Source organism: Archocentrus centrarchus, chromosome 3 (assembly GCF_007364275.1).
Source record: "Archocentrus centrarchus isolate MPI-CPG fArcCen1 chromosome 3, fArcCen1, whole genome shotgun sequence".
Classification (NCBI taxonomy): Eukaryota; Metazoa; Chordata; class Actinopteri; order Cichliformes; family Cichlidae; genus Archocentrus; species Archocentrus centrarchus.
Window position 1 is genome coordinate 29,525,970 of NC_044348.1, and position 121,896 is coordinate 29,647,865.

The 121,896-nt window shown below is 40.5% G+C and overlaps 7 protein-coding genes across 13 annotated transcripts; 2 read left to right on the forward strand and 5 right to left on the reverse strand.

Annotated features, from left to right (window-relative positions):
• Positions 1–17,780: 17,780 nt before the first annotated feature.
• Positions 17,781–47,256, reverse strand: tent4b (terminal nucleotidyltransferase 4B). Its single transcript, XM_030724549.1, has 13 exons — positions 46,330–47,256; positions 29,162–29,285; positions 25,063–25,109; positions 23,743–23,863; positions 22,809–22,916; positions 22,592–22,720; positions 22,209–22,419; positions 21,735–21,861; positions 21,321–21,424; positions 20,934–21,142; positions 20,654–20,800; positions 19,910–20,075; positions 17,781–19,643 (listed from the first exon to the last, which is right to left on the reverse strand). The coding sequence occupies exons 1-12, from the start codon at positions 46,860–46,862 to the stop codon at positions 19,911–19,913; spliced, it is 2,025 nt and encodes a 674-aa protein (XP_030580409.1). The 5' UTR covers positions 46,863–47,256; the 3' UTR covers positions 17,781–19,643; position 19,910.
• Positions 47,257–49,546: 2,290 nt separating this feature from the next.
• Positions 49,547–59,793, reverse strand: heatr3 (HEAT repeat containing 3). The gene is made up of 15 exons (XM_030725311.1): positions 59,519–59,793; positions 59,116–59,288; positions 56,599–56,686; positions 56,148–56,248; positions 55,815–55,924; positions 54,612–54,752; positions 54,215–54,495; positions 52,695–52,785; positions 52,331–52,485; positions 51,934–52,016; positions 51,668–51,804; positions 51,428–51,516; positions 50,875–51,018; positions 50,630–50,806; positions 49,547–50,535 (listed from the first exon to the last, which is right to left on the reverse strand). The coding sequence occupies exons 1-15, from the start codon at positions 59,657–59,659 to the stop codon at positions 50,422–50,424; spliced, it is 2,025 nt and encodes a 674-aa protein (XP_030581171.1). The 5' UTR covers positions 59,660–59,793; the 3' UTR covers positions 49,547–50,421.
• Positions 59,794–59,977: 184 nt separating this feature from the next.
• Positions 59,978–64,758, reverse strand: cnep1r1 (CTD nuclear envelope phosphatase 1 regulatory subunit 1). Its single transcript, XM_030725328.1, has 6 exons — positions 64,651–64,758; positions 64,087–64,158; positions 63,837–63,910; positions 61,686–61,795; positions 60,390–60,444; positions 59,978–60,280 (listed from the first exon to the last, which is right to left on the reverse strand). Exons 1-6 carry the CDS (start codon positions 64,673–64,675, stop codon positions 60,239–60,241), a joined length of 378 nt encoding a protein of 125 aa, XP_030581188.1. The 5' UTR covers positions 64,676–64,758; the 3' UTR covers positions 59,978–60,238.
• Positions 64,759–65,405: 647 nt separating this feature from the next.
• Positions 65,406–67,673, reverse strand: LOC115777407 (arylamine N-acetyltransferase, pineal gland isozyme NAT-10-like). The gene is made up of 2 exons (XM_030725320.1): positions 67,606–67,673; positions 65,406–66,325 (listed from the first exon to the last, which is right to left on the reverse strand). Exon 2 carries the CDS (start codon positions 66,318–66,320, stop codon positions 65,448–65,450), a length of 873 nt encoding a protein of 290 aa, XP_030581180.1. The 5' UTR covers positions 66,321–66,325; positions 67,606–67,673; the 3' UTR covers positions 65,406–65,447.
• A 1,383-nt stretch (positions 67,674–69,056) lies between these two features.
• On the reverse strand, positions 69,057–76,300 carry LOC115778286 (arylamine N-acetyltransferase, pineal gland isozyme NAT-10-like). Of its 5 annotated transcripts, none has more exons than XM_030726347.1 (3): positions 76,069–76,300; positions 72,521–72,654; positions 69,062–70,200 (listed from the first exon to the last, which is right to left on the reverse strand). In XM_030726347.1, the coding sequence occupies exon 3, from the start codon at positions 70,193–70,195 to the stop codon at positions 69,323–69,325; it is 873 nt and encodes a 290-aa protein (XP_030582207.1). In that variant the 5' UTR covers positions 70,196–70,200; positions 72,521–72,654; positions 76,069–76,300; the 3' UTR covers positions 69,062–69,322. The 5 variants fall into 5 exon arrangements, with proteins under 5 accessions (XP_030582212.1, XP_030582207.1, XP_030582209.1 ...); XM_030726349.1 differs by lacking the exon at positions 76,069–76,300 and adding an exon at positions 72,905–72,943; XM_030726348.1 differs by lacking the exon at positions 76,069–76,300 and adding an exon at positions 72,819–72,919.
• Positions 76,301–77,198: 898 nt separating this feature from the next.
• sdr42e1 (short chain dehydrogenase/reductase family 42E, member 1) lies at positions 77,199–79,444 on the forward strand. Of its 3 annotated transcripts, XM_030726345.1 has the most exons (4): positions 77,262–77,336; positions 77,522–77,571; positions 77,731–77,807; positions 78,058–79,443. In XM_030726345.1, the coding sequence occupies exons 3-4, from the start codon at positions 77,746–77,748 to the stop codon at positions 79,154–79,156; spliced, it is 1,161 nt and encodes a 386-aa protein (XP_030582205.1). In that variant the 5' UTR covers positions 77,262–77,336; positions 77,522–77,571; positions 77,731–77,745; the 3' UTR covers positions 79,157–79,443. The 3 variants fall into 3 exon arrangements, with proteins under 3 accessions (XP_030582204.1, XP_030582205.1, XP_030582206.1); XM_030726344.1 differs by lacking the exon at positions 77,522–77,571 and having other exon boundaries at positions 77,199–77,336; positions 78,058–79,442; XM_030726346.1 differs by lacking the exons at positions 77,522–77,571; positions 77,731–77,807 and having other exon boundaries at positions 77,269–77,336; positions 78,058–79,444.
• Positions 79,445–80,326: 882 nt separating this feature from the next.
• On the forward strand, positions 80,327–116,334 carry wtip (WT1 interacting protein). The gene is made up of 8 exons (XM_030726280.1): positions 80,327–82,173; positions 89,932–90,033; positions 103,923–103,990; positions 106,004–106,066; positions 106,653–106,783; positions 107,765–107,816; positions 109,023–109,091; positions 112,292–116,334. Exons 1-8 carry the CDS (start codon positions 80,673–80,675, stop codon positions 112,442–112,444), a joined length of 2,139 nt encoding a protein of 712 aa, XP_030582140.1. The 5' UTR covers positions 80,327–80,672; the 3' UTR covers positions 112,445–116,334.
• The last annotated feature ends 5,562 nt before the right edge of the window (positions 116,335–121,896 follow it).

Consider the following 121,896-nt stretch of genomic DNA (forward strand, 5'->3'; position numbering starts at 1 on the left):
GCAGTCTTAAAGTATGCAGCAGGCTTAGAGTTATACATTTTGCAAATGCCTCACCCTATGTTTTGCCACAGCAAGCCAAGAAATGGGGAATGAAAGCATCACTGATGAACAGCTACACAGTCAGGAATGTCTTCAGGCAGCACCACCAATCCTAGGGTTTCTGTGGTTGAGTGGGAACAAGAGCTTTTGGCTGAGCTGGATGAAGGCAAGGTTACTCCTACTGAGCATCTGTCTGCTGTGTAGGATTTCTCAAAGGAACAGGCATGAGTTACTTCAGTTTCACTGCAGTCCCTCCCAAATGAGTCACAGTCTCACACGGTGCAACATAAAGACAAACTCATCCAGGTGTGAAGAACTCGCCCTGTGTTGTGCATGATTCCAACTACACTAGAAGGACAGCCCAGTCCATCTAGAAAGGATGAATTTGTGTGTATGTTTAAACAGGGGCAATGTACAGTTACTGTTCAACCTAACAAACAGTTTCTATATGGAGCCTGCGGAAAAAAGGAAAACATCTCTCAGAAAGAATGCTGATTTAATCTGAAGCTAACCTTGAGCTAATTTCAGTACTTTTGAGATAATTAGTCCCACATATTTAATTACTTTGATTTGCTTAACTGCATATTATTCACGCATTTGGCATAACTCCAGCTCCGTAAACTGATACACCTATTTTTTTCCATCAGCTACCAGACAAAATACTGGAAGCTCTGGTTTTAAAATGAATTGCTGATCCTGTTTAAAATTACTGCTGAGCTAGGAATAAAAGTTTGACTGGGAACACACCTCCTGGGATAGAAATAATGTGATCGAGCTACAGAATAAGAAATGGCACTTTCTTAAGGGGGCTTTATACTTCTGTGTTTATACTATGCTGTAGGTATGCCATAACTGGAGACCCTTCTGAAAACCTGCACTATAGCCTCTGCCATAACCTGATGTGCACCTCCATTGATGCAGCCCACAGCTATTGTGATTGGACTGTTTGGTACCATCCATTCCTCCCAGCTACTTTCTCGCCACAGTTTTTGACTGGATCACAGAGAATAATAACCATCACTTCAATATAATCAGTTATACTTATAGACTCAGACGTCAGCAAATTCCTAGAAAAACATTGCTGGAACTATCAGAATGGACAAGTGGGAATGTACAAGGAAGTGGAAAAACTTGAGGGGCAAAAAAAAAAAACTGAACACAACAGCAGGGAAAAAAGTCCCAGCATTTTATTTGTTTCTACTGTGGCTGGCACCACATAAGAAACACTAGGACATGACCACAAGGTAATTAATGTATAATACACAATACACTAAGCATGAATGCTGGCAACAGCGTTGATCACTTGCGTAAGTTACATGGTAGGCTCTCTGCAGAATTATCAGCCTTTAGAGTTTTAGGTGCTACAGGAGCGATGCTTCTTTAACTTCTTCAGATAATCCTGGGACATCCCTATATTACTATAAAACAGAAAAAAAAAGCACATTTGCCAGAGACCATTTTAGCAGGACATTTTAAAAAAGCCATCAAGAAATAGTAATACTAGGATGGCACAAATGAGAATGACTCAAAATAAAACCACCATGAACATCTTCACAGTATAGAGGCAACATGTCCACCAGTGCAATGCTGTGGATTAGGGGATTAATAATTTTAAGTAGAATAAATTTGTCATTGATTTAGATATTTTCATTGTTCTGCCTTGGAGTCTCGGTGAGTTCAGCATAGCCACACATAAACTGGTTCCCCACCTACTGCCATTTCTGGGCCGAGTAGCCATCCAGCAGAAGACAGACTAGTCACCTGCTGTTCAAGATGATGGAGCACGTTCAAGCACAGGTCAAGAGTCTCTCCATGGACACTAACTGATAACTCATGGATCGCCAGGGAGCCAGCCAGGCAAGAAACAGAAAGGAAGGGCTAGCTAGCTGTTTAATTTCAAAATAAGAGCAACTGCAATGCCCACAATGAAATCAACTGCAGATTACATCAATCTCTCAGATGGAGAAAAATATATTTTTAAAAATTTAAAAAGTAAAGTCCATGTGTGGGAAACACTGGTATTTGATTTAATGCAGTAGAGGTGGGAATCACCAGACAGCCCATGATACAATGTTATCACAATAATTATTATTGCAATTTTACCATATACTGAGTATTGCATGAACATATATCACCTTTTTTTTCCAACTGCAAATAATATCCTCATCCGCATGTCAACGCTGCCACTAAAACCTGCCATAAATGTTGCCATAAAGCTGAGTCAGTCTGCTACAATTGAATAGGGTCAAGCTGGCAATTACATGCAATCTGTTTCTGATAATACAGCAATTAACTGTGATAAATTATTGAAAATGACATCTATTGCTGTCTGCATAGACAGAAATTCATATTTAACATTCGACAATGTCTCAGAGTGAACACAGTCAGTCCAAGTCACACTGCAACTGTGGTTGCCTCCAATCACGTGATCTGTGCAACTGCCTTGCAATCAAAAGTGATTATGAGCGCTCAACACCCTTAAGCAGTAGGCAACCATTTAGTCACCACAAGCTGCAGAAGGTAAAAAAAAAAAAAAGAAAAAAACTAAATACAATCACCAGTCAGCCACTGATCTGCTGTCCTACTTTTACTCATTTAACTGAGCCATTAGCTTGCCCTATAATTAGAAGATAGCTCTGTCACGCTAAGTGTGTCCAGGGTTGGATGTTTTTTCAGTTGAGTTGATTTCACGCAAGTTTGCATGGTTAACATCTTGGTGTACGAGATGAGCCCTCTTGTTTGCAGTAATCCCAGAGTATTTTAATTTATTTGGTAAAGTAATTGATAATTGGTGTCCCTGTATCGATACAATAGCCAAGCCATGCATGTGCATGTGGTGCTATGCTGTATCATTTCCCTCACCCCCACCCTTACCCACACCTCCTTTTGTAGAAAATATACAAATGTATAAAACTACAACCACCACAATCAAGCGTCTTAATCAAATCCAGGAAAAATGGATAATTTCTAGTCAAAGTTCAACGTCTACCAGCTTTTTATTTTGCTTGAATTGGCTGAAAAAGCAGCTTTTAGAGTCCGCACAGTTTGGGAAACACTGGAATTTCCCAGTTTCCTAAAACCATCAAAATCATCGCTTACAGTGCTACAAAGGTCAACTAAAAACTTTGTGTTGAGTTGAGAGATGGTGCACGCGCACACACACACACTCGCACACTTGCATCACCCAGGATTCATGTAAAAGAGGAACACAGTGAGCTTTCTGTTCAGTACACTGTCAGCTGTCACCGATCATTGCTTTGATCACATTTGGCACACAATGCAGAGTAACAGTGACTGCGGATGTTGCTGCCACGAGTTTTGCATTACTCCGTCACACCAAAATCTTAAGATCTGCATAAACATATTTTCTACAGTTTCTGTCACTCTTCTCATCCCTACACACTTCTACATTCCTCCCATTTTGCCTCTTCATTTCTAATTCTGAATGCATTTCTGCAGATCTCAAAGGTCAGACAGGTTTTGAGTGCTCGGAGAGCTCTCGAACGAAGGCCAGTCGTACCCTGCAACATACAGTCGACCGCACACCATTTCACTTCCTTGACAACTGTGACTCATTTCCCTAACAACTGTGCAAGGACAGCTTCATAAAAAAGGGAACCTGCAGCCACTGCATAATTAGTCACAGATGGATGCTGTTATGAAAGCACTGACAGATTTTAAGTTCTGTCAAGACAAACAGTAAATCTATTCGGGATAGATAAGCACAGATGCAGATAAGAACCAAGCATTTATTATTCATTTATGGGCACACAGTTTCTGCAATCAAGAGGAGCGGTAATGATCCTTAAAAGCCTCTGAAAGTGAAATCCATTTCATAATTACTGACAAATGAGAGAGATGAAGCCACATATACATAACACAAATCTTTATTGCGACAACAGCTATCAACTAGAAGACAGAACGGCACGACAGGATAGAAGAGTTTACAGTGCATTAACAGAACAGCAATCTTTTGACTGCATGATACCTGAGCCTAAAGCTTTGGGTTGCTCCACTGCATCCCAAATGGTGTCGGCAGTGGCTCATGTGACATCCTCACAGAGGATGCAGTGAGCATGTATGTGGGGAAAAAAAAAAAAAAACAATGACCGGGATGTTCATGACAGGACCGAAAATGTAAGAGTTAGAAAACAACGTGACTGACTCTTTTTCTAGAGAAGAAAATACAGTCATTCAGTTGATCTGTGTATGTACAGAGCCAGTTCACAGCAAGGTGCTTTATATCATAAGGAAAAGATCCAACAACATTAGAGAGAGAACCTAAACAATCTGATGATATCCTGTGAGTGATGATGGGGAATCAGAACTCTGTTTCAAAATGAAGAGGCCTCTGACAGAACCAGATTAAGGGAGTGGAGAAGGGCGAAGAGGAGGAGCATAGAGAGACCAAATCATAATTTGACTATTACATAGATGGGTTTTCTTGGCCCCAAAGGGACCTTAGGGGATTCCCTAAATACATGAGCATAAAAGGTCCCCATCAGGTCTATAATGTTATCAGATTTACACTTCATTATGTATGATAGTGACATTATGGTGGCCACACCCCTGCTGTTTTTAAATTAAAGGGACTGAGTCAGTTCTGCTTTATTTGACAGAAATCTATTTTCCTAGAGTTGGGCAATAAAACAATAATAAAAAATATAGTCAATATAAAGTTGTCAGAGCTCATTCCATTCACGTTTTGACAGCCAACATGAAAGACCAATGAAAAAGAGAATAGCGCCGTGCCAAATCAACCATGTGGTTGGAAAAGAGTTAGAGCCACATCAGCTTAGACTGATGCACACAACACAAGAGGAGGAGGAGCCAGCAGCAGCACATGTGCTAATGTTTAGTACGTGAGGAGTGTGAGCAAGATGAAAAACAAAATGCCAACAGAAAATGTTAATGAAAACTCGAGTGACAGCGTTACCGAACAGCCCTAGGAAACTGTTGAAAAGAAGGCTGCGATGAATTTGGGAGAGAGGAGCCATTTTGGCTATTTAAAGCGAAACAAAGAAGCAGAGCAGCACTATAAACTGCGTTGAAAGCATGTTTCCACAAAGGCAAAACCGAAGACATGATGAAGGCCAAGTGGCTGATTAAAGTCACAGACCCTCGTTACCAACTCCATGGCCATAAACATTTTCTCTCAGACGGCTACTAATAGAGCGTAGAGAGGCAGCTGAACAGCTTGGCGGCGTGAGCCCCTCCACCCAGTTCACTGAGACAGTACTGCACTCCCCTTGGAGCATAAGCGGGGACCAAAACTGAGTCAAAGGCAGCTTACTTTATGTTCTCCTTTATTTACATCTGAGAGCTTCTTGAATTTGTACTGATGATATATGCAAAAAAAAAAAAAAAAAGTTTAATTTTTGGGGTTCTTTCTCAGTAATTTAAACTTTTTTTTAAGATTTTTTTTTCCCATATCACCTAACCCAACATTTTCCTGTTATTTCTGATAATTTGATAAATGCCTATTATGCCTGACAATAAAGCCCAAATTAACAAACCTGGCTATTAATAATTTTAGCAAAATATTGGCGATTTTCATCTGGCTCTTTTTTCCTACAGTACCAGTCAAAAGTTTGGACACAACTTTTGACTGGTACTGTATGCAGGAAAAATCCTGGTGTAAATGTCATTTTTTTATCATCTTCCTACACTACAGGCAGACCTACAGATCTATGCTAATACTGCAAGAACAAGGGCCCTATTTCTTTTTTTTTTGCCCTACAGTATCTGGAGCAATTACACAGCATTATTTGAAATCCACTGTCAAAGAATCAATATGAGTTATCTTTCAACTGTGTCACCTCTACCACAGTGACAGATTCTCATCAACCACATGGACAATGTCTCTAATTTGTGCGTTTGTCTCCTTCTGGCAAGTGCAGCTGCAGTATTACAGGTGTACCAGTGTTTCTTTAAGTAAATTATGAGGTTATGCCTGGAAACTCCACGCATGTCCAACCAAACAGAGAACATACTCACTTTGGATAAACCAACAGACCCAGGACGAAGGGCTTCTTTAAGCCAGGGTTAAGAGTCCTGACATGTTACAGATACTTTAAGCTTGCCACGAGAGTATGGGAGGTCATTCCTTATAGGCAACTCTATAACATGTGGCTGCAGAAGCATTGGGATTTCTAGAGGCTCTTGATGCAACAGTTGGAAAACAGACATTCTACAGAAAACTCTTAACACACCTCCTTAGTTGTTTTGCCCCCCCATTTCAACTTCTGCTGTTCTGAGCAGTGACACCTGCAGTGTATTCAGTACAGTTCAGTTTTGGTAGGCACAGGTTTGCTGTATCTAGATGACTAAAAACAGACTAGATGAGAAAAAAAAAAAAGACTGCACCAACTCATTTAAAATAACCTTTTTTGTTCCATTTACAAAATGGATGAATCCTCATTACTGTGCCTGATCACTATTTTGGCTAGTGTTAATACTATATGTGGTATTTGACTAACCCCTAACAGTTGAGGAGATAAAAGTACGTCTATGACATCTACATAAAGGCATGTGCTTTTCAATTTAACTGCAATATATTTTTTATCTATTTTAGTTTGAATTGTGCACCCCAAGTGCCATCTAACTTTTTTACAGCTGCATTCCCAGCTATTATCTTAGGCTCGCTACTCTATTCATTCGATAGGTCATCTGCCAGCTCTTCTTCTCAAAGAGAGAGCCAATCCTGGCTAATCACTCATTAACCAGCCAAGCACAATGAGCAGCTTGTTGAAGCAGCAAAGTGCCGCAAGCCTCCCTGTGGCATGCAAATACATGAATGCACAAACACAAAAACAGCATATACCAAGGGCAGCCCTGTGTACCAACGAAATAACTAGAAGCTTGAAGCTAAGAACCTGCATATGAAAAAAAAAAAAAAAAAAAAGGGTCATACTGAGCAAATTAATTAAGACAAGTAACATTAGCACTATCTCTTAGAGTCCTCTCACTCACCAAAAACCTTCAAAAATGGGTAAAAAAATAAAGACTGTGTCTTAGAGCTGTTCACCTTCTGTACTGCTGCATTCCTTTTCTGTTCAGTATCCTTAGTCACTAATGTCTTTCACAGGTGAGTTTTCTCTTCTAAAATGAGTTCTACAAACTCTGCGTCTCAATGGCACTTCTCCAGATGAGGTGCTCTTATAAGCATTACATAATGTCCTTGAACCACAGCAAGCACAATACTCTGAAAATGAAATGGGGAAAGAAAAAAAAAAAAAAAAAAAAAAAGAGTGCAAAACACCCACACATCAGCACCATCCACACTCAAACAAGCATTCACTGGAGGCAGGCATCGCCTCATGCCGACTGCAGGGCATTTTAACATTAAATGTGGCTTTCAATCAAGAATTAAGACACAAAAAAGTCATCTCATATGTATCCATGGGACGTAAAAACATTTTACGACCAACAAATCTCTTGCCGGTGCATCACAGGCATATCAGGTAAGATTCAGAAGTCTGAATATGCTGTGGATTGAATCTTTTTGGTTACAAATAAATGTTTTGGTTTGACTATTTACATACATCAAAATACATCTTATCACCAAACTGCTGAAGGCAGATTAGAGTGAGTGTTGACACAAAAGCACTGTGGGTGGGGAGGGTGTCCAGGAAATGGAACAATTTAACAAATGGGGTGAAGAGGCATTTCTCTAATGGCACTCCAAAGCATCCCATCTGAGCAGCACTGATCCTCACCAAACACCAAAACTAAGAGGCAAGGCCTTTTATGACCCCTCGAGAGCTTTCCTGGCAAGATACATTAGCAGTCTTGAATAAGTATGATTGAAAGTGGGCACTAGAGGATGACAACAAAACAAACAGTAACAGTAGTTATTGTCCTACCATTTAGTTCACCTGAAAACTGACTTAAAAAATTGAAAAAACATTCAACAGAGAACACGGTATGGAAGACCCCAACAGCAAAGAAACAGCATTTTGCAGGAATTTCATCCCTGTCGCATTTACAGCTTTTCTTTGTATGCTTGCATTAGTTTTCTTTACTGCAAACTGTGGTCAAGTCAGTTGACAGGATTGAACCACTGATGCGTTTTCTCTCTCTCGTTATATTCGGTTTAACACTTGTTAAGCTTTTAATGCATTTCATTATTAGGAAAGTAATGTTTAAGTCGACCCTTATCACAGTCAGACCAATCAAGTCAGCCTGGATGATGTGGAGCCTATCCCAGCTTATTTTGGGTGAGAGGCAGGGTACTCCCTAAACAGGTATGGAAGTTTGTTTCTGCCATCCAGAAATCAAAATTTTAAGTTACCATCTCAAAATTTCAACTTAATAACTTTCAATTTCAAGTTATTTTCCCAATTTTGAGTTTTTTTCTCAGAATTTTGAGAAAGTCTGCAGCTCAAATTTTTGAGTTAACCCAAAATTTTGACTTACGAATGACAAAAAAAAAAAAAAAAAAAAAAAAAATTTTTTTGGGTTTTTTTCCAGTGGCGGAAATGAGCTTCCAGAAACACGTCACTAAACTAAAGTGACGTATTGATATAAAATATTTTTTAAGGTGAATACTGTGTACAAAGATCAGAATAATTAGCACCATATAATAATCTCTGAAATAATTCTTAGAGATCTTGTCATGCATACTAAAATAATGTTTTATTGAGAATTAACAGTTCAGTTTCTTGCGATAAAGAGCAAGTTCAGTCATGCATACCACAGATTTGTGGCGACAGCCATAAAAGGGGCACTCGGGTGTTAGTGGAAACAGAGTGGGATTAGAAACGAGGGTGTGATAATGATGAGTAAAAAGTAAAGATAACCATATTAGGATTTCTCGTCCTCTTGCTCTCCAAACAGACAGCTGTTGTTCTAGCTTTGTTTAAGAGGTAAATTCAAATTCTGTCTAGAAAGTATGTTGATTTCAGTGGTCACAGGGTCATAAAAACTATGAACTGTGGAATGGCTGGTCAGATTTGAAAAAAGTGACTAAAAGGTTTGAGGACTTTGCCCCAAGATAAGGTTTTAAAAAGTGTTTTTCCCCATAAGTTATACTTCTACCATCATGCTTGATGTTACAGAATTCTCAAGCTGAGTTCAATTCATGATCCTGTGGGTATCATGTCTCTCTCTGATAATGTCTTTAGTAAAAAGTCTGAAGGCGCCTCTTATCTGGAACACTTTTTCCAGCAAATGCATCAGTTCAAGTATTACACTTAAGTCAAGGAATCTTTCTTTTAATTCAAATACAAGGAATGTCAGAGGACATTAGGTTTAGTGTTTCATAGGTCTTCTTAACATTTCTTTTCCTAAGTGATTATTAAGACTTAAGCTTAATAGCCCTGATTTGAAACAGTGATTGTATGTCTGTGTGAAGTGAGAGTTCCTGTAATGACCGTGTTTACCATCTTCAAGTAATTTTTTCCTACCACAAATTGTTATTTCTTCCTCACACTATGATGAAATTCAAAACAGACACAGTAGCACTCTACTAGCCTACCACAAAGTGTAACTCAGAAGCCACAGGTCAAAATGTATCGCAATTAAAAATGCAAAATCTTTCCCACACTTGTCGAATGTGGGAAAGATTCCTTGCCATTCCTACTAAGTTTTGTAAGTTTTACAGGGAGATTGGTATAATTCAGAAATATATCCTCTGAGCGCTGTATATACAGCACTCAGAGTCCTTGGCACAAAAAACAGGTAAGGCCATCACTGACAAGTCAGTTGTTTTCTACCTTGATCTGTTTTTGACTGCTCAGAAATATTTCTATTAATTTTAATTGCACTTGCTCTGCCTTCCACCACTACTGTATGCCACCTTCACCTTCAAACTGACTTCTTACCAAGCAGCAAACTCGAGCACTCAAAGATGAAGCCAATGCAAGCCAATTAAATTACACCTGTTTATTTGTCCAGGGCTTCAGGGGGTGACCAAAATAGATTTAAAAAGTCTCCATGTGGGTTGATACAAATACTATGCACATTTAGAAGAAACTTTTAGATTCCAGTTGACCTCAGAAGGAACTAAATATGGGGAGGAAAAAAATCAATACAGCATAGTATCACAATATTTTGTGTGGCAATACTGTATCAACACAGGGACACCAAATATCAATGTTTTATTAAATAAATTAAAACACTCTGGGAACACTATGAACAAAAGGGATCATCTAATGTACCATGAACCTGAAATAACATTAAATGAGCATGATAATGGCTCAGTCACATGAGAAAAAAATAGAACAGCAGCCTCCTTCCATTAAAACAAAAAAAAGAATTAAAATTAATTAAATTAAAAAAATAAATAAATAAAAATATCGGTGGGTTCCTGGTCAGTGTACTGATTTTTTTCACATTCTGCAACAGACTGCAACTTGTGGCGACTAAATGGTTGCCCAGATCATGAGGGTGTTGCACACTTAGGACCACTTTAGACTGCAAGGCAACTGCACAGGTCACCTGATAGGAGGCAATGTTTCTGCAAACCGTTGCAGTGTGATTTGGAGTGACTCTGATCACTGAAACATTGTCGAAGGCTTGCAAATAATTGCTGTATAATTTATTTGTGTAACTCCTTGTGTCATCCCCAAAAATCCAGTCTCATTCTGGCTTAAAACTTTATTAGAATGATTTTATGTGATTTCCAATATTGTCTTTCAAACTGTCATGTGGTCTGGGTAAGAAAAATAAGCAGTCGCATATAGAAAAATAAAAACTCTTCCCAATAAATCCTATTGCATTGTTTCAGCAGTGAAACTGAGTCTCCCATAGTTCTGATGACATCACCTTGAGTTACTTTAGAGACCGGTCCCAGTGACCTCTTACAGTTTCTTAGCACAAAGCACGCAAACCAAAGCTCCTCTTCACCCTGCTCTCCAAAGCCTCACATTTTTAGACCAGTGAATGCAAAGATGACGTTAAGTTGACTTTGAATAGATCAAACAAGCGCAAGCAGTGTGAAAACAGTCCAGAGGGCCTGATGGTTCCAGTGCCTGACAGTAAGTGGCCTGATTCACTGACCGATGTTTTTGCTCTGTTTTCATAGCTGTGTTTACATCAAAGCTTTAAACACTGAGTTATGGAGTTACTTATTATGGAGGCACTGTGTCAGAAATATAATTGAAATGATGTTTAAAGCTAAAACTCAGACTACTGGGTTTCAAAATAATCTATTGCATTGCTTTCTGCAAGAAATAATAAACCAAAAGAGAAGATAAAGTGATCCAGCATTTACAGCATGCATGGTAAAGGCTGTGCTGAAAAAGGGTTAGTTCTGATCTCCGGCTGAAAGCACCCGAGTCGGAGTTAATGAGTCCGATTAGTCCCCACTGTGAGTTCAGGGATTAGCACACTGTCCACCTAGAGGAACCCTTCTCCTTTCGAGCCTGAAGGGGAGAGACAGAGCAGAGTGAGCGAGCCTGCTCCGCAGTGGATGAGAGAAACGGAGACTGAAAAATGAGAGACTAAAAGAGAAAAGACAGGAAATAGGGGAGAAACTGGAGAAATCATCAGCGCTGCAAGTGGCTAGAAGCATTTCGAGAACATGATGAGGTCTAATAACAGAAAATGCCTATTAGTAAGAAACACTGCCTGTGTGTGTGTGTGTGTGTGTGTGTCTGTTTAATGAGGACAAATCTGGATGGAATTTCTCTACTGAGACAGATAGGAAGGAAGTACTCAACAGTAAAGAGGGAAAATAGCTTTATCCTGACACACAACCCCATCTCAATACACTGAAAGAGATCACATGTGTACTTTAATTATTCAAAAACGATGCTGTCTGGGATTCAGTAAGGTTTAAATATATTAGTATAAAAAAAAAAAAAAATTAAATATGTTCTTGTACTGTTTGGTGTTGCCAGCTCCCACTCTTGTTGGAAAAAGAAACTGTTTTTTTCCTAAATGGTATAGCCAAAAAGAGAAATAAGCACGCTGCCAAGCAAGAACGATACTGAAAGTAGCACAAAAAAGACAGCTTGTGTTCCTCTCGGCTTGGCAGATGGTGTCAACTCTAGTTCTTAAGAAAACCTGCGAGAAGTCACATTGCATATCCGGTGAAGGTTCCCCACATTTCCTGCCAAGGTCACTATCTTTGTCAAGCGCAAACCAAGACGACATGTTGCACGTAGGTGTTAGCTTATTCAGACTTATTTGTATATGTGTGTGTTTAGGTAAGCCACACACACACACACACACACACACAACTCAGCAAAATTCTCTTTAGCACTGGTGATAAAAACAAATCACTAATGGGTTTGTTTTGTGTACCTGTTTTAAAACTCGGGGGTAATAAAATTTAAGCAGACCAGATGCTTCACCTTTCATATGTTTAGAAGAGAAAGGGGTCATTTACACTGTAAATGCCAATTTAAATAAGTGCATTTAAAATACCTTTACATACCTATATTGAGTAATCGGTACTTTTTGTCCACACACTGAGTGTAGGTGTGCATACTTATACAGAGTACTTCTGCAATAGCAAGCTCAAAAACTCACGACCTGTTCATGTTAAACTTTAAATATATAAATTTAGTGGTGTTATTTTCTTAGTCGTGTCAGAATTAGATTCTGTGGTTTCCAGTGTTTGCATGGACAAGAACAATGTATTAATAGACCAACTGACTGAAGTTACATTCACATCAAAAGGTGAAGCAAAACTCTCACAAATGCAGTCACAGTATAACAGATCAGATGTTACCACGTCCTAAAATTTCTCTTCTCTCCAAGCCCTCTCTCTCTATATATAGCCATCATGCAGCTATGACAGGAAGAGTAAGCGGTTGATGGAAATTACTGATACTGGTAGATAGTGGAAAAGCAGGGCTTTAAGCAGCTGGTTAAAAAGCTCGATCCAAGATACAAAATCTCAGGTAGAAAATATTTTTCAGTTTTAATGTGCGAGAATATTATTGAAGCTCAAACTGCTGCTGCCTGCAAACTTGATACCGAGACCCAGGAAAATACTCATACCTAACACGGGGATATAACATTGTTTGAACACAAATAACTGTTATCCTGTTAAATGAACCCTGTCTCGTACCATTTGCTGCCCAGCTTCTACATTAATGTTATGGTTTATTAACTAGCCATACCTGCAAGCCGCTACCTGAATGATAACAGGTGGCTAACGTGACTATCGGATAATTGATAACAGTTTAAAAAAAGTGAAGCAAACTTATCAAATTTTCCAGTGTAACTGGCCGTATGCTTGATCAGATAAACAGCGTACAAAAGGATGCAGATTAATGATAAACATCCTTTAGATAGTGCATTAACATTTTTAATAAAACACATATGACAGTGCAGACTGTTAATATATATATATAACATAAATATGAATGGTTCTCTATAATAAATCCTGAAGTTTTTTTTAACAAACCTTACTAACAAAACCATGAAAGCACTGAAACCTCACACTGTGAACTGCTTTGTTATGCTGCCTACATGGTCAGCTGAGGCTACATGACAGAGGAAGAAGAAGCACAAAACAGTTCTACCACCAGTTATTAAGAGACTCATCACAAAACATGGGTGAGGAAAGCAGACCCTGGCGTCACTCCAAACAGTGCATATCTGGTTTGGTTTGTTCTTTTTGTGTGTGTGTGTGTGCACGCGTGTAGGTCTGCACAGCACAACCCTCAACAGATAAACCCTGTGCAGGTGCCTCAAACTGTAAGACGAGTCTGCAAAATTACAACAGTTTCCATCGTGTCAAAATTACATACATCATACCATCACAAAGGATAACTGCACACCAGTGGCAAATGCTAATGTATAGGTTACAATTTAGATTACAGCTTTTCTGTGAAAGGGCCTGGATATTGCAGCAATGCATTCATCTGCTGAACCACGACCAAGAATTTAACACTAGTGCCATCTCATAGACTGACACGCTCATTATACAAAACACATGAGCTCCATACTTCAAAACAATGCCCCGTTTGCTCACAGGCATTTTACACGGACCATTATACATGCTATACTCACCAGTTTAGCACATCAGTTTTAAATATTTTACACCGGCTAGATCAAATTGGCACAAAATGAGCATCACTAAAAAATAGCAGCAAGTGGTCAATCCATAACCCTCCTGTACTTATGAGAATTGGAAAAGAGATTAGATTAGTAATCAGGCAAATGATACGCTGCCGCCACACAGGAGCTATATCTCTTACCCCGATGGAGTCTGTAACAGTGAGTAAGCTGAAACAAGCAGAAACATGAGAATAAGTGTATCCATGTACCTATGATGGTAGGAATGTATTTGTCATACAATCCCGTGGTCTACACGTTTTTACACTCCATCCCAGTATAAACAAAAAGAAGCTATAAAAAGGTCAGCAGAACAGCACTCATATCTTCTAGAGAAGAAACAACGCCACGTGGCGTTTTCACAAGTCACTTGTTCAGCTACACAATCTCTTCCTGACACTTCAAAGAAATGAGGATACTGTTCATCAGCTGTTTATAAAGTGCATGATGATGCCAAGAGATGACTTCGTTGCAGCTTCACTTTAGGGAAAGTTACAGCTGAGGAAGTGTGACATTGAATACTCACACATGATGGTGTGTACACATTATCCTTTAATGCATTTCCACTACATTATCACAATATATTGTGAGTTGTGCACATAAGCCATTCAGCTGACATATTCTACTAATCGGGCTAAAGTAAGCAATTGGATTGTGTGTATGTAAAAGGATTTTCCTGAAAATCCATACATCTGCTAACCACTGTGCTCACCTAAAACTATGTCCTGTATGTCATTCGGATTTCTGCCTTCAAAGAGGTCACATCACCTATCCTGCAACATTACATTCACGCAAAATTATTTACGCTGCTGGCTCGATAAATACACGGGTTGATAATGTGCAGTTTACGCTGACCTCAACCTCCAGTGCTTTCCATTTAGGAAACAGACCAAACTTCACAACAAAAATAGCCCTTAATCTGTTTAACTTGAAGATAATAATAAAACTGTCTAAACACTCACTGTGACGTACCCAAACAATACGCAATACATCCTTTGGTTTCTTCCAATAGAAAGAAGCTCCAAGGGAAAACTGTTGTCAGTAAGACCTGGGTATCAGCATGAGTACTTTCCTTTATTGTGAATCCAATTAATAAAATTGATTTAAGTAGACTTCACTTAAATCTGATCTGATAGATGGATATCACAAAAACTGGGCGAGCACTCTGTGAGCAGTGAGTGAGTTTAATAATCTTTTATTTTGATTTCATTAAAAATGACTCATGATGCTTTCTCGTGGCATCGCACAGCACATCTCCACAGCTCTGCTCTTTCAATTTCCACTTGTTTAAAAAAGTGCAGATAACATGGACTGTGGTGTACCAGCAAATGATGGCATCGTGATCCAACCCTCCTGTGTTATGTTCCAGTTTTTACAGAAGGACTAAAACCAGTTCCACTCTGAATGAGACTGTTCAGGCACTGACAGGAACACCGTACCTGGTAAAACAGTGCGCATAATGTTCTAGGCAGAGATGTAAAGAGATAAAACTATTTCAACTCAGCAACACCAAAAAAATCCCAACTTACTTATTAAAAACAAGCACTTCCTTCCCCAAAATGCTGGTTGGTTTGAAGAACAGAGCACGGAGAAAAGGCACCACAGGAATACTTTAATCCATGGCAAAGTAGATAAACTGATTATATTTGGATGGGTACGCTCAATAAACGAGCAGATATACATTAGAGACATGCACATGACGGACCAAAAGCCGGTTTAGAAGAAGGGGGATAAATCCACCTTCTGATTACTGACAGTTGAGACAATGTTTCCAACTACAACTCAGCAACGAACGAAGTCCCATTAAATTTGTAACAATGAGGATTTCAATAATCAGATTTGAAGCTCTAATCACAACAGCAGCTCGGTTCAAGTGAGCAGCTTCATTTCCGAAATGCACCAATTCAACTTGTGGTGCAGAGTCTGGATGGCAAAAGCAGGCAGGTAAAAACGCGTCAAGAAAATCGAGCAGGGGAGGAAAAAAAAAAAAAGTGTCATTTTGTTTTAGTTCAAGCTGCGGAAAATGTACACATTTCTATAAACCTCGACCTAAATGAAAAGGTGTTGACAGATGTGGAAAGTTTTCGGTCGAGACACCCCTCTTTTAAGTGTTTTTGTTTCAGCGCAGCCACAGTTCCCCTGCTCTTGAGCGCCAGGAGGACACACAGCTTTTAATGTCTCGGAAGGAGTCGTTTTTATAAATCAAACACAGGTTTAGCATCTTACCTGAGAGACTTAAAGGTCTTCCGGGAAATAAATCTTACATAAACGAGCCGGTGGGTGCAGACTGGAAGCGTGTGCTGTGGTCCCCGCGTACCTCTCCTCTCCTCTCCTCTACTCTACTCTACAATTGACCGAGCGCGTGCCGCACCGAGCGAGAACGCGCCTCCTCCCTCGCTGTCACACAGCAGGGGCGTTACCCGGATTTTTTTCAGCATGGGGGCGAAGATGGGAGCCCGAGAATAAGGTAGTTTGAATCGGGTCAAGCCGAGTACGTGCTAGTGGAAAAAAGGCTTTAGCGCTCTACTCTACCCTTTCATCCAAATAGAACAACTTGTGGTTAAAAAAAAAACAAACAAAAAAAAAAAATAGCATGGAGGTAGCCAAAACACTAAGGCTGAGACTTAAGAATGAGTACTCCAAAACCAATGGTTGTCATCACTGTGGTTGCATCCATCTTGAATGCTATGATTATAAGATTATTCGAGCCAGTGTTAACATCTGCACAGAACTTGTTTCTATCTTACTATTTGTGTAAGCAGCTAGAAAAGACTATGGAGTTTGTTTTGTTTTTTATTGAAAAACTTTAATTAGAAGTATTTCAATAGCAATATAGCAATACAAAAATATTTCAAACTTGCACAGAAGAATGTAATGCTGGTTTGGTGTAAATAACTACAATAAAGCTTTCTGGTAAGATGCTGCCACCTTGTGGTTTAAATTTTCATTCAATTTTTCAAATTTTTTTTTTTACAAAAAAGTTCCTTTAAATGATGTTTTTATTAATGGTTTTACAAAGTTGCTAAACAAGTATTTAAGATCTGTACTTAAGAGTCACAATCTTTTAGTGTCATACTACAGTTGTGGCCAAAGGTTTTGAGAATGACGCAAGTATTGGTTTTAATAGAGTTTGCTGCTTGAGTGTTTTTAGATCCTTTTTTTGTCAAATGTTTGTGGAATATGTTATAGGAAACTTAGTGAAACCCAGTACTTGCATCATTCTCAAAAATTTTGTCCACGACTCTGAAGGTCCTCAAGTAAAAGTACTTATGCAGAATGGCCCTTTTTAAAATTATATAATTATATTATTAGATCATAATTGTGTATCTCACATTATTGTTGCAGCTAGAAAAGATTATATGTCCAATAATATATAGTAAAGTGTCATGTATTACTATATATTTTAAGATCTGAAAAATAAGCAATTAAATCTTAAAAAAAAAAAAAATTTGTATGGAGTAAAAGTATAATACATGCAAAATACAGGGGACTTAAAGTAGTATTTCAGTAAATTTTGAATATTTGTACTAAGCTACCTTCTTCCGGTGGTTCTTTTCATGATCTCGACCACTGATTTGGGGATTAAGATTAACTCCCATTTAGACACACCCATCACACACAAACAATTTCTGTTTCTGTAATGCTGTTTTTCCATTTTGAGTGAACTTACAGTTATGCTGACTGAACCAGTCAGCAAAGTCACAATAAAAGTCAAAAGCAGAGCAGAGCGAAGTTTAATGGTATTGTTTTTATTGCATGGGATTGTAATAGCTGTAGAGAGACAACATTTCAAATGAGTACAGTTGGGTTCAAAGTTTTCCTGCAGTGAAGAAACACGCTCAGTGGACATTCAGATGGCACAACTTGATTCACCTCGTCTGTCGACCACAAGACCAGCGCTTATATACTGCATTTTTAACCTCACCTGTAGTACTGGTGCATGGGGGAGTGGGTGGGCGGGTGGTGGAACCGTACTTTTTAAACATTTCAACACCAAATAAAACATTAAGTGGACTTAAATTTGTGCTTCTCCATCTTAACACATAACGTAGCTCAGTGGTGAGCATAGCATTGTGTAGCTACAGTAGTCATTGTGGAGTAGCATTAAATAATGTGAGGTGGTGGTTATTGCTGGCTACTTGTCTTATTGTGGGCAATTCTTGTCACATTTGAGAGAGAGAGAGACAACGAGGGGACTGCACTGTGCTTTGGTGTGACTCCCTCCAAGCAAACTTTCAGCTTAAACTGTTTTTATGTGCAGCTGCCTAGTCAGATGACAAGCTTATGTCAATCTAAAAAAAAAAAAAAAAACAACCCCAAAACATCCAAATGCAGTATACAAGCCCAAACTCTGTGGATTAAGACTTAAAACAATGACTCCATCTACAGGTTAGTTGTTGTACTGCAACGACAAGTGTTGTCGCTTTATAAGCTGGAAAACAAATCGTCTCTTTTAAACTAAGTAGACCGGCCACGTTAACACAAAATTCTCACCATATAAATGTAAAATGGTCTCAAATTGTTCAAAGTAACTTGGTCACTCAACTGTCAATGGAAAGGAGGAAGGAAAAAAAAAAAAAAAAAAAAAAAAAAAAAAAAAAAAAAAGTAAAATTAAGGTGGCATTTTTCTGTATATCTGTCCCCAGCCCACCTCCCCACAACTTATCCTATTTCAAATATAGGACTCCAGGATATGGGCTCTAATGTTAATATACACATCTATCCATACTATGTCCATACAATTAATAAAAAAATAAATACATTTAACAAATACAAATGATTTCGTAGATGGTAAATTATCAGATCATAGCGTTGCTGACACATTTTCAAGTGTAGGATTTTGTCTTTCAATAAAACCATTATGTATATTTCAAACCTGTAGTCTTAAAGCCTCTACACTGCTGTGACTGTGCTACTGAGCTGGATGAGAGAACTCGAGCTTCTTCTACTCATCTATAGGGCTGTGGCGTGAGCGCAGGCTCACTCAAGGCTAACTGTTAACACTGTAGCACACTCACAGGGAGCAAACAGGAGTAAAACTAGATGCTGATGATTTCTGTTGGCAATGAGACCCAAATTGGCTCTTGGCTTTGGCCAAAAAGCAGCGGGCACAAAATGTGCATGTTTACATGACTTCAATTGGTATAATCTGTAAAAACGTCATACGAAACAAGTTCCTCTTATTTCTAACAGTTTTTTGCTCATTTTGTGTGTGTTTTTTTTTTGTGTACAAATCTTGTATAACCTGTTTAAACATAACAAAACTGATTTAACCAACTAAAACATATCATGCATAAGTTATTTCCCCACTCTTACTGATTGCATTTGTAAATGACTGCCATAAAAAAAATCTTCATACACATTTTTTGTTCAACATAACATTTTTTTTTTTGTTATATATTTTAAGCCATTTGCTCATTTTTTTTCTTTAATAAAACTTTTGATCCTATTTTTTCCAGCCAGCAGTTACAGGTATTGCTCCAGAGTCGATTCCAGACACCTGATTTGTCCATTCCCGTACAGCAGGAGGCGCAAGAGGCATGTTGTGTAGGTGCTGACTGTGGGAAGGAAACCCCACTCCTTAAAAGAAGCTGTTGGGAAGCAAATGATCATTTACTCAGATTTCAGTTCAAGTCCAAGAAATTAAACCGATTTCCAATAATGACTTTTTTTTGTCTTTTTTTTTTTTCTTCACCCCCCTGCTAGAAGTTGTTGCTTGTCACCCCAAAAAAGCCAGATTGAGAGGGTTTTAATACTAGTAATAATCTCCCGAGGCTTGAGTCTGGCAGCAGAAGTGAGACGTGACAGTCAGTTGCAGACAAGGACGGGAGGGTTGGGTGGTGTGAGCAAAGCTAACCCTATCTGTAGAGATCCTCTTGTGTTGAGTCTCGCACATTTTTCCTCCTCTTGCTGTTGGCCTGGTGGTGCGGCTTGTTGTTCGGGTGGTTTTTGCCACCAGAGGAGGAGGAGTTGTTCTGCTGTCCGTGATGGCCACTCTTTTGGTGAGAACGAGACATCCTGGCCTTGGGGGCAGAGCACAAAACAGGCAGTCAGTGACAGCGCAGGAATTTCTGTGGGCAAACAATAGCAATACAATCTGCTGGTGATGGTGGAGAGATGTGGCAACAGCGCTTGCAACAACACGCCAGAACAGTTTCTCCATTTCTTCTGTAAACTTGCAATTACCCAAAAATTACTATCACAGGACATTCTAATATTAGCCATTAGTCACAAATATTTTGCTGCCTACAAATGTAACGTGCTACAAAAACCCCCCCAAAAAACCCAGACAGGAATCTACATTCTCTGGTCTCTCAGAAGTAAAAAGCTAACACCAGGCTGTAAATGAACTGTACTGACAATGAAGGTCTCTGATAACTTCTGAGCTGCTTGTCGGGTAAAAACTTTCTCTCAGCCACAAAAGCTTCACAAGTGGCTTATTTACGCTTTTTTTTTTCTGTTGTTGTTGCAGAACAAAGTTTGAATATATCTGAAGCTTGTGTTAATGTCATCTTAGCATCTAAGATAAAAACCAATAAGTAAAAACAAAAACAATCAACCTCAACATGCATGTGTACATTTAAGGTCACGCTGCTAGTACCTTTCCTCCTTTGTTGCTTCCAGGTGGAGTGCTGGTAGTGTGGCTTTGTGTTCTGTGATTGCTGAATGCAGCAGGCTTTTCTCTGTGAACGCTAGATCCTCGGCTGGGCTGCTGCTTGGCAGTCTTACAAGGTGTGCCATCAGAGTCCTGGTGGGACCAACAAAATTTATTACTGAATATAATTTACAAAATATTTAATCATAAATAAGTCTTCCGCAAGAAAACTCAAGTGCTACCGATATTTCTAATAATGAAGACTGGGTGTAGCTACAGGACTGACCCCGTCACTTGAGGTGGAAGTGGAGGTCGTGGAAGATGGCGACAGCGGAGAGGAGGAGGGAGAGGAGCGCAGCGACGGGGAAGAAGAGTTGGAGGAGGTTTTGCTGAGAGCAGTTGAAGGTACAGCCACCACAGCATCGTCGTCATCATCGGAAACATTGTTGTTGCGCTCATCAAGCTGCTGCGACTCAAACAAGGTGACTTCATTTCCTACAGAAGCCACGAAAGAACAAATGCAGAGTGAACACATCAAGTCTGTAAAGATGAGACTTGGTCGAAAGTCTAGAGTTATTAGCTCATTCAGCAGACAATGAACGGCTGATCTTCAGTCGATCAAATTTCTGTTGCAGTTACTTTATTGAACACATCTGAGAAAACGTCAACATACTGTTGAGTGGCACATTATTCTGGGATGGGCTTCCCCAGGTCTTGCGGATCCATTCTCTGTACTCATCCACTTCCTGAGTCACACGGATTATCCGGCCAAGTATACTGTGATAGGAGAGACAAATGCATGTTAGACAGTAGTTTGAACACAAATGTTACCTGACATTTTCAGGTTAATCTAATACAGCCAGGCATTAAATTGCGATTTGTAATGTAAACGTGTATCAAAAAAAGTAACAAGCACAATATTTATGATACTTATTTCACAGGTTGAGCATAAACTAAAACATTTGTTTGTGCTGATAACACTCTGCTCTGAATGTGATACTACAATCTCAGGATTAAAAAATTAACTGTGCTTGAGCCAATTCATACAAAGTTTCTTGAATTACTTTTTTTTAAATTACTTCCTTACCTCTCACGCTCATTGTTGGGGTAGAACTTGGCGATGGGTGACACGGCATGATTGAGCACCACATAGGCATAGTCGAATGCCTGCCTCACCTGCATGGCACCATAAGAGCTGCGGCCAACATCGTTGTCTGTTGGACATAAGACGGATAGTGATAACCTGACCAACATGCTAATACGTGGCATTCCAATATTAAAGATTCCTGAATTCCCCGTGCAATTTTGAAGACAACCCCACTTTCTGCCCTTTAGGGTTTCTGCTAGCATAATCCAGTTTTGCTAGTGTCATTTTATATTTAGTCACATTGGTTATGCATTACATTGGGTCAGAATTACACAGATGTCCCTTCAGAAAAATAACATCAATTAAAGAGCACTTAACTGCAGTCAGTGACATTATGGCCTGTTGACTTAAATCTTGCAAGCTGCACTAAGTTAAGATTCCACATCCATCTTAAAGAGTAAGAACAGTTTCTACCTGGCTGCAACGGGTCCTCAATGTAGAGCATGGAGGGCCGGTATCCATCCATCATGTTCTTCTGAACCTCATCCTTGGCAACGTAGCTACCGCCATCTTTTATCCTGATGCCCGTTTTCAGATAGTTGAAGTTGCGACCGTAGAGCTCAAAAAATTCAATCAGCAGAACACCATAGTTGATGTTGGGTTTACGCACATCTCTGTAGTGAAGCTGGAAACAAAGTACAAGTGGATTTTAGAACTAATGTAAATCATGAAGTTTACTGTCATTTTAGTTTCTCAGTTTGCGTCTAGACTTCACGTTATTTTATTTGCAGACAAGACAATTTTATACTTTGCCTCAGAACAAGTGAGGGGAGCAGAGCTTAAACTGCAGAACCAACCTGCAGGAAGCTGACAGCCATGAGAAAGAGACTGTAGGAGCCGATTCCACCAGTAAAAACCTCGTTGAGGTCTCGCTGCAACAGAAACTGCTTCAGCACCAGGACCAGGTAAGGCAGCACAGGGTATTTCTACAGGATAAAGACAAGGGGAGCAGGGATCATTGTAAAGAATACATTATTTTACATAAAAACTGAAGAACTGTACTCCAAACTGCACCTCTTTGAAATCCTTGATGAGACACGCAGCGTTAACACCACTCTCCACATTGAAGCTGATGTCCACTTTGACCTCAGTGGAGGAGTCTGTCAGTTTGATGATGGGAACCTGCATGGGAATATGCATGACAGAGTCAGAACGGAATTCCCTCACACTCATTCTGAATGCCCCTTGCATCCATGATCTACTTTGTGTCTAATTTAAGCATGAAAACAACACACGCTCACATGCAATCATGCACCAATGTTAATCCTCAACTAAAATCCACGAGCAAAGGATTTCAAGCGCTTACTGGCTTTTTAAGATCCACAATAAAAGTGAAAGCGGCAAAAGCAGAAAAAATTTTAATCAAATATTTCGAGGTGATATAAACCCAAATGATAGGAAACAAAAAGGAATGACAGCGTTAGCTCCAAGCTCACCACACACTGTGCCACTGGTATAACCACATCACCTCAGTTTGGAGGTGTTGCTACAAATGCATAACAAAGTTCTGATGCTGACATTTCTCTTCATGTGCATGTCTGTACACATGCCTGAATATAATACAGCAAATATGCTAACTGGTGTCATCGGCAATTTAAACTGTCATTCACCTTCTTGTTTTTTTTATTTAAACATGCTGAAAACAAACTTGAATGACTACATGAATCTGATTTACTGCTGAAGGAAACATTGCCAGCTATTATTAATATTCTCTTTTGTCGCAGCTTGTAAACTGACACGTTTATACTTCTAAACACAGAAGAAAGTTTTGCAAAAGAATTCAGTCTGAGGGTTTATGCTTCAGCTGGGAATCTATGATATAAAACAGAAAACCACAACAAAGAGTGGGGACCCAGGAGTGAAAGAAATCCAAGCATTTTATTTGTTCTTTTTTCAACGCTGTAGGCTTTACAAAGAATCCCCACAGATGTCTAAAATGAGGCCTTACCGTGGCTTTGTCCAAAACTTTGATGGAGTTTTTATCTGCAATGTTTTTCATCCGGAGCACCTCTTCCAAAGTCCAGAGGGGAAGAGTCTCCCACTTCCCAAAAACTACCAGGTCAATGTCACTGGTGAAGGAAAAAATGATTTTACTTATGACAAGTCTATAAGAGCCCCTCAAACACACCACAACACAATGGCATTTCTGTTTATCAGTTTATCACGTGACAGAAATACTAAAACCCACTCATTTCAAATTGATTCTAAAATGTAGACTACAAACAATACAGCTTTACATTAGGTGCACATGCCTATTACCTAAAATAACTTTAGCTGGAGTGTATCCTCGAAGACACTGCACACTGTTCCTCTTAACACTAAGTTTAACATTAAAATAAGAATTTGCTGATTTTTATTTCACCAAAATCCAACCTTAAAGTTAAGGATTAAATCTCAGTGTGACTATGTGAACTATTCTTGGTTACTTTTTCAAACATCCTCCCCATAACTGACTGGCACCATGTACAGTACCAGTCAAAAGTTTGGACATGTATGCCTGAGTGTCCAAGCTTTTGATTAGTACTGTATATGGGTACAGCTACTGTGCTCACAGTATGTGGCTGAGATGACCATATTAGGGATATTCCATCTCTTTGACATCATACAGAACCACTGGAGGAGTGGTGGCCTAGAGGGTTTGTCACTGTGAGGATGCATCCTGCATCACTGTGGGCCCTTGAGCAGGGCCCTTGAGGGTTTAGAGAAGTCTGAAGCCTGAATGTGTGAATTACTTATATCCTGACATAATTTGAAACTTTGACCACATTTAACATGAGCTTCCATCACTGTAACTGTATACAGACAGACAGACAGACAGACACACACACACACACGGCATTACAGAAAACCACAACAGGTGCACCTTAAACATATATATCCAATTTGATAGCCAACTGCACACAGATGCCTTTCTTTTGCAGAAAACCAGTCATTAATGAACAGCTAAGCCTTTTAAAGGGCTCGGTATTGTTTTAAGAGTCCACTAATGCAGATGTCTGTGTGTTGAGGGGGCTGTTATTTGTTGTCTTCTGATTGTCTGTCAGCAGTGGCGAGCCTCTGAGTAAATCCTTTACGAGCTTCAGGATCAGTAGTGCTAAATTTACTAAACCACTTGATCCTCAATGCCTGGCTAGACAGAGCACTTTCTCCATAGGTGAGTTAAGTAATTCTGGTAATCAGCCAGTTCACAGTTAGTTTGGCAAAAAGGTGGAAAAGAACAAGCACATGTTGAAATCTCTAGGCTAGTTCACAAAGCTGCACAGCTCACCTCGTTGGCAGGTAAAGACCAGTGCTGAAACTCCCAAACACCTGAACCTGGAGGAGGAGGACAGGGGCAGTTACACACATGTAGACATGCACTGTTTGGAGAGGAAATGCAAACAAAACCCTCCCACGTAAATCTTTTTAAATCACAATGTTTTTTTAAACTCCTACACTCTTTTAGAGCTCTGATAAATCATGACACTGATTGGACTGCTGACAAAAAGTCACTACGGTAGCGTTCTTTGATTTTTCCCACATTACACTTCAACAAAAACCTGTTCTTCAACCTGCACAAATATAATTTTACAGCTTAACAAAACAGTGATTTAATGACAGGCCCAAACCAACTGAACAGGCGTGGCACAAAACGTTTGTAGTATTATAATATTAATACACTGAAGCGCAGATAAAAACTGAGGATGTTTACATTTGTAACAGCCCTTTCAGCTACTGATCTTATAACCTGCACTATGTTAAGGTGACTAAAATATCATCAAACTTCCCTTTTAACCTCCCCCAGAGCGCTGCACAAATAGAATTAAGCCTTGACCCTTGTTTTATTCCCTTAAACCACCTCTACACATTCCACCATCACCCAGAAATGTAAACTCTGGTTTACAGGCATGTCACATGTCCAGCAGTAAGCTGACTGTAGAGCCATGATTGAATTAATGAATAGTATTTCCTGAAGACGTCTGTGAAGGGTGGGGTAACTATAGGCAGTTAGGAAGGTTAGCTGTGAGCTGTTTAATCACAGCTTGGTACTCTCCAATAAAACTTTTACTCATGGCCTTAATGCGGTGAGTAACTGCCAAGTCTTCCACACATCTAAAAACAAAAAAATAAATTCCATGAACATTTCTTGGTACCACTGCTTGAGACAAAATCCATATTTACCAGGCAACATTACAGTTTTGTACAGGAGCAGCCTGTCTGCTGGACTTCTTGGTCTCTAAGCTGATTTAACAGGCATCACACTGACCCGATGACTACACTGCCCCATCCTTGCCCCACGGTGGAAAAAAAAAAAAAAAGAAGAAGAAAAATAAAGCTGGCCAGGATAGGGACAGTGTTGTGCTCCTTCATTCAGGAGTTGCTAAGCTCAGTGCAGACACACTTTAAAGCGCACTGCTCTATCAGCAGGATCAAAGTCAGCGGGTACAATAATGCCTGTGGTGGCACTGATAACATGACCTAAACAGAGTGCTGTGCAGCAGGGAGATAACAAAAAAAACAGGATGCTTTATAAAAGCCTGATGGCTTGTAACCATTAGCTGGATTTCACAAACAGCCTGATTAATACTGTAAACCAAACAGTGGTAATTGAGACTTGTAAATTACAGAACCCTCTGTGTCAAAGGTAGTGCGTCCAAAGTACTTGGTTTTTCTCAGTATTTATGACTTCAGCTTTTTCTTTAGACAGACAGGTCACCTGGGTATATTTGGCAACTTGTCTTAGAGTTTTTTTTTTATTTGTCCAAGAAGAGAGCTGAAACCAGTTTACTAGTGAACAACTCCCTGTGTCTTAGCCTCAATTCTCTCCAACTTTACATTTTTTTCCCCTCACCAGCCAGGTTGCTGCTGTGGCAGCCCTCAAAATAATTTAACTGCTTCTTCAGAGAGGATCACGGCCAGCGGTTGGATAGAATCAAACTCCACCATGATGGGCTACAGCTGGCCACAGTAATCCTTTCTATGCAAGCTCAAGAGTCACTCTAACCAGACCATGCAGCGGGTGGAGAATCACTTCGTGTGCTGCTATGCCGAGGCTGCAGAGCAAAACTAGGACTTCAGCAGACAGCTGCCATCCAAGATTGTGGAGTTGGTCCACAGTATGAATCACTGGAGAGCACCTAATTGTACTGGTTTATTATTGTTTACAAAGTTTATTTTTTGCAATGAAAGATATCTGCAGACTCCTCTTTTAAGCACTATTTAAAATTCATTTAAGAAAGCATCCAATAACTCAAATAACTTGATTACCAAAACAAAAGAATAAGATACATACTTTTTGCTTCGATGCTATGTTTAATGCACAAATCTGTAGAGCCCACCGTGTAAATGTGAGCATTTCACCCACATTAGTGACTAAAAATAGACCTGCAGTAGAAAAGTATTTAAGAGCATGCATGTGAATAAAAAGTTTGACAGCATTAAGTCCATGCAGCACCCAGTCTTCTCAACAAAAGAGACAGATAGCACAACAGTGGACACAATGCTGTTATAAGTTTAATGTCACACGGGCACTTTTATTAACATTTTTTATTATTCGGCTGTAGATATACATGAGAAATTGCTCAAAAATTAACTATTGGCATATTTAAGTAATAATGCTTCTCAAATAAATTAATGCTTCTTTTCCCTCTATAAAAAAAAAAAAAAAAAAAAAAAAAAAAAAAAAAAGACTCACAGCTGTGCTATTAAAATGTAAATAGAAAAGATATAGAGCAAAAATAGCAAATATTCTTAAAAAGCCAGTCTGGTGAAGTCTACTTCACTGGAAAGTGCTTCCTCCCGTGTACTCCTGTACATCTAGTACTCTGCAAGCGCATGAAAAAGACCCACTTCCGCTATTAAGGTCACGTGACTTCCGGTACAAACCAACGTCTGCTATGGAGTTGAGGTGTGGCGGCGCCCTCTTGCCTGCAGCCAGGTACTCTTGGGGTTTTGGGCAATGCCAAAGCATATGAACGGACGCAGTATGAAAGCTGTATGTACACAAAACACGGCAACAGCGAGGGATTTCAGGTTTCCAAACGTTGTCGACATCACCAGAAGAAGTCGCTAAATTTGTCGCTAGCCCCTTTTTGGAAAAACCGTCACCAGCGGGGTCTGAAAAGCTGCTTCCTGCATGATTTACAGGGGAAGCGGTGAGAGAGAGAAGCCGGGCAGTGTGAAGTTGTGCAGAGAAAAATTGGGAGAAGAGAAAGGTGAAGTGGTGGATCTACAAGTATGATTGTAACGCGACATAGACCATATCGATATAAACAATATTGTCTCATCTTATAACGCGTATGAAAATATTGATATTTTTAAAAAACTCGATACATCGCCCAGCCCTAAGTCAGCCTACACAGAGAGAGAGTGAGCCATTACTGAAACTGTGAGCTCAGGTGGAAAGCATTTTTTCTAGCGTCCAAAACGGCTATGCTTCTTCCCATAATCGCCATTAAAACTTCTACTGGGAAAAAGCTGGTGGGAGTCCATCAAACCATCTGATCAACAAGCTCCACCGTGAAGAAAAGTGAACTTTCTATCTGCTTCCATTCAACGTCGTTCCCTTTACACAGCGAAAAATCTAGCATAAAGATACAGAATTTAAAATAAAATATGCAGATAAGCTGTTAACTTAGTCTGATATATAATAAGGCAGATATGTCACTTTAAAAGCTTACAACCATACATACTCATTCACTAGCACACAAAAACATATACACACCAAATCTAACTCATCCATGACACACAATACTGTCCCACTAATGTGAGACAGCCTTCCAAGAAGACAGTAAAGGCCATTTTATTTTATGCTTTACTTTAGGTTGTATGTATACCTCATTTTTTGATTTAAGAAAATGTTTTCTTCAATAATAAGAAAATGAAAAAATAAATAGGTTAATGATATTTAAATATGGCACATAAACACAATGAAACAGTTTTTAGCCAGATACTGAGATACTCTATGCAGTTAATCAAAACATTGCAATTTCTAAAATGCAAAACAATGAGCAGTTTAAAGATTTACTATTGCTCATTAATAAAACAAGTTTTTATACAATTACTTGATTAATTGATGAAATTATCAATAGAATACTCAATTATTAAAATAATCAATAGCTGCAGCACTAATGCACATACCCTTCTACTACAAATATAATCCAATGGCATGGGAAATACTGGATTCACTAAGTTTTTACTGTGCTACAAATCCATTTGTTTCTACAAAAATAAAATAACCTCTGGTGATGTTTGACAGACTTTCGATAGCTTTCAGATTACTGCCAATACTTGCAGCAGTGCTTACACTGATAAGTCACGCATGCACTCACACCCACCCCCTGTCATCTCTCTTCAATACAGTGGTTGGGGTTTGGGTTGATGTATACCTTAGCACTGGGCCAAAGTTCTAAAATGACTCCCGTGATTCTTTCCACCACCTCCTGTCTCATCTTCTCCTCCTCCGGCCGTGGGGAGATGTACTTATAGAAGTCTTCGATCTCCTCATGTAGCCTGTGAAGCACAGAGAACACAGCGCTGTGAGAATAGTGGAAGGACACCAGACCAAAGCATCAGGTTTAAAAAATAAATAAATAACAAAATTAAGTTCACAGTTATTATAAACAGATACAAAGCAGGAACGTCCTACTCTATCAAGCAAGTTCATAGTGATACATTGAACTATTGAAGTTCCACAACATCCCATGAGACACAAATTTTAGCCAAGTGAGCCTGAGTTTCTCTCATGGGGCTGGGCTCCCTTGCTGCTAGCACTGCAAATATGCAATGCCAAGGAAAGAATGTAGCTAAGAGCAGCAGTCTCTTTACATATAGTACCAGTCAACAGTTTGGACACACCTAAGTTTGACTGGTACTGTATAAGCTTTAGTTACTGCAAGCAATTAGCATAATATACATGCAAAGTATTAAAATTAATATAGAACCAGGGTGGAGCCAAAAAGTCATTTTTTCCTTGCCAAATAAGTCTAAAAATAAACAGGTATCTCCAGAATTTCTCTGAATTATCAGCTTTCCTGCAGCTGCAGGTGAAGTCATGCTTATCAGTACAGTCACTGTGAATTTTATTTTGACTGATAACTTCATACCATTACAACAGAGCATACAAGTTGTCTTATGGGGTTCTCAGACACTCACTTAATATCTGACATTCCTGCAAAAAGTATGCAAGTCAGTACTAATAATAACTGGGAGGTTAATTTCTGAAATGAGAAAAGGTGAAGATACAGCAAGAGTTTTAGCTTCCTAAACAGAAATAGTAGTGTTCCAAGTTCCAAGGCAACTATTTATTTTTGGTAAACTGTCAGGCAGTGTAAAAACAAAACAGGAAACCCTACTGTGCATAAGGTCAGTTTAAAGGGGGGGTATTTTGCCCTTGGAACAGGTCACTCGGTCCGCATGTGTGGACATTTTCACTGACCAGTCATGTCTGCATACACGTACAAGGAGTGACAAGTCTGTGTGTGCAGAAAAATCAGAGGACACACACACACAACCAAAACAGATCAATTCACCTTAGACACGTGGGACCACTTTTTAAATCAAGGAAAGAACGCATACTGCAGCCAACAAAGCTGACTTGTTACTTAGATCCCACCCCAGAGAGCTCTGCGTTTATGTGTCAACTCACTGGGACTTCATGTAACAAAGCTCTCTTCACCTGACAGTCATCTTTGTTTCTTGGGTTTCAGACACTCAGCTGTGCCTACAATACAGTTAGTGTTACTGCAACACTTTTTTTTCCTTGTTTTCTTGATTAAATAAGTGCCAGAAAAGGAGTGAAAAGCTTAAAGTGACATCTTGAAATTAATGGTTAGTTTCACAAAACACCAGGAAGTATCCAGTGCATCACACAAGACTAATAAAAGGGCACATCCACATATTTGAGAGGGTAGCTCAAACCAGCGTAGAGCACTTAACTTGAAAAGTGATTACATGTATGTAAACTGTTGGTCTCAACGCTGCTGAACTGGCTGTTCACAAGTCTGGGAGTTACTGAAAATGCAAATAAACTGTGGGAGACTGAAAATATTCAAGCAGTGCTAACTGGAAACAGCAGGCCCAACAAAAGCAAGCTGATAACACATCTGTCACACAGATGCATCCATTAACCATCTTAAAAAAAAAAAAATCTTCAGACTGCTGACCATAAATACAGAAGTGAACAGAATTATGATCCCCCCCCCCACCTCACCAAATATGTTACGTCTACATTTTTGTCTTCTATTCCGAAAGGTTTCATAAGCTAAAGTGTAGGTTTTAAACAGAACACAAGCTGGCACTACACACAATCCATTTCTTTTGGGCAAGGAAGATGCAAATAGTTCCCATAGAGATTCCAGCCTCAATTGCACACCAAGTTTCATTTTAGAGTAAATAGAAACTCAGAAGCTCCAGTCTACATTACAAAAGCATTACTTCTGATTTCATGGTTTGAAGAACACGGCACTCCATCGGCTCTATTCAGTATCATTAAAAACAGGTCAAGTTAAATCACCTTGCTCAGATCAAATGTAAATGCAATGCAAATGTCAAGTGTCAAATCAAGCTGACACTGATGACAAGCAGTTTCACTTACTGACAGCAGCAGTAGGTTTCATTTCAAAGCAAACAGTACTACTGCTCCCTTGGTTTCACATGATGTGAGCAAGCATTTAAAAATAAATAAATAATTGATTCATCCGTGGCCTCACCTTCTGGGATCAAATTACATCTCAGTCCTCCAGACTGCCTGCCTTGAAAGCATATGGACCTTTGGTGCCATTTCAGATAATCCCACTTGCCTGTATTATAGTAATGTTACATAATCTAGCAAAGCAGGCTTCCAGAGAGCTGAGATTTCCAGAGAGAGTCCTCTCCTCCTAACATTTTTCTCCAACAAGATTATTCTGGCATTTGAAACGTTGCAGTCATATTTATTTCCAGTAAGTATTGCCAGTAGCAATAGTGCTACTTCATTTAAAACTAGTTTTGTTACACACCTGAGTGTGATTTGGTCAGTATGCATGAATAAAATATGAATGGAGCAGAGGCGCTAAGAAGCGGTGTTAAATTTTCTTTTGATACCAAGTTTCAACTCCTCAGAGTACTGAGACTGATTTTGTGTTGGTCTGCAGACTAGTCTATAAAAATGTAAAACAAAACATCTTGTGATAGCTAAAGGCATTGTCATCAAAAGTCTAGTTTTCCTCAACCACGCTCAAAAAGCCAAATATTCAGATTAAAGTAAAGAAAGAAACGCAAATCCTCCCGAGTCTTACAATTAAAAATCTTTTTACTTTCTATCAAGTGATTGATCGGTGGATGCAGTTCAATAACATCTGCTTTAAATCAAAACTACCGCTAGCTCAATGTGTAGGTGCCAAGATGTCCTGAGCCATTAGGCAGTGTCATGCATGCAGGGATATGGCAACATGCTGTGCGTCTTAATCAGTGAAATCCATGATAGTGCTCTAACAACTACAATTTCTTCCCAGTCAGGTAAATCACACTCCACAGATGTGATACAAATAGAAATTGGGAAGTAATGAGTAACCATTTCCCTCAGAGCCTACAGGAGTTGGAATGAGCAGCCAGTGACGGAGGGCAGCAGCAAGAAAGACATGTCAGGTGTAGGGGTGAAAAACTTGGCAACTTAAGCTTCAAATTGCTGACAGTGAGTGTGAGGCATAACACAGTACAGCTGGAGCTGGGTGCCTGAACTAAGCTTCACTACACCTCCAGATTTTGTTTAAAAATGCAATTAATGGTCAGTGATTAACTATTTCACCTTAGGAATAGATTCTAACTTGGCACAAATCACAAGGACTCAGGTTATACATTAGAATTAGGACTTGAAAACAATGGAGGATGGACACACCCCAACTGGACTGCAATCTGTCTTCTGGTTTTATTATATATAATGTAATGTTTCTGTAAAATAAATCCCTTTAAAATTAAAACATTTCACAGTGCTACACCCTGTCCAGGAGCCATAATTTGGTATTTTAGTGGTTGGAAAAGTAATTTCAAGAAAGCAAGTTAAGCAGCAAAGTTATAACAAGCAAAGCAAATAGTAGAGGAAAAAAAAAGAAAAAAACATCACACTGAGCACCATTTACTGGCTGCTCAGATACTTTGGCACCGCAATACAACTATTTTCTGAAGCACAGGTTTAGAATTTAATACTTAATGATTGCTCTAAGACCTTCACATGCCAAGAAACACCTGCTTGATGCAGTCTGTGTTGCAGTGTTATGCATTAGATTGGTTGAGCTAAGAATTGAGACCCTTGTTGTGGATATATATTTAGCCAGAAAAAGTCCAAACATCATGACCCTTTTTTTTTTTTTTTTAATTTAAACAAAGGCTTGAAATTTTGGGCCTTGCCAACCTTTGCAACAAAGGGTTGCTTGCACAGCTCTAACAGCATTGCATGACACTGCTGCATCTATGAAACTTCATATTCAACAACAGCAGCTTTGGACTGACAGGGATGCCGGGAGGCAAACAAGTCACATCACACACACTGCTTTTCTAAACAAGAACAAGCACAAACAGAAGCAGAGGTGTCAGTGTCACACAGATGGCAGATTCATTAATGTTTCATCAATGAACTGATCTGGGGTGCTAAGTGTTGGCCACTGGGATAAAACAGCTCTGGTTACACAAAAGCCCACACACTGTTGACGGCTACTGGCAGGCCTGGGCCCTATACTACGAAGCAAGTTAAAATTCACAGTGTATCCTTCTGTTATCTAGACTCACTTACCCTAACACAACAGGATAAGCAGTCACATGAAGCTCTTATCAACTTACTAGGTTAACCCAGGGTTTCCTTGGCACATTCACATGAAAGGGGGTGGCACTGGCAACACCTCACCAATCTAAAAAGGGGCATTTACCAGTAAAATGCAACACTGTTCTGACTTTTAGACTAGCCAACTAACCTGATTTTATTTTGTGTTGATTGAAACACAAGTTAGTCACCAGGAACATGCCCATTTTAACTATGGTGAACTTTAAATAATGAACTCAGTGTAGGTACCACTACAACTTATGAGCAAAAGCTTAGGCTTCACACTGCTCTGAGCACTGTTTCAGACTGTCAACTCTGTGCCTGGCTGAGAGCACAGAAGCCCACCTATATTCCGATCTGTTTGTGATGGGTAGCCAATCAGAAGAAAGCCAACTTAAAGGAAGAGGAGCTAAAATGCCTTGTTTCAGGCAGAGGACGAACTAAGGGTCTGTACCAAGACACAGTATGAGATTAATAGGGATACTTTTTAGCTGTTAATCATGCAAAGGTACCCTACAAGAGTCCAACAATTTAAAAATGTATTTATTTATTTATTTGGGGGGGGGTGTACACAAACCTCTATGAACATAATGTGTAAACATTATTCCAGATTATTCCAGATAAATTCCTATTCATTTAAATTTCTTAACATGAAATTTTCCACGTGTTCAACTACACCTGTGTTTTGTTAATACACAAGAGTCAAGAGCAGTTAAATTTTTTCCTTTGGAAAATACTGTTTTACAAGTTGACTGCATCACTCTGGAACACAGGAAGAGTTTCCACTGGACAGGAAGGGAGGGAAAAAGAAAAAAGAAAAATATTCCTTGCGTTATGACCGGCTGCCCAGATGTGCCGTTCAGAAGGGTCCTGTTTTACCTACTATTCACAGGATCAGTATTTAAGCCTCTCCCTCAATACAAGCTTACACACTTTGGCCGAGAGCCAGCCAGTAAGTAGGGAAAGAAAAAGCAGACTGTGACACAGATGTCAAAGCCAGCAGAGGGTGGATGAACCACAGTTCTAATAATGGAGCTTCAGTCACAGAGGTACTGTCTATGGTTGTCCATAGTGGTGCAAATATCTAAAGCAGGGGTGTCAAACTCAATCACAGAACAGACCAAAATTAAAAACAGTCTAAGTGGTGGGCAAAACAGGATTAACATTTATTGAACAGTCTGAAACTGAAAATATTTTAATCAGCAATATGAATTTGTAGAGCTGCAACGATTCATTGAGTAACTCGAACAATTCGATTATAAAAAATCCTCGACACAAATTTGCTGCTTCGTTTAAACCCTGCAACGCTCAGGTACCACCGTGTAAATGGAGCGCTTCACCCACATCAGCACCATCCCGGTTCTCCGTAGTTGTCTTTTTCTTCTTGTGGGTTTAATGGCGGTAGACAAACCAGCTTAGAGCTACATTACCGCCACCTACTGGACTGGAGTGTGTATCAGGCGTTTAAAAAAAAAAAACCTTAGAGTCTAAAAAAAACTCTCAGTCGCTGCGACGGATTCCCTTTGACACTTAAAGTGGATCATCGCTGACATGTTTTTCCATGCCTCCACCGCTCTCTACTATGTTTGTGTGTTGTGCTGAGAATTTCAGCTGTTATTTTTTTTTTCTTCAACTTCTAGTTTAACCGCGGTTTACTAGCGAGTGCCGCCATTAGAACTAGCAATCGTCCGGTACCGGAAGGACCCCTTCCCCCATCATACTTTAATCCCTGATCAGTGACTAAATATAGACCTGCAGTAAAAACATGTTATGGATAATGCTTGTGAATACAAAGCATTACAACATTGCGCTCTCGCAGCCCCCAGTTTTTCAACATAAACACTGATAATACAACAGCAGTCAGCTGTTCTACGTGCAATCTGTCTGCACAAGTGCAAAGAGGCGGTGCCGGAGACAGCCAGCTCAGATGGAAAGAAGCTTCCAAAAGAAACTTTTTCGCCCGTGTAACATCATTAAACCTTTACTGGGAAACAGCTGGAGGTCCTTCATCAACCACCTGATCAATAAGTGAAGAAAAGAGAACTTTGTAGCCGCTCCATCCACCCTGATTGTTTCACACAGGGAAAAAACTGCAGTACGGAAGTTAAAATATGCAGATGAACTGTTAATACGAAAAAAGTATTTCTTATCCGATTACTCGAGTAATCGATGGAATAATCAATAGAATACTCGATTACTAAAATAATCGATAGCTGCAGCCCTATGAATTTGAATGGCCATAATACACCAACATTTTCCTCAACACATTAAATAAAATATAAAATTATAATTTTCTTCAAAAATAACATCAGAGAAAACGAGAATATTTCAAGCTGATGAAAATTTGCAGATTTTTCAGATTAAAACTGTGATATCAGCAAGAAGTTTTAAGATTAGGCTTAAAACTTTCCTTTATGATAAAGCTTATAGTTAGGCTGGATCAGGTGAGCCTGAACCATCCCTTAGTTATGCTGCTATAGGCCTAGTCTGCTGGGGGGTTCACATAATGCACTGTTTCTTTTCATTTACCTTATTTACTTTGTTTATACTCCACTCTGCATTTAATCATTAATTGATATTAATCTCTGGCTCTCTTCCACAGCATGTCTTTCTCTCCCCTCAGCCCAACCGGTCGCGGCAGATGACTGCCCCTCCCTGAGCCTGGTTCTGCTGGAGGTTTCTTCCTGTTAAAAGGGAGTTTTTCCTTTCCACTGTCGCCAAGTGCTGCTCATAGGGGGTCGTTTTGACTGTTGGGTTTTCTCTGTATTATTGTAGGGTCTTTACCCACAATACAAAGCGCCTTGAGGCGACAGTTTGTTGTGATTTGGCGCCATATAAATAAAATTGAATTGAATTGAATTGAAGTCCACAGACAAGAAACATGAAGCTATTTACTTTTACTTAGTCTTATTCCACAATTCCACTCTATTCCCCACACATTGCAGGGAAATGAGACACACAGGTTTACCTCTGATATCAACGAACAGGTCCTTTGCCTCCCACCTGTTTTAAAAATCCCTGTTTTCAAACGTCACTTTTCATTTGGCCATTAAAGCTTAAATGTCACTGTAAAAAGTGCTGACCGATGTTTTTATCTGCTGACCACTGATCAATGTGTCATTGGCAACGCGGGAAACAGGTTAGTGCACAGGTCTTGACCTGCACAGCAGCTGTTGCAGGGTATAGTGGGATTTGTAGTATAAGTGGTGGGAGCTCTATTTACCGGTGGGTTATTATTAATAGCCGTATGAAATTCTCACGGGCCAAATATAATTATATCACGGGCCGGATCTGGGTCTTGAGTTTAGCACATGATCTAAAGCAGAGGTCCTCAACCCCTGGGCCGCGGACCAGTACCAGTCCATGCGTCACTTGGTACTGGGCCGCACTTAAAGAACAAATAACACATTATTTCCGTTTTACTTGTTATCTAAGCCTGAACAATGTTTTATTTTGAAAAATGGGCAGATTCTCTCAGTTACATCTGTCTATGACTCCCTCTTTAGTGTCATGACGCTTGTCTCGATCACGATATGTCACCGCTAAAATTAAATCCACAACCTTCACTGGTTTCCATGCTTGTCTAACAAAATAGGTTGGTTGACCTACATAACGCTCGTTTAAATGTTTGAATGCTCAACAAGAGTATAAAAGTGCCATATAAGAACTAGTCCATTTATCATTTATATTTAGCAACACCGGGGATAGCAGTGAGGCAGACCCAGCCAAGTCAAGCTGACATTCTCCGGCACTTGACACCGCAGCTCTGCAGCCACACTCCATATGAAATCAAAGCTTGTATTGGTTTGTGCCGGCTGATACTTTAGTGAGGCCGAACCCAGCCAACCAACAAGCTAGCAAAAATGATTGCAGCGAAATTTGATATTAGACCCCCAAACTGTTTGATATTTTGAAGAATCTGACTTACACGTAAGACGGATTTTTTACAAGTCGGATGAAATCCCGTGGGCCATTTGAATCCGACTGAGGCAATTTCTACTGTATTTGTGTATCTTATTTTGAAGGCATATTTAAACCTTACCATGGGTTGTGAGCAGAGAAGATTTCATTCATGTTGTGGCACAAAGTTACGAGGATGCTGCTGATAGAGTTGCATACAAATACACAGTGGATTCACATTTATTATTATACTTAGAAAATATCACACTTTTGATTACGGTCGTATCATTTATTTTGAGGTATTTATACGCCACACCTTAAAGGCCAGTCCGTGGAAATATTGTCTAACATTAAATCAGTCCGTGGCTCATTACAGGTTGAGGACCACTGATCTAAAGGATACCTGCAGTAAATGGTAATAAAACAATGTGTTGAGGCAACTCATTGGTTTGTAAATGATGCTGTATTCCACCATCTGAAGTGCAGCCCTCAGCTCAGGTGAAGACTGATCAGGTTAGGGTTAAAGTTTATTTTAGTTTTACGCTTTAATTTATGTCTGTCTGGGCAGGTAGACATAATATTAAATAGTCTATAAAATACAAACACATCTAAAATACTAAACAGAAATAGTAGAACCAAGGTTTAACGAGCAAACTCAGTTAAATTCAAACATAATGAATTTGATACAATTAACATTCACTTAAATGCCTTTGTAGTACATGCTTTAGCCATGACATCAACCCCTATGACTTACCATTTTAACTGTGTTTTGTCTCCCATGTTTGGACATACCAATTAAAGTGAGCTGTGAAGGGCTGGTCTCTAATCTCACAATTACAGTTCAATTTATCCAAATAAAACTAAAAATAGACGTATTCAGCAGCCTGAATTTTAAGATTATCAAAACAAAATCTGGATAAAGAGATTCCTTTTTGTACCCCCCCCCCCAATACGACTTTTGCTTTTGTGTGTTATATAATCAAGCGCCCCTTTATTTTACAGCTGTGCACTTAAGAGATAAGAAAACTTTAATGAACCAATGATGGGGAAATTTGTGCATTACAGCACCTCAAGTACAGAGAAGAGAGTGAGAGCAGCAGTTAAGGATAAAATAAATAAAACAAAACAGAATAAAGTCAAATAAAATACAGCTATCAATGAGAAGAGGAAAAAAACAAGCTCAGACTCTTTCAATGTTAAGTTCAGGTCAACAAAGATGGTGAGAAGATTTTTTTTTTTGGTAAACATGATCTATCTAATAGCCGTTTAGCTGAATCCGTGGAAGGATCATTAACAGTCTCCTCTATCCCCAGATCACTCAGGATCTCTCACCCAGTTTGCTTTCGATAGCATGCAACAGTTTGCTGTTGGCTCTGGCTCCCTATTGTTCTCCTGTGGCTGCTGTGCAGGTCAACCAAGGCATTCAACGTCTGCTGCCATCTATACCCACAAACTCTCCACAGTGGAGCAGACCAGCTACACAACCAAAACACCTGTTAGTTTAGGTATAAAACTTCCTACCAGAAGACCCTGTGTCCACACAACCCCACCCCCCACAATTTGAATTTAACCCTCAAGAGGCAAAGTCATTTAGTAAATACAACAGCCAGGGGGGGGGGGTCCATTTATGACAATTCAATAATCACAAAGGCACATAAATGGCTGGAATGATAAATTACCCCACTGTCACTTGGAAGGTTAAAATATTGGGAAAATCTTCTATAAAGAGTCATGTTTTTAAGTTCAAATTAACAATCGTGTTAAATACTCATGATTTCCATAATCACCAAAATGATTATTTTTGCCAGAGTCAAACAGCCTTATAATCTAATAAATCCACCCATCACTTTGAAGTCTCTCTTTAACAACATCTCCCTGCTATAAATGACTTGAACTTTGGGACTCTGCATTTTGCCTACACACACACACACACACACAAATAAGTCACACAACATGAGATCAGAACACACTTCAGCGAGACAGAAAAATGCCACAGCTCTCCCAGGCTACACTGACTTCCTGTGTCCATATCAAGAATCTAAATAGGTGTTCTGCACGACTAGAAAACTAGGTGGAAACACTCCCTTTAAGTTTCCAGTCTGATTGGACAGACAGAACGGGCTCGGGTTTCTCTCTCAAGTGTGTTGGCTTTGTTTAATGGAAGTGAGGCCGTGTGGAGCATGTAAACACTGATCCATTGCCATCATGAGGCAGGCTGCTCGCTTGGACCTTTTCAGCTCCAGAACGACTGGAGGAGCATCAAACACAAATAAGCACATGCCTCTGTCGCTCTAGCCAACCCACACGGCCAAATATAGTGTCCATATTGTCCCATGGAAAATGCACTCACACAGTACTCTGTTTTGCCATTTTCAGATACCAAAAATGCAACAATAATTTTCTGGTTTATGGATGCCCGCTCCCCAAGACCTTCACTCTGAAAGATTTGGGAAAAATAATCCAAAGCATGACACTGCACAGCGGGGCAAAAATGGGCTAGTTGGACTAAAAATTAGACATGAATCACAGTAAAAGCTTCAGCGGAGAAAAAAAAAAAAAAAAAAAAAAAAAACTTCACAAGGCTTTAATGTTAATTTCTTTACTTTCATTTTAAGAATCAAATGGTGCATCACATCCTAGTCTTACTTTCGTGATACAGCACAGTTTCCTTACATCATAGGGGAGAATCTCAGCCAATTAGGCAGTTTAGCATCAACAATGGCAACAGCAATGCTATCAAAGAACTGCAGTGCTTCTCTGCCACTTTTGCTTTGTGTCACTTTGTAAAACAGAATTCATGGAACTGTCTGTATGTCTTATCCTACAGTATATTTTAGGTACACAACCAACAGCCCATAACCAAATAACTAAGACACTAGATCTTTGACTGGATGAGTAGAGGAGGAGAGGAAGAAGTACAAAGGCACAGACAGTAGCCACAGTGGACAGTAAGTTGTTTTTTTGTTTGTTTGTTTGGTTTGTTTTTTAAGTTACAATCAGTGTTAATTTTGACAGCAAATTTTGATTTAGTTTTAGTCATAGTCTTTTGATGAAAATGTAATTTAGTTTTAGTTATAATTTAGTCATCTGAATAGTTTTAGTTTAGTTTTAGTCGAAGAAATCATCGTAAGAATATAGTCGACTAAATCTACAGTCAGTTTAGTCGACTAAAATATAAAGGGTGTAAAATGTAAATGCTTTTTCTTCAGTTCCCTTGAATTAGTCATTATAAAGACTTACACAAAATTAAACATTTATTAAAAGTTATGGAATATTATTAATAATTAACATTAGCATTTCACCTGCTTCCCACACACCTGATCATTAACACCACCTTACTGAGATAATACCAGCGTTTCACAGCAGGACACGCTCTGAAAGGTACAGGGCAGTTTTCAGGACTAAGATTAGGAAAGGCTAATCCACCATGGTGTGGTGTTTTTCTCCAAACACAAACGCTAAACTGGGATAAACATTTTACCCTGCATGACATTAAAATGCTTATTGTTGCATGGAGATCTGGGTGACTGGTTTGCAGATGTTTAAGATTTTTACCCGAGATAGCCGCCCACATGGTTTACGCATCGTTTTGTTTGTCACGGCATCAAAGGACAAATGTATCCATACATCGGCTCTTCTCTTCTCCCTGCTGACATTGTTTACATAACTTAGTTCTATGGAAGGAAGGACAAATCACAGGTTAGTTTGGCCTTCCTGGGTTTAGAGCAAATTTGTGCATCTGTGCGTTTGATTGGATGTTTTCCTAACTTGTCCCACCCTTTCATAAAATTAAATAAATTCTGATTGGATTTCGTCCCCGCCAAGCAATTTCATCTCGTTTTCATTCGTTGACAAAAGGTGTCAATTAATTTCGTTAATGTTGTCACCATTTTAGGAAGTTTTTATTTAGTTATCGTCTCGTTATCGTCATGAAAAAAAGGTTCGTCAACGAAATTAACACTGGTTACAATATAGATGATCGTTTTGTGTAGAACCTCTTTAAAGACTGCAGACTAAACTCCCCAGAACAGTTTTTTCACACCTGTGTAAGAAACAGCTGCTCTATATTATTATGTGGCTCTCATGAATAACTCTTTCTGATCACAGATGAGGAAAAGAAACTTAGGAGATTTAGAAGGAGTGACATAAGACGCCTGACGCTGGGTGTGCCTGACTTTTGGAGGGGCATCTTTGCTGGCATGATCGCCATAGCAACAATAACTTATGAGGCAAGGAAATAAATCTTGGATTAGTACTTAAGCTTAAGTGAAGGTAGCCAAATGTCACTAACTTGGCTAACAGGCTGATTAATCACCACAATGACTAATTTCACTTACATTTCACTAAACTAGATGCACAACCACCTTGCACTCTGTATATTTTAATAACGTGATTTGACTGACTAGCATTCTACACTAGGGCATCTAAAATAAAACTCATCTGATTGGCTGACACCTGTGCTGGCACTCCACTGAACTTTTCAGCGCAAGCTCAGCAAGCAAAGCAACACAACAGATCCACAAAACAATTTGGCAACATGTAACATCATCCCACTCAGAGTGAATGAGAGGTGGGGAGGGGTTAACCAATGGGCATAGTATGGATCATCTGCCCTTGTGACACTTAGAATGACTGACATTTACAAAAATAGACAATGTTTTAACTACTGTGACCTGAAATGAGTGAGCCCATAAACTCAGAGTTCAGGCATATATTTTGTTTTATATTTATTGGGGACGTGCGAGACTAGTCGACTAATTGTCGCTATTGTCACTCGTCAGTACCAGACACACTAGTCGGTTAACCGAATTGTTAAGATTTTAACTGATGTTGTGCAACCACCTGTCACCTGATGGAGCTGCAGCCCTGATATTGTTATAGAAAAATGCATAACTCTGGATGGAGGGAGGTTTGTACTGTTTTTTTTAAATCATCTTAGATTTTAACTTTTATTGAGAATTGTAGAACAATTGTTGATAATACGCCACACTTTTCAATCACAATTTATTCATTTTTCGGACATTAACTTCTCATATTTTAATGATGCGTAAACATCGTTTGCAGTTTTCATATCACATTTAACATCAATTTATTTAATTTTTTTCTTCGTCGTCTGGAACATGCAATCTTTATAATGCCCAATGTGCTGTGTCACACAGTTAAGCAGCATTTAAAGTATGATTCATTACTGAAGAATGCCATTAATGGTTTCAAATGCCTTTGTTTATACAGTTTTTGACATTGTCAATTAATGAGTGTTTCTTAGTTTTAGACTAGTCGGTTAGTCAAATTTTTTCCCTTGTTTAGTTGACTAAGGAATGGAAGTGTCTACAAGAAGTGTCCAACTACTCTCCAAGCTGTAGTGAAATTTACCTTCAAAGTAAAAAGCCGTACCTCAGCGCCATAGCCAACATCTTTCAAAATATGCAATTTTAGCTTTGCAGACAAACCTCCATTTTCGGTTTGCGTCGCACTTTTTCAAGTTTTACTACTACTGGGCTAGTAGTTAGCGAGTAATTGCAAACATGGAAAAACTACAGACAACTGTCGCAATCTGATACTAACCAAAGCAATCACTAGGAAGTTTTTGATGCACCGCCTTCTTTATAACCACTTCTACCTAGCAACAGCCACTACCCACTGCCAACCAGTCAGGGAATACACATTTTTCCATATCAACCAGTGGTTGTTGCACATCCAATATGGCAGAACAGAAGTCTTTGAAATGAGACTTAGCTACTATATACGGCTTTTACACTGTCTATGACGGTGATTAAGTGTAGAGTCCTTTTAAGCAAGAATCTATCGGGCACAAGATATTGGTCTCATGAACAACACGCCCATTAATGCTACCACCCATGACCACAGAACTTTTTAAAGCCACTGACTTAAAGTATATTCCATTTGTCTGAGTCAAGGTGTTGCCTTAGTGTGCTTCCAGGCTGCAACTCCTTAGCAACAAAACACATATAACAAGGGGAGAACCGTGAACCATTCACATAACTACATGTACTGTAATGCCATTCAGCACGTTGGCTTTGTGATAAACCACAGTACGGTTCAGCAGAGGGCCCGCCGTGGTGGAGTGTGAGATCCTGGCTCTGAGGTTCAGGTTCTGGTATTAGTCGAGCTAATCACTTAGGAATGTCTTAAAGAAAACACAGCCCGCCAATATTACTATAAATGAGAATCAGCCAGACTGAACTCCACACTAGGGTGTTCTGCTTGCCTCCACTTGTCTAACAGAAAGGGGTGGGGAAAGGGACAAACTTCTGCCCTTTAAAAACAAACAAACAAAAAAAAAAGGTCTTTAAAACAGAGCCCCACCCACCAAAATAATTCTCCACAGAGATCATGTCTAAAAGAACCACTAGTGAGAAAAAGGTCAAAGTAGTTAATAAATGTCCTCTTCTCTCGTTGCAACATGTTGCTCAGTACTGTGGACTAATGCTAGATGACTACATCTAGTAGGAGCAACAATATAGGCCTGGCTAATTGAACTTGTATGCTCTCTAATGAATTGAATCTCACTCTCAGTAAATGAAGTGCCAGTCTCAAATGAAGTGATAGCACAGTTTAGGTGCTGCCAGAAGCTGGACTGTAGAAATTATGAACCAAATGACTACTAAAGTTGGCATTAAATTAGAATATTAAATTTTTTTCTTGCATATGAGCAATTTTGCCCTCCCACCCACCCAAAGGGGTTTTGACCCCTCTCCAAAGGGAATGTACCAGGACTATAATAATTTATTTCAAATATAACCTTTTTTAAGTAGGGTTTGTTTTCTCAAACATCCCCCTCTATTTTGTTTACCAAATGAAGAGAAATAACAGAAAAATGCATTGACTTCTATTAAGTAAGGCAACATATTCATTGTCATAACATTGCTATATCCATATGAATCATCCCTGCTTACATGAGGCATCACCCTGCCAAAAGGTCCCATCTGACCTATGAAAAACTCTTAAGACTTTCAACTGCCTTTCTACTTCAAGTGTCTCTCTGACTTGTTGGGTTTAGTTAAGATTTCAAGAGCTTACAGGAGTTGGCACTGTATTTCAACCAGGAATTTTTGAGCAACAAACATTTCCCTGTAGGGTTAAGAGTTGGGTAAAACAACCTCCCCCACTCCAAAAAACAACAATACAAAGAGTAATAACTGACCTTTTTGCAGTTGGTGCTGTTGCCTTTGGAGTAGGGAAAATTTTATGTTGCAGTGTCATGAATGACCATTTGGCAAAAAAACTGGCATCGAAACAGAGGGCAGTTCCACATCCAGCTCTCTTAACATATTGTAAGCTATGACAATTGGGTTTTTCCTGCATTAAAAATGCTAGCATCCACCAAGGCCTTCCATAAAAAGAAAAATTCCCAGGTCCGTCAAAATTATTTTTAACTTGTATTTTATTTTTAAGTATGGTTCAGACTACTTAAAGCTAAAATACATTGTTTTGTTAATGGCTTCTTTTACGTGAGGTTAACAAACACTCTGTGCCTTAACTGGCGGCAGACCAACTGCACTCCATGTTCATTTTCACACCTCAAAAGCCAAGAGTGAAGCTGCCTAACAAACCAATTACCAATCACAGCATAGCATGCCTGCAGCATTTCAGATCTTCCATCAGCCCAGGTTAACCAACCTGTTTCAGGCTGATTTGCATTCTTTCGCCTTGTATTTGTCAGTGTTGTGATGCTGCTCTTTACCTATGCCACTTCTTCTCCGTCATAGCTTTCACCCTCTATGCATTTTTACACAAGTATTGAATGCCATTATCTTAACGTCCTCTCTTTCTCCTTGTCCCTTTCTGCAGGAGTCTCTGGCTCAGGAGCTGAATGCTTTTGATCTGCAAGTACTGGACCCACCAACTTACTGACTTGTTATTGTTTTGTCATTTCACTATGGACTTTTTCCCTTCTCTTTGCTTCCCTCTCCAAATCTGGTTGTGGTAGCGGTTTATTCCTTTAAAAAGTTGTTGCTCCCCCACTGTCAAATAAAGGGAATGAAGCCATTTGTTGGTGAACTCAAACATGAACTTTACCCAGCAATAGTTACAGGTACATAAGTGGACTGAATTATGTGCCTTTATCAGTTAACCTAAATGAACATTTAAATGATCGAAGTACATCATGGCCTCATATGGAGCTGAATATTTATCCAGAACCCAGTATAAACCACTGGAGGAATAAAAGGCCATTCTTCCAAAATATATTCATTTATTTTAGTGTCTCTTTACTGTGGACTGCAAAGGACATAACAGAGGACTCAATGCTTAGAGAATTTGCTCTAAGGTGACAAGTGAACTCACACCATGCCAGTAAAAAGCTCCCCCTCTCCCCTCTCCAGAGCCAGCGGATCCCTTCATTGTAGGGGTCAAGGGTTCAGGTTTTCCCTGTGATCTGTCACATTTGTGAATAGTAAGTCCTCCTGTATGCTATAATCTACTTCCAAAGCTACTGTCCCCTTCCTCTCAACACACCTTTTGACGTGAGAATTCTCACTACAACACCTTTTCACAACTTTAGCCAATAGCTTAATTAAAATCCCTGCCATCCTAAGGTATGAAATGCTATGCTTTTAATTGTATGGTCATTTGAGCCTTGGTGCAATTTCACCTAGTTGCCCAACTCGATAGGTGGAGCTGACAAAGTGGGTGGGATGGGATCTGACAGCCTCAATTACTTTAGTGTGCAGGTGTTATGCTTTTAAAAAAAACGTTACGGCAGCAGGTTAACGCCTGCTTAAGGCTGGCTTACACTTTCACACCCTGACTGAGCGCTCCACTACCGTAAAGTGTTTTCTAAAGGCTCTCTCTTTTCCATGTGGCCATCAGTCTAATTAACTTTATTAAACTCTTTCTTACCCTATAATTCCTTCTGAGTAGTTCCTTTCTTTCCATGGCGTGCCCGTGTAACCACTATATCCACCCGTGTTGATGTCGTTGCCACTAATGAAAGGGCTGGAATTTAATCCGTAAGTGCTAGCTTTGTTGTCCCGTTTTCTTTTGTTGGGGTGTCCGTCCAAGACTCCTCTCCACTGCCCCCCGCCACCGCCCCGACCAGCGGCTCGACTGTTGTGGTTGCTGTTAGTTTCAAGTGGTATAAAGTCCCGCTGATCCGTCAATTCTCCATCCCTCATAGAGGCCGACATCCCCTGAGTCTTGGCTTCCCCGCTGCTGCCGGTGTTTGAGTCGGCTGCCCCGTTTCCTTCGACGAGGACAGCTCCCGACGCCCCGTTGACGTTGGCTTTTAGGCTCGTCGTGCTCTGAGGTCCAGTGGTATAGCTGTTATTCACGTACAAGTAGCCGAATCCCTGCGTCGTCTCCCAAATCTGCATCCACAGGTTGTTAGCGGGTCCGCGTTGTTCTGGTTGAAGCCAGGCGATTCTCGGATCCATCAAATGACACTACAGGCAAACCGTCCCCCCGCCCCACCGCCACCACCGAGCAAAGCTCAGCTCGTGTGCAGCTAGCCAGGTCGCTGGCTAACGTTAGCTAGCCTGCTGTAGCCTCGTTATAGCTGCTGCCCGTTACTTCTAGAATCTACTTAAAAAAAAACACGCTCCCTGGTAGTGGCGATAAAGACAGTTTTAAAACCAAGAACATCCACAGAAAATAAGTCAAAAGCTCGAGTCAGGTGTTAAAAACGGTAGCTGAAGCCAAAGTTCTAGCAGGAGATAAGAGAAACGTACACTCGCCGGTGGTAGAAGTACCTCTCTGACCCTTTCCTCCAGATCGTGGGTCCCTCAATGGCGGAGTGTACGTCTGTACGTCGCATGCGCGGAGCGAGTGGAAAAGGGGCGGGGAAAGTGTCGTTACGCAACAGACGACTATTTTTTTTTGGTTACATAATAACGTCTGACTCTCCTTAGGTGATGATTACAATCGGAGAAAGCATGGGAAACTCGGGATGATTAATCCGTCAATAACAAGCTTAATGATTACAAAGAACTTACCCAGTGAAACTCGAAATGATTCAGAATGTATAGTGGAATCCATAATGAAGGCTTTTCCACTTTTTCCATTGTATTTATTCACTCAGCATATGTTTGATATCATGTTTTTGTTGTTGTTTTATTTCGTCAGGATAAATAAAAAAAAACTGCCGTATATCACAGAATTATTTATCCTGGAAAATCCCATATTCACAAGAAAAAAAATGTCAGGAAGCCTTCCTAGACTTCATCAATGAGTTTAACATCATAGGATTATATATAACGTACCGAACAAAAAACGCTATTAGGAGCTTTTATTTTTTCTTCTCAATGAAAATAATAATCTGAGTGCAACAGACACCCTGGATTTCGTCTGATATTACTTTCTTTCATGTCTTTTATATTTGTCTGAAAAATTTCTTACCATTATTTGCACCTTTCTTTGTAATGTTAAAGAAAAATAACTTAGAATTCATTATTCTTGAAAGTAAAATGGACACTTGGAGCAACATAGACTTGTAATCATACCAAATACACCACCCTGCATCATATTGTCTGTATGAAATCTAACACGTTCTTTTCTCATTTTTACTTTGCTCATTTTCATATGAAATTGGGCAACCAATACAAGTCATAGGCACCTCATGGAGTTTGCTGGGTGTGTGTCAAAGAGAGCACGGAATAAGGGAAAGAGAAGGAGCTTAGTTTTTGGTGTGCCAATGATATTCAGGGAGCCATAGACACACTTCCGATGACTGCTACTCAATATTTCTGGATACACTTCCAACACTAAATCATCTAATCAGTTACTCTAACCTGCCATCAGCTATAAGACCTGTACAACATTCAGATGAAATACCACCTCCCATTTTTACTGACTTAAGTTGATGAGAGATTAAGGTCTGATGATAATTTGTCTCCAGATGCACAGCATTCAAGAAATCAGGACTTTGAAGAGCCATCTTCTGGTTGCTCATCTGTCCCAAAGTTATTCACGCAGAGTTAAATAATATAAGATTTGGATCTGCCAAAAGAAGTAGCAGAGTTGCTTGGGTCTAGGCTTAGTGAGAAAAACATCTTATCTCCAGGAACCAAGTTTTTTTTTTTTTTCCAGGCATCATGAGAAGGATCTTATCCCACTCATTTAAATGAATGACTTTGTCTATTGTGTTGATGCTGAAAATCTTTTGGGTGTAATGGGTTGAGAGATTGATGCAGATGAATGGAGACTGTTCATCGCCAGCTTAAAAGCCATCCTAAAATGTGTCCTACTGCATAATAGCACTTACTTTGCATCTGTGCCAACTGGTCATGTCCAGTTAAAATAAACCTCTGAAAATATGTAAATTGTGTTGGAGAAGCTGAAATACGAGCACAAATGGACCCTGTTGAAAAATGCATTTTGTGACAAAACTGCGTGATGAAACATATGGTATTTTTGAACTTGGCATCACTGAATTAGGGAATATCAACAAATTTCCGGAAAAGAGCATTTTTGGGGGGGGATGTAGAGTGGTGATAATCAACCAACGATGGGTACCACTAAATACCCTAGAATTTGATGCTGAAACAACTTCACATCCATGCAAACCATGATTTAATAGCTTGCAAGTTTTTTTATGATCTACAATCAATTCCAATAACTCCACATATATGATATGCTGGTGTTTGTTTGAATATTTTGCACTTATGGTGGGAGTCAAAATTGGCTGTTGCAACATTTTAGCTCTAAACAGCTTCGCCAGTGCCCACCATGCCTCCGCTCACCTACGTTCCATATGGAACAAAGAGGTCGCTGAATGGTTTGATGAGTAGGGAAATGATGTGAGTCATGTGCTGTGGGTTTTGCATTCATCCGATCTCAACCCAACTGAATACTTACGAGTGATTTAGGACCAACATGCAAGACTTTGTTCTTGCATGAGGGAAAACATTTTGAAGAATGTTGTTTGATCCCTCTAGAAGACTTCCAGAGATTGATAGGCTACATGCCAAAGATGTATTGAAGCTGTTCAACACCTTAGGAAGACAATTTATCTTGACTTTTCCTTTAATTTATCCTCCAGTTTGTATTTGGAAGGAGATGAAAAGCTTCCTGAAACTGGTCACATAATGCAAAAGAAAAACATTGTAAGAAATCAGGATTTATTTCAAAATGGGTAGTCCTTCACAGTCTAGTGACATTCATTTAATTTTTTACAAAAACAAATAAGCAATTTCATGGGTATTTTGCTGAAAATGTCTAAGAAACCCTGACAAGAAAAGCTGAATATTTTTGTCATGTAAACCATGCTGATCCCCGGATAAGGCTCAAAACAGACAATTCTGGGATTTACATAGTTCAGATCTGCTCAGCTGCAGAATAGGCTACGAGGGACATAGCAGCAATCCTGGATGCTGATTGACCCTTGACCTCTTTTAATGAAAAAAATATTGTTTTCTCATTTATTTAGTCAGATGCATTATAGTGTTACTGACAGATTTAAAAAAAATCTACCACCAAACTTCAATAACTGAAAAAAAAATGTGTAGGCAGGCCAGTGTGTTCATCGGAAAACCATAATTCCAACATACAATCTATATCCAGAAAGCAAATGCCATCACTATGATCCTTCTTATAACTATTCAGATACTTACAAGAGATCAGCCTTCTTGTAGCAGCACTGCAAACACAACTGTTAGGCCCACTATGTAAATATCTGGCTAAATGAAGGATACCCAAGAAAAAAAGCTGATCCCACACCTGATCTCTTAAAATGTTTCGGTGAGACATGAATACACAAACACAAGTCTGAAAATCCTTTAGGTGTGGGGAGGGGGGCTAACTGCAACATACCGTAACAGTTATTAGACTCCACCCTTCACTCTCCACAACAAATGCACATTACTAAAACAGTAAACCATTATTTAGAGAATATAAACATAAATACTCGATGGTTGCACAACCATATTCTGTCTCATTCTATGCTCCTGCCGGCATATTTGTCCAAACCACAGAGGTTTTAATAGCCACACAAAGTCCTTATTTTTTCACCACCTTCTCCAGATAACCAATAAATCTTCTCAGGTTCACTCTGATGTTATCCAGCACACACAGCTGCTGAGGGCTGTATTTGCCTTTTCCTTTTTTGCGAATCTAGTAGGGGAAAAGAAATGATTGTTATAGCTAAAAAAAATATTGAAAATTTACCAAGAGGAGAGATCAGTAAAGATGAATTTATCTTTGGTACCTTGTCCTTGAAGACTGGCTGAAGTGCCTTCAGTGCAGACAGCAAACTGATGTTTTTCGCAGCCGTCTCTGCCTCCTCTCCATCCGCAAACACGTCAAACAAAGCATCAAGGGCTTCTCCATTTACAACCAGGTCAGTATCCCTTGTGGCAACTTGAAGCAAAGCGTTTCCGATCATCTGTGGAAGCAGAGGTTTTTAGAGGAAGAACAACTTTTCCAAAAGAATTAAAGAGAGAAAACGGATACCTGGAGGGTTTCTGCAGTGCCCTTCTCTTTGGCTAATGTGCTGCCAGTGATGCCAAGAATGGCGACGGCGTTGACCCTCACGCTGACAACATCACAGCGGGTGGCTGCTTCGCTCAAGCTCATCAGCTGCTGGGGGGTCATACACTAGGCAAAAACAAAACCCAAACACACAGATATTAAGCTGTCAGGAATAAACATGGTCAACAGAGGCAAGTGTAAAGTGGCACTGGATTTTAAAGTTCAGATCAAAGCAGAAACATAAGAGACATTCAGGGCTGTATTTATCCAGTTAACAATAATAGAGCTCACATGGGGCATATTAATCAATCTGCACAGCCTTATCATGTTTTCTGCAGCCAAAATAACAAAAAAACAAATAACAAAAAAAATATGTAAACAGACACAGGAAAATGTAGGATCCAGCATTTCTAGTATTTACACTCAGTTAGTGGCTCAAAGATGGGATAGCTCAACCTCAGCTGTACAGACTTTGACCTCTTTTTGTAATCACCAAAAGTGATGCTGTTTATTTAAATGGTGGTGTCTCATGTACCTGGGGGATATTTTTGGAGGCGATTATCTGCAAAAGAGACCGCATGGCGCTGATGACGGCCTCTAGGAACTCCTCATCTTTGGGAATCTCTGAAAGAAACAGATGTAGTTTCTATTTTCCATTCTCACCCATTATTTTCATGTGAATATTTGTTTAAATTCATTATTCAAATAGAAAAATAACAAACGGTAATAAATAACATGCTATAATACTGCACAAAAAGTTATAATAATGAGAGACCTGCAGCTCCAAAGACCAGCGAGGAGAGGTGCTGGGCTGCTCCCTGCAGGGCTGTCGCACCACCCAGAGACTCTGCATCCATGGTGGAGAGGATGCTATGGAGGCACGTCAGTGCCCGGGATTGAACACGCTGCATCCTAAAAAGAAGGTGGGACTCTTTATTTAGAGACTTCTTAAATCTTTTTTTTTTTTTTTACAAAGAAGAAAAAAATAAAGATGGTCAAATTCAGACAATGAAGTTCACAGGAGGAAGAAAAGAGGATTACTTTTTTATCAGGCCTCTCCAGGAGGGATTCTCATGGCACAAATCCACAGCCTCCTTTTTAGGGAACTCTGTCTTCTTGAGAACCTTAAATCAGGAAAAAAAAAAACAACATTTTTTATCACAGCCCTTTTACATTTAGGAGTGGCTGCATAAGTGCACATATACTGTATTTGAAAGTGAGATCTCTATTAAACAGCACAGATAACTCAATCTGCTCAGCCTGGGGGAGCAAATGGGTGGGTGAGGTTCACCACACAATCAATCACATCTGAAGTTGGTAATTACAGCAATGCACGCTGAAATGACAACTTAACAACATTCACATGCTTGTCTAAGCTTTGTGACTCTAAAGTACTGGGTGAGGTGCAGTGTGACTGAAGAAACAGACTGTCATTTGCCTTTTGTGGTATGCTGTGGTTGATTAAAGCCCCTTGAACTTCAGCTGACAAGCACAATGGAGACATCAGATTGGACACTCCATCACAAAGGCCATCAGGACCCATGTCGCTTTCATCACTGCTCGATTCCTCCTCCCACTCATCATCAGAAGGGTCTTAACAGGTGTACACACAGAGAATTAATCAGAGAAGTTCTCCACAAAGATGGGGTTTTTTTAAGGGCTCAAATGAAGTATTTGTGGTCATTTTTTGCTACAATAGCTTTTCTGATAGACAAACACATAGTTGGTGGCTGTGTCACAGGAAATAAATTTGATGAAAAGTGCCTGGGGTCAGCACGGCTGTCCATGGCCACACCGCTCACCATCAGAACAGCACATGTTGACGATGATCTCCAAGGACGTTTGCTGGGCTGTCAGCAAGGCCGTTGCCTCCCTCAGCTCCTCCTTACCCCTCTGGACAAAAACAAGCAGCCATGTGAGTCAACACCCTACTAAAACAATGCCTTTTAGCACTCTTATCATCCAGTCTGGGTTCAGCTGCCTGCTACAAGGAAAAGAACTAATCCTACAGATGCGTTCCAATATGTCCAGCTGCACTTTTTTTCCCATGTGCGATAAGCATTAAAACCTAATTTAAAAGTGTTGCTTCTGGAAGAATAATTATGTCTAAGCTGATCTTGTTTATTTAGAGGAACTTATTAAAACTGCCCCATAAAGAAACGGTTTGCTACAGATGAATCTTTATTTACTGGTAAACTAAGAAGAACAACCCCATTGTGTAACCCACAATATTAGAGGGTAGTTTGGTACGTCACCATGAATGTCACCCACAATCTTGGGGCCATGGATCTGACTGAGCTTAGAGGGACAGCTCTGTCTCGCCAGAGTCAGGTCTGGGGACTGTCAGCTTGGTGGACGCCAGAAGTTAGTCCTCGGCTGAACCTTGCTGGGTGTCCCTAATCTGCTCCCCCCTAAACCCGACAGTTTGTCTCCCCTGTCGCTCTGGCTTGCATTTCAGCATGACTCACACGCCACCTTTTCACCTGGCATTAATGTGGACCTCAAAAAAACCCAAATAAAAACAAATACAAACCTTTAAAAACACATGAGAAATGATCCGAAACTTTGACTTATGAGTCATTAGAACCTCAACCCTAGATCACTTAAAAATCTGGTCTAAAGATGCTAAAGGAAACTGACTTTCCTCCACTTCAAATTGTATAATAAGGCCCAAAATGCCCTCTGTATAGCACTGAATTAGCCAGTAGGATGCCACTAATGGATCTGCATCAAGGCATCATTACAGCATCATGCACACCATGTTATAATTAAACCTTAATCCAGATGATACTGTGCTTTTGAGGTTGTTACTTATATTGGTATTTTGAGTGTTTAAAGAAGCTGATAATATAAAATATGGGTCAGCAGTCTTTCTTTATATACAAGGCATTTTTTTTGATCAGGATAATTGCAAATACTATTTTACAGTTTTACAGTTAAAAAACATTAAATTGTCTGTTCTGTCTTGTGCAATACACACTGTATGTTCTGTACTGATGAATAAATTAGAATATAATGTGTGTGCAATAAGATAATATTGGTCAACATATTAGACTAGTTTACATAAGAGTGGAAGCATGCGAATGGCATCAGGGTTTACTGAGTTCATAGTTCAGCCTGAATGCCCAGAAGGGCCACATACAGGCTGAAAGTACAGAATTTTAATACTAACTAGAGCATAATTAATTCAGTGCTCATATGACAGATTTTGACAGTTTGGAAGTATAAATCAGACAACTCCTCCAACTTTAAGTGTCTATCAATTTGTTTGTTTGTTTTTTACTCTAAATGTGCCTCATGGATGGCAAGAGATTAGACGTACAGGCAGGAGGTCAGAGAAGTCATTATCAACTTTCACAGCTTTTCCATTCCTCTTCTGTTTAGGTGCTTCTTCCTCTTCGATCATCTCCTCCTCAGCAAACTCTTCTGGAGCGTCAGACACAGCCGGGGCATTTTTGTGACGAAGCTCCTCTGCTTGTCTGAGTTCAGGTATCAGCATACCTGCGTCCAAATCCAAGCACTGCGATAAGGTAGCCACCACAGCGTTGAGGGTCTCGGCCTGACGGGCAGCAGGCAGACTTCCCTTCATATTCCACAGCGTCCCTGAGCAATACATCAGACAGAGTTCACGCTCATGAAGGGACCAGATCTGTCTAATTGTGGTTAAGAACCCAAAAAAAAAAAAAAAAAAAGACGACAACAAAAGGAACAAATTGTACCTGCAGCCAGTGTCCTGAGGAGGGTTTGTGTCACGCCTTGCTGAGATGACAGCAGCACATTCTCCAGGGCTCCGAGCACAGCAGCGTTCATACTACAGAGCAGCTCTGGGTTATCCTCAGTCACAGTGTGCAAGCAGTGGGCTGGGGAACACACCAAGAGAGCGCGTTTAAAACTGTCTGCTAAAAAGCCCAAACTGGGTCTGATTAAAGCCTACTAACAACATTATCATTTCAGAAATATCAAAATCAATGTAACAGGCTACATGTGGGTATAAATGTAACCTTTACTCTCCTTTATTGACTTTATTTGAAAGCCTCTATCACCTCTGTCTATACTCTTTTCAAACTCACTAATAAATACATTATACTTCTAGGGATTTACTGGCACAAAAGCTGAAGGCTAAAACAACACATTATGGTTCTCCCTTGTTACTGGAATCTCTTACATGCTGGTGTCAGTGTCATACTAAGCGCACAGATGTAGGGTTCATGTAAATGAACTGCTTGAGCACTCAAAGCGCTTTATATAGCATGTCTCATTCACCCACACGCACACATTCATACAAGCACTTTCTAAGTGCTTTCTGTCTAACATTCACACACACAATCACACCCCAATGAACACCACAAAGTATCTTGCCCAAGGATACTTTGGGATGCAGACTAGAGTAGCCAGGGATCGAACCACCAATCTTCTGACTAGCAAATAACCTGCTCTACCCTTCAGCCACCCTGATGTGAATTTAATGCTCAGCAATAATCGTGTGAATGGTCAAACAATTCTTTAAGAATACAGGCCAAAAAAAAAAAGCTTCCTCCATTCTCTCCAACTAGTTATTTTTTATGTTTAAATAAAATAAATGAATCCTATAAATTTTACATAGTTAAGGATGCATTACACAGTACGGATGTGTTAAAAAAAAAATTCTAAAGAGGGTCTGCCTCTAGTGTTGGAGTCACTGGCATTCAAGTTCTAGTTAATACACCCAACAAACTACTAGAGCTGAATGACCCGGCAGTAAAATGAACACTTATGCACAGTTTGGTGTTGTTAAAGAGCTAAATGTCTGCACTGCTTACAGGTGTGTCCCCTAATATCTGGCCAGCTAAATGAAGACGGTTACAGAACACCAACAATATATACCTTTATTTAATAAAATCTAAATGATGAAAATCAACAAAGAATACATTTCTTAGACATACCAGCAGATATGGCTAGTTCAGTGTTGTGTGGGTGTTTCTCCAGACACTGGACAACCACATCCAAGAGACCCGATTTGTTAAACACAAACAGCGCCTGGCTGCTGCTCTCACTGCAGGACAAACAAATAATACAAAGCATGCCTGGGTCAATAAAAATGATTGGTCAGAAAACTAAATTTGAGGAATTAACTCACAATTATATGGGGTTTTCTGGATTTCTTTTAACTTTATGGAGTTACTAGGCACAGACTAGCCTCATGATACATAATGGCTGATTATGTATCAATGGCCCTTTTGGAGCCAGGAAAAAAAAAGCAAATAAGGCCACCTTACCATAGATTCCACAGTAAGTTTACAGCTTCGTTGGCTACATCCTCCACTGCATTATTCTGGTCTTTCATCGACACCACAGCACTTTCAAAACTAGCACAGCACTGGAAAGAAAACGTGTTGCAAATGTTAACAAAACAGTGAAAACAGGTCTGAATGTTCCAATCATCCATCTGAACATGTTTAAATATTTTCTGACCCTAAAACTCTGGGGGAAAAAAGGCTGACTAGGAACTCTTTATGACTGATTAACTTTATACAAAGGTCAACACTGAGCTTAGATTTGATGTCAGAGTCCATTTATACACCCACCAATATATTTGCTCTGAGATAAGAACTAATTGCTGAGGATATCATAGCTTCATGTTGCTGTAACAGCTGCTGATGTGGAGGAACTGAAGTGATGGGGTGAGCGAAAAAAAAAAAAAAAAAAAAAGCAGCGGTGCAGTCTCACCTCTCTAAGCAGTGCTGTCAAAGGAGTCATGACGTCGTGCTTCACCATGTCCTCACACACCTCCTGACCTCCACATACACTCAGATTCCTGTCAAGGAGAGACGCACAGTCATCAGTCACTCAGAGGAGATTCACTGTCAGAGATGCTGTTTGCATTTGTGTGTGTGTGATGAAGGCAGACGGGGAGCCGGGAGATCCACTGTGAGCAACGGTTGTATTTTGATTTCGAGGTCACAAAATGCTATTTAGGGTTTCCTGAAAGGACTCGAGTCAGACTACAGGCTAATGTCACATTTAAAAAAAGCGTTACAGTTATGATGATGGTAACTGTTGCAGTGGTTGCAACTGTTGCATCATAACAGGGAATAACACATAACATGCTATTTGCTGATTTTTCCACATCAGCAAATATCATTAAAAGCATTAAATGTTAAACTGTCAGCATTGTGAAAGAATGACAGGAGTCACCAAATCATGCTAAACTTTTTGACTGTAGCATGGTGCCCCCTATAGAGCACTGTACTCACCACACACACAGTGTGAATTGGATAAGTGGTTAAGAAAATGGATGGAGGTGTAGTTTTACGCAAGGGAACTGCCTGGATAGATTGTGTAGAAGGAAACACATGACGCCCACTCAGTAGAGGTAAACGCACTGGACTATGAGCTGCTCTAGCTGCATTCTCACATGCAGCTCTGTCTGTGAAGTCCTAGAAAAGTTCAAGGCTGCAGTTTGAGTGATAACAGCTTAAGTGTAACACCACACCAATCAAAGTGATTGGAAGCAAAGGAGCCCGCCTGATCCTAAAAAACATTTTGGGTTTCTTTTTATTTTTACCAATGTTTTACTGGGCTCTTGTTTCACTTTAAGTATACTAACTTTTTTTGTCACATTTCATTTTCTGTATCAACAATGCTTGCTAAAAACTGGTACACAAATGGTGCATTATGCATGCAAACACACAGCATGCGTAGGAGGTAAACTAGAATCTTTTGACTTTGCACATTGTGAATTATTCATTTTTTTTTATTATTGTTATCCCAATTAAACTGCAGAAGCATGTGACTGACCCCCCCCTCCCTTCCCGAAAACACTGAATTACGTTCTTCAGAATTTATTTCAAGGTCAAAATGCATGCTGGCTTGCTTAATGGCACAAGAGTCATTGTTAACAATATTTATTTACTTATTTGAGGAGTTTTTTCCCGCAAGAACAATTCAAAATATATATATACAGCTAAACTGCTGACCAAACCAGGTTTAAACAGCCAATCTAATATTGTGAATGTCCTACACCTGCCACTCAAACAGCTCTAAACCACTGATGCATGGTGTTTACAAGCCACTTAAAGATGTCTTGTGGTACCAGGTACAGGTGCCAGTAAGGGCTTTGGAACACAGGCCATGGACTAATTTTTCCAGATGAAGACTGGAGGCATATGGAGGTTGAGCCAACATCTGTAACTCTGTCTTGGTGCTGAACAAGTGGCAGAGTGCATGGCCTGCTGAAAGCAGGCACTACCATTAGGGAATAGTGTATGTGGTCTGCAGCAATGTTTAGGTAGGTGGTATGGGTTAAACATATGAAACACATCCTGGTTCTGTCTCGGTGCCTTCTGAGAAGCAGCTCAGCTTTCAACAAGTTTGAGAGCTGGTTTATAAGCAGTATTTCTAGAAGAATATGGAAAGCTTCTTATTTTCTTATGTTTCCCGCCCCAACGCCACTGATGTCAGTGGTACTACTAACTATGGGCTCAGCAATTTTGTGGTGACTTCCTGATACTGATATCTGAGCTTCCACTGCAATACTGATTATACACAGTTATAACTCTGTACTAAACCCTCCAATCAGTTCCGTCCTCTGCCCCTTGTCAAAGACATCAGAATCTGAATGTCAACTACCTTCATCAAACTGAACAACAACAAAACTGAACTCTTGGCTGTGGCTCCCAAGTCATTGCTCCTGAAGGTGACTGATCATCTCCTTAATGTGAATGGATGTTCCATCTCATCATCTGTGGAGGTCCGCAACCTGGGTGTCATCTTGGACCCCACTCGCTCATTCTCATCACATATCAAATCCCTCTCTAAATCGGCCTTCTACCACTTCAAGAACACCTCCTCACTCAAGCCTTTACTTTCAGACTCTGCAGCTGAAACCCTCATTCATGCCTTCATCACCTCCCACCTGGACTACTGCAACGAGGTTCTGTGTGGTCTACCTAACAACACCCTGGAGAAGCTGCAGTATGCTCAGAACTCTGCTGCCAGAGTTCTTACTCAAACCCACCCTTATGCACCTCCACTGGCTCCCAGTCAAGTCCCATATTTCCTATAAAATCCTCCTCACCTCTTCATATCCTTGCTCATACTAATCACTGCAAACTGGGAACACTTTAAAACGTTCTAATATGCTTTATAATTACCTTAACACTAAAATGCATTGTTCTTGCAATAAAATGCTGAGGAATTTTAAACTTGTGTGATGATCTGAGGTTTGCTGCACTCAAGACTCACCTGAGCGCCCCAGTGGCAGTCTCTCTGACAGCCAGGCTGCGGTCCAGCAGCATGGGCCCCAGGCGCCTAACAGCATCCCTCTGGAGGAAACCTGGGATGGTTTGACTCTGCTGCACCACCCGAGAAATACTGGCACATGCAAACTCTCGCACATCAGCGCTGGGACTCTGCAACTACAGGAAACGTGTTTAAAAGTACCTGACACCAGCTATAAAAACCTAAACTACTGTGTATTCATTCGAGGTATCCCCGGGCACCCTCTTCTAAAATTACATATAATAAAAGTCGTTTAAATTAGTGAATATAAAGTGAAAAGCAATAAATCTTTAAACAAAATACAAGAAACCGCAAAAACATGAGCCTTAAAACTTTCAGAGTCTGCAAGTCAGAATTATGTTCCTACTTTCTCCAGGAACTCCGCAGCCGGACAGCTATCGTCACCATGCTCTTCCTCGTCACCGTCTGCTTCCTTCACCGCAGTCACCGGCAGCCCGACTGAGTTGAAGTGCGGACGTTTAAATTTAGTGGTTTTACTTTTACCCATCTCACGTGATTATTAAAGTGCGAGTTGCGCATATAACACGGCGTTTGGCCTCTCCTCGTTCTTCTTACACTCTCAGGCTGCTCGGGCTCAAACACACGCTCCTGTTTCTGCCTCGTTGGAGGCCATGTGGAAGACTGTTCACTGCCGTAAAGTGTTGGTTGCTAAGAGAAAGCACGATGCTGTCGCAACAACACACGGGCTGCGACTGTAACAAACTCCGTAAGAGGAGGCAGTAAAAAATAAAAAAAATAAAATCAGATAGCCTCACACTTAATGTATGTATGTATTTATTTATTTATTAGGCAAATAACCTATAAAATAGAAACATTTAGATAAAATACATGCTCAACAGAAACAGAAATAAACACGCACTCTGAATGTGTAAAATATGAGCAAATCAGCAGCTTCAATGGTGACATCAACACAGCCATACTGTTTAAAAAAAAAATGGCCCCCCTCAGTTCATTTCTTTGCTGCAAATGCACTTCCCATCATAGCTGATCTCAGAGCATCCAAAGGACTCAAAGACACAAAGGTTATCAACAAAGATGAGGCCTGACAGAATCCATAAGCTTGTGGTCACTGGATGTTTGGTCGTGGTTTCAGAATAAGTTTCCCCGTCTGTGAAAAGACAAAAAAAAAAAAAAAAAAAGTAATTTTTTTAAAGTAATATAGAGCATTTAAAAAAAGACTAGAGATCACAGCAATAAAAATCAACATGCTGACTCACATCATCACAGGACATGTTGTATTCTGCTAAAACTGTGCGGCAGCGGGCAGCGATACTGCAGGGGCAAAGGTCAAAGATGATAACCAGGAACGTGAACAGGAATTAATCCTCTCTACATGATGTTTTTAAACCTGGAAAAAAAACACTTGGCTTTGGGTGTATGCTAATGATACTGAGCACCAAGCTTAAACCAGTGTGCGAGTAATAAGCTCGATTCCTCACTGTGACAATAACAGTCGAACAGGTTGCTTAGGAAGGTGAATGATGGTGAATGACATTACGGCAGCCATAATACGAGTTGGTCGGATTCTCTAAATACTAAGGAAAGGTGCTTCAATGCTTTATTCCCTCCTTTAACACAGGACACACAGGACCACCCTTTATGAAACAAAAGGAGATACAAAACATCCCACAGTTCATTAAAATAATGAACATAACTGACAAGTGGTGTGGAAACGCTGATTAACAGCGCACTTTCCATTCCATGCCATAACCTGCTATGTATTGAACCTTCAACGACAGGCTGTTAAACCCACAAGTGAACTCTGATCACTACGCTGCTTCTTATCAAGTTGTTGCCTTTGCTCTAAGAACATTTGTTTACAGTAAGACAAAAGCTCTACAAATACAGACTATGAGCCAGAGTCAGACAGTGGGGAGAGAAGATATGAGTGGACAGGATGACTAAACATTTAATCTAATTTCACTTAATGGGCTATTTATTTAAATTACAATGTTGGTAATGAAGTAATATTTTTCCCACTGGTGGTTCTCTTTTATATGCACAAAACACAATAAGCACACATGGAGCAAAATATCTAGAATGAGCTTTCTCTAGTCCCATCTTAGTTTCACCAAGGCAGACCCATGCCAACAACAACCACCATCATCTTACTGAGCAGCCTGATGTGGGTACAATCAGACTGTTTGAGCACGGCACTTCTTTTTTTCCAAGTCCCTATAATTTCACTTTCACACCATTCCTTGATTTCATGACAGAGGTGAAGGTGAAGTGATTAGTTAAAACTGCAGCTTCTGAATCATTTTATCTGCAAGGCAACATCAGACTAGACACAAACTGTAAGAAGATAATTTAATTTTCTCCATGATGTGGTAGCTTTCCTAGCCACCACTTTACTGCTGCAGATGTGTCATAGTAAACATAGAACATAAACTGAATAAAATTTATGAAACACTGTCACAGATACCTGATCTAGCTATATGACTTGGATTAGTGCATCACTAGACAAAACATTCTAATTTTTGTTTACTGAAGCAGAAAAAAAAAAAGGATACATTGACGGCGCCACAACTCGTTTGTGTATCCCCGCAAAGAAGAGTGCTATTAGAGTGATGCAGCTGATGGTGAAGAAGGGATGATTCCACAGGGATGAAAAGAAAGAGACCTGTATAACAAAAGGAACAAAGCAACACCAATGTGAGCAACAAAATTTTACCTTAACATATGGTTTTGTTAAGATATGATGACAGCATCTAGCACTCATATTCAATTAAAACCATAGGTGTAGTGCTGCTGGGAGTGCCCCAAAAGGATGACTATTTTTCCAAATGCTTCCGAAATCCTGCATTTTGCACTGTAATAGGTCATTCCATACAAAATCAGGTAAATCTGGGTAAAAAAGTTCCCACCATATGAATTCACCTTTTTAATTTCCTTCATTTTTTCCAGGATATTTAAGTCGTCATAACTTCATAAGCTGATATTAAAATGTAGGTAAAAAGGAGACCTCCAAAGTACTACAACTTGTTTTGAGCAGTCACCATGGCGCTATGGCCCTTTAAAGTTTAGCCAAAATGCACTTTTTCCAAGTTTTCACTTGTGAATTTTCAGAAAAACAGTCAAACATCAGGGAACTTTTTTTGTTTCTGTTACTTTATGACGCAGAAATTAAACTGGTGTGGTTTTGCTATTAAAGCTGGTATATTCCATGATACTGATGCTCACCGTCTTAGAAAAAAAAAAAAAAAAAAAAAAAAAAGCATGGACAGATCCAGTGACATCAGCTCAAAGTTCGAGCTATTATTGCTCACAAGGCCAGCCTAAACTTTGATCATGTGCTCAGTTATAGTTAAAAAAGTGTGCATGAGACAACCTCCAAAACAGGAATGGTTTTACAGGTGGAGGTCACTGACAATTTTTCCCTCCTCATCTTTTCTGACTGTTATTTCACTAGTTTTGCATTTGGCTACTGTCAGTGTCACTGCTGGTAGCACGAGGTGATACCTGGACCCTACAGAAGTTGTACAGGTAGTCCATCTCCTACAGGATGGCACATCAATACATGCCATTGCCAGAAGGTTTGCTGTGTCTCCCAGCACAGTCTCAAGAGCATGGAGGGGATTCCAGGAAACAGACCGTTACTCTAGGAGAGCTGGACAGCAGGACCAGTATCTGCTCCTTTGTGCAAGGAGGAACAGGATGGGAACTGCCAGAGCCCTGCAAAATGACCTCCAGCAGGCCACTGGTGTGGATCAGAAAGACTTCACGAGGGTGGCCTGAGGGCCCGAAGTCCTCCTATGCTCACTGCCCGGCACCGTGGAGCCCGATTGGCATTTGCCACATAGAATACCAGAATTGGCAGGTCCACCACTGGCATGCTGTGCTGAGCACATCTGATAGTCATGAAAGGATCTGGAGAAGCCGTGGAGAAGATTATGCTGCCTTTAACATCATTCAGCTTGGCCGGTTTGGCAGTGGATCAGTGATGGTCTGGGGATGCATACCCATGGAGGGACACACAGACCTCTACAGGTTAGGCAATAGCACCCTGACTGCCATTAGGTATCAGGATGAAGTCCTTGGACCCACTGTCAGACCCTATGTTGGTGCAGTGGGTCCTGGGTTCCTCCTGGTGCACGACAATGTGATGAGAGTACGCAGGCAGTTCCTGGAGGATGAAGGAATTGATACCATTGACTGGCCTCCACGCTCACCTGACCTAAATTCAACAGAATATCACTGGGACATTGTGTGTCGGTCCATCTGACACTGCCAGGTTGCACCTCGAGGCTGTTCAAGAGCTCAGTGATGCCCTGGTCCAGATCTGGGAGGAGATCTTCCAGGAAACCATCCGTCATTTCATTAGGAGAATGCTCCGATGTTGTCAGACATGCATACAAGCACATGTGGGCCATACAAACTACTGAGTAACATTTTGAGTTGCTACAATTAAATTTCGGAAAAACGGACTAGCCTGCTGCATCATTTTTTCACTTTGATTTTCAGGGTGTCTTTTAATTCAGCCCTCTGTAGGTTGATAATTTTCATTTTCAAACAATGTGGCATGCGTTGGTTCCCAGCACATTACCCAGTCCATAACAGTATAGATATCCTGCATGACTTTTTTTTCCCCAAAGTGTTCCTTCAGCAGCGTATAATATAACTGTGATTTCACTTAAAGCCAGACTTTTCCCACAAATACTTACTTTCTGTGTGTCTGGGTCAATTAACCAGTTCCAGGCTCCAGTAGCCGTACAGACAGACACCACTATTAGAATCACTGAAACGAGGCATAAAAACGAGACATGAAATCAACGCATTGTATTGATTTTGGCTAACACTGGTGATGATACATGCAGTCAGCTTGAGATAAAAATGAACTTCTTTCAGATTAATCACAACAAAAAGTATGTCGACCATCGGATCTTCTCTGCCACAGTTCTGGCTTTAACTTACTTCTCCACCTGCCTGTGGCAGGTTGCAAACATGAGACATACTCTGTCAGTCTTCTCTCAAAGGCCTTCAGGTCTGTAACAAAACAACAGGACCATCAGTCGCTTTCCCGACATGTAATTTAATCTTAAAATACCGCCAGGCTCAGCTCTAAAGCTCAGGTTGTATCATCTTTATATCAAAGTTGTAAACTGAAGGCAGAATCCCAGCGTTACTTAAAACGAGGGTCTTAATGTATTCTGCAGTTTGCTACACTTTGACTTTCAAGCTGATTATGTTCCCTACATTAGAAAACAGTTGCTGCCTATTAACCTGCAATCCCAGCGGCAGAAACTAGCAGACTTGACAAACATGTTTGCTTATACGAAAGCCTATCAACGGCTGGATGTTTTGTGAGGTAAGCTAACGAGTATGCTAAACAAACTAGCCGGCTAACGCATTGTTACGGAAAACTGAGTGCGCATCTTAAGACATTTGCTTAGTAACCATGTCGTGACTTTAGCTTCAAGGATTAAACCTGATGATATTTAAAAGGTGATCACTTTAAGTCATTTTTTGCGTTGTTACCTTCGGCCTGTTCCAGTGAGTTCATGACTGAGCCACCGTCTATGCTCTGAGCCGGGACTACAACACCCTTCCCCTCAGCTGTAGGACAGACCTACTGACCAATCCGCATTGGCTGTGTGCGCGCGCACCTATCATCTGATTGGATGTGATCCAAATGAAGGGCGGTACCAAAGTTGAAGTCCCGCCTCCAGTAGACAGGTTGTGCGGATTGCAGGTTGCGCTGTTTTGTCAAGAAAACTTGTCACTTCTCCCACACGTTCCAGAAAGGCCCCTCACCATTTTTAGCAACAATGTTACAGACCTTTAATTTTAGTTACAAAACAAAGGAATTGACGGTGATGAGATGATACAAGGAGAATATACTTGAAAATTAAGATGTAGGTGCATTTATAGGGTTCAAATAGTTAAATCTTCTTTGAGCTTACAGATCAGACTTTGGTATCACTGAATGTTTGATCTCACTGATTAAAGTTACGGCCAAATATTTTATAGGATATTTGGGAAATGAAAAGGTGTTAATCTTTGTCTTGATCTGTTTGTATACTTCACTATGTGGCAAGCTTTTATATTGATAAATTGTTTAGTATTTTATTTAAATCTTTTCTTCAAAACACCAGACCTGCAGAAGTTTGTGAATAAAATAAAAACACTGAAAGGATGCAGTCACCTCTTTATTTCCATATAAGTGGATCATATTATACAAAAACACAACATTCAACACCACTGAATTGTTCAAATAACCAGATGAGCTTCATCCATGCCACTGTCTTCAAGCAGGCCATGTAATGGATAATTTTCTAGAACTCAAGGAATACTTTTTTGTTTACAGCCTTAAGTTTGTTCTGCAGCTTTATGTTAAACTTTTCCCTCAGAATTTCCTCTAGTTCATCATCTGTTATGTTTCTGATGTCAAACGTATCAACACCTTCCTCAGGTTTGAAGGTGACTTCATTGTAGAGCAAGCCAATCAGGACTCTGAATCCTGTGGGAGTCTGCAAAGAGCAGATGGATTTGTTGGTGAACAGTGAGGCGGGGTCTGTCTGGAGGGTGTGGTTTGCCTCTAAGAAGTTATCTACCTCGCGAGGCTCCAGGGTGAAGCCGTAGATCAGCCGTGTTTCCTTCCTGTTTAACAGACTTGAATTGGCAAATTCTGGATTAGGAACCTGAGTTGTTCTGCCGGTCTTCTCCAGCATCCACATGTCCCCCTTGTCTATTAAGCGAAAAACACCTCCTGCCTGAGGCTGGTCCTTTCCAGAGATGAGCTCCAAGGGCTCCCAGATTTGACCTGATAATCCAAAACTTACATCTGCTATATAGGCCTTTCCATCAATGATGACCTTGTTAATCAGATGGACTTCTGTGGACTCAAATGCATCACTGTTATTGTCAAAAACTCTGGAGCCCAAGATTGTGGGGTCATAGCCCATTTGTTTCAGGACCCAGTTAAACAGGTAGTTGCTCTCAAAGCACCAACCTCCACGGCTGCTCCTCACCACTTTATTAAAGATGACCTCGAGGTCAATGATGATCTTCTCACCACAGTGGATGCTGAGGTTCTCAAACGGGATGGACATGATATGCTGCCAGTGGATTTGCTTCAGTGTTGCAAGATCTGGTTTATCACGGGAGCCATGGAAGTCAATCCTTTTGAAGTATTCATCCAAATTCATCTTGCCTGTAAAATGAAAGACATCACAGATTAATGTTCTTTGGAGCAAACATGTTTAATCTTACCTTGTTTCTATAGCCAGTGTCAGTTTACCCTGTGATGCACATAATTTCAGTGACATAGTTGAAGTCTAATTTTGCTTCCAGGACAGAACACATTACAAGTCTTTGGAAGGTCAATTAAATCATCACCACTGTACAAACTACTATTTACTAGTTTTTACTGGTGCAATAGTATCTGTGACTAATTCTGCCATGCTATATTAACATCCTCCATCACATTACACAAATCTTAGACTACATATGGCCATAAACAGTAGCATCAAAATGTCTCATTGGTCTAACCGGTGTAACATGTTTATTAAAAATACCTTTGTTACTTTCAAAGTACAATAGACAATATCAGTTATTTTTGCAGTTACCCCCCCTCCCCCTCCCCCTTTGTGTGACTCCACTTGAGTCAGAGCAAACAGTGAGATCTACAACACATGAGCAAGTATCAGAAACCTGAGTAGGTTCATTAACTGACAAATCAAACATATGCATAAAATATTCAAGACTGCATTTTTAGGCTATATGCTTTACAGTACTGTGCAAAAGTCTTGAGCCAGCACTCATTCCTTTATATTTCACTTCCAAGGAGTCAGACTTTCTTGCAATTTTTAAACATGATCTTGAGCAATAGTGCTCCAGGCACTAAAGGCACTAAAGGGCTTTCAAAGTTTCTATTTGGATATTGGCTCCTTTTTCAATAATTTCAGCCCAGTCCTTGTACTTGACCATTTTCAGAGTTTTTTTTGTTGTTGAACCACTTAACACTGACTTTTGAATCATTCAAGCATAAAAACTAATTCAAGGGAAGAACCAGTTTTATGTCTACACAGACAACTTAAGGAACCAATTTGAAAATGTGCCTTAAAGCACTTTGCTACTAGCAGCCTGTTACAATTTCTTAAGTTGAATGTACAAAAAAAGCCAGAGATATGGCTTTTTTTTTTGCACCAACACGATAACTCCCAGAGTGCTATTAGCCATCAACTTGACATATCTCAGCATGTTGTACAGTGTATCCTTAAAAAAAAAATGAAATAAAATTGCGGAAACTGGACAAGTGGAGGACAAAGAAGTGGCAGGCCTTAAAACCAAGCAACCCCCCCCCCCCCAAAAAAAACTACATGTATCAGAAAGTTCTTGCATGGTCACCATCCTTTTTTTTTTAAGTGCAATAGTTTCTTGTACCCTATAATTAATTGGCCCATCGTGCCGAACCTTAAGACGACCCCTTACCTCTGGTCTGTGACGTAACCTGCAGCTGCGTGCTGTTCTAGTTGGTAGCTGATGACTAATTGCGGTGTAGCTGTCCATTCTCAGCTGCAGTTATAAAGAGCTCAGTTATCACCACTAGAGGCACTAGTAATCAACGATTTACGGAAATGCAACTTATTATATTTTTGTTAATATTCACATTTCCCCTCTTGCACAACTACAGAATAAATTATACACTTCTCAAAAATTAAAGGCACACTTTTTAATCATATTATAGCATCAAGTCAATTAAACTTCTGGGATATTGTACTAGTCAGGTAAGTAGCAGAGGGGGGTTGTTCATCTGTTTCAGCTGCTTTGGTGTTAATGACATTGACAACAGGTGCAGGCCTGGAGGATGAAGGAATTGATACCTTTGACTGACCGAAATCTTCTGGGACATCCGAGGCCGCCAGGTTGCACCTCTGACTGTTCAGAAGCTCAGTGATGTCCTGGTCCAGATCTGGGAGGAGATCCCCCAGGATACCACTTGTAGTCTTATTAGGAGTATTTCCCGACGCTGTCAGGCATGCATACAAGCACGTGGAGGCCATACAAACTACCGAGTAGCATTTTGAGATGAATTAATTTTCGACTAGCCTGCCACATTTTTTTTTCGGGGCGGCTTTGAATTCAGCCCGTCCATATTAGTATAGATATCCACCATGATTTCCCCCATTGAGATCTGATGTGTTTTCAAATGTACCTTTAATTTTTTTTTAGGAGTATATTTGTACCAATTAGAGCACAAAGACTGTAGACCTAAAGTCCATATTGGGAATCACGGATTAAGGTAAAATTATCTACTTTACTTTTATTCCAAACTTTGAACTGTGGACTCTCTGTACTAACGTATTTTTAAAAAAATTTTTTTACAGGTTGAGAATGCAGTGAAGTACCTTTCTGAAAAGTCGGTTTGGCATGTCGCATTTTTTTTTCAGGCATGAAGCTGCAACCAGCTGATAAACATATGGAATTCAATTCGAGTACACTACCCATGCTGTATTTGTGAAAAGGAAAATAATGTATAGGTTTACCACAAACAGAGGTAATCTTTAAAAAAAAAAAAAAAAAAAAAAAAAAAAGTTTAGCCCATCTGGCGCATCGGTTTAATTTTTGTATGTATTTGTAAACCTTATTAATACTGTTTTCTAAATTTACCTTAATACTGTATAAACTTACAGATAAACCTTGGACTGGAAAATGGACGAGGCGTTTTACTAACGGAGAACTTAATTAGAACAAATTAATGTTAGACACTGAAAATGGTTTTAATGTAGTTAAACGCAGCACCATGCCTACAATACCACAAGGTGGGGTTATCGTACCACTTACCACAGGAAGATTAACGTTCACATTTTTGACAAAGAACTGTGTTTAAAGTGACAGGTAATCATTTCCAGACAAATTTAGTTTCACGGTGATATTTAATAACTCAAAGTTTAATCTTGGTACTGATCTGTTTATGTGGTGAATCAAATCTTTCCATATCTGGACCAGCACAAAAATGTGTGTGACCAAAATAAAATAACACATTGAAAGGGTGTTTACTTCTTTTAGTCATAGAAATGCATCATTTATATCACACAAAACGTCACATTCAACACTATCATATTTTAAAAATTCAGAAATCCAGCGAGCTTCATACATGCTGCTGTTTCAGAGCTTCCTCAACGCAGGCTATGTGCTGTTTAATTTCCTAAAGTGTGTAGCATTCTTTTTTGTTTACAGCCTGAAGTTTGTTCGGTAGCTTCACATTGAACTTTTCCCTCAGGATTTCCTCTAGTTCATCATCTTTTACATTTCTCATGTCAAAGACATCAACACCTTCCTCTGGTTTGAAGGTGACCTCACTGTAGGTCCAGCCAATCAGGGCTCTGAATCCCGTGGGAGTCTGCAAAGAGCAGATGGACTTGTTGATGAACAGTGAGGCGGGGTCCGTCTGGAGGAGGTTGTTTGCCTGAGAGAAATGATGTGGTTCGCGAGGCTGCAGGGTGAAGCAGTAGATCTGCTTTGTTTCCTTCCTGTTTAACAGTCTTGATTTAGCAAATTCTGAATTAACGACCTCTGGTTTTCTGCCGGTCTTCTCCAGCACCCACATGTCCCCCTTGTCTATGAGGCGAAAGACACCAGACATCTGAGGCTGGTCCTTTCCAGAGATGAGCTCCAGAGGCTCCCAGATTTGCAATGACACACCAAAACTTACATCTGCTATATAGGTCTTCCCATCAATGACTACCTTGTTAATCAGATGTTTTTCTTTAAGATTAAATTCGTCACTGGTAATGTTGAAAACTCTGGAGCCCAAGGTTGTGGTGTCATAGCCCATTTGTCTCAGCACCCAGCCAAACAGGGAGTTGTTCTCAAAGCACCAACCGCCACGGTTTCTCCTCACTATCTTATTAAAGATGACCTCAAGGTCCATGGTGATCCTCTCACCACAGTGGATGCTGAGGTTCTCAAATGGGATGCACATGATGTGCTGTCTGTGGATCAGCTTCAGTGTCGCAAGATCCGGTTTATCATATGAGCCACTGAAACCAATCCTTTTGAAGTACTCGTCCAGATTCATCTTGCCTGTAAAATGCAGAACATCACGTGGGTTAATTTTCTATTCAGCAAATCCATCTCTTGCCATCAAAGTTTTAAAAGGAATTCGTGCAGATTCTTTTAATTCAGTCTGATGCGGACGCGGGCGATTTCATGTTGCAATCAGCACAAATCATTCGTTTTAGCACTTTTGTTTAAAACAGAAAATAATCTGCTACAAGAAAGTCAGAGCAGAAATGTTTAATCTTAGCTCGCTTGATTCGGATTTGGAGGGTATGTAACATTAACGAGATAAATCCTCCCTTTTAAGGTTGATAAGCTATCTTCCCAGGTTTTTTTTTAGTTCCAATCAGAACACTTTGAGGAAAAGATTCATGAAAAAGAAAAAAAACAGCAGAACCGCTGCCAATTGTTTTACTGAACAAAGAGTTCAACAAAGCACAAAAAGATAGAGGAAAAAAAGTGAAGCTCCCTCAGGGGTTCCAACCTTAAGCAGATCAACAGGTGATAGTAGCAGGTCGAGGAAAAAGCTCATGGGGCTTCTGAGAGCCTCTATTTATTACTCAAAGGGTTGTATAATCACTCCCTTTTTTATTATGTCATAGCTCCTGATCTTTGTAGTTGTGTTTCAAAGTAACCTTTAGCACCAATCACTTCACAATTTTGGCCGAAATGTTTTTTAAGACTAATTCTATACCTTGAATATGTTTACTTGCCTCGATTTAAAATCTTACACTTCATGGAAGTGGCCTGAACTTTGACAGTTTTACTTTTACTTTTATACTATTAAATTTATCCAGCCCTTCTTGATATTTGAACTACTTCTACTTTGCACGTCTAAACCCCTCAGACTGAGCATTTTACTGCACTCTGTATATATATTATTATGCTTCTGTACATATACTGCTCCTGACATCATATGCTCTTTGTTTTTAATCACCACTCAAGCACATCTGGTTAGGTGCAATCTGCATTTTGTTGCACTGTAATTGTGACTCATGCAGTGACAATCATTTTTTTCTCTCATGTGCCTACATGTGATGCTTACTCAGCATTTCTTTGGCACTTCTCCCACCCCCCTCACCTCTGTGAGAAAAAAAGATTACATTATGGAAAATCCCTAACTTTCCCTAACCTTAACCTGGGTAGTTCTTGAAAAGTGCCAAGTCCTTTGATTTATGACATGCACCTGTACAGGCTGCCCCCTAACCTGCCAGGCAAACAGCCCCAGAGTGAGACACAATAAAACATAACTTCTTTTGATGAATCAAATGGTGACATAAAATTTATCTGAAGTAAGCATACATCAATCAAAACAACACTTGTAAATGCATTCATCCAAATGTATCCTGTTTGTAAAAATGATAGGATGCATAATAATCTATACACAAGATAGAGGATAGAGTTTATACTGTATTCTGTATGTCTTCCTTCACAAAAAAAATTGAACACTTATCAAGATTACACTGAGTTTAAGGATCAGTCCTCCATCAGGTTAAAAGTTGCACTTAAACTTAAAGCCAACTCCTCAACGTTTTGTAAAGTAGTTCTTATTTTGAAAAATTTGCTGTAATTGGAGCCAAAATTGCTCATGTAACACACCTTCCTGTTTTATCACACTTTGCAGGGGTGGCATGTTTTGTACAGATATGAAATGTGCAGCCCTGCAAAACTTTATGCAAATTTTTCGTGTCAGTAAAATCGTGCCACGACAAACTCAGTTGTACCTTGATCTGACATTAACCCCTTAACTGGCAGCAAATAAAATCACCTGAAACAACTACATAACACCCTCTGGTTATTATTGGCTCTGAACAACCCATTTCATAGCCTATTAATCGGCTGCGTCTGGTCCGCGGGCCGAATGAAGTGCATTTATATGGCAGGCTAGACCCGCCCATTTTGACTGACACCTCATTCGGCCAATCATGTTAAGAAATGGGTTTCCCAGAGCCAATAATACTCAGAGGGCGTCACGTAGCTTTGTCAGGTGATTTGGTGCAGCCAGTTACATGATTGGCCGAATGACGTGTCAATAAAAATGGGAGGGTCTAGCCTGCCATATAAAAGGGACTACAAACGGCCCGTCACCGGGCCCTTGCCAGTTAAGGGGCTACAATATGACATCCTTCTTGTCAGTTAAATCCTGACAATCTGAGTTAATCAGTGATAGAGCTGGTGCACAGCAGCTACTTCGCTGAGAGAAATAAGGAAAGAGTACACACATACACACATGAAAATAAATATTTATAGACTTTCATGCATGTAGCTTTTAAAGTTCCTGCAGCAGCACCCTTAAATTTATAACATATATACATTAGGAAAGAAGAAAAAAGGCATTCCTCACCTCAAAAGAGAAAAGTCCAGTCCACAGACAATAAATAATATGCTCAGAGGTTTCGCAACTATTGCCTTATGTGGTGCACTTGAGATTGATCACGAGTTAACCAGTGACAGAGTTGGTTCACGTCTGCTGCTTCACTGAAAGAAATAAAGAGTACACAATGCGTACACACATGAAAATAAGTACTTTCATGCATGTGGCTGTTAAGAGTTCCCGCAGCAGTGCCCTCAAAATTATAATATATATACACACATTTGTAAAGATGAAATAAGCCACTGCACAGGCAGTAATTAATACATACATTTTCCTGTTCTCGGTGGAGACAGACGCATTTTTTTTAACGGTGTTCATAATGAACACAGTACGAGATGATTTTTTTGAACCTACCTATCCCAGTGTATCTCTTTCTGTTTTCCTGCTAAAGGTAGCGCCGGTAAAATGGCTGCATGACCTCAGACACCTGCCCCCCCTGTTTGTGTTTGTCTCTGTTTGTATTTCTTGGATGGGTGTTCTGTTAACTGTAATTTCCCCATTGTGGGACTAATACAGGTATTCTTCGTATTCGTATACAAAGGTTTTTCAACTATTGCCTTATATGGCATGCTTGAGAATGTGTGTTATATACCTGTGATGTAGTTAAACTCTATATTAGTATTCACATCTCAGTGATTTCTTGTCAAAATAGTTTCACTTTAAGTTGGTCTTATAACAGAATATTTGCTCTAGTTCTTTTCTAGTTAGTCTTACTGTTGGTTTTGCATAAGGTTTGCTATAAAAAGAGGCAATATTACAAGCACAATTATCTATTAGGGTACGTGGTCACTTTTATTGTGCAAAACCCAGCACATGGTGACAGAGCCCGATCGTTTTTAAAGCAGCTGCCAGGCTGATAAAAGTTCTTATTGATAGAAAAAAACCCATCAGAAATATATTTTTTCTTTTGCTGAAAAAGGTTTATTTTGATGCCCATTATAGGACCCTCCCTCAGAATAACATATGATGCCTCCTCTTTTTTAAAGAGAATAAGCAGTCATGACATCATGTTTATAAAAGCAAGAGACCGTGACACAGAAAACAGAATAAAACAACAAACCAGGTTTAATATAAAACTCAAACAGCAGTTGTCCATTCAAGACAGTTAAACATTAGTTTAGGTTATGCAATCTAACACTTGTTGATCTATACTAGGAGCTGGCTTTGCGGGGTTAAGAGGAGGATGTGAGTGTCAGTCAGGTAGGCCTGGAGGACATATTTAATATACAAACATGATTGTATTAACTGATGCTGCTGTAATGACCTCACACTACTTAATACTTCACCATTCTCTGTCATCATGAACCTCAGCGCGCTCCTCCGGTAGGTTTAGAGGTTTAGCAATGTTTCAGAATAAATAATATAAAGGACCCAGTTATCATGTATAAGCATGATAGCTTCACGATGGTGAACAGATATACAGGTAATATATTTTTGAAAAATTCTGCACACAGAATCTTCTTTCTTCAATTTGGGATCAAAATGTTGCCTTTGTAAGAATGTTGTGCGATAACTGAAATTATTATTAAATTGGAGACAAAGAGTGTGCGGACTTTTTCCCTTTTTTAGCAATATATTGTGATTTTTTTTTTTGTCAGGATGTGGTCAGGTTTGCACGTCATGGACATCAGTTTTCGCCTTTTGCCATTTTACAAGGTTGAGGATAAATACTGTAAATGAAATAAGTTATCATACTTTAGGCATTATGATATATGAGTGAGTAGATGTACAAATATATCTTAAAAACTAAAACACACAAGCTTATTCAAGATAGTTAAAAACATGGAATGATTTTCCTTCATCCTATATATATATATATATATATATATATATATATATATATATATATATATATATATATATATATATATATAAAGGTAGCTTAGATTTAGGACTAGCTCAGGTGACCCTGAACTATCCCTTGATTCTGTAATATTTAATTTGCACATTATGGTTTATTTGCCTTATACTTGTAATTATGTAATGATTATGTGTGTGGACCCCAGGAAGAATGGATCTGTAGTGGCTAATGTTCATTTATTTAATTCAAAGAGCTGTTAGTGTTTCAAATACATTTTTTGCTACTTCAACATAAAAACCTGATATGTGAGGGCTTTTTTTTCAAAGCGTGTACCAGGATTTGTTGCTCATGAGCTTTAGTTTGTTCTGCAGCTTTATGTTGAACTTTTTCATCAAAATTTCCTCTATCTCATCATCTGATATGTCCCTCATGTCAAAGACATCAACACCTTCCTCAGGTTTGAAGGTGACCTCACTGTAGGTCCAGCCAATCAGGGCTCTGAATCCTGTGGGAGTCTGCAAAGAGCAGATGGACTTGTTGGTGAACAGTGAGGCGGGGTCCGTCTGGAGCTTGTGACATTTATCTATGAAATGATCAACCTCGCGAGGCTCCAAAGTGAAGCAGTAGATCTGCTTTGTTTCCTTCCTGCCCACCAGACTTGATTCAGCAAATTCCAGATTAACGACCTCTGGTTTTCTGCAAGTCTTCTCCAGCACCCACATGTCCCCCTTGTCCATGAGGCGAAAGACACCCACTGCCTGAGGCTGGTCCTTTCCAGAGATGAGCTCCAGAGGCTCTCGCACTTGTGATGACACCCCAAAGCTTACATCTGTTATATAAGCCTTCCTGTCAATGATGACCTTGTTGATGAGATGAGAGTCAAGAGGGCCAAAATCATTGAGGAAACTATTGAAAACTCTGGAGCTCAGTGTTGTCGTACTGAAACCCATTTGTCTCAGCACCCAGCCAAACAGGGAGTTGTTCTCAAGGCACCAACCTCCACGGCTGCTCCTCACCACCTTATTGAAGATGACCTCAAGGTCCATAGTGATTCTCTCGCCACAGTGGATGCTGAGGTTCTCGAATGGGATGGACATGATGTGCTGTCTGTGGATCAGCTTCAGTGTTGCAAGATCCAGTTTATCATAGGGGCCACTGAAACCAATCCTTTTGAAGTACTCGTCCAAATTCATCCTGTTTGTAAAATGCAGGTTATGACAGGATACCTAATAATTCATACATAAGACACAGGATAGAGTTTATACTGTATAAGATTACACTGCATTTAAGGATCAGTCCTCCATCAGGTTAAAAGTTGCACTCATATCTGCAAAGCCAACTCCTAAACATGTTGTAAAGTTATTCTTATTTTGAACAATTTGACCTAAAATTGCTCGTGTAGCGCATCTTCCTGTTTTATCACACTTGGCAAGGGTGGTACGTTTTTTTTTTACAGATATGCGCAGCCCTGCTCAACTTTACGCATGTTTTTCGTGTGAGTAAATCATGTAAAAAGAGAAAGGCAAGTTCGACAAACGTTGATCTGTGTCCCTGTAAACGTATACCCTAAATATTTGTTACCGAGATCATCGACATATACGCATGCTTTAGAAAACTTAAAGCGCGGCGGCGGTGCTTCACTATTGCGGGCGGTTCCCGTTAAGAGTTTAGTGCACTTTTTACTTCACTGATCATCTTACATAACACAGCCACTTACCTTTGGACTGTGAACTAACCCGCAGCTGTGTTGTTCTTTCAGATGGAAACTGATAGTAAAAAATGACGTCGTCGCGTTTAACTTTCAGAGGCTTGCAGTTGAATCACCACTAGAGGGACAACTAATCTTTATTTATTTATTTAATTTATTTCTTTTCCCCCCTAACATAACTACTGATTAAATTATCGTTGTAATTTGGGGACAAAGACTGTATAGTCAATTTCGGGCAATAGTTCGCTCCTTTTTTCGTTCTAATAGACAACTCCACTCCCAGTAAATTTCGTAGGTTAAACTTTTTTTTTCTGGCAATTATCATGATGTTTTTGGTAGAAGTGGTTCAGGAACTCTATAATAGTTTAATTTTTTATATTTTTTTAAGGGATTTGACTTCAGCAAAAATGCCTTCCTGTAAATATAAGGGACGACACAGCACAATGAGTCACTTTACGGCAAGTGCCATTTTGATTTCAGGCATGAAGCCAGAAGCCGCAGCAGGCGAGTTTCTAACAGCAGCATCCTGATAGCAACCACCTTCACATCACTACCAGCAGCTTCATATACACACAGCCAGGTTTCTGTCGTGCTTCAACGAACACTTTTAACGTATCGTTAGCTTGTGTGAACGGGTACCGTCAAAGGGGTATGTCCTGCCGTGAATAAGAAATAGTTTTATTGATCCCAGAGGGAAATAAATGACTGCATTTTATGGGCAAAAAAAGGGGACATAAATAATTTTTTCAATTTTAGTTCGGGCAAATTAACGACATTTTATTTGGCCTTTTTCTAGAATCATTTATAAATATTTATTTTGCCGTTTAGCTACATTCACCCCTCACTGGCGAGCGCCTCCTGCTGCTCCTCCTGTTTAATTGCAGCCAGTTTTAAGCCAATACCGGACGTCTTTATGCGCTTTCAAAACAAAAGCGTGAGACCTGTACCGTTAGTCCACATTAAACTTTGTGCTATGATAGGTTCTAAATCTGAGCTTCGAAATACGACAATATCCAAGTTTTAAAAAAATATAAATATGTATTAGGCTTATTTTCAATTACAACTACTTTACAATTTGCCGATGCTTCGCTATATGAAGATAGTTTCACCGGATTTCCTGTGTCCGCGTGTTTAACAAATCACAGAGTCCAGACTCAGGAAGAAAAGTCGATGGGGCTCTCCCTCTCTCTCTTTGAGTTCTCCAGCGTTACAGTGGAGTGTTGAATGAGTCACGTTGAACTTCTGTTTGACTCGTTTTCTGTGTGCCTCGTGCTCAGGTTGGTGCCTCCGGTGAATGTGTGAAGCTTTACCAGTTCAGCGTGCAGGCTGTCTGTGCTCATGCTGCTTCTGTGCATAGTTTAAAGCATTCCTCGCATACACATTTACTCGTACTGGCAGTTTAAGTGTTGTACTGTGTTGATTAGTTAGAATTTACATTAAACTACATTGGCGTTCACCACAGGGGGGCGTACACCTAACTTCGCGAGAGATTTAATAGTTAAAGTAGAAAAGGTCAGTGAACCTGCAGGCTCTGATTTCTGTTATGTAAACTGACGCTGTTTACGTACCGTATTCTGCAGCAATTGTGAATGCTTTTATTACTTTGCGTGCATGAGTTTGATTAATGGGTATTTTTAAGCTTTAATAACGTTTTCTCAATTTTGCGCACAGATTCACCCACTTGGAATGGGAAATGCACGCACAGAGATATTTTTAATAACTGGAGGATGTGGCTATTTTGGTAATCGGTAAGAACAATTTTTTTTTTTTAATGTTATTAGTACACATTAAAAATTATTTTTAAGCGGTTAAACGCTGCAGTATGAGTGCAATACCACAAGGTGGCGTTGTCGCACCAGTTATCTTAAGATGAACTTTCTATATGGTAGGTTTGAAGGTAGAAATATGTGCATCTATTGTACTTTTGTCCTTGGTTTACCGTGCGCATTATTTTTGTTAAAATGGAGGACTTCTTTGTTTTTTTTTTCGTCCCCGCAGCCTTGCGCTCTCTCTGTATAATAAAGGAGCCACAGTCATTCTGTTTGACATCATCCCTCCAAGCCAAGAAGTCCCAGAGGACATTGTGTTTGTGCAGGGTGATATACGTGAATATGCAGACGTGGAGAAAGCCATCACAGGTGTGGATTGTGTATTCCACATCGCCTCCTACGGCATGTCCGGTAGGGAGCAGCTGAACTGCCAGCTGATCGAGGCAGTGAACGTTCAAGGCACACAGAACATCCTGAAGGCCTGTGCTGATCACGGAGTGTCCAGGCTGATTTACACCAGCACCTTCAATGTGGTGTTCGGAGGTCAGGTAATAGAGAACGGAGATGAAAAACTCCCTTATCTACCTCTCCATCTTCACCCTGACCACTACTCCAGAACCAAGTCCCTGGCTGAGATGGCAGTTCTGAAAGCTAATGGCACGGTGCTGAAGGGCTGCTCGGGCCAGCTGAGGACCTGCGCCCTGCGTCCAGCGGGCATCTATGGGCCAGGAGAGCAGAGGCACCTACCCAGGATAGTTGACTATATAGAGAAGGGGATCTTCAGGTTTGTTTATGGTAAACCCAGCAGCCTGGTGGAGTTCGTCCATGTGGACAACCTGGTGTCGGCACATGAGCTAGCTGCTGAGGCTCTGACCCCAGAGAAACAGCACCGCGCTGCTGGCCAGGCCTACTTCATCTCAGATGGCAGGCCTGTCAACAATTTTGAATTCTTCAGACCTCTGGTAGAAGGCCTGGGCTATCCTTTCCCCACACTGCGCCTTCCTATCTCCCTCATTTACTTTTTTGCCTTCCTCACAGAAATGATTCACCACCTCATCGGCCCCTTCTATAACTTCCAGCCACTGCTGACGCGTACAGAGGTGTATAAAACTGGCGTGACACATTACTTCAGCATGGCAAAAGCAGAGACGGAGCTCAGTTATGAGCCCCGGGAGTACAACCTGGATGAGGTTGTACAGTGGTTCAGAAGCAGAGGCCATGGGAGGAAATGTCAGAGCTCCTTCCTCAGCCGACTACTGCTCGACATCCTGTTTGTTTCGGCCTTTGTGGCTGTGGCTCTCTCTTTTCTGCCAGTTGTCGGCAGTTAATGTAAAGCAGTCTTGTCATTCTGACTTTCCCCAAAACATCATCCATACTGTATGAAGACTTGACTCATCCAATAGGGGGTTTACATATTTTAATATGTTCTCATTCATGTGCACATTTTCTTTTAAAGGCTTCTGGCATTTAAAAAACAGCCATCTACAGACCAAATGTCTGAAAACATAGTTTTAAGAAGTTACATGTTTGATTCATAATTTAGTTTAATTTTTAAATGCTACCTCTCTTTTAAAAAAAATATATATAAGGGAACAGATCTATGATTACTGGATAAATAAGTGTTTTAATGATGTTTTTGTGGAAAAAATAATAAAACCTGACCTGTCAAATTTGCATTATGGGTTTGATTTTTTCATCTCTTTCTTTAAATATACAGAATATTCTAAGTTATAAGTAGTATTTTTTAATAGGTTTTCTCTCGCTCATATATATATATATATATATATATATATATATATATATATATATATATATATATATATATATATATATATATATATATATTAGTGTTAAAGATCTTCGATGTAGACTGGTTTATAATGCAGAGCGCAATAACATGTTTATTGCTACGTTAACCGTGACCTGCATCTTTTCATGATTTTTCTGAAATTGCTTCGTTATATTTAAAATCCTAATATCCTGTTTTTATGTAGCCCATTGTGAAATAAACCACTTAGGCATGATTTAGCCCTACCCTTTATTTTTAGCTATCTGAGAATATATTTACATCTTCAAAAAAAAAAAAAAATCGAGTTTTAAATGCTCTTCCTCTCCGTTAATACCGAATCACTGCAGCTTATTCCTGGTGTAAAATGAGTCGGACCAGGTGAGGCGTGCTTTGTGTGGTATTTTAGTCTGCCTGGGATGAATGCAGACGTCCCCTTCTCTCTTTAACTATTCTCTTCAGAGCCGGCAGCCCCTTGCTGAGTTGGTCGCAATCATTGTTTCTGTGCGGCATTAACCACATTCCAGAGAGGCGCAGCGCATCCCGTCTTCCTCCCCGCATTCCTTTCAGGCGAACGAGTTCCCTGCGTAAAACGGCATTTTATTGAGATTTTTGCACTCTTTGTGCGCTCAGGCTTGCACGCAAAGGGTGTTTGCAGCATATACGATTATCCAACCTACTTTGATTGCTTGCACAGTGGCCATAAGGGAAATCTAGAAGAAAAACCAACAAGGGGAAATTCCTCCGCGCAGCGCGCCGTTGACTGTAAAGACCTTTCAACTTAACAAAAACTGAAGTTGACAAACGTATCCCTGTCGGCTGAAACTGTGAGAAAGAGTTTGTTTTTTCGGCGAAGCGGGGGAAGCAGAAGAAGACGATGCGGCTCTCGGTGGAGGTTTGCGGGCATGTTTGTGGTATTCTGTGAGTGAGCGACGGCTGTACGGCGGCGTTTTGTTTTGATTTCCATGTGAAACGCAATTAGTGCTCCGCGGTGCTCTATAGTTTGGCTCGCGCAGCGGAGCGCACTCTCAACTTGTTTCTCTCCTCGGGAGCACAACATGGAGCATTACCAGGAAGATTTGGGACTCCGGGCCACCAAACTGATGGAGGACCTTTCTTTGTACGATGCGTACCAAGACGGGATGTACGATGCGAGGAGAGACTTGGTGATTAACCCCGATTTAGACTTTTCGACTCCGGCACTGGTTGAGCATAAAACTAAGCCGATGAATGGTACCTCTGTGCTTCACCAGCAGCATCACACAGTGGAGAATTTCACGTCTGGGAATAAAGTGTACAACGCGGCTCTCGTGCGCCCGGTGAATTGCAACCGGACCGTTCCTGTGGATTTTTGCGCCCCTCAGAGGGACGCAGTTTATAATGAGGAGGGCTGTTGCACCAAATCCGAAGTGGCTTTGCCTTGTTATACGGGCACTTCTGAGAGACACAGGAGGTACTCTGTGGAGGTGCAGGGCCACAGGTACAGCACCGGCTCCACCTTTGACGGCGTGCCGCTCAACAAACCCGTGGCTGTGCCCGGCAACAGGTGCAACAGTGTCTGCATCGCCAGCAGCCACGAAGGGAGATATAACGCCACCAGTCCTCGCTCCAGCCTGGCATCTTCTCTGTCTTCTCAGGAGCAGAGCAAGCATGCCAGCCCGAGGTCGAGCAGCAGCAGCCCGCGTACCAGTTTGGTGGTACCGAGTCAGGACAGGTACACGAGCCCCAGGTCTAGTTTGGTTCACTGTGAAGGCAACAGTGTCCTCAGTCCCCGATCCAGCTATGCAAGCACCGCCAGCGACACGAGCAAACACTCCAGTCCCCGGGCCAGCCTCAACAGCTGTGACTGCTGCAGCAAGCCCAACAGCAACCGCACCAGCGGCATCAGCATGGGCTACGACCAGAGGCACACCAGCCCCAGGTCGAGCACGGCGAGCCAGTACTCCTTCACCACCAGCCCGAGGTCCAGTTACTCTGACTCTCGGTACGGGCCCGTGGTTAGCCAAGATCTGGAGGGGGTAGTCTTGCACTCAGCGCCGCTGGCGAGCCCTCGCTCTAGCATCTGCAGCCAGGACGGGAGCACTAGACCGGGGACCAGTGCAAACTGCGTGGTGAGTCCCCGGTCCAGCATCTCCAGCCACAGCTCCAGAAGTTCCCGCAGCTCCAGGGGGTCTATGAGCACCTATCCAGATCTGCAGCTGCCTTCCCCCAGGTCATCCATGCTGGGAACCAGTTTACACGAGGATACGCTGCTGCAGGAGCTTGGAGACGCCAACGGGGTCCAGAATCGCATCCATCTCCAGGGGCTTACGGCAGTGCCTGAACCCCAGCAGCAGTCAGGCCAGACGGGAGGGACTGCGGAGATACCTTCAGGGTCACCTTCCTCATATAGTTATGTCATGCCCTCAAAAACGGCTTCCTCGGGCCAGAGGTTTAAGCTACCTTATCAGGTGACCCCCAGTCGAGAGAGTGGGCCAAGCCAGGCGGAGAAAAGGCTGGAGGCACTCACCTTGGAGCTGGAGAAGGAGTTAGAGATGCACATGAAAAAGGAATACTTTGGTAGGTTTGTTTTTGAAATATGCAAAATTATCATCGGTCATTGCTGCAAAAACAAAATAATTGGAACCATAAATCTGTGCTGCAGAATCACTCATTTTTATTGCCCATATACGTCCAAGCTTTAAAGACATAAGAAACACAAATATAATTTTCCTGCCTAAAAACAGCTGTGTCAGTGTCTCCACAGCTGAGATCTGTAGAAAGTGGCGCTAAATCTTGTACTTGATAAGGCCACAGTGATTTCATTTTCAGAGGCATAAAACCTGCAGATAATTTCACACATGAAATTTTAAAAACATTTTAAAATTTGTGAATCCTGCAGCTACTAACGTTTCACTTACACTTAACTATTGAATAATAATCTCATAGCAGTATTATAAGGTACTGTAAACTTGTGTGATCTAGCATATCCATAGTATGTCCCAGTATATATTTACCTAGTTTGCAATCCTTCTTGTATAAATATTAGATTTTGGTGGTGAATGGGGATGAGGGTTTGGCTCTGCGGCTTTCAGATCACCTGAGAGTGAAGAAAATCAGAATGTCATCAACCCTTTACTTGTTTATTGCACATATGAATCATTAAAGGTCTTGCATTAACTTATAGGTAATTAAGAGAAGTTTTTAATTTGATATTTAATTGGGATTCTGACTTGTCATGAACTTTTGGCGTCTAAAGGTTGCAAAATGTGGTCACAGGAGCTCAGACAGTCCGATCTTGACCAAGGGCAAAGCATGGTAGCAATACCACAACATGTTGAGGTATTGCTACAATGAAACCTCACTCTCTCTGTGTTAAAAGGGCAGACATCTGCCCACTGAATCTAGAATTCAACATTCATTAAAACAGTATTTTTCTGTGCAGACAGGTTTATTTATAGGGTTGCCATCTCTTCAAGGTCTATAGCTAAAGCTATATCACCACTAACAGCTCCCTCTCTGGCAGATAAGCGAGGGTTTTGCAGGGCAATACTAATTTCTGTCTTGGCAGAGCTAACATTTGCAGAGCGTGGCACATTGCTGAATGGAACCTTCTGTTCTGCCAGGTCATTCAGAGCACTGTGGTCTGAGTTTGTTGTAGATTGTGGTCACTGTGAGAGCTGCAGTTTAAAGAATGGCTCTCTCGTTGCCATTTAGACTTTTTAAGGAGCTCGATATTAAGAATTGGACATGTGGTTGCATTATGCTGCAAAACCTTGACACTAAATGTATTTAGTTGACCAGCAGCAACACAGCCACAGAATGCCCGCTGAGGAAGTTGCTGTCTACCTTTTGAATTAGCAGCCAGACAAATGGCTGCAGCCGAAGAACAGTAGCTTGTTTTATAGCCAGTGCACTTGCTCAGAGTGAGGCTCAGACAGCTGTTGATTTGTTCCAGAGAAACAGGTTAAAGAAGGAGGATGGAAGACAGGAGGGAGAAATGAGGAAGACAGCGGGGAGGGGAGCAGGAGAGATAAAGAAACAAGAGGGTGGAAATAGATAGAGATGGGGAGAGAAAGAAAAGGGAGGGAGAGAGAAGAATGCAGTCAGAAGCTCCTCACATCGAGTCCAATAGAGACAGCTCTGTTTCCGTAGCGACAGTGGAGAAATTGATCGCTGGGCCTTCTTTTCGGGGGGCCCAGCGCTGCGTGCCAGTGTCCCACTCTGCCTGCTCTGCACTGCCGGCCGGCCCTTGTGTGGCCTCTGTTTGTTATAGTGGCAGAGGAGCTGTGAATCAACAGCTGGCCTGATACAAGCTTGCAATTGAAGCAGCAAAAGTGAGTGAGGCCCACACCACCCTTTTGCTTTGCTGTCCCTCCCTCTCTACCACCACTGCCTCCCCGCCCTGACTCCCCCACGAAGCCCTTCATTAACCAGCCAGTGGGGAGTCGGGCACCACCAGACACTTGGCACACGATCTTGGCTGGCGGGCCAGACATAGTTGGTGGGGGTCAAGTCCGATCACCTGCCTAGAATTATAATGGCAGTAGTCATGCACATGCCTGACACACACATGCTGACTTGTGGATAACAGCACACTGTGTGTATGCTGTACTGCAGCCTCCCTTTGACTCCGCCTATACTGTGAACGCACGCTGCAGCTGACGAGATTGGGGTATAGTTTTTTAAAGTTTCACTTTAAGTTTAAAGCACCCATTGTCCTCAGAAGTGTGAAAAGCTACAGGAGCATGCAAAGTTCACCAGGACAGAAATTCTTGAGGAGTGTAACATGTCCCCGTCTGCACATGGTAGGAAGTTAGCTGTGTCATTCATTCCTAGTGGGCACCAGAGTGCATGTTTTTGTTTACAGTCCTGTGAATCACAGCTTTCTCTCGATCCCCTCTTCTGCATCTGCCTTTTGTTATATTGTCTCTTTTTAGAGTAGGTGTAAATCAGGATTTGCTATAATGGCCAGGTCTATAAACCTACTTGATGTGCAGTAATGCAATCTCTCCATTGATTGTGCTCGGAAGTGTTTGGAAGCGATGCAACGCGTGCCACAAACAAAAAAAAAATTGTCTCTACTTGTGTTACAGGTTTCACCCTCCATTTGTTTGGTTTAACTTTTCATGTAACCCACTCATATCTACAGAGATTTTCTTGATATTGTTCCTTAAGAAGTCAAACTGACTTCACACCGAGCAGTGGTTAAAGTTTCATGAATCTGGCTGTGCAGACCTTCTTACAACTCACAGCACGTCTGCTGTTGTCTTTCATGATGGTAGAGAGGTGAAGGCGAGAGTGTTTATAAATCCTCTCTCTGTTAAACATTTTAATGTCTTCTAATGAAATTAGATCTATTAGGTCAGAGTGATTTGAAAGATTTTCTTCTGTGTGATTTGAGTTTAGTGATTTTTCTCCTTCAGAATAACTTGAAATTATCATCATCACTCTAATCGTGCTGTGCGCTTTCTATGCTTCTACCATTCAATATTCTTATACTGTATATAAAAGATGGATGTAGCTGAAAGTGAAGCCAGTGCAGATATGCCTGAAACCTGCCAGCAGGGGGTGACTCCTGCGATCTATGAGAAGTCTAAGAAAACTGCTCTTGCTCTTGTTTGATCCATGACTGCAGTTAGCACTTCAATGATGAGTTTATGGCCTCAGGTTTTAGTTTCAGTTCTAACTGAATGCAGCAAAATGTTCATTTTGTAAATTGTGGTCCTAATTAGAGCCAAAAAGGCTGATGAATCATAGTGTAGTTTACCTTGTTTTTGACAAGTCGCTAGCCTATGAGCACGCCATGTTCCCTGCTCTTTACTTGTCACACATGGTTTCAAAACACTAAGATGGGGATGTCAAACTTTCAACTTGAGGCTTCACAATGGGCCTTAATGAATCAGTGGATGACATCAGAATAACTGTCCATCTTTATATACAGTTAATGCTAAAAATCAAAAGTTACAGTTTGATTTTGCTGCATCCCGTCCATGCCAAATGGACATGTTGTGAAATGGGCACATGAGAAGTTCAGCTTCCTGTTTTTAATGACTAACAAAGAGCACTTCAGAGATTTTCCCAGCTGCTCTGTAAAGTGATAACCACATCCTCACTCATGAGACCTTGTAGGATTTTTAGCATGTGTGGAAATCCCAGCAAAGGACATTTATGGTTGATGTTTACATGTCGGCATTTGAAATCCTGACAGTCTTACTGACACACACAGTAACTGCAGTGTAGCTGCAGCTAGTAGGGCTAAAGGAATGGAGGTAAATCAATGTAGCTGCATGAATAAATCACGCATTTTCAGTTTAGCCGTTGGGTAGAGAGTCGAAGCCAAAAAGTCATGTTAGTAATTGCTCAGCCGTAGATCACTTCTGTGGGAAACCAATAAAAATAACAACGAGGGAGGAAGATTTTTTTTTTTTGAGATAATACAGCCTGAAACCATTTTTGAATCAACCTTTCTCGTTATTGAGAAGCTCGATAATTGTGTGTAAAAATAGACACACATGGTGATGTGAGATTTGAGGTGGATTGGTCAAAAAAAAATGGAGTTGTTTGACTGAACAGACACACCACCACCACCACATTATGTCGGTCCACTACCTGTGAGCAGTGTAATGCAGAGAACTAGGCTTATTGATTTTCAGGCAGATTCACAGCAAGTCACGCAGTACAGAAATCAATGCACAGACACCATGTATATCACACTGTAATATGAATTGAGTCACAAAAAAAGTCAATAGAAAGGTGAGTTTTGAGACCTTCTCACACTCAGCTACACATTTTAGACTGATGAACATACTCTCAGTATAACAGGAAGCATTCCTATCTATGAAGTATTACTGCATCAACAGACGCCAGTCCAAGTTATTCATAGTTGTCATTCCAAATAATTAGAAAAGGAAGTTCGCTGCTCTGATGCAGAGCAGAAAGGAAACAAATACTTGGTATGAACATTGGATGAAGACGCTAAGAGCCTGTGGTTTATCGCTTTTAAACTTCCTAGAGGTTTTACATGCTGCCCTTTCAGCAGGTTGAATTAAGAGAATGTAGCATTGCTATGCCTCATTTCTGTCGAATAACACTTGTTGGAGTTGCATGAAATAATTTTTAGTAACAGCAGTATTTACTGACTCATTGATTTAAGGCTTTCTCTCTTAATTATTGTTTTTATTATATGGAATGAAAATGTTACTTTTTACAGGAGTTTTCCAATCTCACTCTGCCCTGGCGATGGTTGTGAGATTTTTTTTTTTTTTTGTATAACATGTGTCTCTCATCTGTAGAGCCTTGCAGATGTGGAGCTGTTACTGAATGAATTGGGGATATTTCTCCAAGTGGGAGGTTTCCTAAGCCTAACGTGGGTTCAGACAGCATAATATTGCCACAAATATAGCGTGATGTAAAACATCTGTCAAGACCAATCATTGGAGTCAGGCACAGCTTCATGGGCCCCTTGCAAACACCTAAAAAGACTGACATCTTTTATATATATATATATATATATATATATATATATATAAAAATAAAAATATTACCTTCTCTGTCATGTTACCACACTGGCATTGAGTAACAGCATGGAGCTTTTGTTTTTTTTATTTGCACAAGTGTACGATACAGTACAGGATTGACAGCCCATACTGTCACATACTCAGCTTTTGTGCAACTCATGAATCGTGTCACTGTTATTTTTCTTTCTTTCTTGTTCAGGCTTTACTGAACACAAAGCAGCTAATATCACATAAACCATTTCAGACGCCATGGTCTCCTCACATTCTCCACTCAGAGAAAAGTACCTCCTTGTATCTGTTGGCCTGTCACTCGGTGGTACTCTTTAAGGTACTCCTCTTAACCCTTGAAAAGGGGTGAACTTACTTGTACCCTTGAGTCTCTTATGACAGTTTTATACCTTAATGTACAAAAATGAACATTTTTTTAAAAAGGTGTGAACTTGGACACCTATTTATTTCATTTTTACACTTGGACTGTCATTTTCATAGTGCTTTTTCAGTGATACTGACCACTTAATATCCTAATATAAAAAGGTATACAAATTAAGTTTGAGGGTCCTATAATAAACCATTGGAGGTAGATTAGTATAGAATGAACCTGCAGGACAAACCTCTTCTCGATCACTGAGAGCATAGTTGTCCCTTACATCTGCTTATTTCCAGCTGTAGTTGTTGGAGCAGTGTGCAGTCTGACATGTGTCCTGTTCAAGTCATGACAGGAATTTTTTTAACCATCGGTTTGCTACCAGAGAAATAATATTATCAAGTCCGAACCTGGCATAGCTGACTCAGTTAACTCCAGTAAGAGTTTCACAGATGGATTTAGGATTTATGTGTGAATCCTTTTTAATTCTCACAGGCAGAAATCAGCAAAGCAGATGATTTCATTTTCACTTTGTTTACCGTTCTAGACTTTCATAGTGGCAAAATTGTTCAACCACTTAGGATTTTTTAAAGTTCAACCATTCATTCTCACCCCCATTTTTTTCCTGTTATGTTTGCAATGAGTGCAGTCATGAGTCTAGGTTACGGCATGAGGTTACACCAGTGTTTGACTTTGATTCCAAATAATTAATATGCAGAAACACCTCAGATATGCAGGGGGGGACATTTTAGCTGTGGGTGTGTTTGTTCTGTGTCCTTGTCCTTTATCAGTTTTCAGTGTCACAGAGTGCTCCACAGCTGTTACGAAAGGGAAATAATTCACTCAGATAGCCAGGAAATTCCACAAGTGCATCACTGAAAGTGTATACATGCTCTGATTTCAGAGATAATGAAATTAAATTAGGGGTGTTGTTGTGGTGCAGCTCCCCTGTTGGGATCTCTTGAGAGCTAGTGTCCCGTAGGCACCGTGACCCTGGACTCACCCCAACCAGACTTTGACCCTGCACTCGCTCAGGAATGTGGCCTAAGTGGAGGTTGTCTTGTGTGAGAGTTTGGAAATTGTTAGTCTGCTGCTGATGTGTACTAATAATATTAAGCCACTGTTTTTTTTTCCCCCCTCCAATTTTGGTTTCTTCACTAAAGGTCACAGCACTTTGTGCTGATGGTTAGTTCAGGCTTACGTGGAGTGGCATTTGAGTCCATCACTTCCCCTTAAGGGTAAAAGTGCAGCATTGTAATCTGAGCAATGTTTTCCAGCACTTAGTTGAATCTGTGACATGAAGAATTAAGGCAGTTCTGAGAGTAAAAGGGGGTCCATCCCAGTAATAGCAAGGTGAGTGTGTATAGACAGGGAAAAAAAGGGAGGGGGCTCAGAAAGACATGAGCAAAATCATAAGACTTTTTTATAAGTTCTAAAAATATGGTACTGTAACTTATTTCCAGAAACACTCCAGCAAACATATTCATGCAAGTAATGTCCATAACATTAAAGGAGTACTAAAGGTCTTTTACTTCAGAGTACGTGTTTTAAACTATCACCCTTTGCATGAATTCAGGGTTATAGCTACTTATTGGGACATTAGTGGCATTGTTGTTTTACTGGGTTAATGTGAAGAAACTTTATAGGTGACCACTGAGAGTTTGAAATCCTGGTTTGGGTCCAGATAGAGTAAAATATGATGGCGGAAACAGCACCACTATGAGCTGTAAAGTCTTTGGATGTGTCGGTTTTAATTATGAAATATCCATGATAATCAGTTAATTTGCTCTCTGTTAAACAAGGCTGGCCCTGTTAAATACAACTTTTCACAGCAGGGCGGGAACAGAGGGTTTGTCTCCACCCTGTCCGTCCCGACAATCCCCTCACATCTCCCGCATTTCCTGTCAGTGCATTTTAATGTAATCTTCAGCTTTCCTGAACTAGTCTGCCTTCAGACAGTATGATGTAATGCATGGAAATGATAGGAGTTAAACTCGCGCAAACTGAGGTAGAAAGCACTTAATGAAATATGACTTTAAAATTAATATTCACACTCCGAAATTTGCTCCCTGTCTCCAATAACCGAACATCCGCTATAATCTGTTTAATGCTTTAATGAGAGAGCTCTGGATTTCATTCTGATGTTGGTCTTCAAAGGCAATCGAAAGCTGCGGAGCGAACAGTGTGATGTTCTTAGCAGGTTTATAATTTTTCAGTGTTATTTATTTGTGTAATTAAGCAAACATGCAAACAGACTGAGAGCTTTCCTGCTGTGTAACGAGACAGGACAGGATCAAGTCCAGTAACTGTTCCTTATGTCAGTGTCGCACACATAAAGTCGCAAACCGTGTCTTCATTGGATCGTGCAGACTTATTCAGCTCAGTCTCCATCCTCACAGAATCTGATAAAGTATTGTGCTCAGCATCAAATAACCGAGTAAGTGTCTCCAACAGGTATCTGTGTCAAATGTGGGAAAGGTGTGTATGGAGCCAGCCAAGCGTGCCAGGCCATGGGGAACCTGTATCACACAAACTGCTTCACCTGCTGCTCCTGTGGTAAGTAAAGCTGCTTTTTCAAGGATGTCGATTATGCTTTTCCTTATTTTCTGTCATATATATATATATATATATATATATATATATATATATATATATATATTTTATTTTTTTTTTTTTTACAAAAACATCCCTGATCGATTACATGAGAATTCCCTGCAAAGGTCCCATCCACGACTTCTTACTTCAACTTGTTGAATTGCAGTCATGCACTGGAGCTGCTGTCTGTGCCATTTTGCTACAATGCCTTGATATGCAGGGTATCTGTGATGTTAGACTCACAGTTGGCACAGAGGAGCTGCCACGCTCCTATGTGAAAAAAAAAAATCAACCCCTTTCAGATCAACAAGTTAGAGCTTGTGGTCCATGATACCGTAAAACATATTACAGAGGCAAGTCATTTACAGATATTTATTGACTCTCTTAAAGTCTAAAGGCCAGAGGTTCACTGGACCAGATGTTGCGCCCTTCCCATCTGGAGGTTTGCAGTGATGTGGGTAAAAGAGAGGGGGGCAACACAAGTTATGAATATACTGTAGCAGCCTATTTATTCATTCATTTATTTGATTAACAGCATGTTGTGTTGTTGCATTATTTCATGGTAACTACTGAAGTTGGCAAGCCTGGCCAAGTGGTGCTATGTGCAGGTGTTAACCCTAAGACTGGGGAAAAGAGTCACTCAGAAATGAGTCACATAATAATTTGTTTTTTGAGCTCCAGTAGATTTTTTTTTCTTTGTGTAGTGGCTGTGATCAGCTGACCTGCAAAAGCCCCCCTTGATGCAACCTACTTGTTGTACCTTGCGTGTAACCAGTCCATCACTGTGCATCACTGTAAACTTTATCACAGTGCTGCAAACTAACCTGTTTAGACTGGACGAAACTGCCTCTTATTTTCATGCAACCTTTGAACAGCACAAAATTCATATACTTCAGTTTGTTTTGGACTTTCCACAGAAACATAATTCAGCAAAACATCATGCATGGATCCAATATCTAATTTAAAAACTCTAAAATGAATGAGAACTTTACATGTAAGATTTAAATTTACAGTCTTTAAATTTCACTCGCTGAGCAGTCCTTACATTTGAAAATAATTTCTCATCTTCTTCTCCTGTCCTGACTTTCTTGCATCTTTCCCATTTCTCAGTGTCGTACATGATTTTTTTTGTTTTTCCCTCTCCCCTGGAGCTACAGCAACAGTACGTTTAGCTCACAGACACATTTTGTACCAAACTGCACGCAAACAGTTTGTGTTTGGTGATATTTGTTGAGCTGTTTGAAAAGCTGCATTTTAAAAAAACGTTACTCAGGTTATGCTCGCTCCTCTTCTGTTGTTAGCCAGATGCTCAAGTACCGCAACTTTATGTCTGCACCGTGAACGCCTCACAGGGATGAGATGGAAAAAGGAATGTGTTGAAGGTGTAAGCGGGCTGTGGGATGTCATTATTTTCTTATTACTGAGCAAGTATCTCTGTACTGTCACTGGAAGCAACGCCAGGCTGCAGCACATGAAAAATTAACTCATTTGATAGCAGTGTGCATTAACCTGCCTATCAGATTTAATTACTCATTAACTGAAGGTGTAGCCCACTTTAACCCCCGGCTATATGAAAAAAAAAGCTCTCATTCTGGTATGTGTTGTGTGTTTACTTGCATCCCATGGCCCCAAGAGGAAAACGTGACACCAGGAATATTGCAAAAAATTATTCAAGGTTAAATAAAAATATTAATATGTTGAATGCATTGGTTATACTTTATGGTTCTGCAGCATGTTAGCTGTTCTCTTTTTACTAAAAAAGTTAAGAAAGAAAGAGAATTATGTGCTGTAGTGACTCTAGAGTGGCAGCCTCTTGGTCCAAATGCTCACGGGACTGTCAGTGCTCTTGCTCAAGTTGTTAAGTTAGCAGCATTGTTGTTATAAGTGTAGTCATGTTGTGTTTGGTGATCGTTTTGCAAGGGTGAAGTTTATTCATCCAGCGTTATCTGTTTGCCTTTATCCTGCTATCTGAGTGAAGGAGAGCAGTCACGAGTCCAGGTTACGCCAGAAAATGCTAACATTTGACTTTGATTCCAAAGAATTAATATGCACAAATACCTCTGCAATGATGGGAAGACGTTTAACTTTAAGGTGTCTCTTAGTGTGTCCCTGTCTTGTATTTTTTCTTACAATATCACAGAGTGCTCCAAAGCCATTATAATTAGGAAATAATTCCCTCAGATAACCGGAAAGTTCCATGAGTGCTTCAGTGAAAGCGTGTTTGTGCTCTAAATTTAGAGATGAGTAAATGAAATCACAGGGTTTTCAAATTGCGACACCATGGGCCCTCAGTCAGATGCAATAGACGGCCACACCCCTTACATTTCATCTTTACCCTCCCAGCTTGACCTGCAAAATCTTCTTCCATGAACTGAGTGGGAAAATATTGATGCAACATGAAAAACATTCATATTAATGGATTCTGTCTCTTATTGTTAATTAAGAAAACAATAAAGTACCTAGTCTGATAGTCTGATCTTTCTTTCTATCTCTAAACACGATGGTTGTCAGGCTGGTTCTGGACTTATGACTTTTGTCTTTGTGTGTCATGAAGTTCCTTATTTGCCACCATGAGCTATGACTTCTGCTTCTGCTTCAGCTCCACTGTTAATTAGCCACACGGGCCCAGCTTTTGTGCTCCCCGGAGAACTGATCAATTTAGGAGTGTGATGTCTCAAATGTGCTAATTCTTCCAGGCAGCACCAGCCATGATGTAAGCTTGTGCCACTGCTGTCTCTGCCTAAAAAAACCTGTCATTAGTATCACCAGCTTGCTGTTAGATCTGGTGTTATAGTCTGGATCAAAACATCTGCTGCTTAAAATAATCCCTCAGGCTGAAGTCCGCTTGGTAGAATGAAAGGGCAGCAGCTCTCTGCAGCAGGAACAAGCTAATAATGAAACAAAGAAATAAAATGCTGACATTATTTGGTTTGTAAGGCTGTAATTAAATCTGCTCTCGAGCTCCAAGGACAGTATAGATTGTGTGTGTGTGTGTGTGTGTGTGTGTGTGTGTGTGTGTGTGTGTGTGTGTGTGTGTGTGTGTGTGTGTGTGTGTGTGTGTGTGTTTTGGATGTCCCTGACACCCGACTCCAGCCCTCCTCTCCCGTTTCCTGGGGAAACAAGAGGAAGATCTTGGGAGAAAGCTTTTTAGGCAGGTTCCATTCACATGTGTAACTATACATGGATACTGATCCTCCACCTCGTCCCGTCCGGCTCTGGAAGAGCTTCCTACAATTTAGATGTAACCAAAGCCACATACTTTCCAATTTATTGTGTGCTGGAAGAATGAGGGGCCAGAAGCTGAGTGTCCAGTTGCAGAAGTTTGGGGGTTTTTAATGTGGAAAAGTGGCTCCTGGCTTGGTTAAGAGCTGTTTTAATAGGCATGATAACTTTTTTTTTTTTTTTTTTTTTTTTTTTTTTGTGGGTTCATTTAGGAGTCAACATTCATTGCCAAAACAAAGGAAGACACTGGTTGTCCTCGACATTTGGGCTTTCAAACAGACTTATTTGTAAGACAACCAGATAATTTCCTCTGAGGACTAAAAATACTCCGAAAACATGCCTGGAGTACTTGTGGGGAGCCGGTCGCTACATCACAAAACAGCTATGTGGTGCGTAATTACTTTTAGACAAAAAACAGCTCCTTGGAGAATTATTGTTGTGTTTATTGGAGAAATCATGTCCACAATTAGTTAACAAGTTGTCTTTTGTGCTTCACGGGCCATCTCTCCTCTCGAGATGGTTTATTGGTAACATAAACTCTGATGTTTCATTTGACCTCATGTGAATGGGAATGTTTTCTTTTAAACAGTGTTTTGAAGGCCTCTGAGAAGTTAAGTTTCAAAGTGCCTGGACTTGTCATAACACAATCCAATGATTTATCGGGAGCTGCGTTCTTGTGTCCCCTGTTTGTTTTTCGGGGTTTTTTTTTCCTTCTTTCTGGAGTCCGAAGCTCCGGAGTGAAGTCGAGTTTGCTGAGACATTGCTCGCTGGTAGCCTCGGGCTTTGTTTAACCATGCATAATTGAGCCCTCCTCTTGGCTTACTCCCATGGTTGCACCCTTTTTTCATGAAATGGCCAAGAATGCACCCCCCACCCCTCCCCACCACCACCACCACTTCCGCCAGCCTTCCCTGGAGGACCTCAGTCAGACAGTCACTAAGTGTACCAGACCTGCTTATCAGAGGGGGCAGGCCTGGCATGGACTCGCGTAAAATGGCACACGTATGCCAAAGTGGATGCAAATACATGCACACAAGAGGACATAGTTTTATAAATCTTGGGTTTAATCACTTCAGACTTTGTCTTTTAAATATAAAGTATCTTCATTTTCTTCCTCTAAGGTCCATTTTGCTAAGTAGTAAAGTCAGTCAGTCTATCCCAATTGATAAGTTTCTGGCAGTTCTAACAGGTTTGACAATTTATAATAATATTGCAGTCAGATCAATGCAAATTTCAATAAGAAAAATCAGTGAACCATAATAAAATTTTAGGCTATAGGCTAAAATATATAAACAGCTTAAAAATTACAGAAATGTTTAACTACTGTCTTCAGGTAAACTTACAATATGGGCTCTTGTTCTGTCTCTCACTCACACAGGTTAACTTTTAACTTTTAGAATTTATAACAAATAAAAATCTGTAGGTGGCGCGGTGGTTAGCACTGCTGCCTCACAGTTAAAATACCATCTGGAAGGCCTGGGTTCGATTCCGCCCAGGCCCCTCCCTCTCTCTCTGTGTGGCGTTTGCATGTTCTCCCTGTGTCTGTGTGGGTTTTCTCCGGGTGCTCCGGTTTCCTCCCACAGTCCAAAGACATGCAGTTACTGGGGTTAGGTTAATTGGTCACTCTAAATTGCCCAGAGGTGTGGATGTTGTCTGTCTCTCTGTGTTGGCCCTGTGACAGGCTGGCGACCTGTACAGGATAAGTGGATGGATGGAAGAATCTGTAATATTTTTAATGGAGTACACCGCTGCTGTTTTTATATATTTTTTGCTATAATCCTTAGCTAACATTTATATAAAAAGAGTTTAACAAGTTTTTTTTCAGCATTATTGTCTTGTTTACAGTGCCAGTATGTCCTAAAGCTTAAATAAGTATCTGCCAACCTATTTATAATTATAAATATTGCAACTGAGCAATGAATTTATGCACATCTGCAGCTGAAATTGTAGGTGAATGAATTGAGTTTTACCCCAAATTGACTGGATGAGTATTCGTTGTGCTTTTGGTCCAAGCAATGCTAACGTTTTGGTTTGTTTCTTTTTTTTGCAAATAAATTGTAACATTGTGTTTGTGCAAAGTGGCACAAGCAACTTTTAAAACAGTTTTATTGAAGAATGTGTTTCAGATGGCTCCTTAATACAAATCTAATATTCATACAGTAAATTTTAGTATGTAATTTTTATTTTCCCATTCATTTTTGTCTAGTACAACAGTTGTCAGAAACATCCCTAATGAATATATTTCCCAACATAAACACATTTAAACCAGAGTGAATACAAAATTTCTGTGTGAGCGCAAGACAGTGTGTGGATGAAAGGAAAGAAATAAACACTGCACTTCAGACTGGATGAGCAGACTGTCAATCGCAAAAAGGCTGATGACTCATTTGTGTTACAATAAACCAAACAGCGTCAGCTCAGGGGCTTGAATTTCTCTAATCGTTTCCAGCCACCAGCTGCACCTGCAAGGCATCGGAAATCAGGGCGCGTTCAGGTTTCTCTTTTGTTTTGGTCCTGAGGTCATACGTTATTAAGAATGTATTGATTATGATGAGAATAAGGCAACTTCCTTCATGAGTCATCATGCTGTGTAAATATTGCTTCATAGATCCAAGCAGCCAACAACTGTTCTCATTAGCAGGTGGTCAGTGAGCCGGCAGCTAACGAGCCTGTAGCAGCAGTGCTGTGTTTGTGACACCCTCGGTGTAACCCTTTCTGGTTTGTTTGGGCATGCGTTTAAGATCCTTCATTTCTTATAATGAATAACAGGATGACTGGATGCTGTGAGACGTGTTGAAACAAGGATGTGTATCGTAACAGCACCCTCAGTTTGAGCTGCAGTCTCGAGTTATTTTTACTTTTTGCAAGTTAGAGGTTGATTCAGTAAAATGTGGCAAATTCTACATAAATATGTCAGACAGGTGATCACATGCCAAAATAATTAAACCTGTTCACTGTCTGTTTTTAAGGCATGTCACATAAAGTTTTATGTGTCGCTTTGATGTGGCTGCTTTCATGTCATAAAAGCTCGGAAAATGCAAAGTGAAAAAAATAATGGTGCATCACAGACTAGAGCACATATAGACCCTCCCATGTCCTAAAGGGAAAACTAAAAAAGGCCCCCAAAAAAATCACAAAAGCAGCTTGAAAAGACGTTCACCCAGGCATTAATAAATCATACAACTTATTATGTGTGACAGTAAATAACAACCAGTTTCTCCTGTCTGCACTAACTTTCTGTGGATGGACTCAGACTCCACCGTCTTGGACTGGAGATGGTACCAGTTGTCCACCTGCTGCAGGTTCTGGTTAAAGTGGCCCTGCATCTTGCACTGGATCTCTAGCTACAGTTTAAAACAGTGGAGCTGAAGTCTTTTAACTGCGGGCAAAGAGTCCAGGCACCCGATCAAAAAATTCTCATTCTGGTCCTCTAATAGGAGAAACTGGAGGATATTATTAAGATTGTTTTTACAAAGAAAGAGCTTTTTCTCTGTCCCAAGCACACAAGCGTGCATATGCTCATTTCTCTCCCCTCCACACAGCATCTTTTTCTGTATAGTTGAAGACACGCCGGCCTCAGCTGTTCTCCTGTAGTTGTGTCGCCTTTCCCCCCGCAGTCCTACATTACGACTCAAAGGCTGGATCAGCATTTTAAAGATTTTTCTCCCTCATTGTCCACTTTTGTTCACCAATCAGAAAGATGTTCCAGAATTATTTTTAGAAGCGAAACCCCTCTCTCCTTGCCAGATGTTGTGACCTGAACATTTGCACATACCTAAAAGTCAGCGCATGCGTCATTTCTGATACCTGGATGAGTAAAACCTGGGAGTGAGTCTGCAGGAACAGTAATCAGAGCATAACATCAGACAGGGCTTGAATATTTGTGTTTTGGTTTCACTATTATCTTGGCTGGCTCAGAGGGTGTGGTGGCAACCCATATGAAATGTTTTTGTGAATGAAATTCTAATATTTTATTAATCTGCTATTTAGCAGTAATTAGCAAATATCTGTGTCTGTGTTACAGTTTAGAGCTGCAGCTTGGTAACCAAGGTTACTCCCCATAGCTGATAACAAAGAGCATCTCCTTTTTGCCCAAATTCTAACTTTTTGCTTCAAAAAAACAAAAACAAACAAAAAGCAATCAAGTAAAAAGTTGAAGTTTCAGTGCATTTTTATCTGCAGTCTTTTTATGAGATGTAGATGTTAATCTGCAGTGTTCAAAGCTGGATAATATGCTTACAGCAGACTTTGCTGCAGCCTCCATGGCTGGGTTTTCTCCCAGAATACCAAAAACATTGTTGAAAGTAAAGGCCTGCAGAGGCTTGTAATTGCATTGTATAAAAAAAAAAAAAAATCAGTTTGAAGTTCCTTTGTGAGCAAATCACCACATTTATCTGTCCCTGCAGCCAGGCCAAAGCTCTGGTGGTTTCTCTGCCAGAGAAAGAACAGAGTGATGCCTTCTGCCAGCACATTCCTCTCTGTTAGCCTGGTTTATTGTCAGTGACAAAGCGCGGAATTAAATTAAAATACAGCTAACAAAATTTTCTGTTGTCTTTTGATGTGAATGTAAAACAAAAAGCTTTTGTATCCGTTGAAGCTCTCTCCTTGTAGCTGCAGGCAGGTCCATGCTGTCATTGTGAATTGCTTATTCTGGCTAATTGACCTGATTGTGCAGCCAGACTCAGAGGTGTGATTGGTTGGAAGTTTTCAGCTGCTCGTCAGTACTGCCAAAAATCTTCAACCTGAGGATGTGAGGCATTTTAGCCCATTTTGTAAAGCTCAGGTTCGTTTGACTGTTGGCAATGATTTTGCCAACTATTAAACTTGGGAGGTTTTCAGATGTTATTTATGTTTGATTAAGTGCTATGAAGAGCAGATTTTCTACATGCATGTTTAATAAATGCGCCTTTGCCACGGGATTAACGCCCTCACAGAGAGGAACAGTTATCTCATGTTGAAACACACCAGCAGGCGTGTCACCAATAGGAAGTTGACAAATACTTCTTGTTGGAATGTGACCTGATATGATCCACGTTTGTCAGCATTTGCTGTGGGGATGTAGATGTTTCAGCTTTTTTATCAAGTCGAAAGGTCAGCTCAGTAGATCAGCGTTTCAAAGGTTAATGGTAAAAGATTTTTATTCTGCATTGGCTGTTTATGCTGACATTTTCTTGTACCACATTAGACCCAGTCTACCAAGAATGTAAAGTGTTTAAATGATTGACATCTGTCTGACTCTCTTAATCGTTGTTACTGGCTTGTGTTTGACCTCTGACGTCAATGCAAATACAGATAACGATAGTTTCACAAGTTCAAGGCAGCAGCAGCTTGTGAAGCCAGGTGCCACTGTTGCTCTCCACAGCTACAAAAACTATAGGGTACGATGGGAAACAGAGGTTTTGATAACAAGCGGGATGTGGGGATTCTTATGGAGCCTATGGGGAGAGCGGCGGGGTACACCCTGGACAGGTCGCCAGTCTGTTGCAGGTCTAACACAGAGAGACAGACAACCATTCATGCTCACATTCACACCTACGGCCAGTTTACAATACCAATTAACCTAATCCCATGATCTCTCCGGGTACTCCAGCTTCCTCCCGCAGTCCAAAGACATGCAGCAGTGTTGAGATCTTAATTCAATCTGCCATTCCTAATCCCGATTCTGGAAACTTTCTGCACAGTAGACTAGTGAATGTGAATCAAACCAAACGAACATTTAGAAGAAGGAAAGTATAAAGTTTTTGTGAACATAGTGAGTTAAACTGTGGGCAGAGAAATGAGGCGTGTTTTATATTTAACTTCATATTCAGCACATTAAGCCAGGTATCGCTATCACCCTAACATATGTGCTGCTTATCAAGCCCAACACATGAAGAAGTCAGTATCTTACTGTTCTCAGAAATCCAACACAAATATAAAAATCAAGTTCAGTCTGCAGCTGTTTTTTTTATTGCATATTTTTGGCTCCTGCAGAAAATTTAAAGTGGTGTTATTTGTTTGATTATGTGTGTGTGTGTGTGTGTGCTAGACTCAGAAATGACTAGTGCAGTAGCATTTTTTTTTAATCCTCTGTTGATGTAATAAACAATTCTCTATAAAAACAAAAAAAAAAAAGATACAAAGATTGTCCAAGTAAACATACCATAAAAAGTCCTCAGTGTTCAGAAAGCAATACCACAGTTACAGGGCTCTCTGTGGCTCATTGTGCATACCATCAGATCAGGTTGTGCTAAAAGAAATCTGGTCATCTTCACTTCTATTTGAACTCCAGCATGAATTTAACCTTAAGGGTTGGATTATTTGTCATTTTTCTCGAGTTGCAGACAATAATCGACACATATCATGCATCCAAAAAGTACAAAAGATCATCATTACACCTATACCTTACCAGAAAATACAGCAGGAGAAACTTATTCAGACTAGTTTAGTAAAAAAAAAAAAAATCTCCTCTTTAATGTGACTTAAAAAGTCACTCCAGTGTGTTAAATGCTCTCTATAATGGTTAGGTATGAAAAAAAAGAAAAGAAAAGATTCCTACATCCTTATTTTGGTAGCCATAGAAAAGACCACATCCCCCACACAATCCACACTAACACTGTGTGGAAAAAATGCACAGCTCGCATTTGAAGTGATGGCTTCAGTTCTGAGCATCATGGATGTACAAAGACATTATTTTCATCCACTGAGTGAAGACAAGTGACTGCTGCTGTTTTTAAACAAGTGAACAGCCTCAACCGCAACTGCCATAGCAGAGGAAAATTTAGCCGAATGATACCTTCGCCATGGTGACACATCAGTCTTCATTTCCATGGCAACACCAGCATTCAAAATGTGTGCGCTAACAGATGAACCGAGATTTGTAAATGACCAAAAATTAAATGCAGCCGTCATGAAGTGCAGAGGTCAGAGCAGGAGGAGGAGAAAAATCACTCATCATTATCTGTCATTATAAACTCGGCAGCCGTGCCAAACTCTTATGCACGTGGTGCTGAGGTTTATGGATTTCAAATGCCGTTGAAAATGAGCTCAGGCGATAAAAGCTGTGGTGTGAGGTGTGTTGCATACTCGTCCCTATGCAAATAAACCATAAAATTAAGTAAATACTATGACTGCGTTTGGGTTTCTCTCCAACCACCTAAATAAATTATTAATAATTAAAAGAGGAGTAAAAAGGAAGTACAACCACGAGCTGTAATTTGGAACTGGGGTCCAGTTAACTAAATATTTTCCTTCATTGACAGAATTTTTTAACAATGATAGAAAAATCTGAATGCTATTGGTTGTTTTCACAGATTAGAACACAGATGGTAGATCCATTAAAATATTAAATAAACACACCAGTTTCTGCCTTTAAATACCCGAATATCAAACATAGATGGTAGAATCCTCCGGTGAGGTCTTTGAGCGTTTCTGTGATCAGTACAGAGTCTTAGGTGGAGCTGGTTCCTCATACAGAAGGAGCACATTAGGCGGTAAGCGCTTGCAGCATCGGAAAGTCTAATATTTAGAAACTTTTTGGTAACTTCTGATCACTTTCCCGGTAGAAACGTGATGCTGGTAATTTCAGTTTCCGGTGTGGCAGCAGAGTGAGGGTTCAGCCCTCAGCATTAAATCAAATCAGACACAAAATGTTTTCTGATGATGTAAAATGGAAAACAATAATTTGCCTCTGCAGCAGCCTTCCTTGATGCATTTGATTACACACAAGCAAGCACCCAGCTCAAGTCACTTTAGTATATATTTGCTTGTTTGGGCACAAGGTTTTAATGTCTCTGCTGGAACTGTAGAAAAATGTTATATTTTATTGTATGTTTCTTTTTATGTTAACATGAGGAGTGACCTCACAGTGGGTGTTTTTCTTTTCTCTCCATGTCCTCATCAATACATACTCTTTTATGTATATTAATGACGAAGGAATATGTTATGGAGAAACCTCACGACCCTGTCCGTAAAAATGACAGACAGCAACAAAGTCTAATGCAGCCTCTGCTTGTAACTACTGAAAGTAATAAGCAAGCAGAGAGGGGAAATAAAAATGACAAAAGGGATTTTAAAGTAAATCCCTAACTGCACAGGTAGCTAGTGTAATGATGCCAGGATGGGCAAAATATGTTTAAGTTTACATGCAGTCGGGGGTCTAATGGGAGCAATTTGATCTAGCTGTAATCGTGGCTTGCGCTCTGTAAAACCTGCAGGTAGGCTGCAAATTATATATAGAGCTGCTGATTCGATGCCTTGCAGGGCTGTGAGGATGTTCGGCCTCTCTGCAGCAATGTCTGGTCACAAAAGGCCAGAGGAGAGAGAGGGAGGCATGGAGCCCTCCCCCTTCTTTTCTCGGTGATGGAAGTGGGCAGAGAGCGGGTGCTGGAGAGGTGCGGGGGGGGGGATGAATGGGACCAGCTAGTGACCTCAGGCAGAAAGAATGTCCCCGTTTGCTCAGTCGGCCTGCTCCCCTAGCAGTGCTCCACACAGTCATCTGCACTGGAGCCTTTGTATTCACCTTCCAGACCCCAAACTCCAGAGCAGAGGCCACAGACCAGCACACAGCAACACCTCGCAGCCCCTGCTGCTGCACTGTTCTCTATAATCTCACTGTTCCTGCCAGTTTAGCCCCTTCAAAGTCTTGTTTGTGAAGAGTTCTTCTTCAATCCTCCTTTTCTTTTTACTCCTCGCTACCAAAATGCTAATTGCTTCTCAGTCTCAAAGTCTTAAAAGTCTCACCTATTGTGTGGACAACATTCCTCTGCTGCTCCAGCCATTTATGTGGATGTTAATGTATTGCCATCTCCCAGCATTGTGACACTGTGTGTGTGTGTGTGTGTGTGTGTGTGTGTGTGTGTGTGTGTGTGTGTGTGTGTGTGTGTGTGTGTGTGTGTGTGTGTGTGTGTGTGAGATAAATTTCAGTGTTAAAAAAAGACGGAATGGGAGCATCTTTGTCATGCTGGGACATCCATAAAATCAATGGTGGCTCAGGACGACAATTAAATCTGACTAATCCTGCAGATTTATGAGATCCATGGGTTTCGTCTGCCAGGCTCGGGTGAAGTCATCGCGCTGCCACAGAGACACCGCTGCTGTTAAATGAATTTGAATGGGAGAGCGGTGTGAGATGCATGGCGGGGGGGCTGTAGAAGCCAGCCCGCAGCAGAATTTCCTTTTCAGATTGGATTCAAACTTGGATTCTGATGAATGAAGGCTAACCCGGAGGAATTCAGTCTTCTCACTCTGTGCTAGAAGCTCAGTGGGCTGAACCTGGGCTCACTGCAGTGTGGACATGTTTATGTGTTGTTGGCCTGCAAGTTTTTTTACTGTTCTTAAATTATTTAGAGTAACGAAGCACTGTCGAAAAATCTGCATGACTGCTCTCTGCATGTATCAGAATAAAGGACATCCTCCCTCCAGTCTGCTATTGTTGGTCTGTCTGTGAGCAGTGCACAATGGGAGGGAATGGAAGAGTGTAGATTTTTGGGGGAGGTTTGGGAAGCAGCTCGTTGTATTGATTGTGTATGGGTTGTGAATGGATTCTTGTGGGGATCAATGGTTGAAGTAATTAAACGGAGGCAGAAAGTTGTCTGCTTTTGGCGAGCCATCTGCTCCACACTGTGTGTGCTGCGGCTGTAGGAAGATAAAGGAAAAGGATACAGTAGGATGTGTTTTCACATGTAAAAGTTAAGAGAAGTGTGTTATTTGGCGTGCTGTGTCTGAAGTAATTGGTTTACTGTCTATTTTTGACTAGCAATAAGTATTTCAAAGCTCTGGGCAAAGAAGTGATAATAATTAAAGTCTAAAAGTGCAAAATTTCAGCTCCCAATTTTTATTATTGGCCTCTACTATAGTAGCCTTGGATGATTCACAGTTCAAAATGCAATTTATCTTTTCTTATACTGGATCTTAGTGCGGCCTCTTGGTTCATGCTTAACCTAAAACGCTGTTTTAACTCTTCACTTGAAGGCCAACCTTCCTTCATTTAAGTTGTCTTTCTTCTAATTCTAAAGCAGTTTTCATCTAATGTCCTTTGCAGACAGCAGGTGGGTGGTGCAGCTGTGGTCACAACAAACTGACTTCTCTCCAGTTTGGGCAGAAATCTGCAAACCAGCAAGAAAAAAAAGTTGCTTTTTTATCATCACATTTTAAAATGAGCTCATCTTTCTACTCTCTCCAATAGTCTGGGATGGATTTCCAGTAAATTTTGGCATATTTTTTTTCCCACTAATATAAGATGTTAAAAGTGTGGTTGCACCAAAAAAAAAAAACGGTGCAGAAGAAAAACATCCTGCAGGTCCCTGTGAAGCATTTTGGAATTTATTTTTAGTTTCTGTTAAGTTTCACAAGCTTCCACAAGCCACAAACGTCTTCAGCTTCTGGCACCATGTCAGCATTACCAACTGGTACTGGCAGATGATGCCAATAGGGTTGTTGGTATCTCCAGTCCAGCTGAAGCCAAAAGACAGGTGGCTTTTGTAAGAATTGTTCTCTTTTCCTTAGGGTGGTTAATCAGGACAAAAATATGAGTGTCCACATACTTTTGACCATATAGTGAGTCTGCAGCTTTGCATGTTGTTCTTGAAAACTGAAATATATGAAATATATACTATATGTAGATTTAACTTGTTTTCTTTTTTTTCCAGGGAGGAGGCTGCGAGGGAAAGCGTTCTACAACGTCAATGGGAAAGTCTACTGTGAGGAGGACTTCCTGGTAAGTGCCCTTGTGGCTATTGATTTTGCACTGTGAAAAGTGGATCACTGTGTCTTTGCCTCATGCTGGGGTCACAGGAGGTGCAGGTGGAGCAGAAAGAGTGAGGAATTAGGACTTCAGGCTACATTCTTGAACCCTCCAGAGGAAAAACACTGAACAGCGACAATTAGGAGTTTAGCACCACCCCTTCAATTCACACTAATAATTTCCCCAAGGAGCTCAATTACACTGCGAGCTGCTCCCAGCACTTACAATTAAGAGGTGGAGGAGGAGGGTTGGACAGCTGCAGCCCTCAGACCCCTGGTCCATCTGCTGCAGGTTAACAGGGCAGACATGGGACCTGGTCTCTGAACAGTGAGAATCCTGATCGTTGTATTTAGTTTATGCTAGCTGTATGTGATTTGAATAAAATGTGGCTCATTTTCAACACAAGGAAGGAGGCTACAAACACTTCCTCTAACACAGATGTTGAAAACACTTTCATAGTCCAAATTACACCATAACTCGTGGTCTTGTGTGCTGACAGTACTTCCTGTTTACAGGCAGCTTCCCTTTAACCTGCTGATCTGTTAGGAAACGTTCAAATTCCAGCTTTTGAGTACATTCGCCACCTCTGACGGGATGAGACTAATCTCCTTCCACCTCCCTGCTACGGCTGATACACAGCTAGTCTCTGCTGTCACCCTGGGGGTGTTTCAGAGGTGGGGGGAGGTGCTGGCAGATGGTAGATTTGGAGCAGAGATGTCAGGGCAGGGGGCAGGCTGCCCATCGTGACCTCCCACCTCTACCTGGTAGCCGTGTCTCCACTAGCAGGCCCCTCTATGTCAATTAGGTCACGACCCAGAGGGGGTTGTGTGCTGCAGATGGTTGCCTTAATTATTTGTCTAGGCTTTAGGTTTAAGGAGCTACTGATTTGTTGTTGAGTGTTTTATTTTCTGTAGAAGACAGAGGGCACTAAACTCCCTCAACATGAAGGTATCTGGCAAATTTGGGTGTAACTGCAAAAAAGTAATGGTGGCTAAGAGAAGGAACAGATGATTCTGAAGAAAGCTTGGTCATCTCAATATAAAGTGGATCTATTATGCTTTTCCTTATTTTCTTTCATAATTAAACTGTTACAGTGTTGGATGCGCATATTTAACACAGCCAAATAATGAGGTCATATATGTGTAAGTAACCCCTGTGAGCTAAAATGCTCAGACTTTTTTTTCCTGTTTTTGGCTCTGTATGTCATAGAGAGGTGATATACTTAATATGGTCATTGTACACACACAGCTGTGGCTGTGAGCACAGAAGTCTCATCCACCTGCTGTTAAAATCTTCTGTTAATGCTACAGTCACAACAGGGAAAACAGTGGTTGGAGACCAAAGTTATTAGTCTGTCTGCATTTATAAATTAGATGACAATTACTTGCAAACTTTTCCCGATCTGTCTGAGAGTGACTACAGTCAGTCCAAGTCAGACCGCGATTGTTTGGAGACCTGTTCAGTCACCTTACGGTTAAAAGTGGTCATCCAGAAGTTTAGCGTGCTGCACCCTCAACCTCTGTCACTGCATCTACTTGCAGTTGGTCTCTGACAGCAAAATTAATTGCAATACAATCACTGGGAAACAACTGATTTTTACCTAGTTGTAAGGTGGTTGACATCTTGTTTTTACTCTACGTGATTGAGTCATTAGGAGATGAAGCCAGTCAGAAGAAAGCTGACTTAAAGTGAGGGGAACTATAACAGCTTATTTGAGACAGAGGCTACATTTACATTTGTTTTGACCTGTGATTCATGCAGAGCTCCAGTAGGGCTCCGAAAATAAAGATATGGAGCTGAAAAGAGTTTAATAGGTCCCCTTTAAAGAGCACAGTAACTCCCTCTGTAGATGACTACAGGATTGAAGCATGTTTTCATGCAGAAGGTGTGAAGCACTGCATGCGAATACAAGGTCAATCAATGCAACATTATCCAAAAAAAAGCGAAGCTCAGGATGATAAACTACGTGTCTGGTTTCGCCCACAGTACTCCGGTTTCCAGCAGACGGCTGAGAAGTGCTTTGTGTGTGGTCACCTCATCATGGAGATGGTAAGAGCTTTCGCAAACAGAAAATCTCGAGCTGCCAGGACTTTTTTTTTTTTCCTTTTGAATCATGCTTTTAATAATAATCATTAATATAATTCAGCAGTTAAGCATGTCACTCTGTTTTCACAACAATTAAAAGAAAACAGAGCATTTCACTTTACATATTTAGCAAGAAGTAAAAAAAAAGAAATGGATTAAAAAACAGTGTAATTCCAAAACATAATATCCTTCACCCATACATGTCTTTAAGTATATCTGTTTTTCTTCAACATAAAGCTGTCATCATCCTGTGCTGCTGCAGTCCACAGTCAGTTATATTTGACTGTTTCAATTTACCAAGAAGTTCTTTGGATATATTCTTAGTTCATAGGTTTTGCTTCATGAGGTACTTTCATTCCAGCAATCTCAGATATTGTATGAACAACACTTCCAATATTTTTAAATATTTTGGAAAGTCCTTCATAGAGTGAAACTCTTTCATCGAGGGAGCTATTTAGATGTTCAAAATTCACTTCCCATTATATCATTAGACATGTTTATACCCAAGTCCTACTGTTATCGTCTCTGTTTTTTCTGTGTGGGCGTTTAGATCCTGCAGGCACTAGGCAAGTCTTACCATCCTGGCTGTTTCCGCTGCGTTGTGTGTAAAGAGGGTCTAGATGGAGTGCCTTTCACTGTGGACGTTGAAAACAACATCTACTGTGTCAAAGACTACCACACGTAAGGAGAATATCACTGATAAAATGGGGTTATTGCAAACAAGTAGCTCAGCACTTAAAGGGAGTATTGAGTATTGTCCTGGTATTTGCAACCCCAGTTCCTCAAAAGTTGGGACATTGTATAAAATGTAAATACTAAACTTCATTATTTCATGCAAAGTATTGGCTTAATTGGAATTTGATGGCAACAGGAGGCTGGAACAGTGCTAAACATGTCATGGCCCTGGGTTAGCTGCCCAGTGTTCTGAGTTATTTGGACTTTGAGTTTTGTTTTGTAGGGGTGTTATGGGTTATTGGTTTGCTTGGGGTTATGTTATAGCTTGTATAGGGTTTTGTTAAATATCGTTTACTTTGAGTTGCTCAGTCTGTTCACCCTCAGTAGTCCTCCCTCCTTTGTCAAGCCTTCTGTGTTGTGTCATGTTTGTGTGTATGTTACGTGAGGTCACTTCCTGTTTTATTTTGCCAGTCCCCTGTTTTGTGTGGTTTCTCTTTAGTCTGGCGTCCCCTTGTCTCATTAGTGTAATTCTGTTCACCTGTTCTCCCTGGATGTTTCCACTCTCCTCTCGTTACCTTGTATGTGTGTGTGTGTGTGTGTGTGTGCTCTCTTGTCTGTCAGTTAGTTAAAGTGAGTTATGTTTTCTGCTTATTCTGTGTTCCAGCAAAAAAGTGGAAGTTGCATTTGGGTCCTCAGTCTGCCTGCCACAGCAGCGCATGACAAATCAGGGCCTTGTCCCAACTTTTTGAGGCACACTGCTGCCATCACATTCAAAATGAGCCAATATTTTTACCTTAAAATGGTAGATTTTCTCAGCTTAAACATGTTTTCCATGTTCTGTTTGCTGATTTGCAAATCATGACATCCTATTTTTATTTACATTTTAAACAGGATCCCAAAATTGGGTTGTTTTTGTAATGACTGTGTATTAGGTGTGTAATAATAATGATGATTAACACAGAGACTGATGAGTTTTTTTCATTACAGGGTTTTTGCCCCCAAGTGTGCCTCATGTAACCAGCCCATCCTTCCAGCTCAGGTAAAGAGCAAACAAGCTTACATTTTGCTGTTTTATAGTGTTACTGTCTCATTTTACTTTGGTCCAACTCAGAGATGAGTATTTAAAATGAATCATGTGAAATTCAGGTGTATTTGAAAGCCTGCAAAAGGCTCCCTCGTGTACCTCATTGTCCTCATGTTTCCAAATCTCTGTAAAGAAGGCAGCAAAATAGACTGCAGTTATCACCCACAAAGTAAGATTACAATGTTCTACCACTCAAGTTTAAAATAAGACATAGAAAACTGAAATTTGACTAAAACTCCCGCTAAAGTCCATATTCACGTGGACCTACTGCACCATTTCCATTGGGAGCTCCACCTGGGTGCTCTCCTTCCAGCCTCTTACACATGTGCAGCTAAACTTTTACCAAGGACCTCAAAATTCTGCCAGGAGTAATCTGCACCAAACTGGATCAGTTTTCATCACGTGAGAATTGCTGGTAAGGGGAGATGCAGCTAAAACTCAGAGACCAACCAGGAGCGATCGGCCGAAGAGCAGGTCCATTGTCCAAGCTCAAAGTCACAGATTCACAGGTATCCACAGAGGTTTGCACTGTGAATTATTTCCCCGGGACCGCTGTCAGAGCGTTGAGGTTTTTTCTAACATCCTGAGATGTCTGAGGGAGAACATTCATCACAGTGACTCAAACTTGTCATCCTTCGCTTTCACACAGGGCACTGAACAACATAATCTTCAGTCATCACCCAGATTTTCATCCGCTTTCCCAAAATGAAATTCTCTTTGAAGGGTCACCTTTCTGACACACTGAAGAAGATCCAGCGCCCATTGCAGATTCACAAGAAGTCAGAATGGGACCTCACAAAGCAATCGAAAAATAGCAGCCTCACTGGAAGAGAGCTACATCCAGACACCCTGTCAGGGAGGAATCGGCCAAATTTTAATCAGGATTATTTCTTGTGCGGATAGTCATGGAAATTTGGTTTGATTGGATCTCTTGTTTGCACACAATCAGCAGCAGGGGGATTCTGATAGGTAAAATGTGCAAAAAGACAAGCACCAAAGTAGAGAATGATCTTTTACTCTGAAGATAAAAACAAATCAAAGTCAGCATCTTTTAGATACAAGTAGAATGAGTAAAAAAATCTGCAGGGATCAAACCTGAAACTCATCACTTTAATGAGACACCAGACAGATGTAAAGGTTGCTGTGTGTTTGTCCCCTCAGGGCTCTGAGGAAACCATCCGCGTTGTTTCAATGGACAAGGACTACCATGTAGAGTGTTACCATTGTGAGGTGAGTTGCCGCGACTGTGTACCACACACACACACACACACTTCACAAGGTAAGTGCGATCTACCATGCCTGGTATTTGGCTAGAATCAATTTAGCATTAGTGTGCATGATTCAGGTTTTCAGGCTGTTGAAATGAGTGAAACAACGTACACAAAGAAGTATTTGAACACTACTCTAGCACACAAAGCCACACTCACACTAACACACATGCACATCCACTCAATCCCATAAACACAGTGAACTTTGGTAAGATCTCCCAAATCGTGGGATGAGAATAGACTTACTGTTTTCTACCAGTGAGTGTGAATCACTGCTCTTGTGGAATGAATGAGACACACACAGAAAAAAAAACAAAACCATACAGATGGATATCAACCAAAGGTTACAGCTCAACATTGTGACTCATTGACAAAGCACATTGCAGCTCAGCTGGGGGCTTGCTGCTTAATCCCAGCTCGTGACATCTCAGTCATCCCGTCGTTCAACTCTGTCACTTGATTTGTAGTTCAAGTGTGGCAGAAATGTTTAGTGAAACAAATACACATTTCATTCCTCCCCGCAGCGATTCTACTTTTTTTTTTTCCTGAATCGTGAGATCGTTTCTACTTTCCCCAAGAGAAGGACACGACTTGCTTATGTCTGAACGGCTGAGGTTCCACTTCATAGAAATGCATCAGATCGTTACGTAAGCAGCGGGTAATCATTCAGCCGAGCACTGAATGGGGTGAGGGGGAGGCTTATTGGACAGAGGAAGGGTAAAGTCTGCAGCTGAATCATTCAGGAGATGGTAAATAATTACATATTGGGGGGAAAAAAACATGTTTTTCTGTGATGCTGTAACAGATCAGTTGGATTTTTAAAAAATAATATTTTAACAGAATATACAGTGAGATTCACATAGATGCACAGTGAAAATCCATTTGTAATACATGCATTTTTCAGTTGCTTATCTGGCCATAAATCACCCAAGGGGTTAGCAGTCGGCTTACGCAATCCTTCCAGCATGATCGGGGTCCACCTCGGGGTCTCGTCCCGTCAGCCATGTGCGCAATTCAGTGTTCATTCATCAAAGTATAAAATTTGCACTGCTTCAATCGCTGTCTTGGAAGGCAGCTTTTCTCAAACCTACAATTCCCTCTGGACATCTAAACCTTTCAAGGATAAACCCACACACCGTCTATGATTTGTCTCAGGCTCAGAACCCTGTTCACCGCAAGGGTCCAGAAAAACACCCACACAGGACTGAAGTCACTGGCGCAACAACTGACTGTCACTAATTAGTTTTCTCATCTGTTAATTTTCTGCAAAAACAAACCTATTTCCCAAAATGTCAAACTATTCATTCAAGGAGAGAAACTACGGGGGAAGAGAGCAAAATTTTTAACTAAAAATTAATGAGCAGTTATATTGGGAAAAGTATTTTTGTATTGCAGGTGGTTTAAATATGGAAAAAGATAGATTCCAAAGATCCATCCATTCTCTTCCCCTTATACTTTTCAGGGTCGGGGGGGGCGGGGGACTGGAGCCTATCCTATCTATCATAGGGCAAGAAAAGATATGTTATCATTCTAAAATATGCTAATTTGCATACATTTCCAGTATGGATAGCTGATCATTGGATAAAAACCTGGTTCAAAATTCATGTTTTATTCGGTTTTTGCTGACATATGTAAGTCAGTAGTTTTTGCAGAGGGGATATCTCTTTTTGTTGCTCCATACATGAGAAAGTACTGTTAACAACAAGAAAAAAGTCAAATTTGGCATATTTTTAAGAGTAAAATGTTCCATAGACTCTGAATGGTATTAAAACCTTCAGGATATAGACTGAAGTGCTCCTAAACTGGAGATTTCTGGCTCAGAATATGAGAAAAGAATTGACCTTTAAAGATATGTGTTGTGAAATTCCATACTTACTATTATTTATTTACTATTATTATTATTATGAAACTTCTCCAGTTATTTTGTATTACAAGTCCGCAATTCATTGTTTAAATATGCAGAGCAGTAGCCTGGAGAGATGGAGAAATGCACTGGAGACAAGAGGAATAAATGTCAGTAGGAGCAAGACAGAGTACATGAGTGTGAATGAGTGGTGTAACAGTGAAGGTGCAGGGAGCAGAAGTAGTGAAGGTGGATAAGTTTAAATACTGGGGTCAACCATCCAAAGCAATGGACAGAGGACAAGAGAGGTGAAGAAGAGCGTGCAGGCAGGGTGGAGTGGGTGCAGGTGTCAGAGGTGCTTTGTGGATAGCAGCAAGAGGGAAGGTTTACAAGATGGAAGTGACACCTGCTATGATTTATGGATTGGAGTACATCAGAGGGACAGCTCAGGCTGAGATAGTTTGGACATTTGTAGAGGAGGAATAGTGGATACATTTGGCAAAGGATACTGAATATGGAGCTGCCAGGCAGGAGGAAAAGAGGAAGACATTAGAGAAGATTCATGGATGTAGTAAGGGAGGACATGTAGAGTGTGGGTGTGACAGAGGAAGATGCTAGGGATAGGCTGAGATGGAGACACATGATCAGCTGTGGCAATCCTTAAAGGCAGATGCTGAAATAGGACGTATCACATCATTAAGCATGTATTAATTTACTTCAAAAAACAAAAGGAGGTTTCTTACTTGCGTCCAAGGTGACCGAGAGGTGCATTTGGATCTGATACTAGCCAGTCTTTAAGCTACACGCTCCCTACTAAAAAAGCCTATGTGACATGGAAAGTGTACCTGCAATAGTCAAATTAGCGCGATCTGTTATGTCTCTGATATTCTCTATACATGCAGCTCCTTCATCTAAACCATACAGAGTATTTTCAGTAGTTTTCACATGTTTGAAGTTTTTTTTTGCTGTGTGCTACATGTGAGAATGGACAACTTTGGACATATTACCAACCTGATTATCCTGAAATGAATAAAACATTTATGTCACACTTGAACTACAAATCAAGTGACAGAGTTGAGCGACCAGATGATTGAAAGTAAACACCTGAGTGTATTTTTTTGATCGTTCCACTGCTCTGAAAAACGACATTATGGAAGCAAAATTGCACAAAATAGCACAAAATAGCATGCAAACCTGCATGAAAAGACTGTTTTTTTTTGTGTGTGTGTTTTATAGTTTCTTGTCTTAAATTGATTTTTTATTAACAAGTGTGAGTGTGATTATTGATTATTGTTTCTATCTTTATGTTACCCTGTCAGGACTGTGGTCTCCAGCTAAATGATGAGGAAGGCCATCGCTGTTATCCACTGGAAGGCCACCTGCTCTGCCACGGGTGCCACATCCATCGGCTTCAGTCGCAGGTTCCTGCCCATGCGCCCCCCAGCTACCCTCTCCATGTCACTGAACTGTGAGGAGGAGGACTAAGCTCCACCTTCCAGGTGATCTGGGACACCAGCAGTGGGCAACAAAAGGTCTGCACCGCCCTCAGCAGTTCCAGAAAAGCCTCTGTGTGGCCATCTAAGCTACTGCCCCCGTCCTCAACTGGACAGCTGGGCCGTGGACTAACACACACAGTGGAGCTCCCACCACAAACCCTGCTGTTACATGACAGGGTTGGGAAAAAAAAAGGTCTCCCCTTATCCTCCAGCTGTGGCCCTTTCTATCCCCCTCCCCCTTGGGTGCCTAACAAGCCAACAGGTCAGCTCACCCAGAGGCCCCCTATGACGTCACAGCTCCTGACCCTGGCACATTCATCAAAGAGAGCGCTTTTGGATTGGAGGAGAGAGCAGAAACGTATCTCTCTCCTTGCTTTCCCTCTCATCCTTTCCATGTTTTCACTCCTGTGCTGTGACTGAAGCAGTTCACCGCAGTGAATTCACCAGTGCTGTCACATATGAGAACGCTGCTGATGTCGGCATCAGGAAGGGCGGGGAACGAGCCACTGCATTTCAGTGCTGGCTGGACCAGACAGGCCCAAGGGTGGGCATGCTGTGCCTTCAGAGTGGGTTCTCCCTGTGCAGCTTCTAACACTGAAATGGAGTCCTGCTAAAGGCTATGCAAAGGACACCCAACATCATGACACAGGGCTGTGATGAAAAACTGTCACCCTGCACCACCTCGACATCACCGATGCACCGTAGCACCACAAGCCCAGAGGACTGACTGACATTCCACTTAGAAGTCTAAGACAACACCTCGAGAGATTCACAAGCAGTGTCTTAATTAATGATTATATAATGAGAGAAAAATTTAGATGCACATAGATCGTCTTTTATATATGAATATATATTTTGGAGATGTTTTCCACATAAGATCTTAGATGTAGATTCTTTTTTTTTGTTTTCTTTTTAATGTTGCTGCCCTCGTGGTAGAAATCAGAGGTGAAACAGTCTGAAGCCTCTGAAGCTTTCGGTCTGTCGTGTCATTTCTCCTCCAGGACAGAGAGCTTCTTCATGTCTGTCAGAGATTCGCAGGCTTTGTAGGAACAGACCGGGATCAAATAGTATTTGCCTTCAGTTGTTTTGTCTCACTTTGAACACCCAGTGAAATGAGTTGTTGCTTTTACCCCTTATCCACTGTAGACAGCTTACAAATCAAGCATCGCATTAGTTCAAGGCAGGCCATGAAATCAGTCTTGGGTGCAGTACTACCATATCTGCTATTGGCCAAGCTGACACCCTTCTACACATCTAATTAACAAATCACAAACAGGGTGTGCTATTTAATTGGCTTTAGCCTGACTACAGGTGCTGCACACCTATAAGTCACATTGTAAAATGTAAAAAAAAAAAAAAATCTTTATTTCAGACCCTTTAAACTTTATTGTAATTCCTTTGTCATCATACCACAAGTCATCAAAGTTATCACTTGAAGATTAAGACTTAATTTAATCCTTACGTCTTAAAAGATTAGCAGAAGATAAATCTTTTAAATTCAAAGGATTAGGGCTTTTGGTGCAACACCAAAAGACACTCAGCATTTGCACAAGGCAGATGTCCACTGCTGACAGGAAAAACTCCAGCTGTGACTCACTGTTGGTGAAATTTCCAAATCTAAAGCATTCATTCATATTTTTTTTTTAATCATTTGTTCTCAAAGTGGGTCTGGGGGTCCATAACCTATAACTAAGGAGCCCTCAGAATAAATTCCTGTAAGTTAGAAAAGTGTTTTTAATTGTTTGAAAGCACAGATTTCCCTCCCATATTGTATTTGGGCCACTAGAAACTCTGATGTGATTGTGAAGCATCACATCAATCTGTCACAAAGTCTTACTTCTCTCAGGGTGCATTGTAATGTTCCTGTTACTACATAGCTTGGCTTTATTAGACAGCTAGATTGCTGGGGAGCATGGAAAAATATCAGCCCACATCATCAGTGACACTAAACACGATTAATCTGTTTCAGGATTATAATATAGTTCTCCGAACCCCCTCCTCCCTGTGAGAACCCCTGGTTTAAACCAGGAAAAAAGTAATTTTATATAGGTTATATTCTCAGATGAAAATAGTTTTTAAAGCTACTAGACTGGAACAGTGTCTTTCTGGTGGGCTGGTGATTGTTATGCTGGTGAGCATATTTGTTTGGACCAGGAAGTAGCTACATTCCTTTAAAAGAGAGACCTGAAAGGCCTCAGGCACTGACACTTCCTCTGCTTCTGTGGGTAGTCAAAATGAAATAAAGCAGACTGAATGCTTATCTACAAAATCTACAAATACTTTTTTACCCAGGTCTGTTCAGGGCGCTGTTTCCTGATATGTTTTGCAAACACTGTTTTTTTTTTTTAAATCACATCAGCAAATCATGTGTTACTATGAGGAACCTCTGCTTGTCCACATGCCTTAAGACAGAACAGGTTTGTTTGTGTGTCTTGCTCTGGTCTGCCATGAAGTCTGCTGTTGTGTTTCGGGGGGGATGTACCTGTAAACACGGAGCTGCTGGTCCCACCCATGTTTTTTAGGGAGTCCCACCCGCACCCCCTCTTTTGATTGATAGCGTGCGTGTGTGTTGGCAGGCATGTGCGTGTTTTAGTGAGTGATGTGCGTATATATGTGTATATGCAAAGGAAGACGAACATGAGGCATAAACTTCAAGTTGAGGCAGTGCTGGAAAAATTCCCACCCTTCCCATTTGGACTTTTATCATGAATTTAATTGGATTGGCACTCAATTGATCATTCCCTGATGATATTTAGGGGATTTCTTTTACTGAGAACATTCTTATTTCTGAAAATATCTGAGCTTCTGCAGATGAACTCCAACAATATGAGCTTATTTAAAAAAAAAAAAAATTGTTTGCGTGTGTGTATTAGTGGCAGGGCCATGGCACATGCACCTCACTGTGTTTGCAGGGCTTGGAAGCATCCAGCACGCTGACCCTCGCTCTCTCAAACCTGGTAATGATTGTGTTGATGCTGTCTGTCCATCACGTACCATAATCCAGATGTTTGCATCTAATTTTTGGTGTTTGTTTGAACTCCTCTCTTGCACCATACTGGAGCTCCAACGTGAGGTTTACACATGTTCCAGTTGCTGATACATCCAACTTTGACTGTAGCACTTAAACTCCACCCGTCACGTATGCAAACTCAAGTAAAACAATCACCAACTGTTAGTTGCAAATGCTGGCCGAGCTGTTATTCCTACTGTAGTACACGCAGGTCTGATTAAATACTACTGAATGTGTCCAAAACAGACTGAAGCACAGACTGAAGGCAGGGGTCACCGCAGGGCCAAAAGGGCTTTTTGATGTAACCTGATAGAATGAGATTCATTTGAATGTAATAATGATTAGTATCTGTAAAAGGAAAAAGGACTGCATACTGTATGTGAGACATTCCCTTCATGTTTTGATGTTCTTAACCTCAACTTTGTACAAGGGTTAAGTAATGTGTGCTATACTTGAAAAATGAGGCATTTTCTGAACTTATGTGAGCACTATCAACCCCCGTGAACAACTTTACAAGCCCAGTGTATCCACCCCCCCTCAAAGATGTCTTAATTCACTTGTTTAAAAGTACTACTTCAGTTTCTGTTGCATAGCACACAGCTAGTTACCCTGTACATAAAGAGCCTAGTTTATTTTATAATTCTGTCAAAAATCACTTGGAAAGAGAAGATTTCTTCTTCTACTGGTAGTTCCAATAAGCACATCTCGACACCTGTCACACACCTTTTATATCGCTAAGTGTTTTGATTACCTAGATGGTTCATTTTAAAAAAGGAAACTAGATCTATTTATCTAAACATGAAAAAGTCTAAAGTTATTTAATGTATTAAAATCGGGACGTATCATTTAACTGTAGATGACATAATCTGCTTTTTCAATAAAGTGGTTTTGTAGCTAACTGCAACAGATGAATGCTTTTCATTTTGCTTTTTCTTGGTTATTTTAATCATCTTTAAGCAATTCAAGAATTATACACACTCAGCGACTTAGACAATTTATTAGGTACACCTTGCTAGCGCCCCTTTTCACTTCAGAACTGCCCCACTTCTTCAGGAAGGTGCTGGAAACATTCCTCTGAGATTTTGCTCCGTTATGACATGATAGCCTCACACTGTTACTGCAGATTTGTCAGCTGCATATTCATGATTCAAATCCCAAAGGTGCTCTGTTGGATTGAGATCTGGTGACTGTGGAGGCCGTCTGAGTACAATGAACTTGTTCTCGTGTTCAAGAAACCAGCTGGAGATGATTTGAGCTTTGCGACATGGCACGTTAACCTGTTGGAAGTAGCCCTCAGAAGATGGGTAAACTGAAGATATGAGGGCTCAAAATGCTGGAAAAAAATAACACAAAATTTGGACCCACACTGTACTTAATTCAAGTACCTATAACTCAAAAAGTTTTCATAATCTAAGGGTAAAATTTTGCATGACTTTATTAGATATAGAAAAGTTATTGTACATAAAAAAAAAAAATTATCTAATTGTAAGGTGGCCAGGTGGGAACTTTTCAGTTTCATTTATTTTATATGGTCTATCTTCCAAATATGATCCTGCAGGATTTGCTGGCTCTGGTTTAAAAATTGTAGTGTGCTAAATTCAAGTAAAGTTTATTTATACACCCAAAAATAAGAGTGCTCATTATGAAACAATAAATAAAACCTTTAATTAAAAACTGTAATTACAACCTTAGACCCCCCACCCCAGTGGGAACAAGAAAAACTCCCACACAGCATCATTAGTTTCAATAAATATGTGCAAGGGGGCAGTTTTGCCCAGAGTTCGTAAAATACTGTTGTATAATCATGTCCTTGCACGCAACCTTGTTGCATGCCTTGTGATGGACTCTCCCTCCTGGGATGCAGCTCAGCACTCTGATGGTCAGAAGTCTGGAAAAGGCCATCAGAAACCATTTAACAAAAAACTATAAAAGGAAAAGACAAACTAGAAACAATCAACAAACCCAAAGTTAAACATGATGACATAAAAAGATATAGATAAGCATAAACTGTATCCCTTGATACTGACTGTTTCAGAAAACTGACCTAGTGCGCAAACATTCCCGTAAACATCACACTGGCCAGATGAACTGATACTGCAGGGACAAACATTGAATTTCTAAAGCTTTTTAATTACAGAAGTGAAAAAACAAGCCTGAAGTATAAAATATTTAATTCATTTAGAAGCACAAATATTTTACATGCTCTAACACATTGGACTTATGCTGCCAAAACCTCTGGACATGAAATAAAGAAGTAGAAGTAGAGATGATTTTTTTTTTTTTTTCAGATGTTTTACAGAGTTAAAGTTGTCTCTCGTTGGTGTTTCACTGGATGATGTGCGTCCCCTTAGATTTCACAACTTGAATGCGACTGCTGGGCTGTTGGGATGAATGAAGAGACCGCACCCCTGTGGTGCAGTATTGTACAACATTTGGGCTAACTGGAGCATAAAGTAGGTTGATTACAGATATTCTCTTCCTAATGTCAGATATTAAAGTGTGACTCTTCTCTGAACCCTTAAACTAAATGGATAAAATCCGTCTGGTACAAGAGCATTCAAAATGTCATCGGTTATTAATGGGTGATAGAGAGGCTCTATTAGATGTTCTTCAAGGGAGACCTATTATGCTTTTCTTATTCTCTGTGGATGCTCATTTCAAATGAGGTCAGCCTATTTAAAAGTAATCACTATGAGCTAAAAGCTCAAGCTTCACACTGGTCTAAATGCTCAGTTTCTTATGCTCTTGGCTCTGTATGATGTCAAAGAGAGAGGATATCCCTAATACAGTCATTTCAGGCACACAACACTGGCTGTGAGCACAGAAACCCCACTCACCTGCTGTCAACCTTCTGTTCAAGAGTGGAAGCCAGTCATAGGCCTCAAAGGGAGAACAGCTTCTCTGAGGCAGATGATTAACTGAAGATGAAATCTGAGTCAAATGGCAAAGCCAGTCGAGTCCAAGAATAAAAATATGGAGCTGGAAATGAGAAATATGGCCACCCTTTAACTTTGTTTTACTTTTAACCTTTTAACAGCCATACTATAAATAATTGTGACGTTTGTGACCGAATAACTGCCTTTACTGCTTCTCTAAATAAACTTATAAAAGTGCAGCCACAGGAATATTTGGTTAGATGATTTTTAATTGGGAGTGAAGGTTAAACAGTTTTATATAGAATTATGGAGCATGCAAACAAGTCAATCACAGCAAGGCAGGTGCAGGGATTAAAGACAGGCAGTGGTTCGGAACAAGATGCTTGAACAGAGCAGCTGAAATGGAGTCTAGTTTGAGCAAAGTGGAAAATCTGGCAAAGATGATGTGGGAACAGGGGTAGGAGTGGGTGTGGATGATCATGTTACTGCATAATGGGGCAGGTAGGAATGTCTGTGGGGATCCAAAAGAGGAGTAGATCATTACAGTGACTGCAAAACCTTATAGAAATGCAGGAGCATGGGCCAGTGGCTGAACGAGAGGACTGAGAGGCACAATAAACACCTACCTTAGATACCTTCAGCTGATTCTATTTTTTTTTCTTTACTTTTATCATTGCTTTGGAGACATTAAGGAACGCATGGAGAAATAAGGAGTGTTTCACAAAGCTTTGGTCCTAAAACACAAGTAGAGCCCTCCAGACTCAGCAGGAATGAAAGTGTCTAGTTTCTGAACATAATAAATGCAAGTCAGGAAGGTTTTACCCCAGTACACTGGGTCACAATGACAAACTGTAACAATGAAGGGAAGTGAACACTGAATAAAAGCATTTATTTGAAACTCCTGCCAACATTTCCAAGAACTTGCATTTAAACAATGACTTTTTATCACTGTCCTTTATTAGGAATTAGAACGTCAATATCTTCATATCTTTATAACATCAGGAAGAAATATGAGAAGATCGAGAAATACCAAAGGCTGAGACAAGAGCTAGAAAAGATGTGGAAGGTGAAGGCAACGGTGGTAATCAGAACACTCAGGGCAGTGACCCCAAACTGGGAAAGTGGCTCCAGCAGATTCCAGGAACGACACCCGAGATCTCTGTCCAGAAGACCACAGTCCTAGGAACAGCTAAGATATTGCGCAGGACCCTCAAGCTCCCAGGCCTTTTCTAAGAGAAAAGCTGTCTCCATCACCAAATTCATGATAGAGCTGATTTCAGACATTGTGTAGTAGTGTGCATCTAAGTGTCTCATTAAAGAAATTGCTCAACAGAAAGAAACCCAAACAGGCTGAAAGTAGCACCACAGACAGCAGCAGGGAGAAAAAAAAATCTCTAAACAAGATAAATCTCCAGCAATACAACAATGACTACCTGACAAAGACTCAGAGCATAGCCACAGACTAAATACACAAGTAGGGAAATCTGAATTTAATCAGACATGAACAAAGGAAGGAACTGAAAACACAGAAAGCTGCAGGAAATGCTTACCTTCAAAATTAAAAAAGGAAGTAAACTGAGAGATCAAACTGCCACAGCCAGAGGGGAACACAAAACAAGAAGTGAAGTTATCAATAAAAATCAAGAATCAATATTTAACAGCACGAAAGAAGAGGAAATGTAATCTGACTATAATACACCAAATCTCTGTCTGTCCAAAAACTCCTCCTACATGGAGTTGAGCAAACATATTTAGCACACAGATACATCTCAGGCCTCTGAAGGTTCTTATCTATATCAGATATTATGGCATCATCATGTTGCCTATCGGTCATCTACCAATGGGCTAAAAATGACTCATTTGTAACGTTTGTGCACCTACAACACCTTATAAAAGTATCACATTATTATAAATTCATGACAGTAACATCCACTTTATATCCCCAAAATTGACTATGATGTTCTTATTAGCATATCAGATATTATCATGCTGTTTCTAGGCAACCACACACACACACACACACACACACACACACACACACACACACACACACACACACACACACACACACACACACACATCCATCAAGCTGTATGCCAGGAGTGAGTGAGACATCAACTCATTGATCCACCTCACCAGGATCTAGAGCAAGAATATTGGGATATCATTTGGATTGGATAAGTGTGGCCAAATGTTCGCAAAGAGAAGGACGGTGATCTGGACTGAAGGGGGGGAGTTGCCAGAAGGCAGAATAGCAGATATACAGGACAGCTACAAGTGCCTGGACATCCCAGAGGCCAACAGGAACCATGATAAAGATGCATCAAGGTCAGATAAAGATGCGTGAAGGTCTTACTCACCTCCAGAAGGTAAGATGGGTGCTGAATAGCCAGCTGAATGGTAGAAATAAAATCCAAGCCATCACTAAACACACCCTACCAATCATCAGATACCCACCTAAGCTGGCCACAGGAGGAGAGAGATTCTACTGAAGTCAAGATACAAAAATTAGGAAGATGGCCCCCTGAGATGAGTTGCTCCAAGAATGCCTCAGGGAGCTGAAGACAGGCAGTGATGAGGAACACCAGAAGTGGCTGACATCAGGATGAAGGAGCACAACACAATAGAGAGGTACCGGGGACTGATGGAACAACTAGAACAGATGTGGCTCCAGCAGGTTCCAGGCACAGCAGAGGTCTCTGTCGAAAAGAGTGCAGTCCTAGGAACAGCTAAGATACTGCACAGAACCCTCAAACTCCCAGACTTCTAGTAAGAGGACCTGAGCTTAAGAAACACACATACCACTGCCCAGGGGTTGAGTGTGTGTGTGTGTGTGTGTGTGTGTGTGTGTGTGTGTGTGTGTGTGTGTGTGTGTGTGTGTGTGTGTGTGTGTGTGTGTGTGTGTGTGTGTGTGTGTTCGTGTTTCCATCCATTATTTATTCTCTTAGCTAGCTCTGTTTTTACTTTAGTTTTACATGGTTTAATTGCAGTTTTCCTGAGAAAAACATCTGGCTTTAGCTTTAGGTTTTGGGCAGGTAGGGGTTTAACAGATGTTTTTGCTGTAAACAACTGTCTTCTGAGGCTAATAACAGTGTTGATGAGAGTGAACCAAAACCATAACAATGAACCAAAAAAAGTGCTAAAACATTCTTTGGAACTGAGAGGAAACTTCAGATTCGCATCATAACCCTGTCAAGTGTTACAGTTAACATAAAACACTTTAAATGCCATAGTCATGCCACACTGTGAGGCATGACTATGGAAATACTTGTTTGAGAGCAAGGCTAAAAAAAAAAATGCCAGTTATCAAAGACTGCATAACTTTAATAAAAAATGAAAATGAAGAAAGTAGACCTTACCTAGACTGAGACTAAAATTTCTAAAGGAAAAATGAAAACTCGCACACTCCTTTCAAACCTCTTGTATGAAAATGTAATTACAGTAGTAGCAGCTGTATTTATAAGCCTTCAATACACAGACTGTTTGAGATGTTGATAAAGTTTGCATGGGCGTACATGAAAGTGCAGCTGCCCACTGACTGT

Bases quoted from the DNA above. Each gene is read 5' to 3' on its own strand.
- tent4b (XM_030724549.1), bottom strand. From the start codon at position 46,862: ATGGATCCGAGAATCGCCTGGCTTCAACCAGAACAACGCGGACCCGCT. The intron at 25,110-29,161 runs GTATACATCAAC...CTCCTCCTCCAG, and splicing joins AACTTTGGCCCAGTGCTAAG to GTTCAGGTGTTTGGGAGTTT. The intron at 20,076-20,653 runs GTACTAGCAGCG...TCTGCCCCCAAG, and splicing joins GAAGCAACAAAGGAGGAAAG to GCCAGGATGTCTCGTTCTCA.
- heatr3 (XM_030725311.1), bottom strand. From the start codon at position 59,659: ATGGGTAAAAGTAAAACCACTAAATTTAAACGTCCGCACTTCAACTCA. The intron at 56,249-56,598 runs GTGAGACTGCAC...TTTTCTTTCCAG, and splicing joins TGACAGCACTGCTTAGAGAG to TGCTGTGCTAGTTTTGAAAG. The intron at 51,019-51,427 runs GTACATGAGACA...GTTTTTGCCTAG, and splicing joins CCTCCAAAAATATCCCCCAG to TGTATGACCCCCCAGCAGCT.
- cnep1r1 (XM_030725328.1), bottom strand. From the start codon at position 64,675: ATGAACTCACTGGAACAGGCCGAAG. The intron at 64,159-64,650 runs GTAACAACGCAA...GTTTTGTTACAG, and splicing joins CTCACTGGAACAGGCCGAAG to ACCTGAAGGCCTTTGAGAGA. The intron at 63,911-64,086 runs GTAAGTTAAAGC...GCCTCGTTTCAG, and splicing joins TGCCACAGGCAGGTGGAGAA to TGATTCTAATAGTGGTGTCT.
- LOC115777407 (XM_030725320.1), bottom strand. From the start codon at position 66,320: ATGAATTTGGATGAATACTTCAAAAGGATTGACTTCCATGGCTCCCGT.
- LOC115778286 (XM_030726352.1), bottom strand. From the start codon at position 70,195: ATGAATCTGGACGAGTACTTCAAAAGGATTGGTTTCAGTGGCTCATAT.
- sdr42e1 (XM_030726344.1), top strand. From the start codon at position 77,746: ATGGGAAATGCACGCACAGAGATATTTTTAATAACTGGAGGATGTGGC. The intron at 77,808-78,057 runs GTAAGAACAATT...TCGTCCCCGCAG, and splicing joins TGTGGCTATTTTGGTAATCG to CCTTGCGCTCTCTCTGTATA.
- wtip (XM_030726280.1), top strand. From the start codon at position 80,673: ATGGAGCATTACCAGGAAGATTTGGGACTCCGGGCCACCAAACTGATG. The intron at 82,174-89,931 runs GTAGGTTTGTTT...TGTCTCCAACAG, and splicing joins CATGAAAAAGGAATACTTTG to GTATCTGTGTCAAATGTGGG. The intron at 106,067-106,652 runs GTAAGAGCTTTC...GTGGGCGTTTAG, and splicing joins GTCACCTCATCATGGAGATG to ATCCTGCAGGCACTAGGCAA.